The 144,179-nt window shown below is 43.0% G+C and overlaps 2 long non-coding RNA genes across 3 annotated transcripts; one reads left to right on the forward strand and one right to left on the reverse strand.

The window, feature by feature from the left end:
- Window positions 1-28,334: 28,334 nt before the first annotated feature.
- On the reverse strand, window positions 28,335-48,092 carry LOC138753763 (uncharacterized). The gene is made up of 3 exons (XR_011351414.1): window positions 48,018-48,092; window positions 43,227-43,394; window positions 28,335-28,559 (listed from the first exon to the last, which is right to left on the reverse strand). It is a non-coding gene; the product is annotated as an uncharacterized lncRNA (long non-coding RNA).
- A 78-nt stretch (window positions 48,093-48,170) lies between these two features.
- Window positions 48,171-111,039, forward strand: LOC138753770 (uncharacterized). Of its 2 annotated transcripts, XR_011351422.1 has the most exons (4): window positions 48,171-48,258; window positions 62,519-62,559; window positions 107,466-107,554; window positions 110,908-111,039. It is a non-coding gene; the product is annotated as an uncharacterized lncRNA (long non-coding RNA). The 2 variants fall into 2 exon arrangements; XR_011351418.1 differs by lacking the exons at window positions 62,519-62,559; window positions 107,466-107,554; window positions 110,908-111,039 and adding an exon at window positions 54,939-55,386.
- The last annotated feature ends 33,140 nt before the right edge of the window (window positions 111,040-144,179 follow it).

Genomic DNA, 144,179 nt, shown 5'->3' on the forward strand with positions numbered 1-144,179 from the left:
TTAATATCTTCCCCAACATAACACATAATTCTTTCCGCAAATCATTTACCTTTTCACACAACCATACTGAATGCAAAAAATCACCAACCTCTTTCTTACATCTAAAACATTAAGTAGAAGAATTGGAGTTAAATTCATTCAACTTATAGGATGTATAATACATCTGATGTAAAAAATTAAACTGAACCATTGATTGTGTTAGTTACACTGTCTCTACACAGTTTCATCCATATTTCTTCTTGAATTTGAATATTTAAATCCTGTTCCCACTTCAATTTAGTTTTATACAAATCTTTATTTTCCTTTATTTCTTGTAATTTATTATCCATAGTAGTTATAAATCTTTTAATAATGATATGTTGTAACATATACAAATTGACTCTGCTCCAGGAGTCTCAAATCAGTTCCTATGTTCCTCTTTGAATATGATCTTAATTGATAATATGCAAATATTGTATTTTGTAATATCCATATTTCTCCTTTAATTTATAAAATGTCATAAAAATTGAGCCTCTAAAACAATCTGTATAATGTTTTCAGACCAATTGTCAAAATAAAGAATTACTCATTATGAAAGGAATAAGTTGATTTTGTCTTAAAGACAATTGAGCCAACCTCTTTCCACAAGTATCCCATTCCATAGTCAAAACAAATGTTTTAAAATTGGTACTTCTTTTCTACATTTAAATATTTCATAATTCCATTTATACAATATTTGGTCTGGACTTTCTTCACCTATATTATTCATCTCAATATCTACCCCAGGTATTTTTTCTTCCCTTTGATACCAAGAAGACAAAAATCGCAATTGAGCTGCCTTATAATAACTTGGTAAAATTTGGTAATCTCATCTTTTCCATTCCTGTCTACCACAAAAGTTTTCGGGTGGTGTCGTAAGACGTGAAAAGGACCGTCGTAAATGGCTGAAGAGGTTTGCGAACAGCATAATGCCAGAGGAGCACATGAGTATATAGATGGCAGGTTGCACCTACCACGTAGGAGTAGGTTGAAGTTAACTCAATTTCCCACATATGATCAACATAACTAGCTGAATCATAGAGCATTGTCCTTGGACTCGGATTCACAAACTTGCCTGTCAACGTTAACGTAGTGCTATATACTAATTCTGCCACTGAACATCTGGGATCTGCCTTAACAGCAATAAGTTCTCCAAGGAGAACCATGTTCAAGCAACGTAGATGTATCACCACCTGATGTTAATGCTGCCTTCAATTGGTGATGGAAAAGTTTAACGAGGCCTTTGGCTTGCAAATTATAAGCCGCAGTGCACGTATGTGTACTGCCCAGAAGATCAGTGAGAGCTCAGAACACAACACCAACTCTAATTAAGACCCTCACTAAAAGATAGAATCCAACAATCCATGAAAGCCCTAGCAATGGTCTCCGCAGAAAGTCGGTGATAGGAATTGCCTCCTGCCACCTGGTAGTCTGGTCTTCACATGTGAGCAGATAAGTATATCCATGAGGTACCAGAAGCTGGTCTCCTAAATCTAGGTGCACGTGCTGGAAATGGGAATCCGGAACAACAAAATCCCCCAGCTTGGATTTCGTGTGTCGGGAGATTTTAGAGCATTGACATGGCAAGAAGGTCCTTGACCATAATCCAGCATCCCATTTAAATGATGCCAGGTAAAACATTCTGTAATAAGTATGACTGATGCTCTTCTACCAGGATTGTGAATCTCCCGCCTCATCGCTGCCGGCACAAAAGGCCTAAGCCTTCCTGTCGAAAAATCATAAGCTAACCCAATTCAACCAGGGTCACATCTTTAAAATGGAGACCAAAGGTGATCTGGCGATACCAGTTAAGATCAGGATCAGTGTACTGTGTGTGAACCATAGTGGTGAAATTGATGGCGGTAGTCATATCAATATCGCGCCTGGACATGGCATCGGGCACAGCATTTGCTTTTCCTCCGATCTGCATTATTAATGAAATGGGGGGAGTTGGAAATCTTTGGTTTGACCTCCTCAACTCCTCCTGTAAGGGGGTTTATCCTCAACACTGTCCATTTTAATTTAGAAGGTCGTATGATCATGTCAAAGTCACCACTTGTAACGGCACTGATTTACCATAGCATACAAACAAATTAAGAATACGCTCACTCGTTTCTTTCAGCTCACCAAGAAGTCGACTTTCTTTTATTATCCACTAGACACAACATTGCCTTCTTCAACTCCTCAAACACCACCCAGCTAATCTCCTCTAACCTTCTCATTGGCTCACCACCACACAGGTGATCCTGACACTCTCACTCTCCTCCCCCGACGAAGGTAAGTACGCGACCACGACAATATATCGGATGCATTCAAATTAATAAGGGTATAATACCAGGACAATTCATTTGGCACAGAATCATCGAAAAATGGAGGAGGAGGTCAGTTGACCTATCCTTCCTGCACTAGTCAAAAAATTAACCTCTAACTACTTCCATGTTCTAGCCTACCAGTAACACCAGACAACAAAGATTTTTCTTCCTGAACATTTTTGGATTCTGGGCTGCTGATCACGTAAATCACCTTAACATTTTCCAATCATGTACTGTTATTTTTAGATACAACCAATTTTTGTGATTTTCATTCATATTTTATGTCTACTCGTATGTTGCACACAGAGCAAGCTGCTTTGGTCAGTCCAAACACACCTGACCATCCAGGTGCTATACAAATATTATCTTAGGCCTGACCAAGCTTGGTCAAGATACATGCCAACAGGTGTGTACGGATGTGAATTACATTGATATGGATTGAATGCATGTTGATGTCCATGTTCATCAGGCAATAGCAAACTGAGTGTACTTAACAAAAGGATTTATTGTCTTCAGAAAGATTCAATACAGCAGAAATGTCTCGTTACAAAAACTGCGATACATTCTGTTACATTTCTAGCTTAAGGCTCAAAGACACAACATGATTGCACTTATAAAGAAAACCTATGAACTCTACTCCAGTTATAAAATTGGTGACCTCACTTTTGTTGTGCAACATGTGCAGTCAACCTGATAGTTGGCCTCAGCGGTACTCTGAAGTCAATGCCATTTGCAATTCCAATTATATGGCTAGAACAGACTGTTACTTCTGTCTGATTGATGTATCTGGCTTCCCTGTTGAAAATAATCTATTGAATACCCCAATCTCCCTTCAGCAATGAGACCAGTGCCGCATGATGAGAGTTTAGCAGTTGTGAGACATTGGGCCTAGATGAGGTCGGTTGAAGATGACATAATGCATGAACCAGGTGTGGAAAATGACACTGATCCAGATGTTGAACCGTTTATATCCAGTTCTTACCTGATAACACTGTCAGAATTAAGTGACCTGGTCAGGGAATTAGGTTTGTCAAAAGCTAAAGCAGAACTAATTGGTTCAAGACTGCAAGGATGGGGTTTGCTGTAACCAGTTACAAGAATTTAAACCATGGAAAAGTGGTATCAGGACAACTGGAATCCAGCAGTGTTGGCTGACTATTGTTGGACACTGGCATGAGAGAAATCAGATGCCGAGTGCAAATGAAAATCACCAGCATGTAGCAGCACCTAAGAAGCAAGATATTCGCAGCCATCTCTTTGGGGGTTCTCAATGACTGTTTATTTCAAATCCCCCACGTGCCCTTTAAGGGCAGCGTGAGGTCTGCCCCCGCGTGCGCACGCTGAGTTAAAGCCACGAGGCAAGGAGGTCCCCCAACGGCGCCATCTTCTCATGGCTGCCCCACCACGTGGCGGTACAGGCGGGGCCAATACACCTTGAGTATGTGCGCCGCCACAAAGACTAGAGTTGGACACTGACATGAGAGTAATCGGATGCTGAGTGCAAATGAAAATCACCAGCAAAATATTTTTTTAGGTTAGTTGAACTGATACAACGTGTCAGCATGATTATGCGAATAAACGTGCTAAATTCAAGAAAAGTTAATTTAATGTTTCTCCAATTTTCTATGTGATAGAGCAAATCTGAAATTATCTTTGTGTTCAGTTTGAAGTTATCTATCGTAATCCCCAATTTTTTTTTTAGGAAGCAAACCTTATGAAAAAAATTATTTTCCACTGTAATGGGGGAATGTCTCAACAGGCAAAGATTCTTCAAAAACACATTCAAATATTATTTGAATGTGACAAAGCATGCCTGTACCCTATTCAGATGGTAAGTTCCACCATCCTCCGCGATATATTTTTCTCCCGTGTTTGGTTTAACCCCAATGATATGGGAAATAACAAGTTAAGCCAACATGAGAATAAACTGACAAAATAAAATAAATTTTTGTGGACAAATGCCAATGTGGCCATCAAATCTGCTGACAAGGGCAATGTGTTGCTCAGCTAAATGACCTTAACCTTATAGAAGCTGAGCATGAGCACTGAGCATCAGTCTGTTATCTTCCAGACACTCACTGATCTCTTTTCATTTGCAGATGTTCACTGTCCTGTCTCCAGCGTGTACTTCCCAACTATATGCAGCCCATTGATTATTTTGTAAATGCACAAAAATTCACTCCATCACTTTTTAATGTCAAGTTATCCAAAAAAACACAAACACTTTGGCAGTGCAATTATACATGGCACTCAATTTGTGCAAGGCAAGGTCTGACAGAAAACAGTTATTTTTGCACTGCCAATAAGTGGTAATTCTGCCACACCCACAGAAAAAGAACCTCAGGGTTGCATGTGATGTCATGTATGTACTCTACAATAAATCTGAAATCTGAATCCAACAAGCGGAGCTGGTAAATTTGTTTTTCCAATGATGGAAGTTGGTTCAAGAGTACATGAGAGAGGAACACTTTAAAAAGTTCCAGTAAAAGGTTTCTGGAATTAACTAATTAACTCTTGTCAATAAAAGGACCATCTACTGTTGGAGTGTCCAGTCATAAAGGCTTTGGCCAGTGGAGGGTTTGGCAACCGGATGGGTATGTGTTGGTAGTGGTTACAAAATTATAAGAGAGGAGGAGGAGAAGGAGGAGGAAGGGGGGAGGAGGAGTAGAGGTGAGGAGAGGGAGAGAAGGAGGAGGAGAGGGAAAAGAAGAGAAGAGGAGAGGAAGTGAGGAGGAGGGTGGAGGGTGTTGGAATCTAGGGGTTAAAACAGTATGAAATAAATGATTAATTAATAAGTGTATATTTACTGCATGGTTCAGGGAAAAAGGAATGTGATTAAGTGGCAATCACAGCATGGAGCAAAGTTGGCTGAACAAAATTGTCTCTCCAAAATACAGGGAGAGGAAATGCATAAAACGATTTAGGAGGAATGCTCAAACTAAAGGAGGTTGTGAGTAGCACAGGAGACACAGGCCAGATCAGAACAAAGAATGGCCTGTAAGAAACAAAGGGAATGGAAAACAAGTCTAGGAGGAAGATTAAGGCAGGAGGAGGTGTTAAAGAGAACAGCAGAAATTGGCCGGACAAGAACAGAATGGTGATTAGAAATATCTGGGGATGAATTAATTTCTGATCAACACAACAGGATAGTCTGGCCTGGAGGATTAAGATGGGAGTGCTACACCCCAGATATCTGCAAAACAGGAGATGACTTGTGATAACCCTTATGCAAAAAGATCTAGCAAAGGAAGACAACTTTTGTTCTGTATGATAATGAAATCTAGCAAAGGAAGCCAACTTTTGTTCTGTATGATAAGGTTGACCTATATAAACTGAACCAACTGGACAATAGGGGTCAGTCTTGGGGAGTAGCTCACTGTGCAGGTGACCTATGAACTAATGAGTGACCCAGAGCTCTGTTAAGTTTTATTCTTGTGCTGTGTAATAAATTGACTGTTGAACCGAATACCTTCTCCTATCACTTCATTCAAAGAACGCGCTGGACTCAGACTACACATAGACTAAATTAAGAGTAAGTTAAAGCCAGAGTCCGACAATTTGGTGACCCCGACGTGATGAAGATGGAGAAGTGACGGAAGAAAAAGATACGAAACACCGGTCGATTGTGGTGTGGTGATAACAACAAGTGACCATCCTACAAAGGGAGGTAAGCAGACGCCTGTTTTAACGAAGTTCTGCTATTGGCAAAGATAAATTGTGTGTTGTCACTACTCTGCAAAAGCCCTCGTTAAAGCCAAAGAATAAAACAAAAGGGGTTGGAGTCCCCCTAGTAGAACGGGGTTGGAGTCCCCTGTAGTAGAAGGGGGTTGGAGTCCTCCTAGTAGAACAGGGTTGGAGTCCCCTGTAGTAAAAGGGGGTTGGAGTCCTCCTAGTAGAACAGGGTTGGAGTCCCCTGTAGTAGAAGGGGGTTGGAGTCCTCCTAGTAGAACGGGGTTGGAGTCCCCTGTAGTAAAAAGGGGGTTGGAGTCCTCCTAGTAGAACGGGGTTGGAGTCCCCTCGTAGCGATCTCGAGAGATAGCTTTAGACACTTGGCCAATTAGAATAAGGTGTATGGTGATGGTTATTTGTTTTCATAGTGTGTAATAAGTATTTGATTGAGGATCGTATACCATAGTAGTGGACAATCAGTATCTGTATGAGGTGTATTGTTTTATAGTTATTTGCTTCTATAGTGGATAAGTATCTGTTTAGGAATCGTCTAGTGTATCATAATATTTTATAATAAGTATTTGTTTAAGGATCGTGTGTAGTGTGCTGCTGGTGTTTATAATAACGTGGGAAGGGACGAAGTAAATTGCAGGGTGTCAAAATCCTACCGGGGAGAGACCCAGTGAATCACGAAGTCTAAAGGGTTAAAGATCAGAACGAAGATGGAAGGAGTAAATAGAGATGTAGGGCAAGAGCTCGGGGGAGACAGAAGGGTTCCCCCATCTGTAAACCGACAGTGGGAGAAAACAAGGAATCAATTACTACTGTTGGAATCTAGGGGTTAAAACAAGGGGAGAAGGAGGAGAGGAGGAGTAGGAGTAGAGGGAAAGATAAGTAGAGGGAGAGGAGGAGGAGGAGGAGGAGAAGGAAGAGGGAGGTGGAGGGGAGAAGGTGAAAGAGCTAGAGGAGTGGAGGAGAGGGGAAGGAGGAGGGGAGGAGGGGAGGGGAAGGGAGGAGGAGTAGAGGGGAGGAGAAGTAGGAGAGGAACAAAGAAGAGGAAAATAAAGGAGGAAGAGGGAAGGTGAGGAGGAAAAGAGGACAGAAGGGAAGGAAGACATATGGAAGAGAGGTAAAGGAGATGATGTAGAGGAGATGAGGAGGATAATAACCCAAAGGCTATTCCCTTCAAAAATAGAGATATCATTGAGGGTGATGTCCTCCCATGGACAATCTGCAGTGGTCATTATGTGTCTAACATTTTGGCTCAGAAGGGAAAGGGATAGAGAGGTGAGCTCTGAATATTGAGGGATTAAAGAGTTAGGGGAACAGATTGTGTGGATAAGCTTGAGACTCTTGAATGGTATGTTCCCTCCAGGTTGGGAGGTTCACAGATGTCTTGGATTGAGTCTACATTATTATCAAATGGGAGGATAGACAAACAGATATTGTGATGAGTGTTGGAACCAACGATGTGGGTCAGGAAGGTGATGAGGTTCTACAAAGCGAGTTCCAGGCCTTAGGTGCTAAGCTAAAGGACATCCAGGGTTGTGATCACATCATTGCTTCTGTACCATGTGCTGCTCAGGCTAGAAATTGAAGGATAATACAGCTTAATAAGTAGCTGAGGAAACAGTGGAGGAGAGAGGGCTTCAGATGTGTGGATCATTGGCCTGCCATCCAGGGAAGGTGGGACGTGTACAAGCAGGATGGTTTTCCTCTGAACTGGAGGAGAAATCAGGAAAGATTTGCAGTTCGGCTCTGAGGGTTTAAAACAAAGATGCATGGGTTGGGAACTGATAAGAGCAGAGAGTAGTGTTGCTGTGGGTAAAAAAATGTTGTGTTGAGGCTGCAGACAAACACAAAATGTGGGAGAAGTTTAGCAGGTCAAACAAGGTCCTTCATGTAGCAAAGGTAAGGATACATAACTGACATTTCGAGCTTGAGCCCTTCATCAAAGTTTAAGAAAATGCTGGCAAGTGTCCAAACAAAAGAGTAATGGGGGAGGGAGGAGTTGTCAAGGCAGGAGATGATATGTGGAGAAAGGAGGGAGGGGACAGCAGCAATTAGGGGAAGAGGGAATGGTCGGGCTGTGTGGGTGAAAGAACTGGAAAGACAGGAAAAGGGGGAGGGGAAAGAAAAGACAAGCAGGTTTAATGGTAGGCAGTGAAGTCAATGTTCATTTCAGATGGGTGGATGGTGCCCAAACAGAACATAAGATGTTGTTTCTCCAATCTGCAGGTGATCAGGGTGGGACAGTACATAAGGCCATGGACAGACATGTGAGTGCAGAAGTGTGACCCAGAATTGAAATACAGAAGAGAGATAGCAGCTGTTGCAACATACATAATGTTGTAATACTAGGTGATTTTAACTCAGTGGTTCTCAACCTTTTTCATTCCACTCATATACCACTTCAAGTAATCCCTACACCATTGCTGCTCTGTGATTAGTAAGGGTTTGCTTAAGGTGGTACGTGAGTTGGAAGGGAAGGTTGAGAACCACTACTCTAGACCCAATTGTTGCTGAAATATTTCGCTTCAGAAAAATTATCAATGGCACATTTCTTTTGGAGTCAATTAGTAATGATTAAAACAATGGTTTTCAAACTTTTTCTTTCCACCCACATACCACTTTAAGTAATCCCTTACTAATCACGGAGTACCTATGGCAAAAGTGGTATGTAAGTTGAAAGAAAAAGGTTGAGAACCACTGATTTAACTTTCTACATATTGACTGGGATTTCCAACCTGTGAAAGGGTTGGATGGGATAGAGTTTGCCAAATGTGTTCAGGAAAGTTTCCTAAATCAATGTACAGAGGTCCCGATGAATTGTCCAGAAGACAATGAACCATAGACATGACTTTACTTTCTCTTCTTTTTGCATTAATTTATTTATTTTGGAAATGTAATTTATAGCAATATTTTCTCCAGTAATACAGCCACAAAACAACAATTCCTGCTACTACTTGTGTTCTTATGACCATAAAATTCTGAATTTTCAACTAGGGAGAATGTCATGCTGGATCTCCCATACAGGAATGAGACACGTCAGGTGACAGAAGTGTGTGTATGGCATCTAGTGATCAAATTACCATTAGTTTAAAGGTAATTCTGGTAAAGGTTAGATCTGGTCCTTGCTTTGAGATGTGAAATTGGGAAAAAAGGCCAATTTGAAGCTATCAAAAAGATCTTTCAAATGTAGATTGGGACAGTTTATTTTTCTGGTAAGAGGGATGCCTTGAAGAGTGAAATTTTGGGAATACAGAGTTTGCATGTTCCTGTCAGAATTAAAGGTAAGACTAACAGGAACAGGGAACCTTGATTTTTGAGAGATATTCAGGCCCTGGTTAAGAAGTAGGTCCATAGCAGCTATCAACAGCAAGGAACAAATGAGATTCTTGTGGAAAGAAAGAAATAAGGAGGGCTAAAAGAAGGCAATGAAGTGGCTTTAGGAGATAAAATGAAGGAAAATATCAAGGGCTTCTGTGGATATATTTAGAACAAAAGGATAGAAAAGGAGTCCTTCATGATGTTTCTGGCTGGTGAGACCAAATTTAGAGTATTGTGTGACAGAGCATATAGAAATGTTTTTGGAGATAAATTGGGAAAGGTTTGTTAGAGTAGGTCACATGCAAAAATTTTAAAACAGATCTTATTTGAAATACGGGAGACATAGCGGCTTCTCACATCTTTTTGCAAGAGCTTTGAAGAGTGCACCAGAGACGTTACTGATGGATTATTGTTTACCAAGGCAACAGATGAAAGAGCAGGTTGGAGCTGCTATTGTCTGCAGGAGAGTTTTACTGTTGTAAGAGGGACAAGTGGTTTTGCAAGCAGAGAGAGTAAAACAGGCTTTCTCTCAGTCCCAGTGTGTGTGCGTGCGTGCGTGCGTGCATGCGTGTGTGTGTGTGTGTGTGTGTGTGTGTGTGTGCGTGCGTGCGTGCGTGCGTGTGTGCGTGCGTGCGTGCGTGCGTGCGTGCGTGCGTGCGTGCGTGCGTGCGTCTGTCTGTCTGTCTGTCTGTATGTCTGTGAGAGAGAGAGAGAGAGCGCAAAGACTCTGACAGTGTCAGCCAGCAGAAGTTGTTGGAGCTGAAACAGGACAAGCTGGCAAGCTTTAGGAAGAAAGTCTGGTCGAAGCCCTTATGCTTCATGCAAGAGGAGAGGACTGTCTGTCTAATGTTTCACTTGGAATAAGTGAAACAGAAAGGAATTCTGTGGTGACCTGAAAGAAAGTAGTTATCATCTGGAAAACCCTGATGGGACAAGTTTCATCAGCAAGATACTGAGGTGACTGATTGAAGTACATCAGTCGTGGATGTCCTGGAACAACACATCTCTCTCTGAAAACCAACAAGAATCTTCCTAATGAATTTTATAAATTTTAAATTCTGTGCACAGTATAAGAATTGTCTGCAACCAGTGAACTTGGAGGAATGAGAAATGAGATTGGACAGTGAGCTAAAGAACTTTTCTGAACTTACACGTACATTACAGACATGTGCGCTTAGAATTAGAAGGGGGTTAAGTTAGGCAAAGTAAGTTAATATGACTAGTTAAAGTGTGATTCTGTTTTCAAGTTTAAAAATGATTAAAATCAGCTTTTGTTTAAGTAACCATTTGTCTTGGTGAATATCTATTGCTGCTGGGTTTTGGTGTCCTCTTGGCTCATAACAATTGTGTGCAGTTTTGATCACCTACCAATAGTAAAGATATCAATAATATTGAAGAAGTGCAGAGAAAATTTTTAAGGATGATACTGGGACTAAAACTGCTGAGTTAGGGGGAAAAGTTGAATGAGTTTGGACTTCATTCCCTCGAATGTCAGAAAATGAGAGGAATCCAAAATTAAGAGGTATGAAAATATCCAGGAGAAATGGAACCAAGAGTGCTAAATACATCTCTTTAGTTCAATGAAAGGAATTAATGGAAAAGAACTGGACAAATGATCAATATTGTGACAGATGATTATTCAAGAGTTGCTTCATTAAAAGCAGTAAGTGATGGCACAATCAGAATCAATGTCAATTAAACAAGCAAGACACAAAAAGATGTGATCAGCAGACTTCTCTCAGAACTGAAAATAACAGGTCTGATGATACTACAGAGGTTTAGAGTAATAAGTGTTAAATGTGCAATGAGGGGTTTTCTCATTAGGAATGGAGGTAGGTGACGGTGTAATTTTTATGTTTTTCTCATTTATTTGATCAGCACATAAGTTCCAACCAAACTCTCAAACTACTCTTTGCAGACGATGCCGCTTTAGTTGCCGATTCAGAGCCAGCTCTTCAGCGCTTGATGTCCTGTTTTGCGGAAACTGCCAAAATGTTTGGCCTGGAAGTCAGCATGAAGAAAACTGAGGTCCTCCATCAGCCAGCTCCCCACCATGACTACCAGCCCCTCCACATCTCTATCGGGCACACAAAACTCAAAACGGTCAACCAGTTTACCTATCTCGGCTGCACCATTTCATCAGATACAAGGATCGACAATGAGATAGACAACAGACTCGCCAAGGCAAATAGCGCCTTTGGAAGACTACACAAAAGAGTCTGGAAAAACAACCAACTGAAAAACCTCACAAAGATAAGCGTATACAGAGCTGTTGTCATACCCACACTCCAGTTCAGCTCCAAATCATGGGTCCTCTACCGGCATCACCTACGGCTCCTAGAACGCTTCCACCAGCGTTGTCTCCGCTCCATCCTCTACATTCATTGGAGCGACTTCATCCCTAACATCTAAGTACTTGAGATGGCAGAGGACGACAGCATCGAATCCATGCTGTTGAAGATCCAACTGCGCTGGGTAGGTCACGTCTCCAGAATGGAGGATCATTGCCTTCCCAAGATCGTGTTATATGGCGAGCTCTCCACTGGCCATCGTGTCAGAGGTGCACCAAAGAAGAGGTACAAGGACTGCCTAAAGAAATCTCTTGGTGCCTGCCACATTGACCAACGCCAGTGGGCTGATATCGCCTCAAACCGTGCATCTTGGCGCCTCACAGTTCGGAGGGCAGCAACCTCCTTTGAAGAAGACCACAGAGCCCACCTCACTGACAAAAGACAAAGGAGGAAAATCCCAACACCCAACCCCAACCAACAAATTTTCCCCTGCAACTGCTGCAACTGTGTCTGCCTGTCCCGCATCGGACTTGTCAGCCACAAACGAGCCTGCAGCTGACGTGGACATTTATCCCCTCCATAAATCTTCGTCCACGAAGCCAAGCCAAAGAAGAACAATTGCTGGAGCAACCCAGCCAGTCAGGCAGCATCTACGGGAGGCAAAGAAATAATGACTATCTATTGCCTTGTATAGTTTCTGCTTAACCTGCAGAGGACCTCCAGCATTTTGTATGTGACTTCTGAAACTATCTATAGATCAATTTTTAAAGATTGCTTTAACAGTAGCAAGAAAATGTATAGCAGTGCATTGGAAATGTATAGCAGTGACATGGAAATCAGATACCCACCTAGGTATGGATTGTTGGAATGCAGAAATGCATAGTTGTGTTCCTTTTGAGAAGATCTCTTATAATTTGAGAAATAAATATGATGTATTTTTGAAAATTTGGGGAGGACATTAAGGAATGCAGAGGAACAGAGGGATCTTGGAATAACGGTTCATCATTCTTTGAAAGTGGGAGGTAAAGAATGCTTTTGGTATGCTGGTCTTTATAAACCATAGCATAGAATATAGGAGCTGGGAGGTGATGTTGAGACTGTTCAAGGCATTGATGAGATCAAATTTGGAATACTGTGTGCAGTTCTGGTCCCCAAATTATAGGAAGGATATCAATAAGGTAGAGAGGATGCAGAGAACATTTACTAAAATGTTCCCTGGATTGCAGTATCTCAAATATAAAGAAAGATTGAGTAGACTGGGTCTTTATTCATTGCACCGTAGAAGGTTGAGGGGGCTTTGATAGAGGTATATAAAATTATGAGAGGGATAGACAGAGTAGATGTGAATAGACTCTTCCCCTTGAGGTTAGGTGAGATTGGAACAAGGAGTCATAAGTTAAGGGTTAGGGGGCAAAAGTTTAGAAACTTCTTGACTCAGAGAGTGGTGGTTGAGTGGAATGGCCTTCCGGAACAGGTGGTGGCAGCAGGGTCAATTTTGTCATTTAAGAGAAAGTTAGATGAGTGCATGGATGTGAGGGGATTGGAGGGTTATGGACAGGGAGTGGGTAGGTGGAACTAGTGGAATTCTCTTAAATTGGTGTGGACTTGAGGGACCGAGTTGTCCTGTTTCCGAACTGTAATTGTTATATGGTTATATTTAAGAATTGAGGGAATAAAAATATAGACCTTTTTGATGAGCCTCCTTGAAAAATTATGTTATAAATGATTAATTCCATGTAGAAAGGGGGAACTTGTTGGAAACAGGTTTCTTACTTTTCGTATGTTTTCTTACTATTTCATTTTTTTTCCTCTTTTTCTTTTGTGGGGGGATGGGGTGGGGGTTTATATCATCGTTTACTAGATTGGACATTAATATTCGATTGTTATATTTTGTACCCAGATATTATCACATGTATGGAAAACTTTTATATAAAATGTTCCAAAAAAAATCTGGTTATTTATACTGATGTTGGTCTTTTGCTGATAAATCTTATAAATTGAACTAAAATTCCAAATTGCCTCAGTTGGACTTGAATTCACATTTTTATTAAATTAGCCTGGATATTAATGTTTGAATATATTCTTAAGATCTATTCTGCACTTAATGCTCTGGAAATTTAGTCTGTCTCATTTCTTTTTCATTATCATTATTCCAAATATAACTACAGTTTTATCCAAATCAATACAAATTACACATAACCTTCATCACTCACACTTTCTCCAAAAGATAAAATCAATTGTAATTATCACGTTCATAGGTTATCCACGGAGTAGAATTTGTGTTCGTTTTGTGGGCGGAAATCCCATTAAAATCTTTACTAGACCATTTCAATTTCTTCAAAATACACCCAGAACCTACCATAATCACACGTTGTGTGTTGCAACCTTCTTTTCAACAGATCTGCTAGTTTCTTTAACTGTTGCAGTGATTTGCAATCTGTGCTTGTTTCTTTTTTTCTCAACAGATTGATGCACAATCTTAATAACTACCATGTCTTGTCAAATATGAATACAAACCCTGCCCTTGAAAAAGCACCTTCCATGACCCGAATTTTATGGACCACAAATTTCCTTTAAAATCCAATCATGTGCCCAATAGTAGAGGATCAGCAATGGGGTTGGCAGCTGAAGGACACATACAGGCGGCGAGCTGTTGGTGACTTGTGGGTGAGGTACCTGTAGACTGTGGGCTGCTGGCATCTTTAAATGCTATGAACCACACAGGCTCCGTACTGCTAGAGACAGGGTCATGAGATCCAGCAATAGGAACTGGGATTTGAGATGGGACTGAGGTCAGGAAAGGTGCCCGAGGGACCCTGGAGCTGGAGGCTTCCTCACCATGTGTTCAGTTCTGGATATCTCATTACAGGAAGAATGTGGAAGCTATGGAGAGGTGTGGAGGAGATTTACCAGGATGTTGCCTGGATTGGAAAATATGCCTTATGAGGCACGGTTAGCTCCCTTTTTGGAAGGAAGAAGGATGAGATGTAACATCAGAATCAGAATCAGAATTTATTGTCATGAGAAAGTCACAGAATATGGTGATTTGTGGCAGCATCACAGTGTAAACATACATATTATGAACCATCTTACAAAACTAATATATTAAAAAAAATAGTAGTGCACATAAAGTAAGGCGGAGTTTTTGGTTCAGTGATCATACAAGAATATGATTTCAGTGAGGAAGAAACTGCCCTTGTGCCACTGAACGCTTGTCTTTAGGCTCCAGTTGAATAATGGATTATTGTTTTGGAAAGCAACAGATGAATAAACTCAGAAGATTGGGTCCAGTGCCATAGTCTGAGTGCAGTTTGCTGATCTAAGAGGGTCATGTGGTTTTCTCAGAGAGAGAGAGAGAGAGAGAGAGAGAGAGAGAGAGGATTCAGTTTTACAGTTCAGCAGCAGCAGCTGGGACTGGAACAGGACAAGCTGGCAAGCTTGTGGAAAAAAAAACCCATATGAAGTTCAGCCTGGTCAAAGCCCTAATGTGGTCCATACAAGAGGACCATTATGCTGGCTGCATAATGTTTCACTTGAAATAAGGGAAACTAATAGGAACTTTGTGGTGACCTGAAAGAAAGAGCTTATCATCTGGAAAACCCTGATGGGGCAAGTTTCTTCGGCAAGACACTGACATGGCTGTTCAGATGGAATCAGTTGTGGGTGTCCAATGAGCAACAAATCTCTCTCTGAAAATTGACAAGAACGGTAGCCATTTACCTTTCAAGCTAAAAAAACCTAGTGAAGATTCATAAATGTTAAATTCTGTGCACAGTATAAGAATTGCCTGATACCAGTGAACTTGGAGGGGTGAGAAGCATGATCGAACTGTGAATCAAAGAACTTTTCTGATCTTATCCACATTACATACATGTGCACTTAGAATTAGAAGTTAAGTTAATAGTAATAAATTAAAAATTGATCTTGTTTTCATGTTTAAAGATTATTAAAAGCAACCTTTGTTTAAGTAACCATTTGTCTTAGTGAAATTCTATTGCTGCTGGGTTTTGGGGTCCACAGGGCACATAACATTTGGGGACTTGTCTTTTCGGATTAAAAGTGGAGTTTTTGTGATTTATTAGTTAATTTTTTTTTTCCAAGCTAATTTGAAGCTTGCGTGAGTGGAGAAATACCAGCTATGGATGTTAGTACATTTTTGTACTAACCTGTGGAGCTGCAGAGCAAGAGAAAGGAGGAACTGATGGTTATTTCAAAGGCATTAAAATTGATTGAAGTCAAGCATTGGATGAGGAAAATAAAAATACAGAGGATTATAATGAAATATTATATTGGTGAGGGAAAATTTGTTGAGAAAGACTTGGACAATTTTCCAAAGGATAGATCTATTGAATTGCAATTGGAAATGGAGAAATTGGGGGTGGAAGAAGAAAGAGATTACAATATGAGGAAAGAGAGACGGTTTCAATTAGAGAAGTTAAAAATTGAGATGGAGAGAGGTAAGAGAATTGAGGCTGTAACTCCTGCGGAGAAGTTTTTTGGCGAGTAAAGAGGTAAATCTAGTTTATTATTTTGAGGAGGGAGATATAGATACATATTTTCAGTTTTTTGAAAAGACTACTAAGAGCTCAAGATGGCCAAAAGAAAAATGGCCTTTAATGCTCCAAAGTGTATCAAAGGGAAAAGCACAAATTGCATCCTCAAGCTTAACTGCACAGCAAGTGACAAATTATGATACTGTTAAACAAGCAGTATTGAAAGCTTATGAGTTGGTTCCAGAAGCATATAGACAAAAATTTAGGAGTTTGGTGAAAACATGGTACCAATCTTATATGGATTTTGTTCTGGGAAAATCTTTATGCTTTGACCATTGGTGCACCTCAAAGGAATAAATGATTTTGACAGATTGAGAGAATTGATATTAATTGAGGAAATTAAAAGGTGTGCTCCAAATGCGATTAAATTATACCTGGATGAGAGAGACATGGGGATGTGGCAGTGTGAGAAACAGAAGTACCTTCACAGAAATTGCTTGAGACAAAAATTGAGAACAAAGAACATTTATTATACAACAATGCAAAGTTGGGTGCTTCCCCTTACCCTGGGAATACACACACACTCACACACACTGGGGCTCACCCAACTTTTATACAGTTTATTTCAGTATATAAGTACCCTCCCCCTTACATTCTTCTGCCTTCTGGATGAGTTTGGCATTAGGCAATCCTGTCTGCCTATGTGCTGTTTCTGTGAACTTGGAGGACCAAGGGGTATCCTGTCTGTGTCCCATCATGTCATTGTCCTTATTGTCCTTATTCACACCTTCCCAACCCTCAGGGCTTACTAACTTATATACAGAACTTGCTAATTCTGTCTAAGGCTAGAAGACCCATATCTTATTCAGACCAGACTAACTTACTTCCTACATTCTATTATCTACCCTTATCCTATTCATACTGGATTTATTCATTACACATATATCCATACTAGCTTTCTTCATCTCTCATATTTTTATATTAGTTTTACTCATCTCTCACAATCCTCACTTTTCTTTTAGCTATGCTTCGTGAATTCTCAAATGGAATGTATTACTTGTAAACTTGGTCTTTTTCCCAGCGGGTCAGTAAACGAACTGCAGTCTCAGCATCATCAGACAGAATTTGGGAAACATACATCCTTTGGGTTATAGTGATCTGACGAGGGGTCCATTGAATTAAATACTGCACACAAGTCTTTAGGCAGGGGAGCACCATAATGGCCAGAATAGCGAGTCCAGCTGGTATAAGGGCTGTGGGTATCAGACTCCAGTTACCAATAAAAAGTCTGGTCCATCCCACACTGGACCAAGGTTGCCAAGTCTGAAGCTGGGCATGGGAAGATTTTCGAACTCCTGAAGAAGTGTCTTTAACCGCCTGACCGTTGTGAGCATTGTCATTAACCAATCTTTCACAAACGCTGCCTTCAGCAGCCAACGAGTAATCGAGAGCCAGGTGGTTTTGTTGAACTGTGGCTCGTATCTGTCGTCTTTCTTCAGCCCATAAATTCAGGGCCATCGCTGTCTGTTCGGTGATGATCTCCAAGGCTGCCTGGAGTCTGATTAAACGATTTAAATGCCAAGCAGCTGTGGTGTTCTGGAGCAGCTTAAGTCGTTTACAACTGGAACTTCCCTTACAGTGGTGGTTCTTAACATTCCGAATGTCTGTGTGACCCAAAGGATGATTTACAGGAGACCAAGTTGGGGAGGGGGGTTTCTTATCACTTAACCTGTGAGTTGCAGCTTGTCTGTGAACATTAGCATATGTATCACTGAACCTGTGAGTTGCAGCCTGTCTGTGAACATTAGCATATGTATTCACTCTATCTCTGCTACATGTACAATCCTGACTAACATTCTGTCTGTCATTGTCCCACCATCTTCTTTGTGCTATCTCTTTAAAACTCCTCTTTTTAATACCTGTAGAGGCCGAAATACAAATCAAATCTACTCCCCTAGAGCCGTTCTGTTCCCCTGGTCCATGTTGGGATGCTATATTAACCCATACCCCACTATGACTATATTCTATACCTGCACCCTGTCTACATTCTTTTTTTTTCCAATCTTTTTATTATTATTATAATTTATAAACACATACAGTTCAAAGAGATATTAAAAAAATACATAGTAAGTAATGAATTAATACAGAGATGTTAAACAATAATATTACAGAATAAAAATATATCATAAAAAAAAAAATTTTGATCAGTTTTGTCTACATTCTAAAGGTAAATAATTGTCACCTCTGCTGCCCCTGTTCCAGAAGGACTTAATACATTGTGAGCAATTTGGTGATTTCCCAAAAATTGGGAACCAACAAGCAAACATAACAACAAATCATAAAAATAGCATTGCAGCACTTTTTCCCCGCGTAGTGTAACTTTTAGATCAGAAGGATGAGGGACTGCACGCCAGGTGGAGGGTAGATTATCAATGTCGTTAGTCCGTGGATCAGCAGCTCGTTTAATTCATTGTATGTGGCTCCATCCCTTTTCTTTCGTTCGCACGGCAGTGTCTGTAATCAAAAGTACACAATAGGGGCCATCCCAGACAGGTTTTAGTTGGTGATCTTGCCATGCTTTTACATATACCCAATCACCAGGTTTAATAGAATGAATAGGATACTCCAGGGGTGGGTTTTGAGCTAATAAACCCTTCCGTTTTAATTTGTATAGAGAGGCAGAAAGTCCCTTTAAATATTGGGATATGTACTGGTCATTAGCCTCAGGGGTAGGGGTATTAATGTGGAATCCCATGTAAGGAAGACCAAACATTATCTCATATGCTGAGACAGCAAGATCCGAGTACTTTGCTTGGCTATAGTGTATATTCCCGAGCAATGAAAATACCGTACAAAAGTATCCACAAGTGCCTGTGTTCCCCAGTGTGTCTGCCGGTGGATCTGATCAATAATTTGCCAAGCCAAGGCTTTGTTCAGCACTTGGCATCCTTCTGCCGTCCACCACAACCCATCAGCAGTTTGACGCATTCCCTGGTCCTTCATGTAAACCTCCTCTTCCCATGAAAAGATGGGAGTCTTTTGAACCTCATATGGAGTGGGCAGTAACAGCTGCATGTCTATTTTCTCCGTGAGCAGGCTGATCCCATAACCTTCGAACTGTCAGATTATACTCCAATTTGGCAGACACAGTATCCCCACAAACCTGAAGCTGAGGTGGGTCTGGCAAATGCCATTGAGGGCTTAATGGATTCAGGGTAGTTGGAGCATTTGTGCTCAAGTTGGAATACACCCATCTTACCTGTTCCGAAACAGGAGACGGGCAAATATCGGATGGCCCATGATTTAAGACGCATCAGTGGTATTGTGCGAACACCCACAGTTCCAGTACTGAACCCATATATTGCCATGACTGCTTTAACCCCTGACCACAAGTGGTTCTCTAGCATAGATTTAGCGAATGCTTTCTTTTGTTTGCCGCTGGCAGAACAATTAAGAGATGTGTTTTCTTTCACGTATGGAGGTAGAAAGTTACGTTATACTAGACTTCCGCAGGGCTTTATCTTATCTCCAGGGATTTTCAATCAGGTTTTGAAGGAACAGCTGGGGAGTTTAGTACTGCCAGGTGAGGTAGTTCTGATCCAGTACGTAGATGACATCCTATTGGCAGCACCTGATCATGCTTCCTGTTTGGAGGCCGCACGTCTCCTGCTGATGCAGCTGTTCAAGGCAGGCTTTAAAGTCTCTCGCTCAAAGCTGCAATGCTGCAGACAGGTGGTCTCCTTTTTAGGTAGAATGGTCTCAGCGAAAGGTACAGGGATTTCCCCTGCACATCGAACAGCGATACTCCATCATCCTAAACCAAAGACAGTTAAGGAAATGCTTTCATTTTTGGGCTTGACAGGTTATAGTAGGCAGTTTATCCCATCGTATGGCGAGTTGACACATCCACTGCGAGCATTGGTGAATGAGCAGAGGATGAGGAATCTGGGAGCTACACTTGATTGGACTGCACAGGCTGAGATGAGTTTTATTCTACTGAAGCAAGCTCTTACAACAGCTATAGATTTGGTGATTCCAAATTATAAACAACCTTTCTTTTAGGATGTTTCTGAAAAAGCACACACAATTAATGGTGTTCTTTTTCAGAAAAAAGGGGGTGGAAGATGTGTGCTCATGTATGTGAGTATCACACTGGATCCGACGGAAGACAGACACCCACCATGTACGAGACATTCAGCGGGGGTAGCAAAGATTCTACAAACGGTGGCACACATAGTGATGGGACATGGCCTGACGGTATTAACAACACATAGTATTGTAGCATTTATGAGCTCGACAGCATTTACAATGACTTCGCGAAGGCAGACGAGACTAGAAAAGATCCTGAATGCTCCAAATGTTACGTTTACCCATGAAGGCATTAACATGGCAGACAATATGGGAGAGGGAGAACCACACTGCTGTGAAAAGAGGGTAGTAAAGGATATTAAAATAAGACCTGACTTACAGGCTACACCCTTGAGAGAACCAGATGAAACCTTATTTACAGATGGTTGTCGTTACAGACACCCCACGGACGGATTGAAAGCCACCTATGCGGTAGTACGAAAAACTACAGGAGGATTTGAAGAAATCATTACAGGGACAGTGAGAGGAAAGGAGTCAGCACAACTGGCCGAACTACAGGGAATGATAGCAGCATTAGAATGGGCAGAAGGAAAGGAGGTCAATATATATACAGATTCGGCATATGTGGTAAGGACAATACAGGTTGAGCTTAGTCAGTGGATTAGAAGTGGGTTTTTAACAGCAGCAAGGACCCCAATTAAACACGAGAAGGATGTTAGGAAATTGGCTGAGGCCCTCCTGAAACCAAGGGCATTAGCAGTTCTTAAATGTAAAGGACATGATAGAACAGATACGATGGTGGCTCGGGGAAATCAGGAAGCGGACATGGCCGCTAAAAGGGCAGCAGGATACGGCCCTCAGTTTATTATGACACAGGCAGACAGAATGGCACATGACTTATTGCCACCGTGTGAGGTAGAAGTAATAATTCAGGAACAAGCGAAGGCATCACCTCAGGAAAGGATGGTATGGGAGGAAAGGGGGGCAACCGAGGATCAAGGACTGAGGAGATCGATAGATGGTAGGCCAGTTTTACCATCTGGACTCATGAAACCCCTCCTAGAGGAGGCGCATGGGTTAACACACTGTGGAAAGAAGCAGATGATAAGGTATTTGATACATTGGTGGCACCCCTTCCTGCCGGCGATGGTGGAGAACCATATCAGAGAGTGTGCGGTATGTATAACTTTCAATGTCAAGGCGACTGTGAAGCCGCATGAAGGACAGTTTCCATTGCCTAAGTTACCAGGGCAGGAAATTGTAATTGATTACACGGACATGATTGAGAGGGCAAGTGGCTATCGATACTTCTTAGTAGCAGTAGATGTGTTCACAGGGTGGCCGGAAGCAATCCCTGCCAAAAGAGAAGGGACGGTAAGTAAGTTCCTGATCAACCAGTATATTCCGAGACACGGATTCCCTAGAAAAATTAGGTCAGATAATGGAAGTCATTTTAAGAATAAAGATCTACAGGAGGTAGAAGTGATGTTAGGGTTGAAACATGCCTTTGGAACGGTGTACCATCCACAATCCCAAACAATAAAAGGTAAGATCGGTAAAGTACAGGCACGGACTAAATTAAATTGGGTGGATGCGTTGCCCCTGGCGTTAATGTCAATAAGGAGTTTGGTAAGTTCTGTGACAGGATTTACTCCATATGAACTACAAACGGGGCACCAGTTTCTGGGACCTGGAGCTGGAATTCAGACCACGAAGAATGAGGTAAGTTCAATGAGATGCAAGCTTTATTATGATAAACTAACGGCTCTGGTGTCAGATTTTTCACAACAGGTCACAAGTACCGAACGAAAAGGTGAAACACCGATACCATCAGTCGCGGAGTGGGTTCTGCTAAAGGTCATCAAGAGAAAGTGGTCGGAGCCCAGGTGGACTGGACCCTACAGAGTGGTGGAGAGAACATCCCACGCGGTTCGACTACAGGGAAAAGGAGAGACGTGGTATCACTGGAGTCAGACCCACCTACACGGACACTGGAACAGATTCGAACGGAGATGACTGGGACTCTGTGAAGAAACCATGGACTAAGAACACTTAACACGTCCCTTTTTAAAGAGATGATTGGACTACGGTGACTGTATATCAGTGTATGACGTTATAATCAATATATTGACGTCAAAACAATTAAGGGGGCAGGGATGAATACTATGTGGGGATTATGGGTGCTGGTGTTCCGAGCCCTTGAAGGATCTGGGGAAGAAAACCACTGTACGAAGTGTTTGCATTCAGCCTGGGGGTCGCATAACGAAAAAGAACAGTACTTTGCTGATTGGACTGACTTTCCTGAACACTGTGTTGGGACTCACACGGGACATAAGTGTGTTCATAATGGACAAGTGTATGATGTTAAGTTCAATAGGGGATCATTACAGTTCACGCCAAATCAAGACCACTGTCCACAAGGAATAACATGGTTTTGTGCCCCGGAGGGAGACCGAGATAAGGAGAAAGGGGACTCAATACCAATTCAGAGAATACAGTGGGAACCCATGTGGCAAAATGGAAAACAACCATACGTATGGGACAGAGATAAGGGGGATATCTATGCCAACGCTAAATGCCAGGCAGCCACTCACAGAGTAGGCGATAATAGATGGGTAGACCTTAGCCAAATTACGGCAGAACTCTTGGGGGTAAAAAACTGTTGGGTATGTGGGGGACCCACAAGAGATGGGTCATGGCCATGGAGCGGGGAGCCCCTGGAGGTGTGGGAGTTGATGGGTTTTCACGGATCGGCAGATGAGATGCGCCCCCGTCAGGCATGGCACTTAGCAAATCACCCATTAGGGGAGGAATGTATCAGGAAGGAGCAAGGCAATCAGTATAAAGGGGATTTGAGGTGCTCAAGGGTTAAAATCTTGGGGAAGTTCCCTCAATGGCATCCTCAGCGACCTCGGTGGTTCCTGGCCCCACAGAATGAAGCAGATTGCAGACCTATAACAGATAATTCCCGTGGTAAAGTAGTATGGAATTGCACGGGGGATAATCCATATAAGGGGGTTCCCTCAGTCAGACAATTGTGGGCTCATTCCTCTCCACACGGATTTGCTCCAGAGGGATTATATTGGATTTGTGGGAATATGGCATACACTTTTTTGGAGCCAGACTGGACGGGAACGTGTTGTATAGGTATCATTCAACCACAATTTGTGCTTTTACCCCAGAACGACTCCCATCAGTTAGCTGCGCGTGTATATCAGGGGCTCCGTCAGAAGAGGGATTTAAAGATCGGTGAGTGAGGAGAGGACTGGCCTCCAGAGCGCATTATTTCTTATTACGAACCTGCCACCTGGGCCCAGAATGGGTCCTGGGGGCATCGAACCCCAATTTACATGTTAAACTGTCTGATTTGTTTACAAGCTATTTTGGAAATTATCACCAATAACACAGCCACGGGCCTTAATCTGTTGGCAGAAGAGCAGCAACAGATTAGGGCCACGGTGTTTCAAAACCGCTTAGCATTAGACTATTTGTTAGCCACGAAAGGGGGAGTGTGTGGGAAATTGAATCTCACTAATTGTTGTTTAAAAATCGATGACAATGGGCAAGCAGTAAAGGATATTTCTTCAGGCATTCGCAAATTAGCTCATGTCCCGGTTCAGACCTGGCGACCCTTGGGCAACGCATGGCTAGGAAATTTGTTTTCAGGAGGCTGGGGATGGATACAGACTGCAGTGCTAGTTGCTGGAGTGGTGGTGTTGGCTTTGATCCTGATCCCGTGCATCCTTCCCTGCCTCCAGTGCCTGGTTCAATGAGCGTTTTCAGAGAGCCATCCCCAGATCCCAAGGCATGTATTTGTCCCTACTGCCCTCCCAAGAGTATAATGACACCAAGGGGTCGGAGATGCTGGTCCTTGCAATAACTCCTGAGGTCTCGGTCTAATAAGGTAACAGGTGGTTGGTCTCATTTTCATGAGACCAAAAGGGGGACTGTTGGAATCTAGGGGTTAAAACATCATGGAATATATGACTATTTAGCAATCTTATATTTACTTCATGTTTACAATATATATGACTATGTAACAATATTATATTTACTTCATGTTTACTGGTGGAATCTAGGGGTTAAAATATCACGGAATATATGACTATGTAACAATTTTATATTTACTTCATGGTTAAGGGAAAAGAGTAATGTAATTAAGTGGCAATCACAGCATGGAGCAAAGTTGGCTGAGTACAGGAGGGGCAGAATTGTCTGCTCCCAAATACAAGGGAGAGGAAATGGATGAAACAATTTAGTAGGATCAAACTGAAGGAGGTGTTGAGTAGCACAGGAGACACAGGCCAGACCAGAACAAAGAGTATCCTGTAAGCCAGTCTAGGAAGAAGATTAAGGCATGAGGAGGTGTTAAGGAAAACAGAAGAAATTGGCCAGACAGGAACAGAACGATGATTGGAAATATCTGGAGTAGGAATTGATTTCTGTTCAAAGCAATAGGATGGTCTGATCTTGAGGATTTAAGATAAGAGATCTACACCCGAGATAAACTGTAGAATAGGAAATTGCTGGTGATATACTTTATGTAAGAAATCTAGCAAAGAAAGCCAACTTCTGTTCTGTATGGTGATTTGGATCTGTATAAACTGAGCAGACTGGACAATAGGGGTCAGTCTTGGGGAATAGCTCACTGTGCAGGTGACCTATGAACTAACGACTGACCCAGAGCTCTGTTAAGCTTTATTCTTGTGCTGTGTAATAAACTGATTGTTGAACCGAATACCTTCTCCTATCACTTCATTCTAAAGAACACGCTGGACTCAGACGACACATAGACTAAATTAAGGGTAGGGTAAAGCCAGAGTCTGACAATGTTCAATGCCTGACACATTCAGTCCTCATCGGATCTGAACTTTGGCCAATATACCGAATTCCCTTTTATCGGTTTTTTAACCCATTTCAGTCAGCAATACCTGACCATGGTCTGTTTGTCTTTCCCGTGGGTTCTCCCCACACCCCAATCAGATAGCATTAATCCTAATGGACTTTGCTTAGTTATCTGATCGTCGCGTCCTTCCTTAGAACTATTTCCCTTGCTACTCACACCTCCCATACTAACATTAAGTAAAATTCCTCTTACTGGGATCCAGTAGCTATTCCTAGCGCGCTTCCTTAACGTCCTCCCGTCGTTTGTTCTCAATGCCTCTTCTCGGATATCACTCGCTTCATCCACTGACCAATCACCCGTCATCCGTGAGTCCAGCTGAATCAGCCGGGGTGCACCTACCCTCATCGTCGGACACTCTGTCAGTGGAGGGAGTGGGATCCCGGACGAGTCCCCATTTGTGAGAAACTGAAGTACCTTCACAGAAATTACTCGAGACAAAAATTGAGAACAAAGAACATTTATTATACAACAATGGAAAGTTGGGTGCTTCCCCTTACCCTGGGAATACACACACACACACTGGGGCTCACCCAACTTTTATACAGTTTATTTCAGTATATAAGTACCCTCCCCCTTACATTCTTCTGCCTCCTGGATGAGTTTGGCATTAGGCAATCCTGTCTGCCCATGCTGTTTCTGTGAACTTGGAGGATCAGGGGGTATCCTGTCTGTGTCCCATCATGTCATTGTCCTTATTGTCCTTATTCACACCTTCCCAACCCTCAGGGCTTACTAACTCTTATACGCAGAACTTGCTAATTCTGTCTAAGGCTTACTAATTACATATGCGGAACTTGCTGACTCCGTCTAAGGCTAGAAGATCCTTATCTTATTCAGACTAACTTTACTTCCTACATTCTATTATCTACCCTTATCCTATTCATACTGGCTTTATTCATTACACATATATCCATACTAGCTTTCTTCATCTCTCATATTTTTATATTAGTTTTACTCATCTCTCACAGCAGCAAATGGCAAGGTTCGTGGATGAATACGCCCTGATTCACAAAAACAAATTTTACAATAGTAGGCCTTTTCAGAAGGTTAATGTGCAACAGACTAGTGTTACGAGCCCAAAGGACCCCAAAACCCACCAGCAATAAACATTCACCAAGACAAGTGGCTTTCAAAGCAAGTTATTTTTAATCAATTTCAAACGGGAAAATAGAATCAAACTTCAACTTAAGTCTATTCTTATACTATACTCTATACTAACCCAAATTACCCCCTTCTAATTCTAAGTGCATGTGTATGTAATGTGCGTAAATTCAAGAAAAGTTCTTTGGTTCACATTTCAATCTTACTTTTCCTTCTTCCAAGTTTTCTGGTTGCAGGCAATCACCATACTGTGCACAGAATTTAACATGTATAAAATTCAACAGGCTTGGTGCTTGAAAGGTAAATGTTTACTGCTCAGGAAAGTTCTTGTAGGGTTTGCAGAGAGAGATATTTGTTGCTCCAGGATTTCCACAACTGAGGTACCACAGGGTCTCGCTGATGAAACTTGCCACATCAGGGTCTTCTAGATGGTAACCTTTTTCTTCAAGCTTCCACAGAGTTCCATTCCTTCCTCTATTTCAAGAGAAACATCAGACAGATAGCACGTCCAGCCATCTACTGCTCTGGGACTCGCTTTCATCAGTTTCAAACAGTTTTCCCTGGATTGCACTTTCAGTTACTTGTCAGTGTTCCAAACACTGACTGACTGACTGACTGAGCTGATATGTCAACTCTCTCTCTTTTCAAACTCCAAACAGAGCATGTGACTCATGTTTTGCAAAACCCCCACCTTCTCCAGCAAAAAACAACAGGAGTTCTTTCTTCTTCTGAAGTTGTTATCTTAGGTAAACAATCCACCTTTCTGTGAGCACTTTACAGAAAAGGGTACTAGATAGACAGCATGACTCTAGCAAGACAATGGTCAAGTATTTTATGAAGTCAGTTCAATTAACACCTACTTGTGGAAGGTGCTTACATTCTCCAGAGATCTTGCAATGTGTATTCTTCAGTCTTTCAAATAAGATCTGTTTAAAATGTGTGTAACCTACTCTAAATCTTATAAATTCTCCCCAAATATTAATCTTCTTTCTTCTTTGGCTTGGCTTCGCGGACGAAGATTTATGGAGGGGTAATGTCCACGTCAGCTGCAGGCTTGTTTGTGGCTAACAAGTCTGATGTGGGACAGGCAGACACGGTTGCAGCGGTTGCAAGGGAAAAATGGTTGGTTGGGGTTGGGTGTTGGGTTTTTCCTCCTTTGTCTTTTGTCAGTGAGGTGGGCTCTGCGGTCTTCTTCAAAGGAGGTTGCTGCCCACCGAAATGTGAGGCGCCAAGATGCACAGTTTGAGGCGATATCAGCCCACTGGCGATGGTCAATGTGGCAGGCACCAAGAGATTTCTTTAGGCAGTCCTTGTACCTCTTCTTTGGTGCACCTCTGTCACGGTGGCCAGTGGAGAGCTCGCCATATAACACGATCTTGGGAAGGCGATGGTCCTCCATTCTGGAGACAAGCCATGAAAGACTTATTTGTATACAATATGAAATATAACATAATCCGTCACAGTACCTTGATGAAAGGTACAAGCCTGAAATGTTGGTTATGTACTTTTACCTTTGCTATATGAATTACATTAAACCTGCTGAGTTTCTCCAGCATTGTGTTTTTAGTTCCACAACAGACTATCATGTTTTACTTCATTCTTAAAAAGGGACATTGTACTCGAAGACAACATTTTCATTCCAGGATGAAGATTGTTAAGTGTTTCAGGACATATAAAAGCATAGAGAATTTACACAGAAAATGGAAATCAATGTCCCAACAATACAAATCCAGTTCTCGTGGAAATTCCAATATTCTTTTATTTTAATTTTTGGTTCATTTTGGGGAACATTTAACTTTTTTTTTAACTTGAGCTCTGCAAAATTGGACAAGTTTTGTTATTGAAAATATTTAAATTTGTTAATCTTTATAAATTGCAGCTAAATTAATATAATGATAAATTCAGGCTTAGCTTTCATGATTTCTTCATCAAAATCACCTTTGGTTCCCGCTTCTGAACACTATTTATCTTCTGGCCTCTTTCATACCATTGATGGTTGTATCTCACCAGTAAAAAGTTTGAAAGCCTCATTATGCCTTTTTAGAGAAAATGAACATGAGACTTGCTGCTGGCACCGACCGAGTACAACTGATGTAATGAGAAATTACAAGTTTTTTAATGTTTGGTTTTATTTTTAATTGGCCACCGCTAAAAGATCCTTGAAGAAAGGCTTAAGTCCAAAACGTCAGTTATATATCTTGGCCTCCTGATGCTTCAAACTTGCTGAGGTCCTCCAGCATTTCTGGGCTTGTTCCGCAATTGTAGCATTTGCAGGACTTTGGTGCTTCACAAAGATTCACATCGAATTTACCTGATAAATAATTCCAAAGTTGTTGCATTGTTGGGCAGCCTGTTGAAAGAGATTAGCCTGTAGATCATCATTTTGTAAATCATTCCATCGCTAAAGGTATCAGATTTCAGTCCGTCCTCAATAACCCCTGGGATTGGTGTCAAAACTGTACGGGTGTTGGGATTGTTCAGAGTGGGACATCCTTCAAGTGTTATGTGGATGGCGGCCAATAATAAAAAATGAACCTCAACTTTTTCACTGAAGGCAAATTTTACATATTGCAACATATTTTAAATTTGCAACAATTGAAGTAAAGAAAATGGCAAGGTCAGAAATCCATATGGGACTGACCAACAATCCACAGCTAAAGGTCAGTGCTTACAAATCAGTCTCATTTCAGAAATCTCATCTTGATATTCATTAACACTATTTGAGAGAAACTCATTTCTATTCATTACCAATCATCAAACCATGTAATTACATGAAGGAATTTTAATATACATAAAAAGAAAAAGCAGAGTCTTGTGGATAATGTAACTGGAGGAATGAGAATTGTTAATGAACAGAATCATACGTTACAGCAGCTCCAGGATCTTCCTTTTGGTGCATTCTACACATGTTTTCATGTATAGATTTTCTCGTTAAAGTCTGGTTTGGATGTGTGAACCCCATCTGCAGTACACAGGATTTTTTTGAACTTAGGTTTACACTGTAGCAGGCCCGATGTGGATCTGTTTCCGTGTTCACGTAGTCTGCCGGGGGAGGTTGTATGCACACCAGCCCTTTGTTGATCATTGTTGGGTCTGGCAGGAGTCGGAGGAAGAGGAGATACAGGAAGCAGAAGCGCAGATGCTGGTCCGGCATATTAGACAGGCTTAGGAGACAATCATACAATCCACTGCTACCCAGTATTTTTTTTATCAACAAAATTACCAACAAAATTGATGAATTTAAATAGAAGATCTTGGCATACAAACTCATTGAGGACTGTTATATTCTGTTTGATGCACGATCAATTGCACAAAGACTGAAGCTGCTAAAACTGAAGGCTTTTATTTGGAAGAGATGGACATCATCCCTGTATTGATTGCTCACACTGATCTGGACTCGAACTGGGGGCAGAGTTGTGGCATGCTAGTCTTTGTGGGGAAAAAAATGGGAGGAGGCATGAGCTGGCCAGTGAAAGCAGGGTCAATCAGGAAAGGTCATGTAATTTACATATGACAAATATGTACAATAGAGCTTTCACCACTTTCACCCCCTCTTTTAAAAGAAAGTCCCAGTGTGTGTGATATGGTCAGCTGACTCTTATAAGTTCAGTCTGTTTGGCAGTCTTCTTTGGTGTAGTGACCCACGAGCCCCCGTCTGGGGTTCTGTAGTGGTTTCTGTCGGTTTCAGCTGATCCTTCCTGGTTGGCCTGGCGGGGATATTTGGCTGGGCCGAGGGGGGTAGGGGTGTGTGTGCTGACTGTTAGGTTGGCAGGGGTGGTGAGGGTTGGGAAGTCGGCCCTGGAGAGCTGGGAAAGGGCATACCTGTCCACTGGTTGGGAATCCAGAAGCTCCTGCTTGTGTCAGGTCCCGGATAGATACCATGTCCTCGTGCCCATCCAGGAATACTGCATAGGTGTACTATTGATTTTCATGGAGCAGCTGCTCCCTCTTGACCAGAGGGCCAGACTTATGTGTCCTCATGTGCCTATGGAGTAGGACAGGCCCGGGGAACATCAGCCAGGTGGGGAAGGTGTTTCCCGATGCCAATCTCCTGTGGAATGTAAACAGTCTCTCATGTGGTGTCTCGTTGGTGGCCGTAGACAGGAGGGACCAGATAGAGTGAAGCACTGCTGGGAGGACCTCTTGCCAGTGGGGGACGGGGAGGCCCTTGGACTTCCAGACTGTGCTGTTCTCCCACTCCACCTAGTCATTCCCTTTGGGGTTACAGCTGGTGGTCTGTCTAGAGGTGATGTTCTTACACAGCAAATATAGACGAAGCTCGTTGCTCATGAAGGACGAACCCTGTCGGTGTGGACGTTAAAGGGGTATCTGAAAATGGTGAACAGATTGCTCGGAGCCTTTATGACAGTAGCTGCTGTCATGTCTGGGCAAGGGATGGCAAAGAGGAACTGTGAGTATTCATCGATGATGTTGATGGACCATGGAGGGTAGGGGTCCATGTTTAGACATTCAAAGGGGTGAGTGGCCTTAATCAGGTGTGACTGGTTGGGCTGGTAGAAGCATGGTTTGCACTCTGCACAGACCCAGCAATTTGGGGTCAGCAATCTGATGTCCTCACTGGAGTAGGGGAGATTTCAGGCCTTGATGAAGTGAATGAAATGGGTGATCCTGGGTGGAAGAGGCTGTCATGCAGTGTCTGCAGTCGATCCACTTGCGCATTGGCGCAAGTCCCCCGAGGGTTCATTGAGCTTTCCTGGCCGGTACAGTATGTCATAATTGGAGGTGGAAAGTTCGATTCTCTACCTCAGAATTTTATCAGTTTTGATTTTACCCCACTGCTGATTATTAAACATAAAGGCCCATTAGCCAGTCAGCAGGGTAAAATGCTTTCCGGTGAGATAATATCTCCAGTGCCGTACCACTTCGACAATAGCTTGGGCCTCTTTCTTGATGGAGGAGTGCTAGATCTCACGACCATGGAGGGTGGGTGAGAAAATGCTACAGGCCTGCCCACCTAGTTAAGTGTGGCAGCCAAGGCAAAGTCTGACGCATTGCTCTCCATGTGGAATGGGATGGATTCGTCCATTGTGGCCTTTGCAATATCAACTTTAATCCAGTTGAATGCCTCACAGGCTTCTGCTGACTGGGGGGAAAAGATGGCCCTAATGAGGGGTCGGGCCTTCTCCGCATAACTGAGCGTAATAAGAGAAAAACCCCAGTCACCTTTTCAAGGACTTGGGGCAGTGGGGAAGTGGAAGTTCTAACAGGGGGTGAATTCTGGTCCGGGTCAGGGCCTATGACTCCATTCTCCACAATGCAGTCTAGTATAGCTAGGATGAAGACACACTTCGCTGTGTTATATGTCAAATTAAGGCATTTTGCAATGGGAAGGAATTTCTGGAGGTTCCTATCATGGTCTTGCTGATCATGGCCATAGATGGTGACATTGTCGAGATATGGGGAAAGTGGCCTGCAGCCCATGTTTGTCCACCATCCGATCTATCTTCCTCTGAAAGACTGAGACTTCATTCGTGAATCTATAGGAAACCCTCAAGAAATGGTAAAGCTGGCCATCCACCTCGATGGCGGTCTACTGGTGATCTTCATGGAGAATGGGGAGCTGGAGGTAGGCAGACTGAAGGTCTATGGTGGAGAAGACCTTGTATCGTGCAATCTGGTTGACCATGTCAGCTGCAAACAGCAGGGGATTATGCATCCAGCCTAGTGAACCTATTGATGGTCTGGGAGTAATCTATGACCATCCAATGCTTCTCCCCACCTTTTACCAGCACTACTTGGGCTCTCCAAGGGGCTCATTCTCTGTTCCATCACCCCCTCAACGAGAAGGCCTTTTAGCTCTGATTGAATGAATGCCCTGTCTCTGGCACAATATCACCGACTTTTATTGGCAACGGGCTGACAGTCAGGGGTGAGATTGACGAACAGAGGTGGAGGAGAGATCCGGAGCATGGAGAAGAACGCATGTTCGATATGGTGATTGGGTTTGGTGATGATGGTTAGCCACGTGGTGAGGCCCATCGTACTCCATGGTGATGCTCTTCAGGTTACACTGTAGGTCTAATCCCAGAAGGATGGTTGCACAGAGCTGTGGCAGGATGAGGAGTGCAAATTCATGATATACCATGTCCCAGACAGTGTGTTACTGTGCAACTGCCACAAATTTTTGCTGAGTAAGATTTGGACGCCATGAGTGCTGTGAAGTGTCTGGGTAAATGAAGCTTCCACTGTGAAATAGGCAAGCGGTGGGTTTGGCCATTTACCTGAATGTCCATCATGGATCCGTAGAATTGATGGGGTCTTTCCATGGTTACTGATGCCAGTGTTATTTTGTGATCTGAGGAGTTCCGTTGGCGGTCCAGAGATGCCAGAGATGCTGACCCCCATGGCATGCAGGTGGTCCCATCATGGTTTGCCAGAAGAAAAATGGGAGAAGACTGAAGTGACGTCATCACAGACAGCTGGCTCTGTGGTGCATGTGTGTGGCCCTCCTAGGTCCCTGGAAGGGATGGCATCGAAGGTGGCTGCTCCCTCCATGCATGCGGTGCTGCTGGAATTCAGGACTAGTTTGGACTTGCAGACATTCGCGAAGTGTCCCTTCTTCCCGCAGTTGGAGTAGACGACGTCCCTGGCAGGGCAGCGTTTCCTCAGATGCTTAGCCTTCCCGCAGAAGTAGAACGTCGTGTGGTCGCTAACAGCAGTTATGGTCAACTCAGGACAGGAGGGGCTTGTGATCTCACCTGCCAAGATGACAGCATGTTTGTGGAGAATAATTCAGTGTTGTGGATGGCCACCTCTTGAGTGTTCGCCAGTTCAATGGTTTGAGGTAGGCTCAGTTGTCTCTGTTCAAATAACCTCTGTCTCACGTAGTCGGAGCAGATGCCTGTTATGCAGGCATCCCTGATTAGCAGCTGTGTGTGTTGTTATGCACTCACAGCCTGGCAGTTGCAGTCCCTTGCAACTTCCTGCAGGGCCCTTGAAGGTTTCTCTGGGTTTCTGCCTGCGTGAGTGGAGTACGTGCTGTGCATAGACCTCGTTCACACAAAATTTATACTGGTCCTTCAGGGTGTCCATTGCAGCTCCCTATGACTGGCAGTCCCGGACCATCTGGTAGACTCAATGCCCGATGTACGTGTATAGCAGATGGAGCTGATCCTCATCGTCCTGGATCACTGCTGCAGAAGCTGTGAGGAACTTTTCAAAGCAGCGGTGCCAAAGCCCGAACTTTTTGGTTGCTTTGGGTTTTCTCGGGTTGATTTCCAGGTGATCCAACTTCATGAACTTGTCCATGTTCCAAACATCTTTCAAATAAAAGTGACGCATGATCAATTACACAAAGACTGAAGTTACTGAGACTGAAGGCTCTTATTTTCAAGAGATGTGTTGGTCACATTGACCCAGACTCAAACTGGGGGCAGACTTGTGGCATTGCAGCCTTTATGGAGAAGAAAGGGGAGGAGCCATGATCTGGCCAGTGAGAGCAGGGTCAACCAGGAAAGGTCGAGACATTTTCATATGGGATGCAAATATATGCAATAGTGGTTTAACCACACTGTTAATAACAGAGACATGGCTAAATTCACTTATCCCAGATGCATCAATTGAACTAGTAGGCTGATCGGCATTTTGTTGGGATAGAAACAAAGACTCTGGTAAAAACTAATATATGTATGTACTTATAACCATATAACCATTTACGGAGCAGAAACAGGCCATGTCGGCCCTTCGAGTCTGCACCGATTCACCAGAACAACTCCACTAGCTCAACCCTCCCGCTCTTCACCCATAACCCTCCAACACCCTCACCTCCATGTACACATCCAACCTTCTCTTAAATGACAGAGGGACCCTGCTGCAACTATCTCATTTGGAAGATCATTCTGTTCTGCCACCACTCGCTGTATGATAAAGCATCCTCTAATATTTCTCCTAAAGTTTTCCCCCCTTACCCTTAACTCATGCCCTCTTGTTCCAACCTTCCCTGCCCTCAGGGGAAAGAGTCTGTTTATGTCCAGTCTATCTAGTCCTTTCATAATTTTAAATACCTCCATCAAGTCCCCTCTCAGTCGTCTACATTCCAATGAATAAAGTCCCAGTCTCCTAACCTTTTTCTGTACTCTAGATGTTGTAAGTCAGGCAACATTTTTGTAAATCTTCTCTGCACCCTCTCCACCTTATCTATATCTTTCCTATAATTTGGAGACAAGAACTGAACACAATACTCCAAACCAGGCCTCACCAATGCCTTAAACAGCTGCAGCATCACTTCCCAGCTCCTATACTCTATACTATGATTTATGAAGGCCAGCAGACAATATGCCTTCTTAACAACCTTGTCTACATCGGAATCCACCTTCCATAAACTCTGTACCATAACCCCCAGGTCCCTTTGCTTCTCTGCATGCCTCATTGCCCTCCCCTTAACTGCATATGTCCTATTCTGGTTATTTTTACCGACATGCAACACCTCACATTTGTCTACATTGAATTCCATCTTTCAGCCCACTCTTCCAAACAAACCAAATCCTTCTGTAATCCAAGAAACTCTACCTCACTATCCAACACTCTCCTTTTTTTCATATCATCCGCATATTTGCTTACCTAGTTAACCACACCCTCCTCTAAATCGTTAATATAAATTATAAACCACAAGGGACCCAGAACCAATCCCTGAGACACCCCGCTTGTCACAGGCCTCCAACCTGACATATAGTTGTCTACCATGACTCTCTGCTGTCTATCTTCCAGCCACCTCTGAACCTGTGTCACTATCTCTCTACTAATTCCTAGTGATGAAGCCTTCCTTATTAACCTTCCATGTGGGACCTTATCAAAAGTCATACTAAAATCCAAATAGATCACATCCACCGCTCTACCTTCATCCACCATTTTTGTCACTTCCTCAAAAAACTCAACAAGGTTCGTCAAACATGACTTTCCTTTTACAAACCCATGCTGGGTGCCTCTAATCAATTCCCACCTGTCCAGAAATGCATATATACTATCTTGAAGAATATCCTCCATAAACTTCCCCATCCTCGAAGTCAAACTTACTGGCCGATAATTACTTGGCCTACACCTACTGCCTTTTTTGAACAATGGAACTACATTTGAAACCCTCCAATCCTGTGGTACCACCCCCTCCTCCAGTGATCTTTGAAAAATCACTGTCAGTGCCCCAGCTATTTGTCCCTGACCTCCCTTAAAGTCCTGTAAAATATCCCATCAGGACCAGGAGACTTATCCACTTTAATTAACCCTAGAAGCTCCAAAACCCTTGCTTTACTAATCCCTATCCTCTCTATAACTAAGCCCTTTGCCTCTCTTATCTCGTATAGCCCAATGTCCCTTTCCCTCATGAATACGGACAAGAAAAAATTGTTCAACATTTCTCCCATCTCATACGGTTCCTTACATAGTTCACCAGTCCCATCATCCAGTGGACCTATTCTAACCTTAACCCTCCTTTTACTGTTCACATATCTGTAAAAACCCTTAGGATTCACCTTTGCCTTATTAGCTATGGACACCTCATACCTTCTTTTTGCCTTTCTAATTTCTCTCTTAAGGTTCTTCCTGCAATCTAAGTAATGACCATACATCTCCTCAACCCCTTGTTTTTTATATTTAGTATTGATCTCCCGCTTGTCCCGAACCAACTTCTTAATTTCACCAGAAAATCACAGCTCTCTCGATCCTTTAGTCTTCCCTTTTGGCCTGACTGGAACATAAAGATCCTGTACTCTCAAAATCTCACCCCGAAATGCCCTCCAAATTTCCTCTATATCCTTTCCGGCAAAAAGATCAGCCCACATAACTCTCTGCAAATCCCTTTTCATTTCTCCAAATCTGGCCTTTCCCCACTCGAAGGCCTTCAGCATCGGACCCAACCGATCCCTTTCCTTCATTAAGTTAAAACTAATGGACCCATGAGCACTGGATCCGAAGTTCTCTCCAATGCTCACCTCCATCACCTGACCCATTTCATTCCCAAACAACAGATCTAACACCACTCCCCCTCTAGTTGGCGTCTCAACATATTGCTGCAAAAAGCAATCCTGAACACAATGCATAAATACTAAGTCATCCTGCCCTTTTACTGACTGCGTTTCCCAATCTATTTTTGGAAAATTGAAATTCCCAACCAACACCACGCTATTTCTACTGTACATCTCACCTATTTCCTTGCACATTTGCTCTTCTAGTTCCCTTTCCCCATTTGGAGGCCTATAATATTCCCCATAATAGTAACCTCACCCTTCTTATTTTTCAATTCTACCCACACTGCCTCCCTCGATGAGCCCTCCAGACTATCTTGCCTCAGCACTGCTGTAATATCCTCCCTGGCAAGTAATGCCACACCTCCCCCACTTAATCCACCAACTCTGTCACATCTAAAGCAGTGAAATCCTGGAACATTTAACTGCCAGTCACAACCTTCCTTCAACCATGTCTCGCTAATGGCCACAACATCATAATGCCACGTGTCAATCCACACCTTTAGCTCATCCAGCTTCCTTACTATGCACTTTGCATTAAAATAAATACCTCTCAGGGATCTCCTACATCCTACCTTCTGCCTTTTCTCCTCTCTATCATTCTCACGATTGTCACTACATCTTTTTATTACTTCCTGCTGTTCCTCCCTCAAATTATTTAAACATGCCTCCTTCCTTAGCCTACAAACCTTCTCCCTGCTGTCCTGCTTAACTTGACACCCTGTCTCCAACCATACTAGTTTAAACACCCCCTGACAGCCCTAGCAAATTCCCCCACCAGGAGACTGGTCCCTCTGGGATTAAGATGTAACCCATCATTACGGTATGGGTCCCATCTCCCCCCAACAAAGTCCCTATTGTCCAAGAACTTGAAACCCAGTCTCTTACTCCACCCCTTTAGCCATGTTTAACCTCCACCTAATTCTATTTCTGCCCTCACTTTCACATGGCACAGGAAGCAATCCAGAAATTACACCCTTAGCGGTCCTCCTCTTAAGTTCCCTACCCAACTCCCTATACTCATTCTGCAGGACCACTACCTCCTTCCTTCCAACATCATTGGTACCAACATGTACCACAACCTCAAGCTCCTCACCCTCCCCTTTTAGGATGCTCTGCACACACATAGTCCCATCGGGTTTTCCTTATCGCATCCAAAAAGACCTCTGTCTGGCCTCCTAACCATTGAATCACCTATGAATATTGCCCTTTTCCTTTTATCCCTAACTTTCTGGGCCACATAGGTTGACACCACACCTCTGCCCACCATAGTCTGACTATCCACCTCCTCAGTACTCAAGGTGGAGCACTGATTTCTGAGGATATCAGACTCAGGTGCTTGCACATGAACCTGACCCCTCCCTTTCCTCCTCCTAATGGTAACCCACTGCCCCTCCTCCCATGGCCCCTGTGCGACCACCTGCCTGTAGCTCTTGTTTACGATAGCCTCATTCTCCCTAACCAGAGAGAGGTCATCAAGCTGCAGCTCAAGTTCCCTGACTTGGTCCGTTAGACGCTGCAGCTCAGCCCACTTTGTGCACACTTGGATGTCCGGGACTTCCCACATGTGACATTGAGAGCAGAAAACTGCCCTCACGCTCATCCTGCCTCTTTCTTCTCACACCTCATTAAATTAACCGTGAATGTCTTACCTTTAGTCCAGACATGCTCATCCTCAGCCTGTGCTCACCTAAGCCTCTTGAGCCAAAGCCTCAAGGACCCACTCCTTCACTATGCCACAAGCCTCTCAAGCCAAAGCCTCAAGGACCCACTCCTTCATTGTGTCACAAGCCTCTTGAGCCAAAGCCTCAAGGACCCACTCCTTCACTGGACCAGTCACTAACTGGGCCGCTCCTCGTTGGCTGCCCCCTTATACTATCATAGTCATTCTACTTACACTACCATCTCTTTTTCTTTTCTCTTTGGCTTGGCTTCGCAGACAAAGATTTATGGAGGGGGTAAAAAAAGTCCACGTCAGCTGCAGGCTCGTTTGTGGCTGACCAGTCCGATGCGGGACAGGCAGACACGATTGCAGCGGTTGCAAGGGAAAATTGGTTGGTTGGGGTTGGGTGTTGGGTTTTTCCTCCTTTGCCTTTTGTCAGTGAGGTGGGCTCTGCGGTCTTCTTCAAAGGAGGCTGCTGCCCGCCAAACTGTGAGGCGCCAAGATGCACGGTTTGAGGCGTTATCAGCCCACTGGCGGTGGTCAATGTGGCAGGCACCAAGAGATTTCTTTAGGCAGTCCTTGTACCTTTTCTTTGGTGCACCTCTGTCACGGTGGCCAGTGGAGAGCTCGCCATATAATACGATCTTGGGAAGGCGATGGTCCTCCATTCTGGAGACGTGACCCATCTAGCGCAGCTGGATCTTCAGCAGCGTGGACTCGATGCTGTCGACCTCTGCCATCTCGAGTACCTCGACGTTAGGGGTGTGAGCGCTCCAATGGATGTTGAGGATGGAGCGGAGACAACGCTTGGTGATAGAATCTGTACTATCACATTCACCCCTTCTTTGAGAACCGACCCCGGGGTGATTGAAGGTTAGGGGCTGAACCGGTCAGGGGGCCTGACCATCCGGCGTGACCGCTATGGTGCTGGGATTGGGATTGCCGGAGTCCTGTCGTCGGCAGGCCATTAGGGTGCGGCCACTGCTTCACTCAATTCCCCAACGGTGTTGTCAACAGTCTGGCCTGAGCTGGTGGGGTGGTGCTGGTCCCTCTGTTCAAGCACATGACCTGGGGGAGAAGGAATAGGGGGAGGTTGGATTAAAGGCACTGCTATGCCTGATCCAGTTTGGGCTAGGTCCCTTTCCGAGACTGTGTCCTCCCGTCCGTCCAGGTACTCAACGTAGGCATAATGCGGGTTCGCATGGAGCAGAGTCACTCGGTCAACCAAGGGGTCATTCTTAGAGTACTGGACATGGCGTCGTAAAAGGACTGGACCGGGAACCGTGAGCCATGCCGATATGGTTGTACCCAACTCGGATTTACTCGGGAAAGAGAACATCCTTTCATGGGGGGTGGAATTGGTCGCGGTGCATAGGAGGGAGCGAATGGAGTGTGGGGCACTAGTGAGCACATCCTGCCAGTGAGAGGTGGGGAGACCTTTGGACCGGAGGGCAAGCGTAACCGTCTTCCAGACGGTGGCATTCTCTCTTTTGACTTACCCATTACCGCGTGGGTTATAGCTGGTGGTCCTGCTTGAAGGAATACCATGCTCCAGAAGGTACTGCCGCAGCTCTGCGCTCATAAACGAGTACCCCCTTTCACTGTGGATGTAACTGGGTTATCTGAAGATGGCGAAGATGCTGTGCAGGGCCTTTATAACTGAGGAGGCATTCATGTCCAAGCAAGGCACAGCGAACGGGAAATGGGAGTACTCGTCGATGGCCATAAGGATGTAGGTGTTACAGATGGTCGACGATAAGGGCCCCTTGAAGTCTATGCTGAGATGCTCAAAAGGGCGGGTGGCTTTGATGATGTGGGTATTCTCTGGATGGAAGTGAGGCTTGCACTCAGCGCACACTGGGCAGGCTCGGGTCATGGAGCGAATCTCCTCGACCGTGTAGGGCAGGTTGCGAGCTTTGACAAAGTGCGCAAACCTAGTGACCCCTGGATGACAGAGCTCCTCATGGAGTTTCTGCAGCCTATCCAGTTGCATGTTGGCGCAAGTACCTGTAATGGAAGATTCTAACCTGTTTTTTTTAAACTTGCAGCTCTGAGTTCTGTAAGGCTGAGAACCTGCTTGTGTTTTAGAATCAGCAGACATAAGCTAAATTCCACCAAGGGGCCAGAGATGCTGTTATCTGACGAAAGGACATCTGTGTACCAAGAACATTTAATCTTCTTGCTTGTTTTGGCCACAGACTGTCAGAGGCCTAGCCTTGATGCAAACTAAACCATTGTATTCAAAGTGATCTGAAAATTATGTTATTCATTAGAAGCCTAGCATGCTAGCTTGCTCGCTTATCTTTCTTGCTGTGCTGGGAATAGGTGCTTGGGTAAGCAGTTTTTGGGTAATATAAGCCATGGTCCCGCTGCTGAAGTTTGAGACTCTCCGAGAGGTGGTAACATCTCTCAGCAAGAAGAAGAAGAACTGCTGGAGTCCAGCCAATGTCCCGGTCAAGGGAGGTGGAGAAGCTGCTACCGGCACCCTGACAACCTACTACAAGTGTGCAGTCGTTGCCTTCCTTCAGCAGTTGGGATCAGTCCAAGCGTTGATAAGTATAGTTGGGAAGGGCTTGCATATTGTAGTGTGAAATCAGCTTTTGAATTTGTAATAAACATTTGTATAATCTGAACTGCTCTCGGTGTGTGTGTCTATTTTCTTTCGGTAGCTCAAACACTGTGACCAATCTAAAACGAACAAAATGAGTGGTACAAGTTTACCCAAGACAATTCCCAAGACAGTACCACTGGAGAGGGCATCTCGCGGGTCGTTGAATTTACCTGGCCGATACAGTTTTCTTTGGCTTGGCTTCGCGGACGAAGATTTATGGAGGGGGTAAATGTCCACGTCAGCTGCAGGCTCGTTTATGGCTGACAAGTCCGATGCGGGACAGGCAGACACGGTTGCAGCGGTTGCAGGGGAAAATTTGTTGGTTGGGGTTGGGTGTTGGGTTTTTCCTCCTTTGTCTTTTGTCAGTGAGGTGGGCTCTGCGGTCTTCTTCAAAGGAGGTTGCTGCCTGCCGAACTGTGAGGCGCCAAGATGCACGGTTTGAGGTGATATCAGCCCACTGGCGGTGGTCAATGTGGCAGGCACCAAGAGATTTCTTTAGGCAGTCCTTGTACCTCTACTTTGGTGCACCTCTGACATGATGGCCAGTGGAGAGCTCGCCATATAACACGATCTTGGGAAGGCGATAGTCCTCCATTCTGGAGACATGACCTACCCAGCGCAGTTGGATCTTCAACAGCGTGGATTCAATGCTGTCGTCCTCTGCCATCTTGAGTACTTCGATGTTAGGGATGAAGTCGCTCCAATGAATGTTGAGGATGGAGCGGAGACAACGCTGGTGGAAGCGTACTAGGAGCCGTAGGTGATGCCAATAGAGGACCCATGATTCGGAGCCGAACAGGAGTTTGGGTATGGCAACGGCTCTGTATATGCTTATCTTTGTGAGGTTTTTCAGTTGGTTGTTTTTCCAGACTCTTTTGTGTAGTCTTCCAAAGGCACTATTTGCCTTGGCGAGTCTGTTGTCTATCTCGTTGTCGATCCTTGCATCTGATGAAATGGTGCAGCTGAGATAGGTAAACTGGTTGACCGTTTTGAGTTTTGTGTGCCCGATGGAGATGTGGGGGTGCTGGTAGTCATGGTGGGGAGCTGGCTGATGGAGGACCTCAGTTTTCTTCAGGCTGACTTCCAGGCCAAACATTTTGGCAGTTTCGCAAAACAGGACGTCAAGCGCTGAAGAGCTGGCTCTGATTGGCAACTAAAGCGGCATCGTCTGCAAAGAGTAGTTCACGGACAAGTTGCTCTTGTGTCTTGGTGTGAGCTTGCAGGCGCCTCAGATTGAAGAGACTGCCATCCGTGCGGTACCGGATGTAAACAGCGTCTTCATTGTTGAGGTCTTTCATGGCTTGGTTCAGCATCATGCTGAAGAAGATTGAAAAGAGGGTTGGTGCGAGAACGCAGCCTTGCTTCACACCATTGTTAATGGAGAAGGGTTCAGAGAGCTCATTGCTGTATCTGACCCGACCGTGTTGGTTTTCGTGCAGTTCGATTCTCCACCCGGCGATTTTGTCATTCTTGATCTTACCTCACTGGGTATTGCTAAACATGAAGGAGACCGTGCGTTGGTCAGTCAGCAGCGTAAAGCGCCTGCCAGTGAGGTATTGTCTCCAATGACATACTGCTTCGACTATGGCCTGGGCCTCCTTCTTGACAGAGGAGTGTCAGCTCTCAGGACCCTGGAGGGTTCTGGAGAAGAAGGCTACCGGCCGGCCAGCCTGATTCAAAGTGGCTGCCAGTGCAAAGTCAGACACATCGCTTTCGACTTGGAACGGAATGGACTCATTGATGGCGTGCCATGTTGCAGCAGCGATGTCCGATTTGATGCGGTCGAAGGCCGCTCTGGCTTTGGTTGACAGGGGGAAGGAGGTGATCTTGATGAGTGGCTGTGCCTTGTTGGCATAGTGTGGAAAAAGCCCAGCAGCGTTTGAGTGCCTTCTGGGTGTGTGGGGGTGGGGGTGGGGCAAGTCCATGAGGGGATGCATGCGGTCAGGGTCCAGCATGACTACCCCATTCAGAGAGGACATCCAAGAAGGCTTGTCCAATGAGGACAAATGGACTTTTGGTACTGGAAGGTGCAATCACCATTGTCGTGGCCTCACACTTACACATGTTTGGTGTGGGGGCCGGTCGCTGTTGATGACTCACCCAAGTCCAAACATGCCTGAGCAGGTCAGCCAGTTGAGATTGGGGTCAGCTTCTGGGTCATGAGTGGAATACAGCCATTAGCCGACCTGCGGTGAAGTTTGTGCAGTTTGGACCGGAATGGAGTCTCACCTAATAAACCAAGGACACAACGTGTCTTGCTCAATTTAACAGTATTTGTTCTTTATTCTGTTGCAAGATTGAGCAACTCTTTTACGATGGAATTATGCTATTGGCTTCCCAATGGATTGCAGGAGCAAGAGGAACAAACATGCGGGCAGATCACAGAAAGATGTAAAAGCAACAGGGCTGATGCAATGGATGATTTTAACTTCCCCAATATTAATAGAGACAGTATCCCAGGAGCACTGTAAGGGATATAGAAGGACACTTAAGAGGGACATTAGGAAGACAAAAAAGGGCCATTAAATACCTGTGGCAGAAAAGATGAAGGAGAAACCTAAAAGATCTCGAAGTATATTAAGAGCAATAAAATACCTTCTAAAGTGTAGGCCTCTTTAAGGTGGTAATCATTGGGTGGAACCATGGGAAATTAGAAAGGTCTCAGATGGTACAAATTTTTGCCATTGTATGTTAGTAGTGGAGTGAATGAATAATTGTACATGGGGTGCCTTTCCAGAGGATTGTTTAGTCCTCTATGCTACCAACCTTCTTGAGTATTGTTCAAGTGGCACTCCTCTGGGAAAGTGGAGAATATTCCATCACACTCGTGAAATGAGCCTCGTAGATGGTGGACAGGCTTTAGCGAGTTAGGGGGTCAATTACAAGACTCTGGATTCTTTGGCTCTGACATGCTCGTATGTGGATACTAGAGTTCTGGTAAATGGCAATAAGACCAAAAGATGCAGGATCAGAAGTAGGACATTCTGTCGATCAAGTTCCAGTCTTCCCATTCCATCATCAGCTGATTTATTCTCCCACATCCCCACTCCCTGCCTTCCCCATGACTTATGAAACCATGACTAATCAAAGGTCGAAGTTCATAAGATGCAGGATCAGAAGTAGGACATTCTGTCTATCAAGTTCCAGTCTTCCCATTCCATCATCGGCTGATTTATTCTCCCATAATCCCACTCCCTGCCTTCCCCATGACCTATGAAACCATGACCAATCAAAGGTCGAAGTTCAGAAGTTCACTACTACCTGCCCTTTCACCTATCTTTGTATGATCAGAGTACACACATGACATTGCATACAACCCTGAGATTCTCCTGCAGGACAAGCAGAATTTCCACTTATCGGAAGTGCAAAAAAAAACTGCACTAAAGAAAAGATCTAAAGAAAGAAATATAAACAATTGTGAAGTGCAAACCAACAGTGCAATACAGAAAATAAATATTCAATAATGTGCAAAGTAAGAGCTGTTAAATAAGTTTCTAATTGAGTATCTAGTATTGGAGCCTGATGGTGAAGGGGTAGCAACTGGTCCTGAACCTGGTAGTATGAGTCTTGTGGCACGTATACATCTTTTCTGATGGCAGCAGTGAGAACAGAGCATGTTCTGGGTGCTCTGGATCCTTGATGATTGTTGCTGCTCTCCAACGGCAGCGTCCCATGTGGGTTTTCTCGACGGTGGGGAGACGTTTGCCTGAGATGTACTGGGCTGTGTCCATTACCTTTTGCAGGGATTTTTGCATTATACTTCCATACCAGGCCATGATACGGCTGGTCAGAATACTTTCCGGTACACATCTGTAGACATTTGACAAGGTTTCCGATACCCTGAGAAACTGCTGAGAAAGTAAAGCTGATGATGTGCTTTTTTCACAATGATATTTGTGTGTTGGGTCCAGGAAAGGTGTTCAGAAATAGTGACTGTGACATATTTAAATTTGCTCATTCCCTCCACCTCTCATCCCCAAATGATCACTGGATCGTACACCTCTGATTTTCCTCTCCTGAAGTGCACAATCAGCCCCTTGGTTTGGGTGACGTTGAGCGCAAGGTTGTGGTTAGTACACCATTCAGCCAATTTTTCAATCTCCCTCCTTGTATGGAGACTCATCACTCCCTTTTATGCAACCCCACTACAGTGGGTAACATAATCATATTTGTAGGTGGTGTTATTGTCGTACCAAGCCACACAGTCATAGATGTAAAGTGATTAGATCCGGGGGAGGGGGGGCGGTTAAGAATCCAGCCATCTGGTGCCACAGCCCTGATGGAGATCGTGGCGGAGATGTTCTATCCAATCCTTACTGATTGCAGTTATGAGGTGAGAAAATTGAGGATCTAATTGCACAGTGGAGTATTGAGGCCCAGGTCTTGGAGTCTGCTGATCAATTTTGAGGGGATGATGGTGTTGAATGCCAAACTGTAGTCTGATAAAGAGCATCATGATGTATATAGCAAATTCCAGAGGTTCACCACTCTCTGGTGAATGGGATCCTCTGCACCTGAAGTTATCCCTCTTCCCTATCATGGGAAATAACTTTGCCACATCTAGTCTGTCCAAGCCTTTCAATATTTAAAATGATTCTATGAGATTGCCAAGTCCAAGGGCTATCAAACATTCTCATGTTTTAAACCCTTTTCTCCAGGTATCATTCTTGTGTATCTTCTTTGACCCTTCTCCAATGCCAGCACATCCTTTCTCAAATAAGGAATCACAACACTGTATCCTGTACTCCAAGTGAGGCCTTACTAGTGCTTTTTAAAGTCTCCAAATCACATCCCTACTCTTGTATCCTGTTGCTTTAAACATAAATACAAATATTGCATTCACCTTCTTCATTACCAACCCAACCTGGAGGGCATCCTTTTTTAAAGTAACCTGCACAAGGATTTCCAAGTCCCTTTGTACCTCCAGATTTTGAATTTTTTCACCAGTCCAAAAAACCAGACTGCCCTTTTATTCCTTCTATCAAAGTGCATGACCCTACACCTTCCAACATAGTATTTAATTTGACACTCCTTTCCCAATTTGCCTAATCTAACTCAGTCTCTCTGTTGTCTTTCCATTTCCTCACCACTACCTGCCTTTCACCTATCTTTGTATGATCTGAAAACTTAGCCAGAAAGCCATTTATTCTGCAATCCAAATAATTAAGAAACAATGTATAAAGAGATGGCTCCAACCCTGACATCCGTGGAACAACTCTGATAACCAATCTGATCTTGGAAGCTAAGCAGCCTTAGGACTGGTCAATTCTTGGAGGGGAGACTGTCTAGGAACACCAAGTGCTGCAGGTTTCTGTGAGGAGTGCTGGACAAAGTGGTGTCTCTTTGTCTGCCTTATGGTAGACAAGAGTTAAATAATTTCATTTATATTACATTCTAAATGTAATATTATGTGACAATAATGGAATCTTTACCTTTACAACCAGCCTTTATTCCCACTCTCTGTTACCTGCCATTCAGCTAAGGCTCGAACCATGTTAGTATCTTTCTAGTCATTCCATGGGTTCTCATCTGATAAAGAAGCCTCATCTGTGACACCTTGTCAAAGGCCTTTTGAAAGTCCAAACATATTAAATCCACTACCATCTCCTTTGTCTCATCTCTTTTGCAATTTCCTTAAATAATTGCAGTAGGTTTGTCAAGCAAGATTTTCCCTAAAGGAAACCATGCTGACTTTAGCCTATCTTGTAATGCTCCTCTAGGTACTCCGTAACTTCATCCCTGACAACCGACTCCAACAACTTCCTGATCACTGATGTTAGGCAAACTGGTCTATAACTTCCTTTCCGCTGCCTTCCATCATTTTTAAATAGCAGAGTGATCATTGCAATTTCTCATGTCCTCTGAAACCATGCCAGATTCTATTGATTCTTGGAAGATCATTAATAATTCCTCCACAATCTCTGTAGTTACTTGTTCAAGAACCCGCGGGTGCATTCCATCTGTTCTGGGAGACTTATCTATCCTTTGGCCTTTTAACTTCCCAAGCACCTTCTCTCTGACGATCATGACTGCATTCACCTCTCTTCTCTTGCAAGTCCTGTTGATGTCTTCCACAATCAAGACTGATGCAAAATGCTCATTTTAGTTCCGCTACCATCTTCTTGTCTCCAATTAGAATTTTTCCAGTGTAATTTCTGTCACATCTTTGTTACTCTTAATTTACTTAAAGAAGCTTTGAGAGTCCTTTTTGATAAGCTTCTTCTTTCCCTTCCAAATGACCTTCTTAGTTTCCTTCTGTAAGCTTTTAATAGCTTCCCTCTCCTCTACCGTCCCATAATTTTTGCTTTCTTGTATGGTTTTTTATTTTGCCTTTGACTTGTCAGCCACAGTTGTGTCATTTTTTTCCCATTCAAATATTTCTTGTGTTTTGGAATATTCGTGTCCTGCCCCTCCCACAGCAACTCAAGCCATTGCTGTTTTGCCATCCTCCCTGCTAGTATGCCATTCTGATCAACTTTGTCCTGTTCCTCTCTCATACCTCTGTAGTCCCCTTTATATATTGACCTGCCTAATGTTATTTTTTTCCCTCTCCAACTACAGGGTGAATTGTATCAAATTATAATCACTACCTCCTAAGGGTTCCCGTACCTTCAGCTCCCTTATCAACTCTAGTTCATTACACAATGCCCAATCTAGAATTGCCATTTCCCTGGTTGACTCACCCACAAGCTGTTCTTAGAAGCCATGCTGAAGACTTCCAAAAAATCTTTGGGATCCAATACCTACCTGGTTTTCCCAATCAGCCTGCATACTGAAATCCCCCAAAACGAATGTAACATTACCCTTTTTACGTGCCTTCTTGATCTCCATCTGTAGTTTGCATGCCACATCCTAGCTACTGTTTTAATGCCTGTATACAACTCCCATCAGGGACATTTTACCCTTACAGTTTCTGAATTCATATATTCATGATTCTATATCTTCTGATCCAATGTCTCCACAGTCCAAAGTTTTAATTCCATTTTTTAACCAGCAGAACCACCCCAACTGCTCTACCTATTTTCCTCTCCTTCTGATACACTGTGTATCCATGGATATTTAGTGGTCTCCTTTCAACCATACTCAATCGTGACACAATGTCATACCTGTGAACTTCCATTTGCGCTACTAAATCATCAACCTTATTTCTTGTACGGCAGACATTTAAATACAAGACCTTTAGTGCTGTATTCAGCACCCTTTTCAGTTTCTTTGTTCGAAAATACTCCCATTAAATTGTTTACCTTACATTTGCCATTTTGCCGAACCGACTGCCCATCTTTTCTCACATTCTCTCTGCATAACTATATGTATTTGTGTATCTTCTGCCCTGTCCACTGCCCTTTCATTCTGGTCCCGTCCTCCTGTCAAATGAGTTTGAACCCTCCCCAACAGCTCCAGCAAATCTGCCTGCCATGACGTTTAGTCCCCCTTCTGTTCAGGTGCAACCTGTCCTTTTTCTACAGATCATACCTTCCCAAGAAGAGATCCCAACGATCCCCGAATCTGAACCTCTACCCAATGCAACAACTCCAGCCACACATTCATCTGACATACCCACTCTCACTGTTGTGTTTCATGGACAGCAATCCAGAGATTACCACCCTTGACATACTGCTTTTTACCTTCCTTCCTAAGTCCCTATATTCCCTTTTTATGACCTCACCCTTTTTACTATCTATGTCATAGATGCAATGTGGACCATGACATCAGGCTGCCCGCTCTCCTACCTGAGAATGCTATGGACTGAATCTGAGTCCTCTTCAGACCCTGGCACCTGGGAAGCAACATACCATTGGTGGGTTGTGATCTTGTTCACAGAACCTGCTCTCTGTTCCACTATCAAATCCTTAATCACTATAACTGTCATCTTCTTTCTCCTTCCCTTCTGAGTTGAAGTGCCAGACTTAGTGTCAGAGAGTTCTCCACTCCCACTTGTCCTTGGTTGTTCAACCCCCTGCCTCCCCAACAGTTTTCAAACAGTATATTTATTTTTGAGGGGAACAGCCATAGGGGTGCTCTGCACCGACCGTACATTCCCCTTTCTTCTCCCAACAGAGCAATTTTCCACATTGTCAGGTCAATGCCAGTATTGTCACTGTACTTGAACAGCTCAGCTGAGAGTAGTGACTGAAAAGGTGAGATTGTAGGCCCCAAATACAATACCTTCAATAGGAAGAAGTGCTTTATCTTGAATGACTTTAGATATTTGGATGGTGGGAAGAGATGAGGTAAAATTACAGGTGTTGTATTCTTTATGCAATCAGAGGAAAATAAGGTAAGGGGAGATGAAAGAATAAACGGAATCGTCAAAAAGGGAATCATCATTTTGCAATGCAGGAAGGGGTGGAAACTCAAGTCCAGTGGTGGAAAGTACTGAGGGTGTTCCTTAAACGAGAGGCTGGTTTCCCATCTTCACCTTCCCCGAGTGATTTTCACTTTGATGGATCGTTCTTCACAACTTGAGATTTGCAGCATATGCAAATTTTTTATTAGAATATTGATGAATATTTCACACAAACTATGCTAATAAGTGCCCAGCATCCTCTTCATGCAAGGAAGCCACTACTGTATGGGGTTTGAAGTAATATGCCAAGTTCTCATATGCTCAAAACTGTGGATGTATTTTTGGCCTCTGTCTATCAAAACTTTGCTTAATTAGTCTTGGAATTCCGACCACTTTTATAGGATTTAACGGGCTATTTTGAGACCAATAGTTGCTTGGCCTTGTGTTGTTCCAATGCCAATCTTTTAATTTTTAACTTAAACATACACCACTGTAACAGGCCTTTTTGGCCCAGGAGTCCATGCTGCCCAACAAACCTACACCCCCAGTATGTCCTCGTGGACCAAAATGGCTTGTTACCATGCTATATGTCTAAATTAAAAATTGAAAATTAAAAGATTGGCCACCCCCGTTTTGTCTTATGTGGCTATCATGAACGTTCATTTCTGATGCCAAAATTAATGGGCCTATTTGGGCTTCTTGGGGTGAAAATAAAATTAAGTTCTTTATTGCACTTAAGAAAGAAGAACAATTTCTTCTGAACTCATGGAATTTCAGCTCCAAGTTTTGAGTTAACTTCTTAACAATATCAAAGGTGGTAGATCTGCCAGGGCACACAATCCACTCTCCACTCGGAGTCAAATCTTTGAGTTGAAATGCTGCTCCAGTTAGTTGAGGAGAGAATCCTGACTGTCTCTCCAATGCAACGCCGTGTTTTTATTGCATCATTGGTGTTTCATCGTTTGCAGAAAATATTAAGTCACTCTCAGACATGAACAATCCAGTATCACCATTTGAAGCGATAGAGTTGAGTCTTAACCAGCTTTTTAGCAGGATCCATCCCCTAATCATTATCAATGAAACAAATTATCTCGTCATGCTTGCGAGCCTAATATATGTAAATTAGGTCCATGTTGATCACACATTCTGTTGGTAGCTCTTGTGATTTTTTTTCTCTCTTTCTCACTGTTTTGGGATAATATAACCGAAGAAAAGAATTTCCACTGAACAATATTTCAAAATTCGTCATCAACATACCACTATTGTATCAAATATGTGTTATTAACAGACAAATGAAATCTTCCTTCAGCATTTAAAATGTCACAGATATATTGTGTCCAGTGGAAGCTGCTGTATCAAAGCCAAGGGAAATGAGTTAATGAGATTGCATGTGTCACGCTAATATCTTCACTGGCTGTAGATGAAAACTGTCATTAGTGAGATAATTGCGATAGATTGGCTTCATTTCACACAGAAGCCAAGCGGTAAGTTCTGAGGACGAAGCTACCAGATGAATTTTGTTAGCCTCAGAAATAAAATCGGATCTTAGTATTCACTCATAAAAAACCTCATGGAGTTTTAAAAAATGGAAGTTGGATAACAATAGGTGCCTGAGATTAATATGTCACCCATTTTAATTTTGCCCTTATTTTATATTAGGAGGGAAGTGAGTCTTTTTTTTTGTTGAAGTGCAGAGGATCCAGTTCCACTCAGCTTTCTCATCTGTTTGTGTCAAATTTGCCTTCTCTGGTTTGGCGTGACTCAGACATCAAATTTGGCAGAAGATTACAGGTATCCCCACTTTTTCAATGTTCGCTTTACGAAAGACTTATATTAGGACCTGTTTTCACTAACTGAAAGAAATCTGGAGGATTTTTGCTATTACCTAAAAAGGCACCCCGAGCAGCGAGAGTGGCGCCATGAAGCTCCTTCCCCGGGAACTACACTCAGCATCAAGCCACCACTGTTCTGAAAAGTACATGACCCTCTTCCTCCCTCTCCTACACCACAGTGTCCTGTACCACCAACCACCCCAACCTCTGACAACTCAGCCGCACAGACCATCATTACCACCACCTCTCAGCCTTCCAGTGTGTTCGCTGTCTTCCCGATTTTGATGTGAAACGACACTGTACGTACATTATTTCCATTATGTAGGCTTTTACTTTATGTTGGAATTATTTTAGGTTTTATGTGTTATTTGGTATGATTTGGTGGGTTATTTTGTGGGTCTGGGAATGCTCCAAAAATGTTCCCATATGAATTATAGTAATTGCTTCTTTGCTTTACACCATTTTCGGCTTATAAAAGGTTTCACAGGAATTCTCTACTTCTGGAGAATGAGGGATACCTGTTCTTTTTAAGTTTTTTAATATATTGTTTTTGTGAGTACAATAAACCATAAGATACCTTGGCTCAACCAAATTATTCACTGGATGAAGGCTTGAGCAAGTTATTGGACATGGTTAAAATAGGGGGTGGGGATGTTATGGATGGGTAATTAAGTAGCTTCCACACACTCGTGCAAAATTATCTCCATTAAAATAACTAGGGATTTATCGGCCAAGTGGATATAAGGTTCTTGAATTGATAGCCTTTGGAAGAGGTGACCAAAATTGATTGGGCAGCGCAGAGGACGTTAGCAATGACTCTAATAAGGTTCTGCCTAGTAGATTGGTCCAATGAATCACATGGGATCCAGGGGAAGCCTACCAATAGGGTGGATTTGTAAGAGGAGACAAAGGGTGATGATGAAAGTTTACTTTCCAGCCTGAAGACCTGTGACAAATGCCCAGTTTTTATTCACAATCTGAATGAGAATGTCATCAGCATGGTTAGTGAACTTGCAGGTGACAATAAAATTGGTGAAAGAGTGGAGATGAAGTTGCTGGACTTAAATTAGAGATTATCTGAGATTAAAGCAGGAAGAAGTGGTAAAAGTTAATGTTAAAAAGGAAGTTTAAAGACATTTGGACGCATGCACTGATAGGGACAGGTTGGATGGATATGGGCCAAGCATAAATGGGACTAGTCTTGATGGGAAACCTGGATGGTATGAATGTGTTGGGCCAAATGGCCCATTACCATGCTCCAGAGCTTTTTGGCTTTATGCTGAGTTGACTGCTGGGCAGCAACGTCGTAAAAGCACAGTGAGACTAGCCAGGATGAGGAGGGGTCAGATGAGAACTCAAATTGCCAAGGCATTGAAAGGTCTGGGACAAAAGCTGGAAAATGTAATTAACATGAAACTAGAATGGTCGATTTCCTTCCTGTGCGACTTCCTCACTATGTGTCCTGGAGGGAGATTTGAACACAGCTATCACCTCAAAAATAGAAGACTAGTCTGATGCAGATTAACGTGGTGAGAATAGGATATACTGCAGTTGATGGTGAATACCATTGAGCACACAGATGTCCAAAGTAATTCAAGAAATTAGTGCACATTTTCACCTGGCACTTCCTATCCCAGATACCTTCCTTTTCCGAGATGTCCTCCTTCTTCCAAAAACCTGGTTTCGCTCCATTACCATCAACTCAACCCTTACCTATCTCCTACATATTCTGCTCATCTACCCAGATGCAACAAAAACAAGATTCCCCTTGACCTCACTTACCACCCCACTGCCTCTCCATCCAACACATTATCCTCCATAATATCATTCACCTACCATCAGACACATCTTTCCCTCTCCTCCCTTGTCCACCTTCTTTAGGGACTGCTCTCTCTATGACTCCCTCATTCACTCTTCCCTTTCCTTGGCACCTTACCCTGTATCACATGTGTCCATACCCACCCCCCCAATCACCATTTGGGGCCCCAAACAGTCGTTCCAAGTGAAGCATCACTTCACTAGTGAATCTGCGGGAGTCTTCTACTGCATTTGCTGCTCCAGTGGTGGCCTCCCCTACATCAGACTGACTGGACTCAGTCTGGGAGATCACTTCACTGAGCATCTTCGCTCTGTCCGCATCAATGAAAGGGATCTTCCAGTGGCCAACCATTTCAATTCAGCACCCAACTTGTGTGCTGACATGCTAGTTCATGGTCTCATGCACTGTCAAATTAAGGTTTCCCGGAAATTGGAGAAACAACCCTAATATTTTGTCTGGGCACTCTCCAACCAGATAGCATTATCATCAATGTCTCTGGTTTCTGCGAGCCCACTCCTTATTCTCCTTCTCTTTCCCATCCTACTGTCTTCTTTCTTCCAGCTCTCTTCCCCTTCCCTCTCCATTCACCACCAACCCCTCCTCCATTTACTGCTGTGCCCTCCTTCTCTTATTCATCTAGTACCTCCTGCCTGTGGGACTGTGGTCCTCCCTCTGCCTTTCCTCTCTCCACCATTTTGTTTGGATGCCTGCCTACATTTTGCTCAGACCTTGATGAAGGGCTCTAGCCCTAAATATCGGCTATGTATCTTTATCAATGGAGTGTCCCTCCCCATTGATTGATGTGAACTACCGGGATCATTGTCTGAAGAGGGCACGCAAGTTCATTGAGGACCCTTTTCACCTGCCCACAGCATCTTTCAGCTGCTCCCTTTGGGAAAGAGGTGCAGGAGCCAGCATCACCAAGCTGAGGAACAGCTTCTTTCCACAGGCAGTGAGAATGCTGAATGACCAAAGGAACTGCTCATGGGTGGCGTGTTTGGCGTAGTGGTTTGCGCAATGCCTTTACAGAGCCAGCGATCCGGACCGAGGTTCAAATCCTGTGCCGTCTTTAAGGAGTTTGTACATTCTCCCTCTGTCCCCCACCATTCGAAACATGGTGGGGCTGTAGGTTAATTGGGTGTAAATGGGGCAGCACAGGCTCGTTGGCCAAAATGGCCTGTTACCAAGCTGTATGTCTAGTTCTTTTAACCATCTGAGACTTTCATATTCAGGAAATAGTATTTATTTATTTCTATAGATGAATATATATCCTTCATATGTATTGTTTGTCTGTATGTACATGTGTTTTGTCAGGTTGTTTGTCTGCATGTTTTTCACCAAGAAATAGAGAATGCCATTTCGTCAGGTTGTACTTGTAGAATCTGATGATCATAAACATTAAAGGTAAAGGTTCTATTATTGACAAGTAATGCTACATTTAAAATGTAACATTGTGACAGATTATATTGTGTTGGTATTGTATATAGATAACTTTTTGGGAGGTAAATTGGGGAATGTTTTTTAGTTTAGGTCACGTACAAACACTTTAAAACAGATCTTATTTAAAATACTGGAGCTCTGCTAATGAAGGACATATCAGCACCAAGAGCCTTTGCAAAAGCTTTGGAAAATACCAAAGAAACTTCACTAATGGATTGTTGTTTACAAAAAGGCAACAGATGAAAGAACTTGTCAGAGCGGGAGACTGTCTGGAGTGAAATTTGCTGTTCTAAGAGGGTCATGTGGTTTTGGAAGCAGAGAGAGTCAAACAGGCTTTTTCTCTGAAAGAGAGAGAGAGAGAGAGAGAGAGAGAGAGGGGGGGGGATTCAGTTCTGTAGTTTTACAGTCAGCAGCAGCAGCTGGGACTGGAACAGGATAAGCTGGCAAGCTTGTGGAAAACCCTATTTGGAAGATGGGTTGTGAGTGATTAGTTCAGCCTGGTCAAAGCCCTTGTGGTTCATGCAAGAGGAAAGAGTTGGCTGTATAATGTTTCACTTGAAATAAGAGAAACAAAAAGGAACTCTGCGGTGACCTGAAAGAAAGAGGTTATCATCTGGGGAACCCTGAGGAGGCAAGTTTCTTTGGCAAGACACTGAAGTGGCTGATGAAAAAGGAATCAGTTGTGGGTATCCAGCGAACAACAAATCTCTCTCTGAAAACCGACAAGAACCTTCCTGATTGGTAACCATTTACCTTTCAAACACCAAAGCCTGCTGAACTTGATAAATGTTAAATTCTGTGCAGAGTATAAGAATTGCCTGCAACCAGTGAACTTGGAGAAATGAGAAATGAGATTGGACTGTGAACCAAAGAACTTTTCTGAACTTGCACACACATTACATACACGTGCACTTAGAATTATAAGGGGGTTAAGTTAGGTTAGTTAAGACTATAGTGATAAGTTAAAGTGTAATTCTGTTTTCATGTGTAAAGATAATTAAAAACAACTTTGTTGGCAAATATCTATTGCTGCCTGGTTTTTGGGTCCTCTGGGCTCATAACAACATACATGAAATTCTTTAACTTTTTCTCCCGTCCAGGAAGACAGTGTCGCCACTTTTGCCAAGCCCTCCTCACAGAAATGAGGCCCCAGCGAGGAACGAACTCGCGACCCCTGTTCTGCAAGACCACTGCTCTAGCCACTGAGCTCTCGGAGCATTTGACTGTACTTAATCTTTGCTATGTAAAGTACACTGTGACCTGCTGAGTTTCTCCAGCATTTTGCTTTTACTTTAATGACGGTGTCTGCAGACCTTTATTTTTCATGACTTCCTATCCGATCTGTGGTCGTAGCCTACTTGACCTCATCAGGGCCCTTGGAATGGAAGCAAGTTATCATCAGTCCTAAAAGCACTACTAAAAGAAAAAGACTAAGAATGCTGCAGAGTTCAAAGTTTCAAAATTTTTTCTCTCTCTTCGCATATTTGACAGAAAAGCATGGAGTCTTTCATGGTTTCCAAGTCCCTTGAATAAAGCATTCAGTCGTCAGCCCACTTATCTTGGTAATGTTTGTAAGGATTGGCTATGCACAAAGCTGGCTACTGTACATCTTGCTTGCGAAGCTTGTCTGAAATAGTTTGCAATGTTCTGAATTTGTGCAAAGCAAATTGAAAATGTGAGAAATTTTTTTTCCCCCTTGGATCAGGAAATATACCATTGAGTATAATTGTTCATTATCCCCACAGGCAGATAAAAAGCAATAAATGTAAGTACTTATGGTAACTCTTCCAACTGTATCCATTTTCACTGGTTCCATCTGATTACATTTGCTTGACCAAGCTATTGCATATATACATAAGCAGATGCACAGTTAAAAAAAAGTGAAACAAATTCATTTATTTTTCTATCCACTACTATTAATAGCATTGTGGAGGCATTAGGAGTAAAATATATAAAAGAATCACTGGATTCTGGAATGGCTTGAGAAGCCTGGAAAATTGCAAATGTCACTCCTCTTTTTAAGAAGGGAGGGGAGGCAAAAGATCAATTACAACCAATTTACCGATCAACCATGTACATTTTGGAGGGTTGGTCTAAACTGGAGGACCCAGAGTATTCCCATGCAGGTCATAGCGAGAACCTACAAACTCCTTACGGGCAGCACTGGATTTCACCAGACCGCTATGTCAGACGGCACTTGAAATATTGTGAGCAGTTTTGAGCACCTTAACTTCGGAATGACATGATAGCACTGGGGAGGGTCCAGAGGAGATCACGAGAATCACCCTGGAAAGAAAGGGTTATCATATGAGGAGCATTTGATGGCTCTGGGCCTGTACTCACTGTAATTTAGAAGAATGATTGGGGATCTATTGAAACCTATCGAATACTGAAAGGCCTGGATAGGAGGGATATGATAGGATGCTTGCTTGGTGGAGGTGACGGTGGGGGTCTGGGACCAGAGGACACAGTCTCAGAATACAAAAGCATCCTTTTAGAACAGAGATGAGGAGGAATTTCTTTTCCCAGAGGCTGGTGAATCTGTGGTATCTGCAGATGACTATGGAGGCCTTGATATATTAAAGACAGAAGTAAATGGATTCTTGGTTAGAAAGAATATCAGAAGTCATGGGGAAAAGGAAAGAGAATGAGGGTCAAAAAGGACAGTATAGCGGCACTATGGTGGAACTACAACTCCCAGGATGCATCGAACCGGCTATGTGATGTCAGTGTGTGATGGCATCAGTGCGTGTCGAGCTTTCAAAAGGTTGCGTGGGTGATGGAGAGTAAATCCTTTGAATCATTCTAGAAATGCCTTGTGTGGTTATCTTGTCATGTTCACTGTGATTCCAGTGGCCACAAGTCAATTAGCCATGATGGAATGATAGGGCAGACTCAAATGGCCTAATTCCACTTCTCTGTCTTATATCTTATCATGATGCTTTGATCAGCGAGAAGAATTCTTCAGTGCTACAAGAACACATACATCACGGGCAACATAGTCGATGTAGCGGATGGCGCAACACTGTTGAAGCGCCAGCGATCGGGACCGGGGTTCAAATCCTGCCCTGTCTGTAACGATTTTGTGCGTTCTCCCTGTGTCTCCGTGGATTTTTTTCTGGGGGATCTGGTTTCCTCCCCTTGTTAGAAACGTAGGTTATTTTGGTGAATTTGGGCAAGACGGACTCGTGGGCCGAAACATCCTGTTACCGTGCTGTACGTCAAAATTTAAATTTAAAATTTAATTGAATCTTACTCATAATTGTGACAGTGTTGTGGTGACTCTCTGATTATGTTTTACTCCTTTATAGATTGTTGCGAAGACTTTTAAGTAAAAGAAAAGCAACTATATTAGGACTTCTGAGATTTATATTCTGAACATAACTTCCTACTAAATTGATGGCCTGTACTTTGAATCATCCAAATAACACTAGCTCATCCATTCATCTTCCTTTGAGATCATATCAAAACACTTGGGAAACATGAGCTAATTGTAATTGTGAATTCTAATGCGACATGACATCTTAAATATTGCAAACAACAATGAAGATGGAAATGAGCTATTTCCTTTTAATATAATGAAATTTATTTATTTTACTGGGCTATTGGTTAATCGGTTCACAGTTTATTAATGTATGTGAGAAAAATAGAGGGTTATGGGGGTAAGGTAGGGAAAAATTGGATTGTTGTGGAGTAGGTTTACATAAGTTGGCACAAGGTTGTGGGCAAAAGGGTCTGTCATGTTCGATGCTTTTCTGATTGGTATCTTATTCAATGTATTTGACAGTAACCCACTAGTTTTCATTCCTAGGGGGTAAACAAGAAAATCTGCAGATGCCATGGTGCAGTGCAATACTGGTACACCCCAACTTTTGACTGTAATTGGGAACGATGGATTCATCATATTTCAATAAGTTGGAATTTTGCTGTGCATGTGGAGTACCGAAGTCTTAAAACAAACGTTTTAATCAAATCTTTGTTTTTCATTGAGGATTTGACAATCAACCTTGGCAAATCTTTCAACATTCTGGTCCATGCTTACCTTGTTGGGTGGCGTTTTGGAGTCCCAGAGTCCTTAGGTTGAGAGTGGCCACCTTGATCCCTATGCAAGTGCACAAGTCTTCCGTTTGCGCATGCACGAGTCTTCAGTTGTCGCATGCGCAGTGGTTTTCCGTATTGGAGTACGGTTGGCACAAGTGCAAGAGTAAAGTGCCCTAACGAATTTGAATTTGTGGCCTTAACTCTCCTGCATGCACCAACTGACTTCAATATGCAAACCTACTGCACATGCGCCAACAGGTGTGCCCAGGAATCAAGATGGCCATGCTCAGCCTTCAGACCATGGGATGCCGAGTTACAAGGTAAATATGAACATTTTGACTCTTATGTGCCCTGTATCCCTGTAACACTTTGTCAAATACAACATAATCCAAATTTTGTATTTTTTCTTTATCTTCTTAAAATTTTTCGGCCTGTTACGAGCCCAGAGGAGTCCAAAACACAGCAGCAACAGAAATTCACCAAGGCAATGGTTACTTAAACAAGTTGCTTTTAATTTTCTTTAAAAATAAAAACAGGATCAAACTTTAACTTATTACTATTAACTTAACCAAACTTAACACCTTCTAATTCTAAGCGTATGTGTAAATAATGTGTATACGTTCAGGGAAGATGTTTGTTTCATTGTTCAATCATTCATTTCTCACTTCTCCAAGTTCACTGGTATCAGGGATTTCTTATACTGTGCGCAGAAGTTAAATTTATGAAACTTTACCAGGCTCTGGTGTTTAAAGTTGAATGGTTACTGCTCAGGAAGGCTCTTGTTGATTTCAGAGAGATTATTTTTGCTTATGGGACTCACACAAACTGATTTCCTCCAATCAGTCACTTCACTGTCTTGCTGAAGAAACTTGTCCCATCATGGATTTTCCAAATGATAACCTCTTCTTCCAGGTCACCACAGAGTTCCTCTTGCTTCCCTTATATCAGGAGACACACTCTAGCTAGACATTTGCTCTTGTAAGGACTATAAGGACTATAAGGACTATAAGACTCAGGATCAGTGCCCATCGATTGGAGGGTAGCTAATGTTACCCCACTATATAAAAAGGGGGGTAGAGAAAAAGCGGGGAATAATAGGCTGGTGAGCCTTACATCAGTAGTGGGCAAAATGATGGAATCCATTATTAAGGATGTAATAGCGGAGCATATGACCAGCAGAGAAGGGATCGGAAGGAGTCAACATGGATTTACAAAAGGTAAATCGTGCTTGACAAATCTATTGGAATTCTTTGAGATGGTGACAGGTAAAATAGATGGAGGAGAGCCAGTGGATGTGGTGTACCTGGACTTCCAAAAGGCCTTCGATAAGGACCCGCATAAACGACTGGCTTAGAAAATCAAGGCTCATGGGATTGGGGGCAAAGTATTGATGTGGATTGAGAACTGGCTAGCAGGTAGAAGACAGAGAGTTGGGATAAATGGCTCGTTTTCTGAGTGGCAGGCGGTGACCAGCGGGGTGCCACAGGGATCTGTACTGGGACCCCAGCTGTTCACAATTTACATTAATGATCTGGATGAGGGGATTGGATGTAATATCTCCAAATTTGCAGATGACACTAAGCTAGGAGAGGTTGTGTGCACGGAAGAGGGGGTCAGGAAGCTCCAGTGTAATTTTGATAAATTGAGGGACTGGGCAGATACATGGCAAATGCACTACAATGTGGTTAAATGTGAGGTTATCCACTTTGGTAATACAAACCGGAGGGTAGATTACTATTTGAATGGCAATAGATTAAGAGATGGGGAAGTGCAGAGAGACCTAGGGATACTTGTACACCAGTCTCTGAAGGCGAGCATGCAGGTACAGCAGGCAGTTAAAAAGGCAAATGGTATGTTGGCCTTCATATCAAGAGGGTTTGAGTCTAGGAACAAGGATACCTTACTGCAGCTGTACAGAGCCTTGGTGAGACCCCACCTGGAGTATTGTGTGCAGTTTTGGTCACCTTATCTAAGGAAGGATGTTCTTGCAATGGAGGGAGTGCAGAGGCGATTCACCAGGCTGATACCTGGAATGGCAGGAATGACTTATGAGGAAAGATTGAGCAAATTGGGATTGTACTCACTGGAGTTTCGAAGATTGAGAGGGGATCTCATAGAGACATATAAAATTCTGGCAAGACTGGACAGAATGGATGCAGATGGGATGTTTCCAAGGATGGGAAAATCCAGAACCCGGGGCCATGGTTTGAGGATAATAGGCAAACCATTTAGGATTGAGATGAGGAGGAATTTCTTGACCCAGAGGGTGGTGAATCTGTGGAATTCATTGCCACAGAGGGCAGTAGAGGCAGGTTCATTAAATATATTTAAGAGGGAATTAGATATATTTCTTCAGTATAAGGGTATTAAAGGTTACGGAGAGAAGGCAGGGACTGGGTACTGAACTTTAAGATCAGCCATGATCTCGTTGAATGGTGGAGCAGGCTCGAAGGGTCGAATGACCTACTCCTACTCCTATCTTCTATGTTTCTATGTTTCTATGAACAGGCTGAGCTCAGAACTCACAACCCCTCTTCAAAATGGGGTCTTTCAACAAGCCTGCAGCCTTAACTGTTGCTGTAGAACTTACTCCTCTCCCTTTCTCTCTCAGAGAAGAATCCTATTTGTTTTTCCTCGGCTTGTAAAAACCAAATACTTCTCCCAAGGCTCCAAATCCAATCTTTGAAAGATCGTATCAGCCTTTCAACCCGGACTTTGTTCCAATTTGCATCTCCTTTTGCAAATTCCAAAGCAGTTTCATTGTCTGAATGTTTAGCTTAGCAAAGCTCTTGCATTTTAAATGAGATTTCTTTTGTTTGTGGTGACCTACACTAAACCCCTCACAATCTATCTCTTTTAAAGACATATTTAACCATAACAATAATATAACCTGTAACAGGTCATATGTGCAGATGGACACAAGTCACATAGGTCGCAGGTCGAGGAGTACCTGTACACTAAAGGTCGCATAGGTCGCAGGAAGAGGAGTACCTGTACACTAAAGTTCATAAGAAGTACAGCAGGTCATGCAGCATCTATAGGAAGTAAAAGGCAGACAACTTTTCAGGCCCAAACATTGACTATTTTTCATTTCTCATGGATGTTATATGACTTGCTGAGAGTTTCCAGCACTTATGGGTGCTACAGTGTCCATTCCCAGAATGAACCAGATTATTCAGGTCCTGCACAACTATGTAGAGATATTACCATCTGTGCCAGCCCCGTCTAGAGCTCTCATTCCTTGAACCATCAGCTAATGGGAGCATTTTCCATTTGTTCACCTTTTCTAAACTAGGCATTCTCAGCCCTTTTTTTTTGTCTATGGCCCTCCCCCCCCCTCCCCCCCACCACCCCCCTTAGGATTTTGCTCAAAGTTGATTTGTCTCCTTCCCTGTGAAGCAGTCGTTTAGTTGGTTTCTTCCGTACTTCTCTCCTCTTAACTATATTACAAAAAAATAAAGAAAATCAGTCTTTGACCCTTGCGTTGGGGAGGGGGGAGGGGCGAGGGGGTGCAAGGCACCTGTTGAGAGTAGCTGATTTAAATCAGTAATGACGTTGTGTTTCTGTACAACCTCTGTCATCCTTCTTTGCTCCATAAATAACCATCCCAGCTTCACCAGTCACATTTTATAGCTGAAACTTCTCATTTCTAGAACAGTTCTAATAAATCCTTCCCAAGGACTTTGACTTCCTCCCTCAAGTGTGGTGACAAAAATCAGGTGCAATAGTCTTGCTGTGACCTAAAGTTTTTGTACCAGTTCAATATGACATCCCTGCTTTTGTCCTATTCATGAATCCCAGATTCCCAGTATTTTTTTTACAAAATACTCTGATAATATGCCCTGCCACTTTCAGATTAATAGTGATACATTTTCAGGTCCTTTTAAGATTATAATGTCTTCTAATGTTTCTTTATGAAATTCCATCCACAATGTGCATGTCCCTTCTGTCAGCATATACAATTTTTATTTTATTTAAAGCCCATAAAGTCAAACGACTATTTGTAATGTCAGTAACACCTTTAATAACCTGTGAGCCTCGAGGTGAACAGGCAATCCCAGAGCTTCACTACCCACACCAAAGGAAGTGGGTCAAATAAGTCTCATGTCAAGAAAAAGCAGCGCCAGGATAATGAGCACAGCAGGAATGATGGTCTGAAGTGTACTTATTTTATACAGGGAGCATAATGAAAAATGAGTATCATGAGCTCCGAACCTGTATTAGTACATGGAACCATGATGTTGCAGCTATTAATAACATTTGGTTGAGAGAGGGCAGGACTGGCAGCTCATTGTTCCAGAGGGACAGATGCGACCGAGGTTATCAAGGGAAGAAGGTGGGGGAGGGGGGTTGCATTATTCATTGGGGAGAAGCTTTCTGACATTTATTATCAACCTCAGTGGTAACTTTTCTTCTTGAACCATTGTAGTCCATGGAGTGAAGGGTTTCTGTGGAAATGAAACATTTTAATTTTTAAAGCTTTGTGACATTTTATATTGTAAGTTAGCCCGATGCTCATTGATTTGCACACCTCCTGTATTAAAATGATGGATACATTTTGCCCCTTGTTTCAAATCTATGCTTTCCACCTGGCTCCTTTCCACCTTCAAAACCTTCTCAATCCTTTGTTCCTTTTTAGGTGGTGGACAGAAGGAGAAGAAAACGAAATGAACTGACCCAGTATGTAAAAGTTGAAGACACAAATTTCTTGTTTATTTTCATTGTGTGATGACATTGTTTAATGGGTTTAATGTATCATATATGTTGAACGTTGAGTGGGTGGGGAGGGGGGGAGAGTGAAGGAGGGAGGGAAGGGAGGGGGGAAAAGGGGAGAAAATGACACTGTGTATATTCAAGAGGGAAATGTTTGTGTGTATTTTGGTCAGCATGGTTCAGAGAGTTAAAAACAAAAAAAATAAAAAAAACCCTTTGTTCCTCAGTTTCTCTGGCTCTACATCTCATGGCGCTGATCTTAGCTGCTTTGCCTCCGAGCTTATACAATTCCTCTCCAATCCTTCACTCCTCCCCGAAGTCATTCCTTACAATATTCCAATGTGACCAAACTTCTGCTCACCTCTCTTTACATCTCTTCAATGAGTTGAAGATCCTTAATAATAAAAGAAGGAACTTAGCAATTTTTTTTGCCGTAGTTCAATTAAGTCAACCATGCAAGACAAATATGTAACTACACAGGAATCTGGGCCTAATTATGAATGGCATTGGACTGTCTGAAATTGTGGTGGTTGCAGATTTGTCTCTGAATGAATATTTGAAGCAAAGGTATGCATGTATTTGGGGAGAAAGCAAGAAATGTGACTGAGTGGATTGCCTAACATGGTGCAGGATGGGAATCAATGTTGTGAATGACTCCTGCCTTGATAGTTCTGGTTAAAGAAGGACGTCTGCAGATGCTGGGATTAAGTGCAATGCACAAAAGTGCTGGAAAAAGTCTGCAGGTCACACACCATCCATAGGAAATTAAAGGGTATCTAACATTTCAGGCCTGGACCCTTGGTCATGTACACGAAATAAAAACAGGTAGACACATGAATACAAAGATGTGGGGAGGGAGGCGAGGAGAGAAGGGAGGAAGGTATCAGATAAGAGGTCATAGGTGGATATAGGTGGGAGGATAGAAGAGAAAAAAGATGAAGTGATAGGTGGTAGGGTCAAGGGTAGCTCTTTGAAAAGAGAAGGAAGGGAAGGGGAGAGAAAATGGAGGAAAGGAGACAGAGGGATAAGGCAAAGAGGGGAGGGCATGAGCAGAAATTGGATGGAATATAAAGTGCTGTGGCTGGCCTTGACTTGGCTGTGCATGAGCATGTTGGGGGTGATGTAATATGCCATGGTGCTGGTGCATCATGGGTGGGTTAAGGTGAGGGGTGTATGGAGTGATCTGTGAAAGTCTCCAGGGCCCCTGAGGGTACCAAATCACTAACCTTGCAATTGTGTTTCTCCTGTAAATTGGTATTCATTGATACACTGTATAATCATACCTGATTTTAAGAAAAAAACACTGAGACAAGTCCCAGGCAAGAGACTCTGGGGACAGCAGCTTTGTGATTTCCCTCCAAGATTCATAGAATTTTACAGTTTGGAAACAGGCCCTTCAGCTCAAATTTCTTATGCTTAGTCGCACTTACCTGCACTCTAACTATATTGCTCCAAAACATTTATGTCCAGGTACGTGAATATGTGAAGAAGGTGATACTAAGATGCCTTTTAAATTTTTCCCCTTTCCTTTTAAAGTGATGCTTTCTGGTTCTTGATTTCCCTACCCTCTTGATTCAAGCTGTTGCACTTTGAAGGGGTTGTTCTTTTTTTCTTCTTTGGCTTGGCTTCGCGGACGAAGATTTATGGAGGGGTAATGTCCATGTCAGCTGCAGGCTTGTTTGTGGCTGACAAGTCCGATGCGGGACAGGCAGACACGGTTGCAGCGGTTGCAAGGGAAAATTGGTTGGATGGGGTTGGGTGTTGGGTTTTTCCCACTTTGTCTTTGGTCAGTGAGGTGGGCTCTGCGGTCTTCTTCAAAGGAGGATGCTGCCCGCCGAACTGTGAGGCACCAAGATGCACGGTTTGAGGCGATATCAGCCCACTGGCGGTGGTCAATGTGGCAGGAGCTGCAGTAATTTTCATTAATTTACATGGTATGGACATGAGAACAAAGAATAGACCCTTTATTTCCTGTGTCTGTGTGGATCATGAGGCCCAAATCAATCGAGCACTCTCCTGCTTGCACTTGACTGATATCCCTCCATCCCTTTCATATTCATGTCTCTTTTCTCTTTGGCTTGACTTCGCAGATGAAGATTTATGGAGGGGTAATGTCCACGTCAGCTGCAGGCTCGTTTGTGGCTGTCAAGTCCGATGCGGGACAGGCAGACACGGTTGCAGCGGCTGCAGGGGAAAATTGGTTGGTTGGGGTTGGGTGTTGGGTTTTTACTCCTTTGCCTTTTGACAGTGAGGTGGGCTTTGCGGTCTTCTTCAAAGGAGGTTGCTGCCCGCCGAACTGTGAGGTGCCAAGATGCACAGTTTGAGGTGATATCAGCCCACTGGTGATGGTCAATGTGGCAGGCACCAAGAGCTTTCTTTAGGCAGTCCTTGCATCTCTTCTTTTGTGCACCTCTCTCTCTGTGGCCAGTGGAGAGCTCGCCATATAACATGATCTTGGGAAGGCGATGGTCCTCCATTCTGGAGACGTGACCTACCCAGTGCAGTTGGATCTTCAGCAGCATGGATTTGATGCTGTCAGCCTCTGCCATCTCGATTACTTCGATGTTGGAGATGAAGTCGCTCCAATGAATGTTGAGGATGGAGCGGAGACAACGCTGGTGGAAGCGTACTAGGAGCCGTAGGTGATGCCAATAGAGGACCCATGATTCGGAGCCGAACAGGAGTTTGGGTATGGCAACGGCTCTGTATATGCTTATCTTTGTGAGGTTTTTCAGTTGGTTGTTTTTCCAGACTCTTTTGTGTAGTCTTCCAAAGGAGCTATTTGCCTTGGCGAGTCTGTTGTCTATTTCGTTGTCGATCCTTGCATCCGATTAAATGGTGCAGCCGAGATAGGTAAACTGGTTGACCATTTTGAGTTTTGTGTGCCCGATGGAGATGTGGAGGGGCTGGTAGTCATGGTGGGGAGCTGGCTGATGGAGGACCTCAGTTTTCTTCAGGCTGACTTCCAGGCCAAACATTTTGGCAGTTTCCGCAAAGCAGGACGTCAAGCGCTGAAGAGCTGGCTCTGAATGGGCAACTAAAGCAGCATCGTCTGCAAAGAGTAGTTCACAGACAAGTTGCTCTTGTGTCTTGGTGTGAGCTTGCAGGAGCCTCAGATTGAAGAGACTGCCATCCGTGAAGTACCGGATGTAAACAACGTCTTCATTGTTGAGGTCTTTCATGGCGTGGTTCAGCATCATGCTGAAGAAGATTGAAAAGAGGGTTGGTGTGAGAACGCAGCCTTGCTTCACACCATTGTTTATGGAGAAGGGTTCAGAGAGTTCATTGCTGTATCTGACCCGACCGTGTTGGTTTTCGTGCAATTGGATAACCATGTTGAGGAACTTTGGGGGGCATCTGAGGCGCTCTAGTATTTGCCAAAGCCCTTTCCTACTCACGGTGTCGAAGGCTTTGGTGAGGTCAACAAAGGTGATGTAGAGTCCTTTGTTTTGTTCTCTGCACTTTTTTTGGAGCTGTCTGAGGGCAAAGACAATGTCAGTAGTTCCTCTGCGCGAAAGCCGCACTGTGATTCTAGGAGAACATTTTCGGCGACACTAGGTATTATTCTATTTAGGAGAATCCTAGCGAAGATTTTGCCTGCAATGGAGAGCAGCGTGATTCCCCTGTAGTTTGAACATTCTGATTTCTCGCCTTTGTTTTTGTACAGGGTGATGATGATGGCATCACGAAGGATCTGAGGCAGTTTTCCTTGGTCCCAGGCAGAGCTTGAAAAACTCATGCAGTTTGGCATGCAGAGTTTTGCCGCCAGCCTTCCAGACCTCTGGGGGGATTCCATCCATACCTGCTGCTTTTCCACTTTTCAGTTGTTCAATTCCCTTAAATGTCTCTTCCCGGGTGAGGACCTCATCCAGCTCAAGCCTTAAGGGCTGTTGAGGGAGCTGGAGCAGGGCGGATTCTTGGACTGAGCGGTTGGAAGTGTTCTGACCATCGGTTGAGGATGGAGATCTTGTCGCTGAGGAGGACCTTGCCATCTGAGCTGCGCAGCGGGCTTTGGACTTGGGGTGAGGGGCCGTACACAGCCTTTAGAGCCTCGTAAAAACCCCTGAAGTCTCCAATGTCCGCGCTGAGCTGGGTTCGTTTGTCGAGGCTAGTCCACCACTCATTTTGGATCTTCCGGAGTTTGCGCTGAAGATGGCTGCATGCACGATGGAAGGCTCGTTTCTTCTCTGGCCAGGACGGCTTTGCAAGGTGAGCCTGGTGGGCAGCTCGCTTCTTTGCCAGCAGCTCCTGGATATCCTGGTTGTTTTCATTGAACCAGTCCTTGTTTTTCCTGGAGGAGAAGCCCAATACTTCTTCAGTGGATTGCAGTATGGCAGTCTTCAGCTGATCCCAGAGGGTTTCAGGGGACGAGTCCGTGAAGCGGATTGCATCCTCGAGCTTTGCTTTGAGGTTTGCCTGGCAGTTTCCTCTCACTTCGTCTGACTGCAAGTTTCCAACATTGAACCTCTTTCTGCGGGCTTTACTGTTCCTGGACTTTGTCTTGATGTGAAGGTTGAGCTTGCAGCGAACAAGCCGGTGGTCAGTGTGGCATTTCGCGCTGGGCATGACCCTGGTGTGGAGCACATCTCGTTTGTCTCTTTCTCACACCAGGACGTAGTCCAGGAGGTGCCAGTGTTTGGATCGGGGATGCATCCAGGTAGTCTTCAGGCTGTCTCTCTGCTGAAAAAGGGTGTTTGTAATAACAAGCTGCTGTTCTGCGCAGAGCTCCAACAGGAGGCGCCCGTTGTCATTGCACTTGCCGACACCATGCTTGCCCAGGATTCTTGGCCAGGTTTCTGAGTCTTTGCCGACGCGAGCATTGAAGTCGCCAAGGATGACAACCTCGTCGGCTGTAGGGGTGCGTTGAATGAGGTTGCACAGATCAGTGTAGAACTTGTCCTTTTCTTCTGGTTCCGCCTGGAGGGTTGGAGCATAAACACTGATGAGGGTGATGCGACGCTTGTTTTGAAGGGGGAGTCGCATGGACAGGATCCGGTCCGAGTGGCCTGTCGGGAGGTTTTCGAGTTTGGAGGCAATGGAGTTCTTGACCATGAAGCCTACACCAGATAGGCAACGTTCATCCATAGGCTTGCCAGACCAGTAGAGTGTGTAGCCCGCGCCGTGTTCTTGGAGGCTGCCTACATCTGCAAGGCGGACTTCACTGAGAGCGGCTATGTCGATGTCAAGTCTGAGTAGTTCATGTGCGATGAGGGCAGACCGACGTTCAGGTCGGTGGCTGTCAGCCTTGTCTAGCATGGTTCTGATGTTCCAGCATGCTAGCTTGAGTTAGTGAGCATCTTTTGAGGGGGAGGACGTGGAGGGGGAGGACGTGGAGGGGGAGGATGTGGACCTGTCCTTGGGCCTGCGCAAAGGAGCTTTTAGGTGGACTGCGGTGAGTGCAGTACTGGCCCCACCCTTTTCACCCATGGTTCGTGTGCCATGGCCAAGCAAGCTGGGACGTGGCAGCGAGGTCCTTGGGTTGTAGGTTTTATATCGGAGTGGCCTTCTCCTAAGCAGGTTTCTTACCCAGGCTGGATGGGCCTGCCTCCCCCGCTAGGTTGGACCATACCTGGTCGCAAATCACCTGTGGACATGGCCTTGGTAAGTTTAATTGGGTTCTCTAACTACCTCTGAGGTAGGTCAGGGACCCAGTTGGATTCTGACGGGGTTGACTGAGTCACACCCTTTCTTACTGCTGTGTAACTGGGGTGTAAAATGTAAAAAGCGAGGGGGAGGTGGCGGCCCCGGCCTCGGTCGAGCGAGGCAGGCGGAGGCCCCGGTCCGGGCAGAAGCGAGGGGGAGGCGGTGTCCCTGGCCTCAGCAGAGTGAAGCATATTCATGTATGCATTCAGAAACCACTTAAATGCCAATTCTCCTGGCAGCCCATTCAAGGCTCTGTGTAAATATTTCGCCAGCAGATCTCCCTTCAACTTTCTCCCCCCCATCTTTAATGCATGTCTTCTCAGATTTACCCTGCATGAAAGGTTCTGATTGTCCACCTGACCAGTGACTCTTGTGATTTTATAAACTTCTATCAGCCTCAGCCTCCAATGCTTGAAAAAAAACAAGTTTGCACAGTTCCTCCCCATAACTCATAAGCTCTAAACCAGGCAACCTCTTGGTAAACCTGTTTCCAAAACCTCCATGGGATGATCAGAATTGCACACCGTATTCCAAATGCAGTATGTAGAGCTGGAAGATGGCTTCCTTACATTTGTACTCAATGCCCTGTACAATGAATCGAAGCATGCTATACTCCTTCTTTAGTGGCTTTCAAACTGCCCCCATAACTCATCTTCCACCTTCAGCGATCCCTATGCCATAAGTGGCTTTGCGATTAGTAAGGAATTGCTGAAGGTGGAAAGAAAAAAGTTTGAAAGCCACTGTTTTAATTGTACCTAATTGACTTGTTATGTGCATGGTTTCATAACTCCAAAGAAAATGGGCCAATGACAATTTTTCTCAAGCAAAATATTTCGATAACAATTGTGTATAGAGCGGTGATTCTCAACCATCCCTTCCCACTCACATACCACCTTAAGCAATCCCTTACTAATCACAGAGCATAGGAATTGCTCAAGGTGGAATGTGAGTTTAAGGAGGCAGTTTGAAAGCTACTGTCTGTCTAGTGGCGTGGTCACTTTCAATGAGCGCTGAACTGGACCCTGTAACACTATCTGTCACAGTTTTGATTTATTTTGCAGCATCTATTTTTCTCATGGATAGATTGACTTTCTATCAGAACGGTTGGCCTAGCAGTCAGCCCAACACCTTTATAACGCTAGCAATCAGGACAGGTGTTCGAATCTCACTGATGCACCATCAACAACTCCAAAAGACTGAAGTTGAATGAACTTCAGTAGAATAAAAACACATCCATTCTGCTCAATTGTTTTGCACTGGGCAGGGAGCTGTGGAATGTTTTGGAGCATGTGGAGGAGCTACGGGCACAGTCGGCCTATAGGTGTGCCCAAACAGACAAACGTATACAGTGGTTTATCACATTCACCCCTTGTTATTTTTTTGAAGAGTCCAGCAGGATGAAGTGGTGTGATACAGTTACAAATTAAGTCTATCATGTGGTCTGGCTTTTTGCTGTGCCATTGTAATTCGGACTGTGGTTGCGGCAGGGATCTGGGTAGTCTGGGGCACCTGTGTGCAATCGTTGGCGTTGGGCTGGTGGGTATGTGATGATGAGTCTGATGTGCCCTCTGTTGGGGGTTATGTAATATGCCATGGTGCTGGTGCATCATGGGTGGGTTGAGGTGAGGGGGGTGTGGAGTGATCTGTGAAGGTCTCCAGGTCCCCTGAGGGTACCAAATCCCTAATAGCGTCAGTGTCCTCCTGCTCATCACGGTACCCCACGTAGGCATATTGGGGGTTGATGTGGAGGAGGTGGACCCTTTTGACCAGAGCGTCAGACCCATAGTTCCTCATGTTTCCAGAGTAGGATGGGTCCTGGGGAACGTCACCCACACTGGCAATGTGGTCACAGTCTCACATTTCTTGGGAAATGAAAACATAAGTTCATGCGGTGTGGCAGCCAATAGGAGAGAGTCCTGATGGAGTGGAGCGCCTCTGGGAGGGCCTCTTGCCAGCGGGAGAGTGGATGCTCCCTGGACTATAAGGCTAGGAGGACAGCCTTCCAGACTGTTGTGTTCTCCCTTTCCACTTGCCCAATCCTCCAGGGGTTGTAGCTGGTGGTCCTGCTCGTGGCAAGGCCTCTGACTAGCAGGTACTGGTGCAGCTTATCACAGATAAAAGAGAACCCCCGTGGTTGCCATAGATATAGTTGGGGAAACTGAACAGAGAGAAGAGACTACACAGGGCCTTGATGACTGTGGCAGCTGTCATGTCAGAGCAGGGAATGTCAAATGGAAAATGGGAATACTCATTAATAACATTGAGGAAGAACACATTGCGGTCTGAGGAGGGGAGAGGTCTTTTAAAGTCGACACTCAGGCATTCAAAGGGGTGGGTGGCTTTTATCATCTGTGCTCTGTTTGGTTGGTAGAAGTGTGGTTTGAACTCTGTGCCGACCTGGCAGGTTTTGGTCATTGATCTGATCTCTTTGCTGGAGTTCGGCAAGTTGCTGGCTATGTTAAGTGGAAGAACCTGGTGACTCCAGCATGGCAGAAATCATTGTGAAGGGCTTGCAAGTAGTCAGTCGGTGCGCTGGCACAGGTCTGGTGACATAGGGCATCAGAAGGCTCATTGAGTTTCCTGGGCCGGTACAGGATATCGTAATTGTAGGTGGACAATTCGATTCTCCACCTCAATATCATGTCGCTCTTGATTTTACCCCACTGCTGTTTATTGAGCATGAATACAACAGCACGTTGGTCAGTTAGCAGGGTAAATCATTTACCGGCCAGGTAGTGTCTCTAGTGTCGCACTGCTTTGACAATGGCTTGGGCCTCTATCTTGTCAGAGGAATGTTGAATTTTGGGGCCCTGGAGGGTATGGAAAAAGAAAGCAATGGGTCTTCCCATCTGGTTAAGGGTAGCAGCCAGAGTGAAATCTGATGCATCTCTTTCCACCTGGAACGGGATGGATTCATCCATCACAAGCATTGTAGCCTTGGCAATATCTGCCTTGATGCGGCTGAAGGCTGTACGGACCTCTGGAGTTAGAGAGAAAGAAATGGATTTGACGAGAGGGTGGGCCTTGTCTGCATAGTTAGGGACCCGTTAGGCATCGTAAGAGAAAAAGGCAACTTTTCAGGGCCTTAAAGCTGTGGAGAAGAGGAAGTTCCTGGAGTGGGCACATGTGGTCAGGGTTGGGATCAATGACTCTGCTCTCAACGACATGGCCAAGGATGGCAATGCAGGTTGTGTGAAATATCCACTTGGCCTTGTTGTAGGAGTGATTGAAGAGCTTGGCAGTTTGGAGGAATTTTTGAAGGTTGGCATCATGGTCCTGCAGGTCACGACCACAGAGGGTGACATCGTCGAGAAACGGGAACGTGGCCTGCAGCTAGTAGTGATCTACCATGCAGTCCACCTCCCACTGGAAAACCAAGACTCTGTTGATGACGCTGAAGGGGACCCGCAAGATGTGGTAGAGGCAGCCATCCGCCTCAAAACCAGTGTATTGGCATTCCTCTGGGCGAATAGGGAACTGATGATGTGCGGATCTCAGGTCGATGGTAGAAAAGACCAGATACTAACTGTGCAATTTGGTTCACCATATCGGATAGAAGGGGGAGGGGGTGCGGGTCTAGTCATGTATACCTATTAATGGTCTGACTGTCATTGACGGCCATCCTGTTCTTCTCCCCAATCCTCACTACCACTACTTGTGCTCTCCAAGGACTGGTGCTGGGTTTAGTGATCCCCTTGTTACATAACTGCTGCATCTCTACCCAAAGAAAGGTCCTGTCTCTGGCTCCGTATCTCCTATTTTTGATGGCGACGGATTTACAGTTGGGGGGTGAGGTTCACACACAATGGTGGGAGGGAAGGGATTTTGAGTGTAGATAGTCCGCAGAGCATGCATGATGAGTAACTGGATTGCTGGCTTTGTGCGATAGGGCGGTGGGGGGGTGGGTGGGCATTATGAGAACTGTTGATTTGGTTACAGACAGTGAGGAGAGGACAGGGCCTATTGAACTCCATCGTCATGCTTTTAAGGTGACATTGAAAATCAAGTCCCAGTCATATGGCAGCTTCACCAAAAGTTTAAAGTCTTTATAGTCTGTACCCTGCATGGTCAGAGTCACTACACAGAAACCACAGACATCCACAGTGTGTGACCTTGAGGCCAAGGGGTCCTTTAGTTCACTGACCCTACCACGAGGGAGTAGTGCTGGACCATGTCGGAATGAATGAACCTTTCTGTGCAACTTGTCACTGGGTCACTTACCTAAATGTCCATCATTGACCTGGTGAGCTGACGCAGACTGTCCTGGTTGAGTGTGATGGAGGCCAGTGTCAGAGCATTGCTTGCCGTTTCGGCAGAGAGGTCGTGTGCTGATTCGGAAGGTGGCTGTGTCCAAAATGGTGGCCCCCATGCTGAATTCTGAAGATAGCACCAAGTTGGTTGTCCCCACGTCTCGCACGTGGCATTGCTAGTTCCTAGCAATGGTCGGATCCAAGATGGCAGCCCCCACAATCTGCTTGTGGTGATGTTGGGAAAGAGTTTAGATCTACACACTTTAGTATAGTATCCCTTCTTCCCACGGCTGGACCAGACTATTTCTTTTGCTGGGCTGTGTTTCCTCGGGTGTTTGCCCTGCCTGCAGAAATAAAATTTCTGGTGTTCCTGGAGTATAGCAGCCATGGTTGGGTTGCTGACTGTACCTTGCAATGATGATCAAAGGTGTTCACAAGGCACTGCCACTGTGGTCAGATCGTTAGTGGAGCGAGGGGGTGGTGATGCGTCCCAAGTTGGTGGTGTGTGGGACAACCACAAGGCGGCTACATTGTCAGTTAAGTAGGCCTCCATGTTCTGGAGGGCCTTTCCAGCATACCTGGCAGCTCAAATGTTCTCTGCAGTCTGAGGTCCTCTTGCTCCAATAATCTTTGGCAGATTTAGTTCAACCTGATCCCTGTAATATCGGCATCCCTGATCAGGCCATTCATGGACTCTGCAGCCATCCTGTCCTTAAATTCACAGACCCTTCCGAGGGTTCGCAGGGCCCAGAGGAACTCAACATTTGACTCCCTGGGTCACTGGTTTCTGGACACCAGGAGAGGCCTGGCATAGACTCTGTTAATCCTGGCCCTTTAAAATGTCCAAGGCCTCCTGATACGACGTGGCATCCCTGATCATCAATTACACCAGAATGCTGACTCAGGAGAGCAGTACCTGTAATTTGTTGGTCTCTGACCGCACAGTGGCTGAAAATGCCTGCAGGAATGCCTCAAATCAGCGTAGCCAGAGCTTGAAGTTGGTAGATGCCTCAGATGGCTGAGGGTCGATTTTCATTTTCTCTGGTTTGAGGATCTGCTCCATTATAAAGTTAAAGCTAATACAATTGTTGCACCATCCATAACTCCAATTGACTGAAGTTGAATGAACTGATGGGCTATTATTAGCTTTAGATCAAGAGCACATCCATGCTGCTCGACTGTTCTGCACTGGGTAGGGAGCTGTGAAACATTCTGGAGCCTGTGGGAGGAGCACAGTTGGCCGATGGGTGTGCCCAAACAGACAGATAAATACATATAGTGGTTTACCACACCCACGGTGACTGTCGGGAGCTTGTACGTTCTCCCCGTATCTATGTGGGTTTTCCCCAGGGGCTCCAGTTTCCTCCCACCTCTCGAAACGTACCAGGGGTGTAGGCTAATTGGGTGTAAATTGGGCGGCACGGACTCGTGGGCCAAAATGGCCTGATACTGTGCACATAAAACATAGTCATTTGCTGTACCTTGATACACATAACAATAAACAATCAGATTTTTTAAAAAAATCAATTGAACCTTGTTGTTCTCCTTTCTTGGGTAACTTATTGCAGTTCCTGTTGGCTTCATTACACCAAGCTCTTGGTGCAAAATGTGGGTGTATTTTACAGATACGCTGCTCAAAGGGCATACAAAGCAAGCTTTGGGAAGAAGTAGAGGGGAGGCTGAGTAAATGTCTCAGCAAGAGATTACATTTTGTCATCTTGAACAGGGAGTATTCCATTGAAATAAAACTCAATGGTGAACAATATAAGAGATGTAAAGGATCAATATGGATGTTCCAACCGAGATTCATTACATACTGAATTCAAAAGGCAGAGCAGTTTCTACACTGGTAATGTTAAGCTGGCTATAGCAATGAACCTGCATGCTTTACTCTAAAAGCTCAATTCAAACTCTCCATCTATTGTTGAGTGAGGGATCAGCGAGTTCCGCTATTGATTTTACTGAAACAGTGAAAAAGCAGAAAGAAAGAGAGAGAGAGAGAGAGAGAGAGAGAGAGAGAGAGGGCACACATGACTGCTGGAATTGTGGCTATTCCATTGGAAGTGGCACTGATCGTCTGGACATAACAAGTGGAGAACTTCAACATTGCCAAAGCAGCAAATGATTAATGCCATTCCTTCAGCATCCAGCTGTTAGGTGACCTGTGAATGCTGCCTCAGATATTAACCAAAAATAAAAGAGGTTTGACATAGTTAAAGTCAGCCTTTAAGTATTTGACAGTCTCTGATGTGTGAATGTCAAATTTTTCCTCAATGCCTGCAAGCTTATTTGCCTGATGACACTCTTCTTCCTAGGTCACATGAAGATCTGGGGATGGGGTCTGTGATGGATCTCCACCTTGACTGCCAAGAGTTTCACCCTGATTCTTCAGACCTAGCTGTTTATAGTAGGGCAGTACAATAATGCTGGAGGATGAGTCGGTCCTTCAATAGGCAGTTGACATTTCAAGCTGGAATCATTCATTGGGAATCCATTTACCCTCATTATGCTGAGAGTAGGCTTCTCTCAATTGTAAAAGACATAGAAAATGTTTAAGGCCTAGCTTACCATTTTTGTTTCTGAGCACTTTGGCCTTGTGTGCATATCTTAACTCAAACATTGAGAACAGACTATCACTCATTTTGACCGAGCCACAGAAGTCTGCAAACTTCCAATGTTATCTGTGCATACTGGATACAAATACTGTTGGTAATGCAACCATCCCTCATGAACTGCAGCAAGCAAGCAGGCCAACATCTTGCATCCCAGCAGCGGTTAGGATGCTTTCAATCTGCAGAAGGCAACTGTGTCAGTTGTATTTGAAGCATCACCTCACTTCTTGGCATTAAGGAGAATCTATTGGGAGCATGCAGCAAACAACACCCACATTGCACAAAAATTCGGGTGCAGATTGCACAGGTAATGAACACCTGGTTCATGTTAGCTGGATCGTGGAAATGAACCAGCATCCTAAAGCAAGCGAGTTGCCTGGATTGCAGGAAGCAGACATTTGATATTGATGCCCATCCTCAAGGGTGATCAGATTCATTCTCCTCTCATCCGAGAACTGGCAAAGATTTGATGCTGTGGCACTGATAACAATATTTCCACGCTTTGGCTCTGGAATGGTTTATTATTCACTTCATTTGAGGGCACAAAAGCAATCAACTAATAACATCTGCAATGACTCATTAATTTGCTAAATTTTGCAAAGCAAAACAGCACAATACACAGGTTTCAAGATAGCCATTTTGCATCTGGGTTGGCAAGGACCAAGAGATTGAATTATTTCCGAGAAACTAGGGATTATGTGTTGAGAAACAAAAGTTTGATGAATGCAGTTTCATAATCAAATCTGCAAGTTGATTGATATAAAAGGGATATAAATGTCATTATGCAAATTATTAATGTATCTGCTGTAAGATAACTAGAGAGATATTCATTTAAGTCCTTTCTCATTTCCTGTGCCTCCTACACAATTAATTCTTAAAGTGGCGGAAAATAGAATGTTAACAGCAGAGTACAGACCTTTTGGTCCATTATAATGTGGTAGCTTATATAAACCTACTCAACAATCTAAGCATTCCCTATCTCACACTTGTAACCCTCTTATTTTTCTTGCATCCACGTGCCTGCCTAAGAGTCTTTCAAATGCCTCCACCACCACCCTTGGCAATGCATTCCAGACACCCACTACTTTCTGCGTAAAAAAACATACCTCATAAACTTTCCTCCACTCCCCTCACCTTATGCAGATGTCCCCTTGTATTAGCTACTGCCACCCAGGGGAATAGATGCTGGCTTTCCACCCTATCAGAATTGTGAGGACCTGTTATTAAGTTACCTCTCATCCTTGTTTGCTCGAAGGAAAAAAAACACTAGTTCTGTGACCTAAACTTCCCCTGGGTATCATTTAACTCTCAATACTGTATCCTTATAGAATCTTTTTGGTTCTCTTTTTTATCTTATCTGTCAGGGACATTTCAAAAACCCCTAATTGTCTTCTGAATTTTTTTCCTTAAGTGTGCTGCTATGCTCCTTTCGGTTTGCAAGGGACACATTTGAACCCAGCTGTCTGAAGCTGACAGAACGCCTCCTTCTTTTTGCTGACTAGACTTTCAATATTCTGGCACCTTGCAACACACTTAGTGCAGTGAATAACATAATGCTATTACAGTGCCGGTCGCCCAGGTTTGAATCTGCAATTGTCTGTAAGGAGTTTGAACATTCTCCCCTTAACCCAGCTCCTAATGTGCTGGTTTCCTCTCAAATTCAAGTTCAAGTTTATTATCATCTGACTGTACATATGCAACCCGGCAAAATAATGTTTCTCTGGTCTAAGGTATCATTTTAAATAAATATATTTGGAAGATTTATCCAGTTATAGGATGCTGATCATGAATCTCACAGCCTCTAGGAAGGAACCATTTCCAGCCTGGCATTCCTGATTTTGATGCTCCTGTACCCCCTTCCTGATGGTAGTGTCTGCTGAATGGACAGGGCCCTCACTATTTATTTGAGCCCTATTTAAGCAATGTTCCTGATGTATGTCTTCAATAGAGGATCTTCTCGGCCATTTTATTGATCCTCTGTATTGACTTGCAGTCTGACGCTTTGTAGCTACCACACCACACAATGGTGGAGCCAGAGAGGACACTCCCAATCTCCTCCTTTCCTCTCCAACCCTGTCCTTATACTCCGATGAAGGGCTCAGGTCCGAATCATTGGTTAATCCCTTTGTTTTCTATTGTGAACATTGCTGTGAGAAGAATTCAGACACCATGTTTGTGGACTGTAAAAACAGGCTTTAATCTGCTTAAACTTGTACACACAAGGTCTCTGTACCTTTCTGGCGTCACGTGCTTGACTGACTACCAAAGGGGCTAGAAGAAATCTTTATATGGGCCAGTGATTGACAGTGAGTAGATGGAGCCAGCTTCCCAGATGATAGCCTATCTGCAGGTACAGTGATTGGCCTCTGCGGTAGGCCGGTGGGAGTGTAGTGGTCGTGTCACCACATCTATACATGCTGCATGACCTCCTGAATTTCTCTATCACTTTTGTGTATTGCATTACAATCACAGCATCTTCGGACTTCCATGTTTAGCTTTTATAGAAGGTTGTCAATAGGGGAGCCAGTAGCCTTGCCCTCCTCATTCACCTTAAGAAGTGTAGGTACTGTTGCAATGTCCTGATTAATGGGAGGTGTTGTGCATCCACGACAGGTCCATTGTTATAGGCACACTAATCTCTCCATTATATCATTGATATGAAGTGGAGAATGGTTAACTTTCGGCCTCTTGAAGCTCTCAATCATCTCCTTCATTTTGCCCTCATTGAGACTCAAGTTGTTGTTCTCATACCATTTTATAAGTTGCCCAACCTCTTCTCTGTATGCCAATTTATGGTATGTGAACATTAATACCTCTAAACGTAAAGCCCTCCAGAAGGTAGTGGACACAGCCCAGAACATCACAGGCAAATTCATCCCCACTATTGAATATGTCTACAGGGAACGTTCCCATCAGAGAGCAGCAGCAATCACCAAAGACCCACACTATCCATTACACCATCCAGTAGTTCTCGCAACTGCCATTAGGAAAGAGGTATGGATGCCACAAGATGCACTTCAGGAACAGCTGCTATCCCTCCATCATCAGATTCCTTTGACAACAAACTTAATCAGGCTCCCTTAAGAACTCTTACTTGTGCATTTTATTAATCTTCTTTCGTTCTCTCTGTTTTTCACAGTCAGTTTGTTTACATTTGTTATCTGTTTACAGTTCTTTTATTTGTTTACATGTATATGCTGTGTACAATTTTTTTTGCACTAAGTGGTAATTCTACCTCGCCCACATGAAAAAGGAACCTCAGCATTATATATGTGTCTTGGGTAAACTTATACCTCTCATTTTGTTCGTTTTAAATTGGTCACAGTCTTTGAGCTATCGAAAGAAAATAGACGCACACACCGAGAGCACTTCAGTTTATACAAATGTTTATTACAAATTCAAAAGCTGATTTCAAACTACAATATGCAAGCCCTTCCCAACTATACTTATCAACGCCTGGACTGGTCCCAACTGCCAAAGCGAGGCAATGACTGCACACTTGTAGTAGGTTGTCAGGGCGCCGGTAGCAGCTTCTCCACCTCCCCCGACTGGGACATTGGCTGGGCTCTAGACATTCTTCTTCTTGCTGAGAGATGTTGCCACCTCTTCAGCAGCGGGACCATGGCTTATATTACCCAAAAACTACTTACCCAAGCACCTATTCCCAGTACAGCAAGAAAGATAAGCGAGCAAGCTAGCATGCTAGGCTTCTATCGAATAACATAATTTTTCAGCTTATCACTTTGAATACAATGGTTTATTTTGCATCAAGGCTAGGCCTCTGACCGTCTGTGACCAAAACAAGCAGGAAGATTAAATGTTCTTGGGACACAGATGTCCTTTCGTCAGATAACAGCATCTCTGGCCCCTCGGTGGAATTTAGCTTATGTCTGCTGATTCTAAAAAACAAGCAGGTTCTCAGCCTTGCAGAAGCAAAAGGCTGCAAAAGTAAAAAGCACGGTTAGATTCTTCCATTACATTGTGACGTCATGTATGTACTCTGACAGTAAATCTGAAATCGGAAAATCTGACTCATCATGGTTGTATTATCTGCAAACGATTATTCTGTTAAAAGTGAATCTGGAGGCTCTTTCAAACTGCAGCACCTGGGTAGCTCTCCTGGGACCCTGGTGTGATTACTGGAGCAAAGGTGCTGGAAGTGCCTTTTAAACTGTAGGGGGATTGACCTATTAAATTTCCAACGCGGTGATTTAAGGGGGATCCTGTCCCTGCTATGACGTGGCAAGTGATGTGTTGCACACTCACGGGAACTATCGGTAAGTCTCCCCTGCTGCCCACTCTCTGTCAGTCACCACTCCCATCAGTCACCTCCTCCATTAGTCACCACCCACCATCAATCACCGCCCCCCAGTCAATCACGATCCCTCCGTCAGTCGTCACCCTGTCAATTGAGTGTCCCCACTCCTGCCAGCAATGTCCTGGTACTGTAAATGTTGAGCCGTCATTGTGATCCGGAGTGGCATTCACAGCTGCAGAATTTGTGCCCTTCCACGCTCCCCCTCCCTGCGGCAGTGACTTCTCCCCCTGTGGCAGCAACCTCTCTCCTGCCGATCATGACTCTTGTCTCTGATCAGAAATCTGTAGCTTACATGCTCAGTACTAAACACAAAAGTAAAATCAAGAACGGTAAGATGGCACACTGGTGAATAGAACTCTCAACTTATAATTATGAGATCCAATGCAGGTTAAATCATCCCTCTGAAGCATTGTCACGATCTGCTGCTGGTGCTCAGCTAGAGGGGCTAAAAGAGATCCATAGCAGACTGTGCCACCCAGGAGTCACAAGGTTCTTCCACTACATAAGGGCTAACAACCTTCCTTACTCTCTGGAAGAAGTGAGGAAATTGACTAAAAGCTGTCCCGTTTGCGCAGAATGCAAACCGCAATACTTCAAAGCTCCGGAGGCCACTCTCATCAAGGCAACCTGACCTTTTGAGAGGATTAGCTTAGATTTTAAATGACCGTTACCTTCAAACAACAAAAATGTATATTTCCTTACTGTAAATGACGAATATTCGAGGTTTCCCTTTGCGATACCCTGCCCTGATGTCTTGCCAGCGTCTGTCATTAAGTCACTTGACAGAATTTTCAGCATTTTTGGTTTTTCCAATTACATTCATACCGATAGGGGCTCAGCATACATGAGCGCTGAACTGCGGTGAGCCCTGCTATGAAAGGGGATTGCCACCAGCCATACCACGAGCTACAACCCACAGGGCAATAGGCAGGTAGAAAGAGCTAATGCTACAGTCTGGAAGACTGCTTGCTTTAAAAACATATGGTTACCCTGTTACCTGGTGGCAGGAGGTGCTGTCTGGGGCGTTACATTCTATTCAATCATTATTGTGTACTGCAACAAATCAAACACCTCATGCACGTATGTTTGCCTTTCCTAGGAAATCAGGAACTGTGATGGACTGGCCAGTCTGTTTATCTGAGCCTGGAACCGTGCTGCTGAAGAGCCACACTTGGGCGTGTAAAACAGACCCCCTAGTCCAACCAGTTCAGCTGCTGCTTACTAACCCCAACTACGCTCATGTTAAATTCCCAGATGGGAGTACTGATACTGTATCCCTAAGAGATCTGGCCTCACCTGGTTCACCCCTTCCTCGCACCCCTACTCAGAGTAAACCTGAGAGGTTGGACTCACCCCTCCAGCCTGTTACCCCAAGTAAGCTTACAAATGGCCATGCTGAGACTCCACTGCCTCACGCTGGCGATTCTGGAGCAGGTCCAGAAGTCAGTCCTTCCCACACTAATGACCCAGGACCTGTATCAGTTCCCAAGGTTGCAAAGGAGCCACCTGTTTTGAGACTAAGCACCAGAATTCGTAAACAACCTGATAGGCTGACATATTCATAAAACATCTCATCATACTTCGATTGCTTGCTAGATACTGGTGTATTTTGGCTGTTAGAGTATTCTCAATGCCAAACATGGTATCCATGTATCGCTCGCTTCAGTCATTCCTTTTGATTTTAACCCTTCTTTTGCTGGGGGGAGACTGTGGTGAATGTCTGTCAAGCTGCCTGTCTCCCCTCTGGCAAGCCTTGCTGTACTAACATTGGCTGTGCATTATTACTACTGTTAAGGACACTCCCCTTGGATATAACTGTACATGCACCTATTGTCTTTCATTATTGTACCATGAGTTTCTGTTAATAAAAGCCTTGATTATTGTTTGACCACATCATCTTTGTCTACTTCATCAACTGACACTTCACCCTTCCCCCTCCATGGCAGCGACCTAACTCCCCCCGATTGTGCCCCGCGCAGCAGCGACCCCTTCCCCCCAGGCCCAATGGCAACAAACCCTCTCTCCCACTGATCGCGGCAGGCACCTCAGCCAGGGTTTTCCCTGTGATGGCAGTGCACAAGCGTTGACATCACAGGAGTAACTGGATCAGCAATTTTCCTATTCAAGTCACGGGTGGACATGACCTAATTAAGTTTAACTGGGCTCCCTGACTACCTCTGAGGTAGGTCAGGGTCTGGTTGGATAAAGACCACCCTGACCGGGTTGGACTCTTTCAAGCTGTAGCATGAGTGGAGGGGCTAACCAGGCAAATTACCCGGTTAACCCCATTTTACAGGGCAGCTTGAGAAGGCCTTGACAGTGCAGTTGTGAGTGATCAATATCAACATCAGTGTGCTGAAAAGACAGCTCTGATGTGCACCAGTGCTCAATGTGATGGGACTTGAGATTTTGCTACCAACCCGGATCATCGGTGGTCTTTCAGTCAAGAAGTCCAGGATTCAGTTGCAAAGAAAGATGTTGAGTCCCAGCGAGAACAAGTTATCCACCAACTTCTGAGGTATGATCATGTTGAATGCCGACCTGAAGTCAATGAATGAGGTATATGAGGCATCCTTCTCTGTGTGGAAGGTGATGTTAAAGCTACATAAGTGGACCAGTTTGGATGGTAGGCAAACTGGAATGGGTCCAATGTCACTGGAAGATATGATTTGATGGATTCCATTACCAGTGGCTGAAAGCACTTCATGATCAAGGAAACATGTGTGGTTAGTCACAGTTCAGGTTTAAGTATATTATTATTTGATTATACAAGTACAACTCAATGAAACAGAGTTCTCTGGTCCTTGTTGCAATAATATGCAAACACACATATAGATATAAAATCTTTTCTTTGGCTTGGCTTCGCGGATGAAGATTTATGGAGGGGTAATGTCCACATCAGCTGCAGGCTCGTCTGTGGCTGACAAGTCTGATGCGGGACAGGCATACACGGTTGCAGCGGTGCAAAGGAAAATTGGTTTGTTGGGGTTGGGTGTTGGGTTTTTCCTCCTTTGCCTTTTGAAGTGAGGTGGGTTCTGCGGTCTTCTTCAAAGGTGGTTGCTGCCCGCCGAACTCTGAGGTGCCAAGATGCACAGTTTGAGGTGATATCAGCCCACTGGCGATGGTCAATGTGGCAGGCACCATGAGCTTTCTTTAGACAGTCCTTGCACCTCTTCTTTGGTGCACCTCTCTCTCGGTGGCCAGTGGAGAGCTCGCCATATAACATGATCTTGGGAAGGCGATGGTCCTCCATTCTGGAGACGTGACCTACCCAGTGCAGCTGGATCTTCAGCAGCGTGGATTCGATGCTGTCGGCCTCTGCCATCTCGAGTACTTCGATGTTGGAGATGAAGTCGCTCCAATGAATGTTGAGGATGGAGCAGAGACAACGCTGGTGGAAGTGTTCTAGGAGCCATAGGTGATGCCGGTAGAGGACCCATGATTCGGAGCCGAACAGGAGTGTGGGTATGACAACGGTTCTGTATATGCTAATCTTTGTGAGGTTTTTCAGTTGGTTGTTTTTCCAGACTCTTTTGTGTAGTCTTCCAAAGGTGTTATTTGCCTTGGCGAGTCTATTGTCTATCTCGTTGTCGATCCTTGCATCCGATGAAATGGTGCAGCCGAGATAGGTAAACTGGTTAACCCTTTTGAATTTTGTGTGCCCGATGGAGATGTGGGGGGGCTGGTAGTCATGGTGGGGAGCTGGCTGATGGAGGACCTCAGTTTTCTTCAGGCTGACTTCCAGGCCAAACACTTTGGCAGTTTCCGCAAAGCAGGACGTCAAGCGCTGAAGAGCTGGCTCTGAATGGGCAACTAAAGCGGCATCGTCTGCAAAGAGTAGTTCACGGACAAGTTGCTCTTGTGTCTTGGTGTGAGCGTGCAGACGCCTCAGACATATGACACATTTGTGTATTGAAACGCAATCAATAACTCCAAAAGAATGAAGTTACTAGTCAACAGGCTTTTATTAACTTAAGCCTGGACACATGCTCCAGTTGCTGGCCCGATTCCAGGATTCATACTGGAGGAGGGACTTGGGCGGAATCGCCTTTATTCGGGAATTCCAGGGTGAGGAGTTACAGGGAGGAGGTGGGGCAGCCAAGCCCAGAGATACAGCAGTAATGGCATTACAGCATCACAGTGGTATCACCACATTCATCCCCTCTTACAAAAGAAGGTCCTTTGGGGTGGAATGGGTTCAGTGTCTATCACAAATTCAGCTGGTCCAGTGGTCTTCTGTGTCTCAGGGACCACTGTGGTGTTGGCTGTGGCACAGCTGCCGGAGATTTAGAGTATGTCGGCAGTTGACATGCCCGATGACTGGGGTGGCGCAGGTGGGGTGAGGCTAAGGGCAGGGTGCTGGGTGTCCCCATGGTGGTCAGAGCAGCTGGTGCATGAGTTGGGTTAGGGGGCCCGGATTAATTATGGTTGGAGATCTTACTGGATATTCAATGGTGGTCTCATGATCTCCTGCACAGGCCAGGTCCTGAATGGAAAGTATGTCTTCATGACCATCCGGGTATGCCACAGAAGTGTACTGCGGGTTGGCATGGAGGAGGTGGACCTTTTCGACCTGTAGGTCAGACTTATGGCCTTGCACATACCTCCAGATCAGCACATCAACCAGGATGGTAGCATTGTCCCCGCTACGGACTTCCTGTGGAAGGAAAACATTCGTTCATGTGGTGTGGTGTTGGTGGCGGTATGCAGGAGGGATCTAATCGCATGGAGCACCTTGAAGAGGACCTCCTGCCATTGGGTAATGGGTAGGCCTCTCATTTTCAAGGCTAGGACGACTGCCTTCCAAATGGTGGCTTTCTCCCATTCTACCTGGGAGTTATAGCTAGTGATTCTACTAGTGGCAATGAGCCATGCCAAAAAGTACTGAGGCAACTTGTCGCTCATGAAGGAGGACCCTGATCACTGTGGATGTAGTTTGGGTACCTTAATAGGGTAAAGATGTTGTGCAATCCCATTATGACTGTGGCCATGGTCATGTCCGGGCAGAGAATGGCAAAAGTGAATCGAGAGTATTCATCAACAATGTTGAGGAAGTACAGGTTTTTCTTCAAGGAGGGCAGGGGACCCTTGAAATCCATGCTCAGGCATTCAAAGGGGTATGTGGCCTTGATCAGGTTTAACTTGTCGGGCTTGTAGAAGCACGGCTTACACTCAGCACAGACCCGGCTGTTTCTGGTCAATATCCTAATATTGTCAATGGAGTAGGTGAGCTTTCGGGCTTTGAAGAAGTGAAAAAACCTGGTGACCCTGGATGACAGAGGTGATCATGGAGGGCTTGGAGTTGGTTGGGCACATCCCCTCGGACAAGACATCTGAAGGCTCGTACAGCATCCCAGGCTGGTCTGGTGCAAGATGTCAGAGTTAAAGGTGGAGAGTTTTATTCCCCACCTCAGAATTTGGTCGTTCTTGATTTTACTGCAAGTTGGTCAGTCAGCAGGGTAAACCGCTTGCCAGCCAGGTAGTGCCTCCAGTTCACACTGCCTCAGGGATGGCTTGGGCCTCCATCTTGATAGAAGAGGCCTCCATCTCGATAGAAGAGGCCTCCATCTTGATAGAAGAGTGCAGGACCTCAGGGCCTTCGAAGGTGCAGGAGGAAAATGCTACTGGCCTGCCCATTTGCTGAAGGTTGGCAGCTAGGCTAAAGTCGGTGGAATCACTCTCCACCTGAAGTATGGTGGGTTTCTCCATGGCATACATCACGGTCTTGCCAATGTCACCTTTGATGCGGGTGAAGGCTTCCCGAGCTTCTGCCGACAGGGGGAAGGAGGTGGCTTTCACCAGGGGATGGGCCTTGTTCTTATAATTGGGGGGGCCTCTGGGTGTAGTATGAGAAGCCCAGGCACCTCCAGGGCCTTTTGGGAGCTCCATCTGGGGGCACATGTGGTCGAGGTTAGAACCAATGACGTGATGTTTAATGACGCATCCAAGGATGGCCAGGCGGAACGCTCATTTGTTTTTATTATAAGTGAGGTTGGAGGGATTTTTCTAAGTTCCTGCAGGTCATGGCTGCAGATTATGACATTGTCCAAATAGGGGAATGTTGCCTTGAGCCTGTGATGGTCCACCATCTGGTCCAATTATCTCTGATTTCAAGGGGACCTGTAGGAAGTGGAAGGGGCAGCTGTCCACCTCAAACACAGTTTACTGGAAGTCCTCCAGATAGATAGGCAGCTGATGACATAGTGCTGGGTTCAATGATCCCCCTTAGCCAGAAGGTGTTGCAGCTCTGACTTAATGAATCACCTGTCCCCAGTACTGTATTGCCTGCTCTTGGTAGTGACCAGCTTACAGTCATCAGTAAGATTGGTGAACAGGGGCAGGAGGGCATCTGGAGGGTGGACAGTCTGCAGGTTGGATGTGGTGGGTGGACCATGGTTTTCCTCTTGGTCACATGCAGTAGGTAGGTAGGCGGGCAGTTTGAAAACTGGTGGTTGAGAACCATGAACGGGGAATAGGTCCATCGAACTCCATAGTGACGTTCTGGAGGTGGCAATGGAAGTCCATCCCAGTATCACAGACACGCAGAGCTGTGGCATGGTAAGCAGCTTAATGTTTTTGTAGCTTGTGCCATGTGCGGTAAGAGTCACCATGCAGTAGCTGTCTGGGACCTGGAGGCTATTGAGATATTGCAACTCATCAGACTCACCATAAGAAAATAGTCCTGCATGATATACAAAACTCTCCATGCTTCCGTTATCAAATAGACTGTTAATTAGATGACCATTTACCCCGACCTCCATCATCGAAAGGGCTAGTGGGTGGGGACTGTCCTGGTCAAGTATGATCGATGCCAGTACCTGGTCATTGTTGGAATCGCTGTCCAATCCGACCTGATAAGATGGCCCCTGTGAACCAGGCTGGTAAGGTGGTGGCCTCTATGGCGCACACACAGTCCTATTGCTCAGGGGCAGAAGTGGCTCCAGAAGTGACGATGGCCAAAGTGACGGCCTGCATAGCACGCACACAATGCTGTCGCTTGGGAACTGAAGTGACGACAGAAGTGAGGCTGACCATGATGGCGGCAGCTTCCACTGCCCGCAAGTGGCGCTACTAGGAAGAGGAGAAAGTTCGAACTTACAGATTTTAGGATGGTGTCACTCCTTCCCACATCCTGACCTTACCACGTCCTTGGCTGGACAGCACTTCCAAGGGTGCTTCTGTTGGCTGCAGAAATAGAAATTTGGGTGCCCGGCAGTAGAAGTGAAGTTGGCGGCCTGGGACCTCCACGTCCCAAGATGGCAGTGCCTGCATTTCCAATGAGATGCACAAGTTGTCAGAGGAGAATGAGTCCGTATTACTGAAGGCGACATCCAACGTTTTGGACACCTTGAAGACCCTCTGCAAAGTCAGTTCATCTAGTTTCAGCAGTTGCTGGCAGATATAGTCCAATCGGGCACCTGCCACACAGGTGTCCCGATCAGGCTCATCTATACAGACATCTGCAGTAATTAATATCCCTGCAGCCGCAGGCTTGCCCGAGTTCACGCAGGACCCAAAAAGTATTCCTTGAGGGGCTCACCATGTTGTTGCTTGTGTGTGGCCGGCATAGATTGTGTTCATCCCAGGCCTGTACTGGATTTGCAGCTTGTTCATGGCCTCCTTGTACATCGTGTAGCCGCTGATGATCACGTAGGCACGGTGGCTGATCTCTGATCTTAGCTGATGTAGCTTGTTGTCGTCAGATCCCACGACTTGAGTGGAGGTGAGCAGAAATCCTTAAAACAGAATAGCCAGAGCTTGAATTGGTCTGGGGCTTTGGGTGATTGTGGATCAATGTCTAACTTGTCCGGCCTCAGCAACTTGTCCATTGCAGTTTAAAAAATTATGATAATAAAATTGATAACCTATAATAACTCGACTGAAGTTGCAAAATGATAGGCTTTTATTATCCTAAGACTTGACACATGTTAATGGCCCGATTCCAGGATTCATGTTGGAGGAGGGATTTGGGTGTATTTGCCTTTATTGGGGAATTCCAAAGGGGAGGAGTTACAGGGAGGAGGCAGGCCAGCCATACGCAGAGACATAGTACAAATGGAATAATGGCATCACTGTAGTATCACCATATGTATGTACATTATAAACATATTGTTAAATAAATGGTAAAGACTGGAAAGGTTGTATGAATGGTTCATGAGTCGCACAGCAGTCTCACTGCCTATGGAAAGAATCTGTTTCTCAACTTGGTGGTTCTGGCTCTGATACTCCTGCATCCTTTTCCGGATGGGAGTACCTGAAAGAAGCAGTGTGAGGTGTGATGTGCAGCTTGAATGACTTTGTGAGCCATCTTCATATAACAATCCTGATAGATCACATCAGTGGTGGAGAGGGATACCCCAGTGATGGACTCTAATAATCCTGTGGATTGACCTCCATTCCAATGCTCTCCAACAGGGGTGGCCAAACATTTTTGGTTGTGGGCGCCATACAGAAAAATGTGAGGGGCAAACAATATTAAGCTTGGCAGGTAAAATAAATTACACTGCTGGAAAAGACCCGAAATCCCCAGTGCTGGGAGATTTACACTGCTGGAGAGTCATGTTGAGGCCACATCACTGGACTGCCAGACCACTGCGAAGTTGCTTCTCTTTGCAATTGTTCAAGGTGTCTTATGTGATAGCATGTGGTGAAGTTGCCCTGTCCTGCACAGTACCTACCATCATTACTGCCAGAAAGATTATTTGGTCACCTAGTTTTGGGATCTTGCTGTACAGTCAGCTGCAGGAGGCAGGAGGGACAGGACTACAGAGTGGACTGCATTGGTCGGGAGTTGTTGGCACCCGTTGAAAGAGATGCAGGTGCTGCAGAGTTTCAGGTTTCTCCCCAGTGAGCAGCCAAAGATGGAGGCCTTGCAGCCAAGGAGATGTGAAACCATTCAATTCGACACCCGTCTAAGACCCAGATAGAGCAGTGTGTTTGGAGGGTCAATGGAACAGACAGTGCACCATCGGGTGGCCCAACCTCCACCACCACCTCACAGTTTTAGTCACTGATACAATGGCCAATCTGCACACAGCTATACTGCTTCAGATACATGCTCAACATCTCCTGGACTCCTGGCATCTGAGAGCTGCCCTATGGGACACCATTCATGGTGTCACACACCTCTATGCTTCCCTGCACCTGGCAGGTATGAATTAACAGGGCATCCCGGGAGGCTCAGAGAGACCTATACGGCCTGTTCCCCTCACACGCTTGCCCTCTCGAGCATCCACATGGCTGAATCACCTGCAGCTGGAGCCTCCCAGCTCGCAATGTCCACATCTGGCCTCACATAACAACCAATAGTTTCACCCCTCTGCTGTCTCTGGGAAGGGAGAGCATGCAATAGGAGCAGAATGGGTGATTGCAGGAATGGGAGTTGGACCAGCTTAAGTAGAGAAGGGTATTGAGTCCAAACAAGTGCAGTCTCTGCACCAGCCTCTGGTAGCAAACACCGAGCTGAAGTTGAAGAACAGCAGCCTGGCATCATTCACCAGGTGGGTCAGGATGGAGTGGAGTAGGGGTCTCAAAAGTGAACAATATCAACCCCTAAGGGTCGAGGGAACCATCTAAAGGGTCAAAAGGGGATTGATAACACCAGGGGGAGGGGGTAGGAGTCAATTTAAGATAGCACCTCCATACCCCCCAACCGTCCAGCACAGGGGGTGGGGGAGGCTTACCTGCCATGAACCTTGGTGCACCACCATCACACTTTCCCCCAACATCGCGCATGCACCAGCCAACCACGCATGGCCTGCGGACCCCGGGACATTGCATTCAGCCGGGAAGTGCCCTTTCTGGCCTTAATTTGCCTTAACATCCGGCTCGTGGTGGCACTGGACAGAGAGAACAGACAGGTTATAAGCTGGACTGCTCAGCCTAAATTGGATGTCTGGCCACCCTCCTCAGCTCACCCCACCTCCCCAACAACCTGCCAGGATTCCATGCCTGGGGGTCAAAGAGACCATGTAGTTCCTGAAGGGGTGGATGGTCTAAAAAGTTTGGAGACCCCTGGAGTCGAGGGACAAGGTTACTGCATCATAAGTAGAATAGTTCCATCTGTAGGTGAATTGAAATGGGTCCAATGTCTTTGAGAGATGTGCTTTGATGAGTTCCATCACCAGATGCTCATAGCATTTCATAATGGTGGAGATCAGTGCCACTGGGCAGTAGTCATTGAGGCCTGTTATTGTGGCCCTCTTTGGTACCAGGCTGATGTTGGTTGTCTTGAAACTTGTGGGGTCGATGGACTGTTGCAGTGAGGAGTTGAAGATGTCTGTAAGAACCTCCGCTAGTTGGTCTGTGTAGTCCTTCCATACCTGACCAAGTCTGGTCCTGCTGACTTGTGTGAATTCACCTTAGATAGGGTTCTCCTCACCTCTGCACAGCTATGCAGGGGGCCCATTTATAAACTGTGCATAAAATATGTTCAGTCTGATTGCCTTTGAATCCAAGACCAAGTCATTGGTCATTGGAGTCATTGTCTTTGACTCCATTGACAGTGACCTCCAAAAGCTGGGACTCAACATCCCACTATGTAATTGGATCATGGATTTCCTCACCTCCAGAACACAATCAGTGAGGATTAGGAAGAACTTCTCCTCCACAGTCTTCATCCATGGGGCTGCATTCTTGATCTTCTGCTCTACTCACTTTATACCTACAGCTATGCGGCTAGATATGACAATAACACCATCCACAAATTTGCCAATGAGACCACTGTAGTGGGATGCATAAAGGTGATGAGTCAGCACACAGGAAGGCAATTGAAAACTTGGTTGAATGATGCACCAACAACAACCTTGCACATAGTGTCACCAAAACTAAAGAGCTGATTGTTGGCTTCAGGAAGGGAAAGCCAGAGGTGTACAATCCAGTGATTATTGGGGGAATCAGAGGTGGAGATGGTAAGCCTGATGTTCTTGGGAGTCACTAACTCAGAAGATCTTTCCTGGATCAAACACACCAATACCATTGTGAAGAAAGAACATCAGGGCCTCTACTTCCTCAGAAGTTTGCAGAGATTTGGTATGACACCTGAAACCCTGGAAAAGTTGTATGCTGATGGCTGCATCATGGACTGGTAAGTGGACACCAATATCCCTGAGCTTAGAGCCCTAAAAATGTAGTGGACACAGCCCAGGACATCACAGGCAAAACCTTCCCCATTATCGAGAACATCTACAGGGAAGGCTGCCGTCGGAGAGCAGCAGCGATCATCAAGTGTCCACACCACCGAGCTCATGCATGGTTCTCACTTCTGTCTTCAGGAAAGAGGCATAGATGCCACAAACCTCACACAAACAGGTTCTGGAACAGCTGTTACCCCTCCACCATCAGTCTCCTCAATGACAAACTCAATCAGAGACCCATTTAAGGACTCTTGTGCACTTTATTGATTTTCTTTTTGTATTCTCTCTGTATTGCACAGTCAGTTTGTTTACATTCATTATCGGTTGACAGTTCTTTATTTGTTTACATGTATACAGTTTATTTTTTGCACTACCAATAAGTGGTAATTCTGCTTTGCTCTCTGCAAAAAAAATCTCAGGGTTGTATGTGATGCCATGATAATATATCTGAAATCTGAATCTGAAATCTGATTCATAAGGTTGTCCTGAGGTCTGCTGTAGTTTTGATGACTTGCAACATGTGTCTCATGTCACCAAAGCCACACAGCTGTCTACAGATCTCCTATGCGCACCCAAGCTTTGCCTTCCTGATTGCATGGGAGAGTTCAATACTGGGTGATCTTAGGGCCATCTTATCCCTTGACCTGAAGGAAGCATCAGGAGCTCTGAGAAGTGTCTGAAACTCTGCATCCAACCATGGTTTCACGTTAGCCCTGGTTGTGAAGCATTTAATCTTGGTGACATCCTCAATGTGTTTGTTGATGTAGCCAGTCACTGAGCTGGGTGATTGGGTGATGCAGGCTTATGAGCAATAATATCCTGTTACCATGCTGTATTTCTAAATATAACCAACATTAGCTTATCTTGTCAACCTTGCCTTCATACTAACTGGGCCATGCTGGCTGCAAACTCTTCTTATCTCTTTTAAAAGCCTTCCACTTGCTAGATCTCCCTTTATCCTTCTCCTAATTTCAGCTTTTAATTTGAGGACCAGTGCAAACTTTTTCCATGACGATCTTGAAACAAATAGGATCACGGTCATTAAATAATAAATCAAATTGAGAACTCAACACTTGGTTGGGTTTATTTTTTTAGAGGAGATTGAGTGTACCCCTTGCCTTGGGGTGGGGGGTGGGGCAACATTTACACAATGCTTCAGAAAACTTTCCCAAACATACTTTGCAAATTCTGCTCCATCCAATCCTTTAACACTAAGGCAGTTCCAGTCATTATTATGGAAGTTAAAATCATCCACAATTACAACCTCATTATTCCCACACTTACCTGTCATTTCCCTACATTATTAGTTCTGCTGACTATTGGGGTACCTACAGTGTACTCCAATCAAAGTGATACCCTCTTTCTTATTTCTTCATTCTATGCAAAGCCTCATTGGATGTTTCCCCTGAGATATCCTCTCAGAATACTTCTGTGACATTCTCCCTCATCACTAGTGCAACATTCTTCTCTTATCTCCAACTCTGTAACCTTTTCTCTGTAGCTTTGATGAATTTGTAATGGTGTACGAGATTTGCACTTTTAATACGATGGAGGTCGATTCCCGTACTGTCTGTAAGGAGTTTGTATTGTGACAGATTATGTCATATTTTATATTGTATATAGATATAATTTTGGGAGAGTTACATTTTGGGGTTTTTAGTGCAGGTCACACACAAATACAAACACTTCAAAACAGATCTCATTTAAAATGCCAGAGCTCAAAGTTTAAAAATGATTGGGAAAGAGAACTCAACCTTCATATTTCCAATGAAAATTGGAATAAAATTCTGCGACTGGTAAACTCCTCTTCTCTATGTGCAAAGCATTCACTGATACAGTTTAAAGTTGTTCATAGAGCTCATATGTCTAAAGATAAACTCCATCGCTTTTATTTTCATATCGATCCTATATGTGATAAATGTCAATTGTAAATAGCTTCCCTTACACATATGTTTTGGTCCTGTCCCTCTTTACAGAATTATTGGAAGGAATTTTTTTCCATTATATCTACCGTTTTGAATATTGATTTACAACCACATCCCATTACTGCAATTTTTGGATTACCTATGATAGATTTGACTTATTTATCTCTTCCTGCGGATCGTATGATTGCTTTTCTTACACTAATGGCTAGAAGATCTATACTATTGAATTAGAAAGAGGTTAATCCTCCCACTGTTTTCCAATGGTTTACCCAAATTATACTATGTTTAAATTTAGAGAAAATTAGAAACTCTGTCTATGAATCCCCTTCTAAGTTTGAGTTAACCTGGCGACCATTTATTCAATATTTTCATTTGTGGTGAGTTGATCTGGCTCTGTTTTCTTTTTATGATTATGTATGATAATTGGGCTGTTAGAAGAGATTGGAGTGATCGGCGTGGTTTAGCTATATCGGTAGGTTTTTTTTTAGTTTTTAATTCAGATTTGTTTTTTCTTCCTTTTTGGGGTTTTTTTTCTCTCTTTTTTTATATATTTTTATTAATTAAATCATTTTTTTTAGAGATAGTTCATACTCTAAACTGATCTAAAAAAAATTTTTATGATATATTTTTATTCTGAAATATTATTGTTTAATATCTCTGTATTAATTTGTTATTTACTATGTATTTTTCATATCTCTTTGAACTGTATGTGTTTATAAATTATAATAATAATAAAAAGATTGGAAAAGAAAGAAAAGAAAGTAAAATGCCAGAGCTCTGCTCAAGCCAGACAGTCAGGGCTCCGAGTGTCTTTGCAAAAACATTCAAGAATGCCTATAGAGACTTCACAGGTAGGTGTTAATTGGAGTAATGGAGTATTGTTTAGAAAGCAACAGATGAACAGACTCAGAAGATTGGGTCCAGTGCAGAAGTCCGTCTGAATGAAGTTTGCTGTTATAAGAGGTTCAATTAGTTTTCTCTGAGAGAGAGAGAGAGAGAGAGAGAGAGGCAGAGACAGAAAGAACTCAGTTCTACAAGTCCCAGCAGCAGCTGGCAAGCTTGTTTGAAACCCCGATTTTGAATATTTTGAGTTCTTAGTTCAGTCTGTTCAAAGCCCTTGGGGTCCATACAAGAGGAGATGGCTGACCTAAAATAAGGAAAGCAGAAAAGGAACTCTGTGGTGAACTGAAAGAAGGAGGTCATCATCTGGAAAACCCTGATGGGGCAAGTTTCTTCAGCAAGTCTCTGAAGTGGCTGATCGGAAGGAATCAGTTGTGGGTGTCCAATGAGCAACAAATCCCTCTCTGAAAACTGACAAGAGCCTTCCTGAGTGATAACCACTTACCTTTCAACAACCAAAGCCTGATGAAGATTCGTAAATGTTAAATAAGAATTGCCTGACACCGGTGAATTTGGAGGTGTGAGAAGTGAGATTGGACTGTGAATCAAAGAACTTGACACACACATTACTTACACTTGTGCTTAGAATTAGAAGGGGGTTAAGTTAAGTTAATAGTAATAAGTTAGAGTTTGATCCTGTTTTCATGTTTAAAGATAATTAAAAGCAACTTTTGTTAAGTAGCCATTTGTCGATGAATTTCTATTGCCGCTGGATTTTAGGGTCCTCTGGACCTGTACACATTATGTTCTCTCTGTGTCTGTATGGGTTTTCTCCAAGGGCTCTGGTTTACTCCCACCATTCAAAATATTCCAGGGGAGGAGGTTAATGGGTGTAAATGGTGTGACAAGGACCCGTGGCCCAAAATGGCCTGTTACCGTGCTGTATGTCTAAATTTAAATTTAAAATGAAAAAGAATAGCATGTTTCAGCTTGTGTCAGCTATGTGTAGTTTATCCTGTGCATTGCATTCATTCCACACTTTATAATGTGAGGTGAAATGAGGTATGATCTTGTTGATTTCCTGTACCACTTCCCTTTCTCTTTTGCAGTAATTTAGCTGTCATTTATCACCTGCAGATTGCAGCCTTCTTTCTGAACTGACTGCAGTTAATGAGATGCTGATTGCCAATTCTGAATTCACTTGCAGATGATTATGTGTTATTTTAACAAGAGAATGACAATAATTTCCTGTAATGCCACTTATTAAAAGTAACTATGCTATAATTGGCTTATCAAGGTGTCAGGTAGGAAGGGGGGGGGAATTTTGAAGATTTTTCACTCCCTTATCATGCTCTTATAAAGTTAAGTAATATCTTGACAATGCATTATATCTATCAAAATTATTTTGTAACAACTTGAGATAATTAAGATTCTATTTGAGGTATTTTGCATACTGTTCTTCAATGAGTAGGTCCGTTGGTGTAGAGATTAGCACAATGCCTTTACAGTGCCAGCTATCAGGTGTGGTAATGTGGCACCGGGGCTTGAGTCCTACGCTGTCTGTAAGGAGTTTGTATGTTCTCCCTAGGACTGCGTGGATCATCTCTGTGGTCTACGATTTCCTTCCATCGTTCAAAACATACCGGGGGTTTTGGTTAATAGGGTGTAAATTGAGCAGCACGGACTCACGAGCCGAAATTGCCTGTTACCGCGCTGTATGTCTAAATTAAAAAAAAAATGCATTCCACTTAATTGCCCAACACATTTCCAACCTTCAAATCTGGACATTGCGTTACATACAATTTTTTCCAGTGGTGCGCATGCATGAAGTTTTTAACATAGGGCTATTTCTCTAGTCCTTTCAGTTGATATAATAAAGATATTTGTAATTCAAAAAGCATGGAGAAAATATACAACAGTAAAATATGACATGGAAATTATTTAGTTAAGTTGTGTTTCTCCAGCTATGAGTGAGAATTGGGGTTGGGGAAGGTGTGTGTGTGTGTGTGTGTGTGTGTGTGTGTGTGTGTGTGTGTGTGTGTGTGTGTGTGTGTGTGTGTGTGTGTGTGTGTGTGTGTGTGTGTGTGTGTGTGTGTGTGTGTGAATTGGGGTTGGGGAAGGTGTGTGTGTGTGTGTATGTGCGTGTGTGTGTGTGTGTGCACGCATGCGCATGCACGTACACATGCTCATTTATGTGTTCAGTGCTATTTAAAAACAGCTATTTTGTAGATGCACAGGCATATTGATCTGAAGATATCTGGACAAACATTATCATTATGAATATGGCCAGTGAGATCATTCAAAGATGTAGAGAGGGTTGTGAATTGTTGTAATTTTTTGGCCCAGTTCTGGTATTCCACTGTTCACCTTTCACAAAGGCAGAGCTTCGTTAACCACCCTATTTCAATAAAAATGTTGGATCTTCAGATTTTCAAATGAGAGGCCACAGTATGTTAATTGTGATATTTAAGTGTTTGTACCCTCTTAAGTATGTAATAATTGTTTTTTTCCAATTTGAATTAACCTCTCCTGACAAGGAAGCGAATAATGTAAATAATAGTTTTATTGCAACATGAAGCAAAATCTTCTCAGATCAATCAGTGTTACTTTCTTTCCTTCTTTATTCCATAATTCAGTTTGCCCTTTCCGCTCCTTGAATTTAAATTAGGAAGAGTTCATGGAGACAGCAGCTCAGGCAATCTAATGGTCCGATCCATGTGGGAAATCTGAGACAGCACAATTGTCCCTGATGACTACACCTGCGAGTGGTGCATCCAGCTCCAGCTCCTGGAAGATCATGTTAAGGAACTGGAGCTGAATGAACTCAAGATCATTCAGGAGGCAGAGGCAGTGATAGAGAGGTGTTTCAGTGAGATAGATACCTTTAAAAGTCAGAAGACATATAACTGGGTGGCGGTTAGGAGAGGGAAGGAGAAGAGGCAGATAGCGCAGGGCACCTCTCTGACAGTTCTCAACAAGTATACTGATTTTGATACTATTGGGGAGGGTCGGAAATGATCTACCAGGGACAAGTTATGGTATTCATGTCTCTGGTTCAAAGGCTGGCCTCTGGGTTCAGTGAGGGGGAGGGGGGGGAGAAGAGGATAACTATGGTAATTGGGGACACCTTGGTTAGGAGAACAGATAGGAGGATTGGTGAATGAGATTGAGATTCCCGGATGTTATGTTGCCTCCCAGGTGCCAGGGTCAGGGATGTCTCTGACCGAGTTCATAGCATTCCGGAGGGGCAGGGTGAGCAGCCATATGTCATAATCCATGTGGGGACTAATGACATAGATGGGATGTGGTCCAGAAGCGGGAATATAGGGAGTTAGGTATGAAGTTAAAAAGCAGGACCTCTAGGGTGGTAACCGCATGATTGCTTCCTGTGCCAGGCGCCAGAGAGAGTAGGTACAGGAAGTTGTGGCAGATGACTGCATGGCTGAAAAGTTGGTGCAGTGGGCAGGGCATCAGATTTCTGGATCATGGAGGTCTGACCTGTACATAAAGGATGTATCTGAACTGGAAAGGGACCAATATCCCAGCTGTCAGGTTTGATAGAGCTGTTGGGGAGGGTTTAAACTAGTTTAGCAAGGGGAGTGGGAATCAGAATGTGAGTGCAGAGGTTAGCGTAGAAGGACAAAAGCATGATGTTCTGTGTTCTGAGTAGGAAGGGCAGGCAGGGGACAAAACATAGATGTAGCCAGTTAGAGGAGTTGAAATGTGTCTAGTTCAATGATAGAAGTGTTAGGAACAAAGGGGATGAACTTAGAGCATGGCTCAATATGCGGAACTACGATGTTGTGGCTGTTACTGAAACTTGGCTGGAGGAAGGGCAGGATTGGCTGATGCAGGTACTGGGGTTTAGGTGTTTTAAAAGGAATAGGATGGGAAGTTGCTGTGAGCCCTTGGTGTGACAGGTGTAAGAGCATAGAAGTGTCATTAGGTTCTAGCCTTGTCTTGGTCTAGGAAAATACTGGTGAGATGTTTTCCATACTTTATCAAAAAATGTTAAGATAGATTTAACTTTGGTGGAACTCTTCAGTTCAATGGGAGGGAATGATTCTTTGTCTCTGGTTCAGAGGCACGCTATTTCTTTTGGGTCTCTTTTGGTAAGGCGCGTGATTTTACTTAAACAGAAGGACGCTGCCCCACCCACTCATGATCAGTGGTTGCGTGACATCGTGTCTTGTTTCAATATGGAAAAGATTTGTTATTCAATTAATAAGTTCCAGAACTTAAGGGGGTAATTTATGACTCACTATCTTACTTTAAAATTTTACTTCAGTGTAATTACATTTTCTGACTTGTATCTTTACCACGATCTTTATATTATTTTTCTCTTTTTTTTGCCTTTGATTTTTCCTTCAATTCCAATCATATATAACATCTGGCAAAGCAGTTTATGATTTTTCTCCTTTAATATTTTCTTCTTTTTTTTTATTATTAGATTTTTTTTCTAAAAAGGGTATATATTATTCAGAATGTGAATTATGGATATAATTAATAATTCACGTGTGTTTTTGCTATACGGAATACTTTTTAAGGTTGTGTAACTGTCCATATCACCTCATTGAATTGTACCCTTTTTTGCTTGTTAATAAAAATATTTTAAAAAGAAAAAGTATATAGAAAGGGAGGGGGAGCAGCATTACTGGTTGGGGAGAGATTCATGGTTATAGAAGGGGAGGACTCTGCAGAAGGTGTCCATTGAGTCAGTGTGGGTGGTGCTTGAGAAATTTTGTTTTGGTTCTTCATTTATTGGATTGATAAAGGCTTTATATAATAGTCCGAAGGCTAGAATTGCTGTTAATGGCCAAATTTCAGAATCTTTTAGTTTGACAAGATCTACTAGACAAGGATGTCCGTTGTCTCCTGCTTTATTTGCTATAGTTATTGAACCTTTAGCACAATTAATACGTCAAAATGAAAATGTTAAAGGTATGAGAGTTTTGAATGAGGAATACAAGATTAATTTATTTGCTGATGATGTTTTATTATATTTGGTGGATCCGGATACTTCTTTACCTGCATTTCAAGAATGTTTAGAAATTTATGGCCAATTATCTGGTTACAAAGTAAATTGGGCTAAAAGTGAAATTTTACCAATTTGTAAAGATGATTATTCAATATATAAAAATATTACAAATTTGAAGTGGACTACACAAATTAAATATTTAGGAATTAATGTTAATATGGAATTTCAAGAATTATATTCAATTAATTATTTTCCTTTAATAAAAAGGATTAAATTAGATTTGATTAGGTGGAGGGATCTACCTTTGGGTTTACTAGGGAGGATTAATACCATAAAAATGAATATTTTTCCTAGAATACAATATTTATTTCAATCAATTCCTTATTTTTAAAAAAGTTTTTTTAAGGATTTATATAAAGCGATTAGAGAATTCTTATGGAAGGGAAAATTTCCGAGAGTAGCAATGAGAAAATTGATGTGGGATTTTCAATTTGGAGGTTTAAGATTACCGAATTTTCAGCATTATTATGAAGCAGCTCAATTCAAATTTCTTAGTGCATTAATGAATATGGACGACCCACCTAGTTGGGTAAAGATAGAAATGGCGGTTATTTTAGAAAAATTTCCTCATGAGTTTTTGTTTCGATGGAATAAAAATTTATTACGAACTTATGATGTGCCAATATTGAAACATTTATTGAATTTATGGACAAGTAAACTTAAAAAATTGGGATTTAAAAATATATATTCTGGAAGATTGCCATTATATAATAATCAACTTGTTCCTTTTACGGTCTCTAATGCCACTTTAAAACAATGGGAAAAGAAGGGAATAAAAACATTATCTGATTGTTTTTCTGAAGGTTGTTTTTGTTCCTTTGACAAATTACAAAGGAAATATGATATTAGTGCAAATTCTATATAATATTATCAATTAAGATCTTTTGTAAAACAGTTATGTGGTCGACATATGATTTTATTGCCTGAATCTAGTTTTGAAGAATATGTACTTTCAATACCAAAAAAGGGATATATATCTGATTTGTATTGTATTTTACAAGAAATTGATAGTAAAAAAGACTGGGATGAAGATAAGTTGAAATGGGAAAAAGATTTAGGACATAAAATAGCTGAAGAAGCTTGGATGGAAATTTGTCAGAATAGTATTCGGAAATTAATTAATGCTAGACTAGTGATGATTAATTATAATTTTATTCATCAGCTATATTTAACGCCGGAGAAATTAAAAAAATTTGGTTTTAGTAAGTTGGATTCTTGTTTTCAATGTGATCAGACGGCCAATACATTTTTGCACACTGTTTGGCTTTGTGATCGATTGCAACAGTTTTGGAAAGGTACTCAATCTGTTTTTAACAGTTTATATAATATCCATCCTGTATTAGATCCCGATATATTTTTATTAGGGAACATGCAATCATTAATCGATTTAGGTTTAGAAGATTATCAGATTTCATTTATTTATTTAGCTTTAGTTGTGGCTAAGAAATGTATAGCACTTACTTGGAAAGGTAGAAATATACTAACTTTAGATAAGTGGTATTTGGAAATGAAATTTTGTTTGACTATGGAAAGGATATCTTTTTCAATTCAGGATAAGATGTCTTTTTATAAGTTAAAGTGGACTCCGTTTGCTAATTATATGCATTTAAGTTTGATTTAAATATATGTTTAAGTGTGATATTTTAGTATTGACAATTTTTGTTGTTGTTGTTGTTAGAATTGTTTTAGGTTAAGTTTTATCTCTTTTTATTGTAAGTGGGTATTTTTTTATATATATAATATTGTCAATTTTATTAACTCTTCACTCTTTATTTTGGGGGGAGGGTTGGACTAATTTTAAGTTAGACTATTAATATTGTATTACAATTAACGGGGGGTGGGTTATTTTGTGTAGTTTTCTGATGTAATATTGTAATCATACCTTTTTAAATTCTTTTTTTCTATTTTTATTTAAATGTAATTCTTTATTGTATTCATGTTATAAAATTTTAAATAAAGTCTTTAAAAAAAAGTGTCAGTGTGGGTGGAAGTCAGAAATAGCAAGGGAGCTATCACTGTGCTGGGATTAGTCCATAGGCCCCCAAATTGCCCTCAGGACACTGAGGAGCAGATAAGCAGGCAGATTTTGGTATGGTGCAGGAAATGAAGGGTTGTAGTTATGGGTGACTTCAACTTCCCTAATATTGACTGGCACCTTCTAACTGCAAGAGGGATAGATAGGGCTGAATTTGTCAGGTATATTCAAAAAGGATTCCTGACACAGTATGTGGACCGACTGATGAGAGGAGAAGCCATACTAGGTCTAGTTCTGGGCGATGAAGTGAGTCAGGTGGTGGACCTCTTGGAGAGGGAGCATTTTGGTGAGAGTGACCACAACTCCCTGAGCTTCAGCATAGCCATGGAAAAGGATAAAATTAAACAAAATGGGAATGTCCTTAACAGGGGAAGGGCCAATTATGAAGGGATGAGGCAGGAGTAAAAATGGAAACAGATGTTCAAAGGTGAAAGAACAGAAGTAATGTGGTAAAAGTTTAGGGACCACTTGTGCTGGGTTCAGGATAGGTTTTCTCCATTGAAACATGGTAGGAAAAGGGAACCATGGCTAATGAAACAGGTGAGGCAGATAGTCAAGAGGAAAAAGGAAGCAGATGTTAGATACAGGAAGTAGGAAGCAGGAAGGGCTCGTGAGAAATATATGGCAGCCAGGAAGGAGCTTAAGAAAGGACTTAGGAGAGCTTGAAGGGAGCATGAGAAGGCCTTTCCATGTAGAATTAAGGAGAACCCTTTGGTTAATAACAGAAAGATAATGAGAATGAAGGTGGGGGTCACTAAAAGATAAAGGAGGCAACATGTGCTGTGAGGCAGAGGAGGTTGGGGAGGTCCTACATGATATTATGCTTCAGTATTCACAAAAGAAAAGGACCCTGGTCAGGGTGAGGTCAAAACAGAACAGGCCTGTGTGCTGGACAATGTGGAGATTAAGAATGAGGGAGATTAAGGAAGATTGATAAGTCCCTTGGGCCAGACACAACATACCCCAGGTTGAAGTGGGAAGAGAGAGAAGAGATAGCTGAGGCAGTTGCAATGTTCATTGAATCCTCTTTGATGGCAGGGGAGTCATCAGAGGATTGGAGAATGGAAAATGTACTCCCCTTGTTTAAAAAAAGGTTCTAGGGAGAATGCTGGGAATTATAGACTGGTGAGTCGTCAGTGGTGTGCAAAATATTGGGGAAGAGAATTCTTAAGAATGAGATCTGTGAGCATTTGGAGAAGTACAGTCAACTCAAGGATAGTGAAGGGAAGGTCATGCCTCACGAGCCTAATTGAGCTTTTTGAGGAGGTAAGAAATGAGGATAGGGTGGTAGATGTGGTCTAAATCAATTTTAGCAAGGCATTTGACAAGGTCCCCCTCAAGAATCTCATCCAGATAGTTATGAAGCACTGGATTAGTGGAACCTTTGCTGTGTGGATAACAAATTGGCTTGCAGGAAGAAAGCAGAGAGTGTTAGTGGAAAGAGAGTATTCTGCCAGGAGTTTGGTGACTTGTGGAGTTTGGTAAACATCTGTCTGGGCCCTCTTCTCTTTTGCGATTTTTACAAATGACCTGGCTGAAGAGGTGGAAGGATAGGTAATTTGCAGATGACACAAAGGTTCGAAGAGTTGTGGAGGGAACTTAAGATTGTTAAATGTTAAAAAGGGGTATAGACAGGATGCAGAGTTGGGCAGAAAAGTGGCAGATGGAGTTCAATCCAGATAAGTGTGAGGTGATGCATTTTGGAAGGACAAACCAAAAGACTGAGTACAGCATTAATGGTTGGTTACTTAAGAGTGTGGAAGAACAGTGAAACCTTGGGGTTCAAATGCTGTACCGGTTGATAAGTTAGTTAAGAGGGCTTATGGGATTATGGGATTGATTAAAAGGGGGATTGTGTTCAGGAGTAGATAGATCATGTGGCAACTCTACAAATCTCTGGTGAGACCACACTTAGAATATTGTTCAGTTCTGGTACCTCATTATAGGAAGGATGTGGAACCTATGGAGAAGGTGCAGAAGAAATTTACGAAGATGCTGCCTAGATTGGAAAACAAATCTTATGTGGCAAGGTTAGCAGAGTTGGAATCTTTTCTCTTTGGACCATCGAAGGATGAGAGGAGGTCTACAAGATTATGAGAGGCATAGATAGGGTGAACATCGAGCAGAAATAGCAAACACCTGAGGATGTACATACAAAATTAAGGGATGGAAGTGTTACAAGTCTAGAGGACCAATAAACCCAGCAGCAATAGATATTCACCAAGACAAATAGTTACTTAAACAAAAGTTGTTCTTAATTATTTTTAAACATAAAACAAAATCACACTTTAAATTATCTCTACTGACTTACTTAACCTAAATTAACCCCCTTCTAATTCTAAGTGCACATGTATGTAATGTGTGTGTAAGTTCAGAAAAGTTCTGTTAGAAACAGAAGTACCTTCACAGAAATTGCTCGAGACAAAAATTGAGAACAAAGAACATTTATTATACAACAATGCAAAGTTGGGTGCTTCCCCTTACCCTGGGAATACACACATACACTGGGGCTCACCCAACTTTTATACAGTTCATTTCAATATAGGAATACCCTCCCCCTTACATTCTTCTGCCTCCTGGATAGGTTTGGCATTAGGCAATCCTGCCTGCCTAAGTGCTGTTTCTGTGAGCTTGGAGGAGCAGGGGGTATCCTGTCGGTGTCTCATCATGTCATTATCCTCATTGTCCTTATTCACAAACCTGTCTTTGTTCTAATTTACACCTTCCCAACTCTCAGGGCTACAACCTCTTCATATGTAGAACTTGCTAATACTGTCTAGGGCTTATTAATTATATATGCAAAACATGCTAATTCTATCTAGGGCTAGAAGACCCTTATCTTACTCAGACTGACTGCTTCCTACATTCTAATATCCATTTCTTATCCTGTTCATACTGGCTTTATTCATTTACCATATATCTATATTAGTTTCCTCATCTTCATATTTTTATATCAGTTTTATTCATCTCTCACAATCCTCACTTTTCTTTTAGATCAGTGTTATTGATCTCTTACAGTTCTTTGATTCACAGTCCAATCTCACTTCTCATTCGTTCAAGTTCACTGGTTGCAGGCAATTCTAATACTGTGCACAGAATTTAACATTTATAAAGTTCACGAGGCTTTGGTGCTTGAAAGGTAAATGGTTACTGTTCAGGAAGGTTCTTGTCAGTTTTCAGAGATTGATTTGTTGTTCCAGGACATCCACAACTGATGTACTTCCATCAGCCACTCCAGTGTCTTGCTGATGAAATCTGCTCCTTCAGGGTTCTCCAGATGATCATCTTTTTCTTTCAGATCATCACAGAGTTCCTTTTTGTTTCCCTTATTCCAAGTGAAACATTAGACAGCCAGTCCTCTCCTCTTACATGAACCACAAAGGTTTTGACCAGGCTGTCTTACAAACGGGCTGTCCACAAGCTTGACAGCTGTCCTGTTCCAATCCCAGCTCCTTCAGGTGGCTGTAACACTCTAGAAGTGATCTTTATCTCACTCTCTGAGAGAAAGCCTATTTGACCCTCTCTGCTTGCAAAACCACATGACCGTCTTAGAACAACAAGCTCTCCTGCAGACAGCAGCAGCTCAGACATGCTCTTTCATCTTTTGCCTTTCGTACACAACAATCCATTAGTGAAGCCCCTTGAGCACTCTTGAAAGCTCTTGCAAAAGCTCTGAGGCCCCGCTATATCTAGCATTGGGCAGAACTCCAGTATTTCAATTAAGATCTGTTTTAAAGTGTTTGTATGTAACCTACTCTAACAAACCTTTCCCAATTTATCTCCCAAAAACATATCTATATACTCTGTCACAGAAGTTTAGGGAAGGCATTAAGGGTAACTTTTTTACACAGAGAGTTGTGGGTGCCTGGAATGCCTTGCCAGGGATGATAGTGGAGGCTGAAATATTGGGGGCATTTAAGAGTATCTTAGTCAGGCACATGGATGAAGGAAAAATAGAGGGTTATGGGGTAGGGTCTGTTTATTACTTTTTAAGGAATATATGGGTCGGGACAACATGACAACATTGAGGGCTATAGAGCCAGTACTATTCTATGTCTCTTTCAATGGGTATTTTGGTTGTAACTTGTCCGTTTTGATTTACCTGTTATATCCTGTTAGTTCCATGTTTCTTCAGCCCTCCTAGTTCAATAGTGTCGGTAGCTCATTCTTTTTTAGCTGCATCAGAACTGTCCATTTCTGCCAGTCATCAAACTGGTTTTGGCTCAGATTCTGTCTCTCCATCAGTTGAACTTGACCCCTTTGGGCACCTACAGTATACGCTGCTAACAACACAGAGCACAGATAAAGGATAAACTTCATCCAGGGATCACATTAACCATTTGGTCACCCCTTTTCAGAATTATTCTCTTGGTCTTTCCATTGTCTAACTGCAAATTAAACTTTTCACCCCCTCTCCCAGTTCTGACGGATGACCTTTGACCTGAAGCATTGACTCTGTTTCCCTTTCCACAAATATGCTGCCTGACCTGCTGAGCTTTTCCAGGATTTTCTGGTCTTTGTTTTTTAAAAAAATCAATCCTTAAAATGTCATTGGTTAAGAAGCTGCCCCTGCCATTTATGAAGATGTAACAAAAACCACTTGTTCTGCAGAGGGAACAAAAAAATTTAAAGCTGAAAGACATAATACACTATAAAGCATGTGCCATATCTTCTGCAAACTTTGGACCAGTTTAAGTTTCTGGTTTATTGCAAAAACGCATTGCTAGAGAAACTCAGCAGGTCAAAAAGTGTACTTTATATGGCAAAGATAAAGATACATACCCAACGTTTCAGGCTTGAACCCTTCATCATGGTACCTTGATGAAGCAGTCTGAGTGGCTATTTATTTTATAATACCACTTTTGGAGTTCTTCCTTTTATTAAGGAGAACCCAGGCAGCCTTCCTTCATTTGAAGGGATTTCTGGCTGCTTTTTCAATCCTGTCAATACTGGATGGCGCTTTCTTCTTCTTCAGATTTAAAAATGCCTGACTTTGATAATATATCCCATACAGATCTTTCATGTCACATGATATGACTTCATAAATGCCTTTGAAGTTCTTCTGAACCTTTTAATATCTTCATGCTAAAAACCATAATGTAATCTTTGTCTTCCCAAACTTGAAAAAAATCAAAGCAATTGTCTTTGTTTGATGTTTCTCTCCTGCTTCCAAGTTGTCTAGAACTGACCAGGCAAATGCTTCTTATGATAACAGTCCATTGTTCTCAGTATCTCAAGAACCATCATAAAATATTTCATCTCTCTGCTTCATCTGTAGTCACAGCAGACTTCTGTCTCTGAGATGATTCAGCTGCCATCTTGAAAGAATCTCTCTCTCTCTGTTTTTAAAATGCAAATATGTTGTCTTTGTTCCCTGAAACCAATCCCACAAAATAACCTAAGTCATATAAATATGAATTAGAGTTTAATATTAAACTAAAGATTAAACATAGCACATTCGTCACAGCACTTAATTGCCAGTAATATTCTCCCTTATACCCATTTGATATTTGTCAGAACTATTTGGCTCCAGACCTTTTAAATTAAAAGAAGAAATGCAGCATGGTAACAGGCCCTTTCAGTCCACGAGGCTGTGCCACCCAATTACACCCTAATGTCCTACAACCCCTGGTATATTTCAAATGGTTAGAAGAAACAAGGCCTCTGGGGAAAGCCCATGCAGACACAGGGGGAAGAGACAGCATGGGATTCAAACCCCAGTCTTGATCGCTGCAATTCTGGCCACCCCATTAAAGGAAGGATGTGGAGGCTTTGGAAAGGATACAGAAGAGGTTTACCAAGATTTTTCCTGATTTGAAAGGTATGAGTTATTGCGGAGAGGTTGTGCAAACTTGTTTCTTTAACTTTGGAGCTGGGGAGGCTGAGGGAAGATTTAATAGAGGTTTATTAAATTATCAGAGACACTGATAGGGTGGACGATTAGAACATTTTACCCAGGGTAAAACATGCCACTCACCAGAGGATATGCATTCAAGGTGCAGGTCAAATATCTTAAACAGAGAATGGTAAATGAAGCATGAAAGTCTGAAGACACTGCGATTGTAGTTAAAACACAGAAATGCTGCAGGAATTCAGCCGTATGGGATGTAGAGATATAGATAGCCCTTCAAAGTATAAGCAAAATGCAGGCAAGAATCTGAATTAAAATTGGGGAGAAAAAGGGGGAAGAATGAGAGGGAGAGGAGTCCAGACCAACAACAGTCAAAAGGTGTCAGTTGGATATGATAAATGGAATAAATAAGAATTGATTTTGGTTCTGGTAAGAGAATGGTAAGAGAACATTAAGTGCCTGGAACAGGCTGCCATGTGCCATGGTGGAAGCAGATATAATAGCAGCATTCAAAATATTTGATACAAAGATTATATGAGATAAGGCTTTTGTAGTTGTTTGTATAGGGGGCTGACGGCCTATAAGTTTGTTGATAACAGAATACATTCGTTTCTTCAAAAGGAAATTGGATAGGTGCTTGAGAGAGAATAATTTTCAGGATTATAGAGAATGAGCAGGTGAAAGAATAGATGTGCTTGCTCTTTAAAGAACTAGCACTGAATCAGTGAGTTGTTTGACCTCCTTTGGCGATGTACTGCTCTATCAGTCTACATGTCCTACATCTTCCTCTCCTCTTTAAAACTATTGAAACCTTCATGACACATTTTGTTCTGCTTGCTGAAGGACAAATCTAATGCTGTTTTAACTAAGTGTTTTAGGTTGGTGTGGATTTTTGAGTGCCATTATTTTGGCAAATAATTAATGGGGTCACAGGACTTCTGAAATTTTGAAAGTCACCAGCAGCAATACGTAAAGAGGTTGTGAAACATTTTCACATCTTCTCTTATCATAGATACTATCTGACTTTCTGAGCTCGTTGAGAAGTGAAACACAGAAGTCTGTAGATGCTGTGATCGTAGAAAAGGACAAAATTGTTGGAGGATCTCAGCAGGACTCATAGCATTTATGGAAGGCAAAGAGGAAACAAATGTTTTGTGACGGAACCCTGCATCAAAAATTTATTATCAACTTCCAACATGAATAATATTTTGCTTTTGTGTCAGTAGGAATGCTAACTGCTTGAGAACTTCAAAATGACATCCAAATGACCACTTTCCCAAGATTTGTGATTAGACCAGAGGAAAAGTAATGTTCAGTAAGTTAAAAAAAAACTAACAAGTTATTCACCACACTATTCTGTAATTAGTACATAGGCTAATATTTAGACAGAGTTCAACTGTTGGATTGAATTCGATAACCCAATCTTTGTTCTATAAATGTGATCTTTCAAAATATCATTTATATTGCTGTGATGAATCACTTCATAAAAGAATAGAAATTAATTAAATGAATGCAGATATATTGGGGGAGATAGCATGTTTCATCTCTTCTCACTTGGAACCAGGTTCATTATGTTTTCACTCATCAACCTGAATAACTCGCCTTAAAGTAAGTGTGATATTACAATTTAATGTATTTGAGCACTTCATAAATGCATATCTCAACTTTCACTGGTTTGTTCCTGCATGGCCAAGGAAGAATGACAATTGTAAATAGAAAGCAAAGAATGCTGATTGATTGTCCACTGCAGTCAATAAATTCCCCCCTCAATCTGATATCTCTTGAATGAGATATTAAACCGAGATGACATCTATTCTTTCTGGTTTCTTTTTTTTCTTTCTTCTTTGGCTTGGCTTCGCGGACGAAGATTTATGGAGGGGGTAAAAAGTCCACGTCAGCTGCAGGCTCGTTTGTGGCTGACCAGTCCGATGCGGGACAGGCAGACACGATTGCAGCGGTTGCAAGGAAAAATTGGTGGGTTGGGGTTGGGTGTTGGGTTTTTCCTCCTTTGCCTTTTGTCAGTGAGGTGGGCTCTGCGGTCTTCTTCAAAGGAGGCTGCTGCCCGCCAAACTGTGAGGTGCCAAGATGCACGGTTTGAGGCGATATCACCCCACTGGCGGTGGTCAATGTGGCAGGCACCAAGAGATTTCTTTAGGCAGTCCTTGTACCTTTTCTTTGGTGCACCTCTGTCACGGTGGCCAGTGGAGAGCTCGCCATATAATACGATCTTGGGAAGGCGATGGTCCTCCATTCTGGAGACGTGACCCATCCAGCGCAGCTGGATCTTCATAAGCGTGGACTCGATGCTGTCGACCTCTGCCATCTCGAGTACCTCGACGTTAGGGGTGTGAGCGCTCCAATGGATGTTGAGGATGGAGCGGAGACAACGCTGGTGGAAGCGTTCTAGGAGCCGTAGGTGGTGCCGGTAGAGGACCCATGATTCAGAGCCGAACAGGAGTGTGGGTATGACAACGGCTCTGTATACGCTTATCTTTGTGAGGTTTTTCAGTTGGTTGTTTTTCCAGACTCTTTTGTGTAGTCTTCCAAAGGCGCTATTTGCCTTGGCGAGTCTGTTGTCTATCTCATTGTCGATCCTTGCATCTGATGAAATGGTGCAGCCGAGATAGGTAAACTGGTTGACCGTTTTGAGTTTTGTGTGCCCGATGGAGATGTGGGGGGGCTGGTAGTCATGGTGGGGAGCTGGCTGATGGAGGACCTCAGTTTTCTTCAGGCTGACTTCCAGGCCAAACATTTTGGCAGTTTCCGCAAAGCAGGACGTCAAGCGCTGAAGAGCTGGCTCTGAATGGGCAACTAAAGCGGCATCATCTGCAAAGAGTAGTTCACGGACAAGTTTCTCTTGTGTCTTGGTGTGAGCTTGCAGGCGCCTCAGATTGAAGAGATTGCCATCCGTGCGGTACCGGATGTAAACAGCGTCTTCATTGTTGGGATATAGCACAAATAAAGATACATGATCAATATTTCAGACTTGAGCCTTTAGCTTTGCAAGATAAAGTACGGTAAAATACCCGTTATCCAGAATTCAAGCAACCGGCAGCCTCCAGCAACCAGCAAAAAAAATTGCGGAAAATAAACAGATAAAAAACACAAAAGTTTAAAACTGCTTCCCCCTAGTGGTTAGGTCACCAATCATGCAACAGGTAATCTCAAGTAACCAGCAAATACACTTATCCAGCATCTACCAATCCCCATTGGTGCTGCATACCAGGGGTTTTACAGTGCATTGTTTGACCTGTGGACCCCAAAACCCAGCAGCAATAGATATTCACCAAGACAAATGTTTACTTAAACAGAAGTTGCTTTTAATTATCTTTAAACATGAAAACAGGATCAAACTTTAAATTATTGCTATTGACTAATCTAACTTAACCTCCTTCCAATTCTAAGCGCACGTGTATGTGTGTGTAAGTTCAGAAGAGTTCTTTGGTTCACAGTTCAATCTCACTTCTCAATCCTCTAAGTTCACTGGTTGGAGGTAATTACTATATTGTGCACAGAATTTAACATTTATAAAGTTCACCGGGCTTTGGTGCTTGAAAGGTAAATTGTTACCACTCAGGAAGGTTCTTGTTGGTTTTCAGAGAGAGATTTGTTGTACGATGACATCCACAACTGATGCCTTTTTAATCAGCCATTCCAGTGTCTTGCTGATGAAACTTTCTCCTTCAGGGTTCTCCAGATGATAACCTCTTTCTTTCAGGTCACCACAGAGTTCCTTTTTTTTTCCCTTATTCCATGTGAAACATTAGGCAGCCAGTCCTCTCCTCTTGCATGTACTACAAGGACTTTGACCAGGCCATCTTCCAAAATTGGGCTTTCCATAAGCTTGCCAGCTTGTCGCCTGTTTTTTTTCTCTTTGCTTGCCAAACCACATGACCCTCTTTCAACAGCTCCAGACAGAAGTGGCTCCAACAAACTCTTTCATCTGTTGCTTTTTGTAAACAACAATCCATTAGTGAAGTCTCTTGGGCATTCTTCAAAGCTCTTGCAAAAGCTCTGAGGCCCTGATATGTCTAGCATGGGGAGAGCTCCAGTATTTTAAATAAGATCTGTTTTAATGTGTTTGTATGTAACCTACTTAAACAAACCTTTCCTAATTTATCTCCCAAAACATATCTATCAAACCTGCTAAGTCTCTCCAGCATTGTGTTTTTACTTTAATCACAGTGTCTGAGTGAGTAAGAGAAGTCAATATTTCATTTCATTATTTCCTCTTTGACTTGTGTCTGATTTTCTGTCATCCAACTACTGTTTCCTTGGCATTTATTTGAGCTAATTTCATAGCCATCTGTCTCAAATGCATGAAGTAGCAGTGACAATCTCTGTGTAAGATAGGGCAGACAAAAATATAATGTGCAGAAAATAGCATAGTTGCTAAAATGTTATTTATTCCCAAATCCAAATTGTGTTGAAATTTAAGCAAGGAACTGTTAAGCACAGGTTGATATGTCTCAGTAATGTCTACCAGTCATCAGGAGTTTGAATAGCAGTTGTAATGTGTAGGAAGAAGCTTGTCTGTTCCCATTAAGGTCAGAGTTGTTTATTAGCATATCCCCACCATAAATTATTCAATGTTAATTTGAGAACAGTTAAAACTTTATATTGTTGAACCAGTATATCAAATAAGGACTTTTATTTATTTTCTTTTAGGGATTGCTTCACATCAATAAGACAAGATGCTTTGAAATGTCTTCCCTGCTGAATAATGAGTGCTCATTCCAAATCATCAGGTCCATGGGTCATTTCTTCTTGCTTGTGTTATACTGCTGAGAAGGAAGGTTAAATGAGATTTAGATACAAATCTCCTTTTTTAAAAAAAGTTTCAATTTATGTTATGCTTTATATGACCATAAAACATCCTGAAATAATTTATCAAACATTAAGAATTATTAATGTGTGCAAGTATTGCAACATTGGAAACATGGCTTTCAATTTGAACACACTAAGGTTCTCCAAGTATGACTGTGGCCTCATAATCTCTTCTAGTTGGTTGTGGTATAAATATTTCCTAACATAGTAGTGATCATTACTCTGCTTTCTTTGTAAAAGGGTCAGAGGACCTTTGAACTAAGAGCACTTTAAATTTCACCTGAAAGAATAGATGTCATCTTGATACAATATCTCATTCAAGGGACACAAGACTGCTCTATGATGTAAGATAACTATTAAAACTAAATCCAATCTTGTGTTAAGCAGAGACGAATTGAAACAAATTCATTTTGTTCATTGAGTGCTAACAGTATTATTATGTGTGTAAATAAGAACTGCATTTCCCAGCATGTAATGTGCACAGTTGGGCAGAAATGGGAAGTGACATATGACAGGAATTGTCGTTGGAAGTCGGTTGAAGCAGCTCAAGGAAAATAAAGTTGGTTATTTTTAAACTCACATTAAGGCATTCTTCTTGAAAGAACAAGCATAACATGGTGTCAGAAGTGTCTGACTGAGTAAGAGAAGGCATTTTTAAGTTAAGTCCTCCCACACCAATGCAGTTTACTGGCAATCTAGCCGATAATTGGAAATGTTTCAAACAGTGATTCAACATTTATTGAGAAGCTGGTGGAATGGATAAGGATAGATACAACAGTGCATTAAGCAGACACCAGGAGTTGCCCAAAGCTCCAACAAAGCAAAGTGATAAGCTCAAACAGCAAATGAAAAGGTGGTGCGGTAGACATATTCCAAAGATGTGTCCTATCTATGGAAAGTCCTGCTATAAATGTGGGAAAAAGAATAATTTTGCAAAGTACTGCAAAGTAGCTAAGGGCATACACAGTGGATGAAGAAATGGAAGAATTCTTCATGGATTCGATGCTGGCAAAACAGAATGGAACATTCCAGTGACTGTGAATGAGACAGTAATTCCATTTAAGCTCGACACGGGAGCCCAGGTTAATCTGTTATCTATGGACAATTACAAGACCCTCACCATCAAGAGCAAAGTTTATCCTGTGAAATTAAAAGTGACAGGCTACATTGGAGAGAATGTTCCAGTAAAAGGGGGTTGTATGGTGATCTTGAAACACAGCTACTGATTGTAGAGAGTACAACCAATATTAGGTCTGAGTGCACATGAAGAGCTTGACTTGGTGAAGAGTTTTCATAGTGGCTTCACAGACCAAAGGTAAGCATACAAAACTCATGGAAGATTACACAAATGCCTTTGAGGGTCTTGGATCTTTACTTGGTACTTTCAATACCCCACACTTTAAATACCCCACAAAGGGTACCATATAGGATTCCATTTTGGATCTTGTCCGCACCAGAAGTCTACCATAAAACCATCCATATGATCTTTGAAAATGTACCTGGAGTTGAGATCAGGATGGATAACTTCATTGTCCAGGGATCACCAAAGATGAACATGTTATACAACTAAGTGCTTGATGTGACACGGAATGTCAATTTCAAATTAAATAAAGAGAAATGTGAGCTTGGTGTAACGACCTTTGTAGGAGATGTCATATCTGAACAAGAAAGACATCTGCCAGGATAGAACAGAGCTGATCAGGAAAACAACAAAGACAGATAAAACAATGAAAGAGCTAAAAAAAATATACAGAAAGGATGGCCACAGCTAAGAATGACTGTCCAATGGGTATTCAGGATTACTGGGCATGCAAAGGTGAACTGTCAGTTGTGAAAGATATAGTCTTCAAAGGGAACAGATTTGTGATTCCAGTGTTCCTATATAAGGAAAAACTCTAGAAAATACATGTAAGACAACTTAGTGAGAAAAAATATAAACATGGAGCTCAAAAGGTGATGTACTGGCCAAGAATGAACCAGACCACTGTTTCATGCAAAATATGCCTTACCTATAGACCATAACAGCAAGCGGAATCGCTTACACCACACCCTGTACCAGACAGGCCTACTTCAAAGTTGGAGTAGATTTCTTTGATTGTAATGGGAAAAGTCATAGTAGTGTAATAAACTATTTTTCCATTTACCCAGAGATAACAACACTGGAGTCAACATCTAGTAAAGGCTTTCATGAAAAGTGTGTTTGCGATGCATGGAGTTCCTTGTGAGGTAGTATCAGACAATGGTCCACAATTTTAATTCAGTGAACTTGAGTGCTTTGCCAATACTTGGGGTTCTATGCAGATTTAAGTATGGAAATTGTGAAAAGAAGATAAGAGTTGAACCCAGTTAAATCACTTTTGTGGAAGAAACGATACAAGTTTTCCTTTCATCACCCAGCTACACTTAAGGTTTTTCTGGAAGATAATCAAGCAAGATTTTTTGTAAATGATATGGAAGCTTTAGAATTTGCTAATTCTCTTCCAAATAATAAGAAGGTTCAACAAGTTGATGTGAAAAACTTGGGTATTCAACAATCTAAGAAGATACAAGCTATAGAGAAAGAGTAGACACAACACAAAATTGAAGACCTTGAAGATGAAGAAGTAATAGAGATCTTGAGGCAGCTGTCTATGCCAATAAATGAACTGCTTTTCAATGTATATAATTATTATTCTCTTGGAGGCAGGGGGGGTTGGTATTTTCCTGCTCCTTCCTTAACTATTATCTATTATCTGCCACTTCCCACATAAAAGAGAGGGGGGGGGGGAGTAGTACCCACCCTCTTTGACAGTACGTTATTTGGGTTTTTTTAAGTTCTGTTTTATTTTCCTTTAATATCTTGCTTTGGACAGATAGGTCCAGCTTGGTTAATAGTATTAAGATGTAGGTGGCCCAAGAAGAGAGGCAAAGGGGAGTTCTCAATTGTTGGGAAGTTTATCAATGGCTATTACTAGAGTGCTAAATTTTGTAAGTTTTAATATAAATAGGCTTAACAGTATGATTAAGAGAAAGAAGGTTTTAGCTTATTTGAAGAAATTTAATGTTGGTTTTTTTGCAAGAGATGCAGATAAACACTGAAGGAACATCAGAAATTAAAAAGAGATTGGGTAAGTCAAGTGGGCAATTCAATGTTTAATTATAAAACAAGAGGTGTGGTGATATTGATAAACAAAACATGACCTCTTACAATCCAAAGGGTGGTAACTGATCCTGCTGGGAGATTTATCTTGATTCATTGTCAAATTTATTCTGAAATGTGGACTGATGATGAAGGATTTATTTGTGATACTTTTTATGTTTTTAGCTGAAGCTCATGAGAAAATATTGATAGAAAGGGATTTTAATTGTTGTCTTGATCCGGTTTTGGATTAAATGACAAGATCAATTATTCGAGCTGAAACAGCGAAGGTAACTGAGTGTAATGAAAGAGTTGAACTTGATTGATATTTAGTGAAGGTTAAATCCTAAAGAAAGGGGATTTTCTTTTTATTCACATCAGCAAGACACTTATTCTAGAATAGATTTATTGTTGATATCAGCATAACTGCAAGTGGGCTATAAGGGCCGAATTTTGTCTGATCATTTATTGCTTTTAATGACATGTTTGGTTCCTGAGAAGATGCCGTTGGTTTATAGGTGGAGATTTAATTCTACATTGTTGAACATGGTGGATTTTTGAGACTTTAAAGTAAATCCAAGAAATTTTAGAAATAAATTCTAATTTAGTAGCTAATGTTTATTGTTTGTGATGGATTGAAGGCATACTTGAGAGGTCAGATAATAAGTTTTACAGTGAAAATCAAGAAAGTTCATATGAAATAGGTTGATCAACTGGAAACAAAAATAGAAGATTTGGAAAAGGATTTGCAAAGAAAAGTTTCAGATGAGAAAAGAATGAAATCAATAATAAAAGGTACTTCGCTACAATATGATTCAGACTTATAGAATGGAAAAGTTAATTGAGAGAACCAAGCAGAGGAATTAGGAATTAGGAGAAAGGGTCCATAATAATCTTGATTTGCAGTTACAAACAGAATACACTTTTAGAATAATTAATGCCATTAGAAGAACCTCAAAGGTTATTACTTATGAACTTCAAGAAATTAATGATTTTTTTTGTTCTAATTGATATAAATCTGAGTTTTAAAATCTCAGATAACTTTACTGAGTTTGGAATATCAATATCAAAGAGATTTAGATGCTCTATTCATAGCAAGTCAACTTGCATTGCAAAATGGTAAGTCACTGTAGGAGGATTGTTTCCCACCTGAGTTTTTTAAAGAACTTTAAGAACTTTTTAATAACTCATTTTATGAATTTGTTAAATCAGGTGGTGGAATCTCATTCCTTACCAGAATCCTTCTTATCTGCAATCATTACAGTTATATCATAGAAAGATAGGGATACATTAAATCCAGCATCTTGTTGACAGGTATCATTTCTAAATGAAGATTATAAAATTGTTGCTAAAAATTTAACAAATAGATTTGCTAAATATTTACCAAATTTAATTCATATGGACCAAGCAGGATTAGCCAGAAAATGACAATCTGCTGATAATGTTGCCAGATTGATTATCCTAATTCATTTAGCTCAAAAAAGATCTAAGCGTGGCTGTAACTTTGGATGCACAGAATGCTTTTGATAGATTAGAATGGGACTTTTTGTTTAAAGTATTAGAAAAAGTTTGGCTTTGGGTTGATATTTATAAATAGAACAGATATAAATAGAAATATATCCTTGTGCATGGGTGGTGACTAATGGACACATTTCTGCTTCATTTCAATTAACTAGATTGAGTTGGCAGGATTGTCCTTTATCACCAGCCTTGTTTATTGTGGCAATAGAACCCATAGCAAGGCTTAGAAGACAGGATTTTAAGATTAAAGGTATAAAGGTTAATCAACTGGAATATAAAATTAATTTATTTGCTGACGATATTTTGGTTTATTTGACAGATACTATAAATTGTTTGTCTCAATTATATGCAAGATTGGAAGATTATGGGGGAATATCTGGGTATAAAATTAATTGGGATAAAAGTGAAATAATGCTTTTAGTTAAGGGTGACTATACTGAGTTAAAGTGGCTACTAAATTTCTGTAGCCAGATGCTGGTATTAAATATTTAGGTTTTCAGGTTGTTAATGTTTAAAAAAATATATAAATTAAAATATTTACCTTCAATTAATAAAATTGCTGAGGATTTGAATAAGTGGAATACCCTATCAGCAGGCTCGTCGGGCACGACCGCTCCTTCGCTCAATTCCCCAATCTCGGCACCACGGCGGTCACGCCAGATGGTAAGACCCCTGACCGCTACAATCTTTAACCTACCCCTTCCATTCATTCTCTCCCTCATTTTTTTCCTTCCCTTCTCCCTCTTCAGCCCTTCCACCCCAGGGTCAGTTCTCCAAGAAGGGGTGAATGTGATAGTACGGACCTATCACCAATGTATATAGTTACAGTATCTAGAGGGCAATGACTGTGCTTACAGTGATTGGTTGAGAGCTTAGCCACGCCTACTGTCTGGGCCTTAAAGTGTTGTGTCCCTAGCCAGGTCAGATCATTCCGGACTGGTCGGCCACCTGTGAAGAGCTCCTGTCTTTTGCTAATAAAAGCCCCCAACTGCGCTGGGTGGGTCACATCTCCAGAATGGAGGACCATCGGCTTCCCAAGATCATGTTCTATGGTGAGCTCTCCACTGGCCACCGAGACAGAGGTCCACCAAAGAAGAGGTACAAGGACTGCTTAAAGAAATCTCTTGGTGCCTGCCACATTGACCACCACCAGTGGGCCGATATCACCTCCAACCGTGCATCTTGGTGCCTCACAGTTCGGTGGGCAGCAACCTCCTTTGAAGAAGACTGCAGAGCCCACCTCACTGACAAAAGATAAAGGAGGAAAAACCCAACACCCAACCCCAACCCACCAATTTTCCCTTGCAAGCGCTGCAACCGTGCCTGGCTGTCCCCGCATCGGACTTGTCAGTCACCAACGAGCCTGCAGCAGACATGGACATACCCCTCCATAAATCTTCATCCGCGAAGCCAAGCCAATGAAGAATGAAGCTGCTCAATTGAGATTTATTTATGTACTGTTTGGCTTAGATAAAATTCCTGCTTGGGTCAATATAGAACTTAGTAAAATAGGAGAAATAAATTTACAAGATTTTATCTAAACTCATGGTAGTATGTAGGGAAACACCTATTTTGAAACACTTGATTGAATTATGCAATGTTTAATTATGAAATAGGTATGCCCCTTTGTCATAACAGACTTATTCCACTTTCTAAAGATATTCAAGTTTTGAGGATTTGGATGCAGAGGGTATTGAGAGGATAGAGGATTGTTTTGAAGCTGGAACATTTATAACATTTGAATGAATGAAGAGTAAATTTAATGTGCCTAATAATACTTTCCTTTGCTATTATCAAGTTAAGGCTTTTTTTGACTGATAAAATAGATCTGGAGTGATTTGGAATTATTGATTTGTAATAGTAATGCAAGAAAATTTATCTCTCTAATGTATAATTTACTTCAAAAGAAAGACCCTAAAATAGGAGTACATAAATCAAGACTAAGATGGGAAGTGGATTTGAATAGACAAATAAATCAGAAAGACTGGATGGAATTATGTAAATATAATATGACAAAAAATTATAAACGTTAGATATAGGTTAGTTCAACATATAATCAAGGAAGATTATGGGAAGGTTCAAGAGCCTGATAACCATTAGTAGCAAAGTATATATTGTGGTCAAAGGTAGCAGTGAGAAGAGGCTGTGACCAGAGTGATGGGGGTCCTTTATGATGTTGTCAGTCTTCTCGATGCAGCACTTCACCTCCCTTCAATGGAAGGGAGGTGGGAGCCTGTGCTTGTTGATTTCTAGTGCCTTCTGCATTCTGGGGCATTTGAAGTCGCAAACCAGCCAGTGATGCCACCAGCCTACATACTTTCTGCAATGCATCTTTGCCAGAGCATTTGACGGCATGCCAAATCTCCTCAGACTGTTAACAAAGTAGAGGCAATGACACGTCTTCTACTCAGATGCCTCAATGTGCCGGCTCCAGGAAAGGTCTTCTGAAATATGGACCCAGGAATATGAAGATTAAAACCCTTTCCACCACCATCCCATCAATGCAGACAGGTGCATGGTTCCTTAGGCTCTCCTACCTAAAATCAACGATAAGCTCCCTGGTCTTGATGACATTGAGAGCAAGAATGCTATTCTGGTACCACCCAGCCATGTTCTCGATCTCCTTCCTGCATTCTGACTCATTATTTCCAATGATTCCACCAATGTTACTCTATGCAATAAAAGAAACAGATTTTAGATTCCTTTGCTAGACCGGTGCACTAATGGTGATGTTACCAGATTCATGTTAGATGTAAAAGTATTGAGATAGTGCAGCTATGACCAGAAATTCCAGAATGAATCTTCTTTATTGGACTTAATGCCAATACCATGAGTGTTGGAGGGTGAAGGACAGAAAGCCACGTCAGCATTAGAACTTTGCCACAAGCTTCTTGCAAAATGAATGGAAGCAATGGATAGAGATTTTTTTTAAACCAAAAGTGGAGGTGCAGTGGTATTTAGTTGGTCATTTATGCAGAGAAACATGCTGATCAATCAAGGTAAAAATATAGTGTTGGACGAATGCAGGAGATCAAACAGTATTCTTTACATAGCAAAGATAAAGATACATAGCCAACATATTGGGCTTTTGTCCTTCATCACACTTGATAAAGGGCTCAAGTCTGAAACATTGGTTTTGAAACTTAATCTTTGCAAATAGAAAGTATAGGGTTTGACCAACTGAGTTTCTCCAGCATTGAAATTTTACTTCAACCATGGTGTTTGCAGACATTTGTGTTTTAATCCCAATCATTCAAGCTAACTGCTGAGATACTTGCAAATATTAGCTCTTCCATCAACATCATCATCCCAAACAGATCAGCATCTCTCTTTGCAACTCGATCCTTAACTTCCTGACCTACAGATTGCAATCAGCGAGAAATGGCAACCACTCCTCCACCATAATCATTTATATCAGTGCCCTGGAAGGCTGCATGCACAGGCCTTCATTACAATCTCCATCCACTTATGACTGTGAGGCAAAACTTTGCGCTAACTGTGGATAACATCACCATTGTTGGATTTCCAAGACAAGGTGGAGTACAGGAAAGAGATAGTTGGTGGTATTTTGTGTCTGGGCAACCCAACCCTGCTTTAATGATGGCAACACAAAGAAGTTGATAATCAATTTCAGAAATAAGAACAGATCACTTGCTCTGACCTTATGAATGGTGCTGAAGTGGAGATGATGAACATCTTTTGGTTTTTAGGCATAAATATCATTAACAAGCTCACCTGGTCGAACCAGGTTGATCCTATGGTCAAGAAAGCCCATATGGTCAAGAAAGTTGTGCATGTCCTCAGTGTCCCTCACCAATGTCTATTGATCCACCAGAAAAGAATAACCTGTCCAGATGCCTCAAAACCTGGTACGGGATCTGCTCTGTTCAAGACCTCAGCAAACTGCAGAGAGTTGTGAACACAGCTCAGATCACTGTTACAAACTGTACTCCCCTCTACTGGCTCCATCTTCATCCCTTGATGCCTTGAGAATGTACACAAAATCTTAAAGGACCTATTCCACCCTGGTACCCCTGTATTCTCTCTCCTTACATAGGCAGTAGGTACATGAAACTGAAAATAGATTCAAGGACGATTTCTTTCTTGACATTATCAGACACTGCATAGACTTCACGTTGCTAAAAGCTGGTCTCTTGCACTGTTTTAACTGCATTTCTTTTCCTTTGCCTTATGTGACATGATACCTTGACCTTTTGTGACAACAAACAGTTCAATCTAATTCAATTTAGATTCACAAAGCCCATGAAACTTCATTGAATGGTGTACTAACAAGAACCTCACACTCAATGTCACAAAGGCCAGGGAGTTGTAGACTTCAGGAAAGAAAAATTGGAAGTGTATGATCAGTGATCATTGGGGGATCAGAGGTGGAGAGGGTGAGCAAATTAAAATTCCTGGGATTCACTATGTCGGAAGATATTTCTTGATCCATCATACCAATGTCATAATGAAGGTAGCATGTCAACACCTCAGGAGTTTCAGAGGTTCAGAATGCCATCGGAAAGCTTGGCAAACTTCTACAGATGTGTAGTGGAATGTGTGCTAACTGGTTGCATCAGAGCCAGGTTTGGGGACACCAATATCTTTGAGCAGATGGCCCTCCAAAAGGTAGTGGACACAGCTCATTACATCACAGGCAAAACTCTCCCTACCATTGAGAACATCTACATAGAACGCAGGTGTCAGAAAGCAGCAGCAATCACCAAGGATCCACACTACCCAGGACATGCTGCTGCCATCTTGAAAGAGGTATAGGTGCCACAAGACTCATACCATCAGGTTCAGGAATAGTTGCTACCCATTAACCATCAAACTCCTGAATAACAGACTATTCAGAGACTCATTTAAGGTCTCTTATTTTGCTATTTGTTTATTTCTGAACATTTATTGTTTTGTATTTACAGTCAGTTGGTTTACATTTCTTTCTTCTTGGGTACAGTTTACAGTTACAGCTAATCAGAAATCCCAACTAGCTCCCAGGAAAAAGATTCTTAGTGTTGTACTTGATGTCATGTACTCTGACAAATAAATTTGATCTTTGAAATAACTGTATGTCTTCAGACAATAACATAGTTGACAGATTAAAGTTTATTAGGAGACACCAGGTGAATGGGAAATCATTTAACACACAACTGAATCAATTAAAGCTGCTGGGTTCATTTCTGAGATCAGAGGATGTCACTGATCCAAAACAGAATTTGAGACAGGGGATTGACGAAGCTGCTTCTGAGAGAAACATACTTACATCTGGTAGAATGTATCAAACCCTGTGGGGCTTTCAATCCATTTAAAGACAAGAGTTAACAATGTGAAGAGCAACCAACACAATTTCATCCATGCAGTCAATCAGAAGAGGAAAGAAAGCAGAAATTTAAACTGAGCAACTATTGTTTACCAATAACACGAAGAGCAGGGAATAAATACCCAGAAATACAAAATAGCAATCACTTTTTTTTAAAATTCCAGGCCAGAGAAAGAAAGACCAATCTCAAGCAAAGAAATGCATTAAAGGGATAAGGTCAGTTACAGTGTCACACAAGCTGCGATATCATTCCAAATGAACTTGCAAATAATGAGGATAAAGGTGCCGAAATCTAGAGCAAAAAAACCAACTTATTGGAAGAACTCCGAAGGTCAGGCAGCATCCATGGAGGGAAATTAACACTCAACATTTGCGGAAGGGTGAAGAATGACAGACAGATGGAACCAGATGCGGAAGCATTAGAGGTGGAGTTGGGAATTAGAGGCATTGATTACTTTCTTGACCAAAGGTTTAACCTGGTTGGATCAGAAGATATTTATCCCTACCCCTCTATCTCCTTTCCTCCCTCTCTCCTTCCATTCCCTTCCTTCTCCTATCAGAAAGCTACACTTAGCCCTCGGCCCTCCCTCCCATCACTTCTCACCTTCATTCTCTTCTCCCCTCCCACCTGTATTCACCACTTACCTGTTAGCCTGTCCTGCTCTTCTTCCCCTTCCTCTTCCACTCTACTCTCATCCTACACACTCCCCCTCCCCACCACTTTATTCAGACGCCAACCTGCTGTTCCAGATTCCTGTTGAAGGCCTGAAACTTTAATAGCCTTTCACTTCCTGTGGATGCTGTGTGGCCTGCTGAGGTTTTCCTAGCAAGTTTGTGTAGGTTGGATTTTATGCTATTATGCATAGATACTGTAGGATGAGAAACTAGTTCTGAAATGCTACACACATTCATGCATTTTTATTGAGGCTGGAGGTGAAAGCGAGAAGAAATTGTGATCAGGTGACGGGATCCTTTATGATACTGACTGCCTTCATGATGCAGCGTGTCACAGTGAACATTAATCATGGAACATTACATCACATTGTAGGGCTGTCAGCTCATGATGTGCACACTTAAATGAACCTACTCAACAATCTCAACCTTCCCTGCCCCTCACCCCATAGCCCACTATGTTTATTGTATTCATGTACCTAAGAGTCTTTTAAATGTCCCTATTTTCCAGCCTCCACCACCATGGTGATGCATTCCAGGGACCCCCTACTCTCTAAAGAACATAACTCTAGATGTCTTCAGTGGGTGGTGGTGGTGGGGGGGGTGGGAAATCAATGCTTGTGATGGACTTAGCTGTGCTTCGTACTTTCTGCAGCTCCCTGCTCTCCTGGGCACTTCAAATGGCCACACTGTTAGGGAGGCAGGGAAATATTATTCAAGGATGCTCACCAAACCTCCTCAAAATAGTTTAATCTCCCCACTGCCTCTTGGTAATCTATGGCATGAACAGTTAAAATGGAGAAGCCTCATCTGCAATGGCATTAAGAACCACGTCCATTTGTTAGTAGCACATAGCTCAGCCTAAATGGTAGAAGGGGCACATCATTTCCCGAGTCTTGATGAAGGGTTCCAGCCCAAAACGTCATCCATTCTTTTTTCTTCTCTCACCGAAACTGCTCGACCCACTGAGTTACTCCAGTACATCATGCATTGCTTCATGACCCAGCATCTGCAGTCTCTTGTGTGTCATCATCTGACAGTCCTGTCAAGATCCTTCTCCTCCATTTTCCTTTGTAACATTCAGATTTTTCTTTAATTTTGATATCTCATTATCAAATGTTTTGCTTTGACAAAAGCAAATGATCCCTAATTCAGTTTTCTCCAATTCATCAACTGTCAGATAAAAGCTCTTTTCGGACTTAAAATTTTCTTTGTTGATATGATGTAAAAGCATAACCTTTAATCTGAGAATCCATGCTACTGTCTTTTTCAAATGAAACCATGAGGAATAATGCCAAATTAATTGAATGCTTGGATCTTCTTCATTAGATATTTGAATTGTATTCACATTAGTGTTTTGGATTTTTGGATCCTCCATAGAAATTTCCTTTAACTCTTTTGGATTTTGAGGTCACTGTTCATGCGATTGCGAAAGAAATTGAGGACCCAACGCTCAGGTGTTGGATCTTTTCAGAAACGCTTGAACTTTTGATCTTTGTGAAGCCATATCAGCTGGACTATCCACTGTTTTAACATACCTCCATGGATTAACCTGCAAAACCTTCTCGATCTCATTACTTTCGTTAGTCACAAAAGTACAACACCTCATGGTTTTGTTATTAATGTATTTAAGCACTGATGTACTCCCAGACCAAAGCACAGAATCTGCTAACTCCATCTGTAATTCCCTTCTGAACACAATGTCCATTTTGCTCACCATTGTAGCGGCAGTCAATTCCATACGAGGAATAGGGATTGCTTAAAGTGGAATGTAAACTAAGGGGAGCAGTTTGAAAACCATTGATTTAGAGCATCAATCCTTGAAGGCAGTTTGCAAAGTTGCTTTCATCTCTAAACCCCACCCTCTAACAAACCTGGCTCTGATCCGTTGGGTTGTATAAATTAAATATGCGCACAGACCAGAAAGCAAGAGGAGATTAAAAAAAAATCTTTAGGTATGAATATTAATTATCCACATTTACTCTTCTACTTTGTTGTGATTAATATTTGGATTGCTTGACAAGAAGTAGCTGCAGTTTCTACTATCAGCTTACAGTGTGATATTACAAATGGGAAGAGGGAGGTGGAGGTCACCAGAGGAGGGATGTGGGTCTGCTCAAGTTATAATTTTTTGCACAATTGCAGTCACAATGACAGACAGTTTCTACAATAATTAAGGAGAAAGCCAAACAAAGGAGCTTGATTGCTGTGCTATTATTCATTCAAAAGTGTGGTGCAGGCTACGAGGAATCGTTTAAATTAGCAGCCGTTGGGACACAAAAAAACCATTTAAAATCTTTATCTAATCACTGCATGAGATCATTTTAAGTCTTTAGTTTATGATTGTTGTGTCTTTATTTTCTCTTTTAAAAAAATGATTATAGAGCACTGGCAGAAATGTTTCAAGAGACATACCAGATGTTCAAATCTTTCAAGTAATTAACTACCACACAGTCTACTGTTGCAGTTTTGAATGAGTTTCCAGAAGTGAATGCAATGCTGATATCTTGCTAAAAAGCAGCATTCTTTTCATCTTGAAGAGCATTTTTATTATGGTTTTCACAAGTCCATGCCAAGCTAAAATACATGGCAGGGTGAAGTAAAGTATCTAACAGATGTACCGCTACAAGAAGGTTGGAGTCCAGAGTTGTGATTGGTTTTGCTGGTTATGGTAATGGAACATGTTCATTGCAACTCAAATCAAAGTCCGACAGCATGACTGGAAGAATCTGCCTCCCTCTCTCGCTTAGGAGTTCCTCTGTTCAGTCTCCGACGGTACAGATATCCATACTCTATTGAAATTTAGTTGAGGCTGATTTTCAAAAAAATGTAAATACTTGAAGACAGGACTCAAATTGTATAACTAAATCGGAATGAGCTGGAAATGCTCAGCATTTCATGAGGGGGAGGGGGTGCCAAGGGGGCTGTGAGAGGGGAAGACAAAACTCAAGCTGTTAGCAAACAGGGAGAGGAAGGATGATCTGTGAATGAAGGGAATGGAGAGCTGGAGGAAAGAAAAACAGAGAGAATGGGAAAGGAGGGCAAACAAGGAGTTGGCTAGCAGAAACAGAAGCTGATGTTCATGCCACCCAGTTTGGAGAATGCCCAGGTGGAAAATTAGGTGTTGCCCCATCAATTTATGGTTGCCTTGGTTTAACAATACATGAGGCCATGGAAATTTCCACAGCCACATTGCTTTTCTCTCCACTTGCCTCCACCACCACCTTGTGCATCTGGCCTCCGCAAGGATCTGGGGTACCTGCCACCCATTCCGCTTCTTTCCACATGTACAATGTATGTCAAACCAAGACCACCTGTAAATAGGAGCAGCAGCACATAATTTTATGACCAGGCACTAACATGATGGCATTAATATCGACTTTGCCGGTTTCTGCTAGCCTACTCCCCATTTTCCCTCCCTTCCCATTCCCTCTATCTTCTTTCCTCCAGCTCTCCATCCCTTTCCCTCTTCATTCACAGTCATCCGCCCCCCTCCCACTGTTTGCTGGTGTGCCCTCCCTCCCGTATCTACCTATTGCCTTCTGCTTGTGGGATTATGCTCCTCCCCCCACCATTTTGTTCAAGCACCTGTCACATTTTGCTCATCTCTTGATGAAGGACTTAAGCCCGAAACATTGGCTGGTTTTGTATCTTTATCTGAGTTATATAAAGTACACTGTTTGAACAGTTGAGTTTCTCTAGCATTGTATTTTAACTTCAATCATGGTGTCTGTAAACGTTCGTGTTTTAATCCTCCCATAAACTGTTATCCATGTTTTGCAGCATGGAAACATGAACTTCAGCCCTAAATGGTCTGTGCTGACCGAGGTGTCTCACAAAGCTAGCTTCATTTACTTGGACCCGTCCCTTTCCATCCATATACATGTCTCAGTATATTTCACGCATGACAAGTGTACTCATCTCTGCAACTTCCTTTGGCAATATGTTCCATATATCAATTGCCTTCTATGTGAAAAAGGTATCCCTCAGTTTGCTTGTGCATCTTTCACCTTTTGTCTTAAATCTTGACCCACAAGTTTTAGATTTCCTTTCCCTAGGAGAAAGATTTAGGCAATTAATCTTATCTCAGGTCCTCATGATTTTCTGTAACTCTGTAGGTCATGTCAAATCAAGTTTATTCTCATCCAATTGCTCAAGTGCAGCCCTGATGAAACAGTATCCTTTGTGCAAAGGACACAGACAGACAGGCAGACAGGCAGACAGACAGACAGACAGACAATACAGACAATGCAGACAATACAGATGCAGGACAAATATTCATATATTTGCGTGTGTGTGTGTGTGTGTGTGTGTGTGTGTGTGTGTGTGTGTGTGTGTGTGTGTGTGTGTGTGTGTGTGTGTGTGTGCATGTGTGTGCGTGTCTGTGTGGGATTGTGCATGTGTGGGCATGTTTGTGTGTGTGCATGTGTGTGTGCACATGTGTGTGTGTGCATGTGTGTGTGTGCATGTGCGTGTGTGTGTGGGCATGTGTGTGTGAGCATGTGTGTGTGCATGTGCATGTGTGTGTGTGCATGTGTGTGCATGTGCATGTGTGCATATATATAGCCATGAAAGACCTCAACAATGAAGACGCTGTTTACATCCGGTACCGCACGGATGGCAGTCTCTTCAATCTGAGGCGCCTGCAAGCTCACACCAAAACACAAGAGCAACTTGTCCGTGAACTATTCTTTGCAGACGATGCCACTTTAGTTGCCCATTCAGAGCCAGCTCTTCAGCGCTTGACGTCCTGTTTTGCAGAAACTGCCAAAATGTTTGGCCTGGAAGCCAGCCTGAAGAAAACTGAGGTCCTCCATCAGCCAGCTCCCCACCATGACTACCAGCCCCCCCACATCTCCATCGGGCACACAAAACTCAAAACGGTCAATCAGTTTACCTATCTCGGCTGCACCATTTTATCGGATGCAAGGATCGACAAGGAGATAGACAACAGACTTGCCAAGGCAAATAGTGCCTTTGGAAGACTACACAAAAGAGTCTGGAAAAACAACCAACTGAAAAACCTCACAAATATTAGCGTATACAGAGCCATTGTCATACCCACACTCCTGTTTGGCTCCGAATCATGGGTCCTCTACCGGAATCACCTACGGCTCCTAGAACGCTTCCACCAGCGTTATCTCCGCTCCAACCTCAAAATTCATTGGAGCGACTTCATCCCTAACATCGAAGTACTTGAGATGGCAGAGGCCGACAGCATCGATTCCAAGCTGTTGAAGATCCAACTGCGCTGGGTAGGTCACGTCTCCAGAATGGAGGTCCATCGCCTTCCCAAGATCGTGTTATATGGTGAGCTCTCCAGTGGCCACCGTGACAGAGGTGCACCAAAGAAGAGGTACAAGGACTGCCTAAAGAAATCTCTTGGTGCCTGCCACATTGACCACTGCCAGTGGGCTGATATCGCCTCAAACCGTGCATCTTGGCGCCTCACAGTTCGGCGGGCAGCAACCTCCTTTGAAGAAGACAGCAGAGCCCACCTCACTGACAAAAGATAAAGGAGGAAAAACCCAACACCCAACCCCAACCAACCAATTTTCTCTTGCAACGGCTGCAACCGTGTCTGCCTGTCCCGCAGTTCCTTTAGTCATTCAGCATTCTCACTACGCGTGGGATGAGCTATTTCTCAGTCTGGTGGTGCTGGCTCTGATATTCCTTTATCTGTTCCCTGACAGGAGCAGCTGAAAGTCTGTGTGAAGGGTGGAAGAGGTCCTAACTGTAGATCAGGGGTGTCAAACTCAAATTCACGGAGGGCCAAAATTAAAAACTTGGACTAAGTCGAGGACCGAACTAAATATTTATTGAAAATTTTCAACAACATCTGCATGTTTTCTCTTCTTTCAACATATGTAATGTTAAACTTTAGGATATAACTTTAGGAGGATAATGTTACAGGTCAGGAGTAGGTAGCTCAAGTTCACGCTTTGCTTGACCTGAGGGAAACATATTTGGTCCCTGTGGAGATGTAGTCAGCATTCACAGGCTGTGTCCATTTTGGCCTGCATCAGGACTCAGCATTTCCTGCTCACTCCTCAGGCTCTAGGCCTCTATTCACCCTTGACCTACCATCCCTCTACCTGACCAGTCCTTTACCCAACCTCTACTCACCCCTCACTCCACTCGCTCTGCCTCTACCCACCCCATCCTATACATGCCCCTCTACTGCCTCTCCCCACAACCTGTTCCTCCCTCTACCTGTCTCTCACCCTCTAATCACCCCTCTCCTACTCACCCTGCCCCTCCCCTTTTACCTCTTCCCTATCCACCCCTCCTTCTACTCATCCCTCCCTCTAACTGCCCCTCGCACCACCATAACTTCCCCTGCCCATTACTCCTCACCTACACCCTCTGCCCACCCCTGCTTACCCACCCACTCAGGCCCAGCGCACTGCCGATCAGCCTTTGTGGAACAGCGGGGGCCGTGCGCAGCCTGCCATGTCCGTCGTGCCGACAGGAAATCACAGGCGCTCGCCAATCCGCCGCACCGCTCGACAGGTGGGAGAAATGACTGGTTGTGCGGGGAGCCTTCCAACTGGCTTGCCGGCTGATGACATCGACAGACTTCTCGTGTTACAATTTTGTTTTCCCCATTCTCAAAGTTTGCACGTCAACCTGCAACACTCTTGCTCCCTCCGCGTCCTGTGGATCTGATGCCCGGGTGTTGTTAGGATTCCCAGCAGAAGTTTTGTGGAACTTTACCATTCTGGATTCCTTTTTGAGACTATTCTGGCCATCTTTTAAGGGGGATGGTTTTAGGGGGGAGTGGATAGTTAGGGGGTGGGGAAAGATGTGCAATGAAGGGGGAGGATGGTGGGGGTGACATTTCCAAAAAACAGCATCGGCTCTCGCTGCAGGGCGGGCCACCTCTAATACATTTTTGAAATGATCTTGCGGGCCAAATATAATTATATCGCGGGCCAAATTTGACCCGTGGACCAGAGTTTGACATGTGTGCTGTAGATGTTCTTGATAGTGCCCTCTTCGGTCAATAATCCCAGTAGATCATGTCAATGTGGGGGAAGACTCCAGCAATCCTCTCTGCTCCTCTTATGGTCATCCTTAGCCCTCTCTGCTCCAGGTAGGAAGGTCCCAACCTATCTAGCCTCTTCATGTAATTCACACCCATTTGTCCCAGTAACATTTTCATGAATTGTGTAAATTCCATGGTGTATAACCATGATTTCTTTTGTCTCCTGGAACCAAGCTTCAAAAGGACACATCAGAATATCAAACTGCATGCACGTAATGTTTTCTTCATTCTTCCTGCCTCTTGGAAATTTCCTCTGTGCCTTTGATATCTTTTATTATGGGCACCCACCTAAATTGAGATAATTGCTTTGGATGCTGGAAATCTAAAATCTTTCTGAAATTTAAAATGCTGGAAATGCTCAGTACATCGGGTAATATGTCCAGAGAGAGAAAAAGAGAGTGAATTCTTCAGATGAGTGACTGGATGATCTTCAGATGTACTTGTAACATTAACTCTCCTTCTCTCCACAGACACTGCCCATTCTTGCAATTTATCTTGAAATAATTCTCCAAATCGATGTTTCACATAAAATGCATATATCTTGAGTACATCCCTTGGATCAATGATCAGATCCTTCTGTTCAAGATAAAAAAAAACAGTTTCACTATTATTGGGTCTGATAGTCTCTTCAGGGGAACTGGAAGCAGCAGCCAGATTAATGGCATCATGACTGGTTCTGCTATAAAACATGGGGGGGGGGGGGGAAATAAAGTCAAGGTAACCAATAGTGATAGTGAATTCTTTAGTCCAACAGCACAGATTGGCTTTTCTGTGGCCAAGTCACCGAGTCACCAAATTCAGTCGTCAGACCAGGCAAGGTCAAAATGAGAAGCGAGGGAAGTTTGATACTCTTTAGCTTAAGCCACTAATTCCTGATGAAGTTTATTTTTGGCCCAAAACCTTGATTTTCCATAGATTATGCCTGACCCACTGAGTTATTCCAGCACTTTGTGTGTTGTTCAAGTATTCCAACGTCTGCAGACTTCTTATTTACCTCTGTTAGACTTAACTACAATTATCTCATGGTCTTATGGATGTCAACTCGCAATGAACAAATGCTGATTAAAAAATGGTGTGATGTAGATTCAGTCTGGATTATATACTGGCGTGCATGTGGCTTCATGACCTACAGGCACAGAAAGGAGAATGCTACCAAAGAACAAAGAATGTAGACCAGTACAGTACAGGAACAGGCCCATCTGCCAAGCATGTCTGCACTGACACATTCCATCTGCATGCACATGATCTATATACCTACATTTTCAACCTGTTCACATGTCCAGCTAAATACCTTTTAAATATTGTTATCCTATCTGTTCCTATGCCTTCCCTGGCAGTGAGCTCAACTAGTCACTGTGTAAAAAAATGCTGCCTCTCAAATTGTGGTGATATGACCACCAGCCTACTGCAGGGGGAAATCTCTTTACCTGCAGGAAGACCACCTAAGGGCTGACTCCACCTGACCAGCTATCAATCAGCCGACCCGAATATAGACCTGAGCCGGCCCATCCTGAGCCTGTTACGCAGGAGCCACCAAAGAATGAACTGGTGTTCAGACTTTTACCTGAATAAAGCCTGTTTTGAGTTTTGTGCTTGCCTGCTGCTACGTCAGCGCACCACACGAATCTCCTTTAAAATTTGCCTGTCTGGCATGATTTGACTATTTTTTTAACCTGGTTAATCCGGCGTAACATGTTGGTGCCTCACAATAGTGTCCACTTCTATCAGGTCGATCCAGAGAAAAGAATCCATTTCTTTCCAATTAATGCTATTCCCCTCTCTGCCTTCCACAGGGATTGCTCCCTCCATGACTCCCTTGTCCACTCCTCCCTCCCCACCTACCGTTCCTTTTAAACTTATCCGCACACCCACGCCTCCTTCCTCACCACCATTCGGGGCTCCAAACAATCCTTCCAAGTTAAGCAACAATTAAGGTCGGAACAAAAAATTTGAAAGCCACTGTTTTAATCGTACCTCATTGACTCATTAGGTGCACGGTTTCATAACTCCAAAGGAAATGGGCCAATTTTCCTCAAGCAAAATACTTCAGTAACAATTGTGTCTTAACCTTCTCTTCCCACTCACATCCCACCTTAAGCAATCCCTTACTAATCCCTTACTAATCACCGATGGCATAAGGATTGCTTAAAATGGTATGTGAGTGGAAAGTAAAAGGTTGAGAACAATTGTCCTAACCTGTTTAACCTTTCCCTGTTACTCAGCTTCTGAAGTCCAGGCAACATCCAAGAAAACCTTCTCTGCATTCTTTCAATCTTAGTGATATCTTTCCTGTAGTTATGAGGCCAAATCTGCACACAGTACTCCAAATTTGACCTCATCAATAGCTCATACAACTTTGCCGTAACATCCCAACTCCTATATTCAATAGTCTGATTTTTGAAGGCTAATATGCCAAAAGCTCTCTTTACAACCCTGTCCACCTGTGACACCACTTTTAGCAAATTACCAATATGTTTCTGTATTCTAAGATCCCTCTGTTCAACCACACTCCTCAGTGCTCTACCATTGACTTGGTATGCCCTTTCTTGGTTTGTCTTTCCAAAATTCCACACTTCATACTTGTCTACATTAAATTACAACCGCCATTTTTCAGCCCACTTTTCCAGCTGGTCCAGATCCCTCTGCAAGCTTCTTCACTAAACATATCTCCAATTTTAGTGTCATCTTAAAATTTGATAATCCAATTTACCACATTATCATCCAGATCATTGTCGTAGATGACAAACTACAATGGTCCCAGCACCAATCCTTGAGGCACACCACTAGTCACAGGCCTCTCATCTGAGAAGCAATCATCCATTACTACTCTATGGCTTCTCCTGTCCAGCCATTGTCAAATCCAGTTCACTACTTCACCATGAATACCTTCCATGTGGGTCCTTGTCAAAGGCCTTACTAAAGTCTATGTAGACTAACATCCACAACCTTCCCTTTGTCAACTTTCCTGGTAACCTTCTCAAAAAAACTCTAAAAGTTTGGTTAAACACGATCGACCATGCACAAAGCCCTAATCAGTTCCTGACTATCCAAATAAATGTATATCCGATCTCTTAAGACACCTTCCAATACCTACTTCTGATGTCAGGCTCACCGGCCTATAATTCCCAAGGTTACTATTGGATCATTTAAACAACAGAACGCGAGGTACCTGAAGCGCCAGATGATGAAGTAGACAAAGACGATGTGGTCAAACAATAATCATGGCTTTTATTACCAGAAACTCATGGTACAATAATGAAAGACAATAGATGCATATACAGTTATACCCAAGGGGAGTGTCCTTAACAGTCAATGTTAGTACAGCAAGGCTCAGCAGAGGGAAGACAGGCAGCTTGGCAGACATTCACCACAGTACCCTCCAATCCTCCGGCACCACATTAAACATTTCTGCCAGAATTCCTTCAGCATTTCGGTGTGTTTTTTTTCTACAATCATAGCACCTGCCGACTTTTGTGTTTCATTTGCTTCTTCCAGCTAATACTCTCTAATCCAGGCAATGTCCTGGTGAGCTTGTTTTACACCCTCTCCCTAGCCTCCACATATTGTAGCACATGTCCAATATTTCAATTTACACCAGAATTAAAAAAAATTGGATCAGAAAGTCTCATTCTTGCGCTTCAATGATACATGACATTTTATGCCAATTCAAGATTATTTTATTGTCGTGGTAATAAAGCAGAAAAAGCAATATTACATAACATTTCTTTTAATCGACTGTAAAACAGACAGAGCTTCATCAGCGGCAGAAATTGCCTGGCATCACTTACAGTTTGATAAGGACACTCCCTGGAGTGTGCACGGATTCACTCCCAGCACTCCCGCAGCCACACAGCCTTCAGTCCAAAACATCGGCAAACCGAGCTCCGGATCCTAAATTCTGAAATGATCAGGAAGCCTTCAGCACCCTCTCAGTTCTAATACCTGGTACCCCTTCAGCCAATCTTCAGCCAGTCTCCAGCAGTCCGCAGCCTGGTGGGAGTCCCTTGACTGCAGTGGCCCACCATCCGCACGCGGCCTGTGTGGGTCCCCCACCAGGAGTCAGCCAAAGCCCGCCACCTGTGTGTTTGTTAGCCTCATGGCCCCCTGCTGGTCTGCTGTCATTGTCACCGTCCCAGCGGGTCATCTCCTCCACTTCTCCCTCTCAAATGGGGATAGCCTCCCTGCTTTCTGGTGCCTTGCTTAAACTTTTCAAACAGGGGATGGTCCCCGTTTTCTGGCGTCCAGTCCTCTGCTTCTCTGGTGGCTGGTTGTTGTCGAATATAGGCACCACCATCTTGCACCCAGACGGTATGGCTGCCATATTTTAGAATAGATCACTGTCAACTTATTCATCAGGCCTGTACAGAGCTGATGGCAGTCAGACTGGATGGATGAATCCCGAGGGGGAGAGCTATGTCTCCATGAGCCGTGGGACTGAACCAGCACAGTGCTGCCATTTCAGCAGATTTGGAAGTTCCACCATTTTTGTTACTTGATTGATTGCAATGCAGACTGCCTCATCTCCAAACAGAGAGAACTGATATGGGAAATTTCTGTTCTAATTACCAAGTTAATGGAAGGCAATTTCAGGAAACTAATTTCATACCTATTGGCAGCATTCTTCATGGTCAAATTTCTTGATGCCTCCTGTGAATTCACCAATTACCTGCCGCAAGGTGGCCTTCTGTCCTTAAGATAATTTAAAAAAAAATTAATGTGAAAATATTCTGCTTCTGAATCTGTTCATTTCCTTGAAGTGCTTATGGTGGTGTGCCACAATGAGCCACGGAGGTTGGCTGTGTGAGCGACAGGTGTGAAAGAAACAAGCTGAGTCCAGCAATGTCTCAGTCTCAAAACCAAAAACCTGTGATTCACACACCTGTGCTTTTCCCCTTTAACCCCTGCATTCGACGGGGCAGAAGCGATGTGGGCTTCTCATATGAGGCTTGCCCCGCATCTAAAACACTACTAGATGCCGTTGGTTGCTTTCCTGTCCATGAGAGATGGGGCCAGTTTACTCACTGTGTAGATGAGCCACGCTGTGTAGGTCCGACGCTACACGCTTCTATTTTTCTACAGAGGCTGCTTCCCTCACCACTAATTCACCATTTTCAAGTCATCAAGTTTATTGTCATCTGATTGAACGGAACAGTGTTCTCCGGACCTCAATGCAAAACACGCAGATACATAGCTAGATACACATGCAGTCAAACAATACACATGCTGGACAAGTATTCATAGTATTATTTCATGAATTTGAGAGCCTTGGATCATTAGTGTGAGCATTTCCTTTTGTTGTTCAGCATTCTCATTGCCTGTGTGCTGAAGTTGTTCCTCAGCCTGGTGGTTCCCCAACATGGAGCAGATGAAAGATGCTGTGTGCAAAGGGGTAGGGATCCTCAATGATTTTGTGCGCCTTCGCCAGATAACCATCATCATAGATGCTCACAGTAGGGGGGGGGAGGGAGACTCCAGTGATCCTCTCTGCTACTCTTATGGTCCTGCGGATGGACCATCGATCCATTTCTCAGCAGCATCTGTACCACACTGTGATGCAGCCGGCCAGGATGCTCTCGATAGGACTCCTTTAGAAGGTTGACATCAATGGTGGCTGGAAGCCTTGCCCACTTTAGTCTTCAGAGGAAATGCAGTTGCTATTGAGCCTTCCTGACAAATGAGGAGATGCGATGTGAGGAGATTTTTATTGAAATGAAAGCAGAGCAAAACATGTTTAAATATCATCTGCTGGAGGGTGAACATGACACTCCCAGTCTACATCTCCTGCCCAAGGTTATCATGGTGTGATACCTTCATAGAGCTTTAAACATTCTGCTTCCAGTTTTTATTTTTGTTTTCTTCTGTCATTTTAATCTAAAAATGCACGTCTTACCCATTAACACCAAGTCGGACATGTTGAATAGCTATTCTAGAAAATGATCATTTGTTTAATCCTTATCTTTACACTTGGGAGTAGCAATTGTGAGAGATTGGTCAGAAATGACAACTATCAACGATTAATCTGAGTCCAAAGCATGTGAGCTGTGTGCAGTTGTTTTGTCTGTGTGTTTGTGAATGTATTTCCCTGCTACAAATTCCCTTGTCTAAATAAAGACTATTGTTTGTTGCTAAACTGTGTCCTGGCCTGCGACTTCCTGGATCCTCTAAACTTGTTCTAACCATTTTGAACATACTCTCTCCTCCTGCTTCCACCAGGCATAAAATACACAAGTTTGGAAACATGAACCTTCAGATTCGCAGGCAGCTTCTTTCCTGCTGTTATCAGACCCTTCAATGGGTCTCTTATTGGTTAAAAAGCGATGACCCTGTAACTTTTAACTTTATTTTCTCTACACCCTGAACTATATTTTCTCTATACCAGTGGCTCTCAACCTTTTACTTTCTACTCACATGCCACCTTAAGTAATCCCTTATAGAGCATCTATGGCATCCAACCAAGGGAAGGAACATAAATCTGATAGCTATTGCAAAGAACATTAGTGCAGCCTGACTTGGTCTCACAGCCATGTATTTATCAACACATTATTCTTATTTTCTGTGTTATTACCATCCAACCCATTTGACCAGATCACTCTACAGCTAATGGAGGGAGAGAAACTATGCGTTTAAATTGGTACAGATATTGTGGGCTACACGACCTGTTACAATGCTGTACTGTTCTGTGTTCTATGATCCATTTCATTCCCACACCAAATTTGGCTTCACTTAAAGCACTTATTCACTTGTTACGAACCGCATGTAACGAGCAGCAATAGATAGACATTGAACCAGACAGTGTTTAATTTTAAAGCACTAATTTTATTTCTAACTCTTAAACTATAGTCTTAATTTTTACATTATCCTTAACTCTAAATCAACACCCAAATATGCACAGGTGTGTGTGTGCGTGTGTGTGTGTGTGTGTGTGTGTGTGTGTGTGTGTGTGTGTGTGTGTGTGTGTGTGTGTGTGTGTGTGTGTGCGTGCGTGTGCGTGCGTGCGTGCGTGCGTGCGTGCGTGTGCGTGTGCGTGTGTGTGTGTGTGTGTGTGTGTGTGTGTGTGTGTGTGTGTGTGTGTGCGCGTGCATGCGTGTGTGCTCTTCAAAGTTCAGTCTTTCAAATTCAGTGTTGAAGCGTAGGCATTTGAAATTTGTTGCCCAGAATTAATATTGAACTGATGGGAAGATTGGACTTGTGTCTGCTACAGACTCATGAATTCTTCTTGCGTTGCCTTTGAAGAAATGTTCATCCACACAAGCTGTTGGCATAACACTCCTGGTCCTCAAACTGGGCAGCCTCCATGAAGACCCTGGCACTGATCTCTCCAAGTTACTTCACTGCTAGTCCACACTTAAAATGAACCAGTCTCTCCAAGTGACCTTCGTTGTTAGTCACAATCAAAATGGAACACTTTGCTTCTCAAAAGTCCCTCCTGGCACAGATCATTCCACTGAAAAGGGCCAGTCATTCACAGAGCAAGCTTTGCTCTGAATTCCACAGAAAATGACTGGCCACAAGAGCTGGTTCAAAAAACCACTTCCTCTTCAGCTGTCAGAATGATTCTCCCTTTGCAAAATCAGTGCCTTTGCAAATGTATCGAATTCTAGACCAGACTGTGGCAAACCTTCCCTCAGTTCTTCCAATGTATCGAATTATCGCTGGGCTGTGACTTCAGCTGTGCTTGTGTGAAATGTTAGATGCGAGCTGTGACCATTCAGTCCCTATAGTCTATACCAGGTGTGGCCAAACTGCGGCTGGCGAGCCACATGCGGCACTTTGACCTTTAATATGTGGCTCATGGAAAATTTGAATATTCTAGAAACTTCAACCACCCTCGCCTGCCCGAATCGTGCTGCTAGTCTCTCGCCTGGTGTCTTTACCCCCCCCCCCCACCCCTTGCCCACCGGACTCGCGCAGCTGGTCTCTCGCCCGCCTGACTCGCACTGCCGGTCTCTCACCCGCCCGACTAATTTTGTAAGGTGGAAATCTGATTAAAATATCTTTAATATTTTGGTTTACCTTTTTTTACATATTTCTGGCTTTGTGCTTACTGAAACTAATACAAATTAACAGTTTAAAAACTACATGCATGAATAAATATTATTGCATTTAATATGCATTTCTTAAAATTTTGGTAACAAAATGTGTATGTAGCAATAAAAACAAATGTGTGAATTGTGTTCATGTCCTGCGGCTCTCAAGCATCTGAGCTTTTTTGTTTACGGTCTTACATTAAGCAAGTTTGGCCACGTCTGGTCTATACTATCCCTTACAGTCATGATCCCATTTTACTCTAAAACGGGAACTCGTAATACACATTGTTTTCCATAATATAAATTCATTCATAAATAATGTATTATTTGTAGTTGTATTTTTCATCATCTTCATTAAGTGAATGAGTTTATTGATAAACATCTCAAGGCAATGCAGAGACACCGTTAGCATTATAATTGCAAAACATTCCAAATCCACCTCTACCTTCTCTATTGGAATAGAGGTAGTTTTGTGAGCAGACAACTCACACATAGTACAGCAAGCAAGACACTGAACAAAAGTACATCAGTGCAGATTAAAGAGAGAAATCCCCCAGAACTGTGCAAAGACAATATAATTCATTCACGAGTTTGATAATGGGAGAAAGAATCTGTACTTGGATCTGATGGAACATGATGACAGACATGAATCTAATGGGGGACAGTGAAGAGAGTGTGGCCAGGGTGGGATGAGATTTCAAATATTTTCCAAGCCCAGCTAGAGTTATACATGGAGTCAATGGAGGAGAGATGCATATGTGTGATGGCCTGCGGCACATTCACAGCCCTCGGCAGCTTCACGCATTCTTGGCTGAGCCGTTCCCATACCACGAAATGAAGAATCCTAAGGAGATGCTTTCAATGGTGCACCTGTATAAGTTGTTATGGGATGCTGGTAACATGCCAAATTTGCTCACTCTTCTGAAGAAGTAGAAACACTGCTGCACTTTTTTTGCCCGTTGCATCGATGCGGCTGGACCAGAGCAGGTTGTTGGAGATGCTTACCGCAAGGAACTTAAAGCACTCTTGAGCTCCACCCCTCCTTGCGAAATCTACAACTAGCTCTTTAGTCTTGCTGACATTGAGGGAGAAGGTGTTTTCCTGCCGCCAAGCCTCAAGACCCTCTATCTCTGTTCCTTTGTCATTGGAAATCTTGATGTGCTTTGAATGACTGATAATGGGATGCCTCAAATCACACCTTCTGGTGGTTCTGTTCCCATTCCAGTTCACCTACCGTCTAAACCAATCCACAGATGATGCTATAGCCTTGATCCTTCACTCCATCCTGACCTACCTAGAGAACAATGCCTTACATGCCAGGATGTTGTTCATTGACCAGCTCAGCATTCAACACAATCATACCTTAGAGGGTGGTAGATAAAGTATCCTTGCTGAGACTTAACACCTCTCTGCAACTGTATTCTTGACTGAAAGACCACAGTCAGTCCAAGTTAATACCAAAATCTCAAGTCCCATCACACTGAGCATGGTGCATCTCAGGGCTGTGTCCTCAGCCTGCTACTGTTCACACTGCTGACTTGTGACTGCACTACCAGATTCAAATAGAATCATCATTTGTGGATGATGCAACATTGTCATCCATAACAATAGGGAGTTGGCTCACAGAGAGGAGATTCAGAGGCTTGGAAAATGGTGAAGGAGTAACAACCTGAGTCTCAACATCGACAAAACTAAAGAGATAATTGTGGACTGCAGGAGGATGAAGGCTGACCATTCACTGCACATCAATGTTTCCGACATGGAGAGAGCAGAAAGCACAAAGTTCCTTGGTGTACATGTAAAGGATGACCTATCCTGGACACGCAACACCACTTCATTAGTCAGGAAGGCTCAGAAGGTTGGGGAGGGCAATGCTACCAGCCCTCCTCCTGACCCCATTTTATAGGAGCACAGTTGAGAGTGCCAATCTGATCTGGCTACCTTATTGTTTGGTATGGACCCGTTCCATTGAAACAGGTCTATACAGAGGATCACTGAGAAAATCATTGGGGTCTTCCTTTCCTCTATTGATGACATTTACTGGAAATGTTGCTTAAATGGAGCTCAAGGAATTGTAGTGGATCTTTGGATCCTTTGGATCTCTCGATCCTCTGTGCCTCCTGTGCTCAGAAAGAAAAGCCCCAGCTCATCCAGCCTCTCCTTACAACTCACATTGGCTCGTGGGGAAAACCTCTTTGTAAATCTGTTCAGCAGTGATGCACAATGTGTTGAAAGAACTCAACAGGTCAGGCAGCATCCATGGAAAGCAACAGCCGGTCAACGATTTGGGCCAAATACCAAGGTCTGCACCCTTTCCTGTTCAGTGACCTTTTTCCTATAGCTGGGTAATCAGGAACTGTGCAACGTGCATTCTGTGGGTTTTGGTCAGATAAATGGAAAAATGTAATTGCCCGTGATTTGTGTTTCAGCAATTGCAGGCATCGATTCAAAGTGTCAGTCAGAAGAACTAACGTGAGGTTAAACATAATCTTAAATGCAGAGAGTAATGATGATTTGAAACTCACTACTGATGGTGGTGAAGTAAGAGCCAATTGGGGTTTCAGATGAGAAAATGATCGGCACATGAAATTAAAATAATTTCCAGAGCTGTGGTTAAAAAAAGGAAATGTGACTGAAAGGATCCATCTATGAGTGGCAGGTATTGAAACAATGGAGTTAAAGGCTGTTCTCTGCTATAAATGAATCAAACACAAAAAAATGCAATCCTTTTATAAATCTGAAGTTTCTCACATAAACTCCTACTCTCTCCATATGACACTGGAATTAAATAACAGGTATTGAATATTTTCAAAAGGAACATTGGATGTGTTTTTCTTTAAATGGATATAATCAGGTTGAAACCACAGATGTTAAGACTGGAAGCCATTTGACCAATCAAGTCTGTGCCAGTCTGTCAGAAGAGCAATTTTGTTTGTTGCACTCTCCTCCCTAGAACCATAGAACATTACAACACTGAAAACAGCCCCTTCAGCCCTTCCTGCCTGCACCAAACTATTTTTCTGCTTAGTCCCACTGACCAGCGCCCATCCATAGCTCTCCATACCCCTTCTCTCGTGTACTTGTCCACATTTTTCTTTAATGTTAAAATTGAGCTCGCTTTCACCACCTCAGTTGGCAGCTCATTCCACCCTCCCAGTACTCCTGGTGTGAAGAAGTTCTACTGAATGTTTCCCCTAAACTTTTCTCCTTTCACCCTTAACCCATGTCCTCTGGTTTGTATCTCATCTAACCTCAGTGGAAAATGCCTACTCTAGCTATACCTCTCACAATTTTGTATAGCTTTATCAAATCTCCCCTTAATCTTTGATATTCCAGGGAATAAAGTCCTAACCTGTTTAACCTTTCCTTTTACTCAGTTCCTGAAGACTGGGCAACATCTTAATAATCCTTCTCTGCAATTTTTCTATACTATTGATATCTTTCCTGTAGCAAGATTACAAAAATACTCCAAATTTTGCTTCACTAATGTCTTATACAACTTTACCATAGCATACCAACTCTTATACTCAGTACTTCGATTTATGCCAAAAGCTCTTCACAAATTCCTGTATTTTTTTCTTTTGCTTGCACAGAAAATACTTTGACTATTCTCTGCACAGAAATGTTAGTTTATTACTGAATTAATGTCTTTCATTCTTTTTTGTAACCAAAGGTAAATGTTCTTAATAATTATAATGGTGTAACTTGCTTTAACTTTCAGAGACACTTCAGTGGCTGTTTTGATACTTTTTCTGTTAATGCAAAGATCGGCCCATGAGAGCTTCTCAGTGACCACCTACTGTCGCCGCATTTTCACAAACCTGCTGTGGCAAAGGTTTCCTCCAGCCTCCAGCCTCCTGTCATTTCATTCTGGCCTTCGGCTCCGTGATACAAACAAGATGCAAGTGCTTCAGACAAGCCATCCATCGACACACTGCGTCAATACAACATCCACTGTTCTATTGTACCATCACCACTCTAAAAGCCCAGCAGGGTGCTTCCAAATGTGTTCTTTTCTTTCAGCCGAAAGGCACAGGTGACAAATAGAATTGTTTTCAAATATCTCCTCCTGTGTAAACAAGCTTGGTCACTTTACACTGCAGAATGACCTTAATATTTATGGAATACATCTCCCGTTCACTATAGATCTAACATTCGAGAGAATGAACAAAATGAATGAGTTTTAGTAATTTGCATGACATTTTCACACTCACAGAACATTCCACAACTTCTCAAGCTATTGATTTACTTTGTTTCAATGTTAATATTGGACATAGCAGCCATTTTACACACAGCATTAAGACAACAATTTTTTTCAAAAGCTTTGCTTCCTGAAAAATTGGGGAGTATGATAGACAACTTTAAACTGAACACAAAGATAATTTCAGATTTGCAGTATCACGTAGGAAGTAGGAGAAACATTAAATTAACTTTTATTGGATTTAGCATGTTTAATCGCATAATGATTATTACATATTGCCTTAGTTCAACTGACCTAAAAAATGTTCTGCCACGATTTTCATTTGCACTCAGCATCTGATGCCTCTTGTGTCAGTGTCCCGCAAAGGTTGGCCAGCATTGATGGATTCCAGTTGCCAATCACATTGATGGATTCCAGATGTCCATCACAGACTGCACCAAGATCACCAGGGAAGTTGCCCATCACATTGATGGATTCCAGATGTCCATCACAGACTGCACCAAGATCACCAGGGAAGAAGTCCAAGAACGAATACAGAAAATGAATTTTCGATTTTGTATGCGTGAAGCATGTTGTCAATCGGCTGGATGTAACTTTAGTTGCCAAGAAAATTCTCAACAACATCATTAAATGCCTTCCAAGCATGCCCAGGCCTAAGACAACATTTGAATAGCTCCTGCACTAAGTGCTTATTCAGGAAAACTTGAACTGACCAAAACAGTTTGCGTTGTGGATAATATACTAGAACACTTAAAATATGACAGGAAAACCACAAAAATAGGTGATATCTAAAAATTCTCCTCGCAGACCCATCTTGTCCACATGCTCCTGCCCAACCAAATTGGTCTCCACTTACCTCGACTCTGTTTTGTCTCCCATGGTCCAGTCCCTCCTCAACTACATCCAGGACACTTCACAGGACCTACAGCACTTCAACAAATTCCAGTTTCCTGAATTCAATGATCTCATGTTTACCATGGATTTCCAATCCATACGCACACCCACAGTGAAGGCCTCCAAGTGCTTCTTTCCTTTCTGGACAATAGAAACAACCAGTCCCCTTCCACCAGCACCACCCTCCTCTGACAGGCAGAATTTGTCCTTATCCCCAGTAATTTTCTTTTGACTCATCTCACTTTCTCCAGGTAAAAGGGGAAGCTACATGGGGTCCCAAATAGTCCTTCCAAGTGAAATAAAGTTTCACTTGTGAATCTGCAGGGGTCATCCACTGCAACCAGTGCTCCCATTGTGATCTCCTCTATATTGAAGAGACTGGATGCAGACTGAGAGGTGGCTTTGTTGAGCACTTCAGCTCAGTCCGCTGCAATAGCGCGGATTTTCCAGTGGCCACCCATTACAATTCTCCATCCCATTCCTTTGCTGACATGTCTGTCCACTTCATCGTCATGCATTACCAGACTGAGATTACACGTAAATTGGAGGAACAGCACCTCATCTTCCAGCTGGGCACCATCCAAGCAGATGGCATTAATTAAACCACACCCCCTTCCCTCTGTTGCCTTTCCCTATCTTTGTCTTTCTATTCTGTCTCCTTTTGCCCGAACATGATAAATTCTTATCTTGTCCATTATCATATTAAAGCAACACCTTTTGCTGGTCTGGATCCCTCCCCCAGCCAGCATTGTCTGGATTTTGAGAATCTCTGAGATGTCCTGCTTCTGGCTTATTCTGCTTATTCATTGACCAAGGGCTCAAACCCAAAACATCGACAATATATCTTTGTCTCCCATAGACACTGAAAAGACCGGCCGAGTTCCTCCAGCATCTCGGCGTATTTTTATTACAATTACATTGTCTGCCGGCTTTCATGTTTCATGGTATATCTAATAAAAGGTTAAAAGATAAGAATTAAATTTTGAGATTAGCAGCCCAAAATTCATAAAATACGACCAAAATTGTCCAGAAAGCAAAATGTCCAGTTTCATTAGTTTTATTTTGCTTTAGTTGATGTTTTGATTTAGCTAGAGGTGTTTTTTTTTAGCTCTTGCTTAATGGTGCCACGTTCTGCTCCAACTATCTGAGTCACACTCCATTTAAAAAAAAACTTGCACAGGGCACTGACATCAATCTCTCTGTTTGTACTGAAGCAACAGACAAGATTATCCCTCAGGTGAAGCTTAAAACCAGTGACCTCGTGATTCAAAGATTCATTGCCCCTCTGAGGGTGAGTTTAGACTGATTTCATAGGCTATAATTTTGACTTTGAAGGCCAGAGAAAGTATAGATCTGTGGATTGAAGTGCCAGTTTATGAAGTAGACTAAGACGATGTGGTCAAACAATAATCATGGCTTTTATTAGCAGAAACTCATGGTACAATAATGAAAGACAATAGATGCATATACAGTTATATCCAAGGGGAGTGTCCTTAACAGTAGAGATAATGCACAGCCAATGTTAGTACAGCAAGGCTCGCCAGAGGGGCGACAGGCAGCTGGCAGACATTCACCACAAGGGTACATTAAGTGAACCCACACAGACAGCAGGAAGGGCCCGATTAGAAGGTTAGAAAGACAGGCAATAATGTTATAGCTTTGATTCCTCATATACAGTGCTTTGAGTGCACCTCTTCAGACAACTTATCTTTTTACAGTTGATGTAGCATAGTTGGCTGGATTCAAAATTGGCTCGGCATAAAGAACTAAAAGGTGTTGATAAACAGAAAGTGTGGTCACTGTGGTGCAGTGATTAATGGAGTTCTATTGTGCACTATTCCTTTACTCATCTTCAATAGGTTTGGAGGTAATGTCCCACACCATTCTAGGATCTGCTGATGCCATTAAATTATGTGGCATCGTGACAAGTAAAAAGGAAGTAAATAAGAATCAATGTAATGTAAATCAATTAATCAGACATGGTAAGAAATGACAAATATCCCAAGGCAATGAGTCTAGGTACAGGAAATAGAAGCAGTGAAAAGGTATCCATCAACTAAGTAGAAAAGAAAAGGATTATTTTGATTGTTCACTGAATAATTCCAGGCAAGAGAAATTCTTTATCAAAAAAGTCAATCAAAAATGGGATGGTTTTCTAAGGGCATCAAGCTCACTTCAATCATCGGTGAAGATGCCCTTAGAATATCAGTTGTCATCTTGTCTTTATAAAGACCTGCAATTTTCAAAAGAAGAAAGAATTCCCACTTGAATACCAACCTTCACAATTCCAGGTTCTCACTTTGCCTTTG

Source organism: Narcine bancroftii, chromosome 1, assembly GCF_036971445.1.
Source record: "Narcine bancroftii isolate sNarBan1 chromosome 1, sNarBan1.hap1, whole genome shotgun sequence".
NCBI classification, from domain to species: Eukaryota; Metazoa; Chordata; class Chondrichthyes; order Torpediniformes; family Narcinidae; genus Narcine; species Narcine bancroftii.